At 40.8% G+C, this 144,179-nt stretch overlaps 2 protein-coding genes and 3 pseudogenes across 4 annotated transcripts; 1 reads left to right on the top strand and 4 right to left on the bottom strand.

Annotated features, from left to right (window-relative positions):
- Positions 1–7,154: 7,154 nt before the first annotated feature.
- LOC148650205 (zinc-binding protein A33-like) lies at positions 7,155–13,176 on the bottom strand. Its single transcript, XM_088603772.1, has 6 exons — positions 12,750–13,176; positions 11,861–11,956; positions 11,235–11,465; positions 10,626–10,648; positions 10,420–10,538; positions 7,155–9,368 (listed from the first exon to the last, which is right to left on the bottom strand). Exons 1-6 carry the CDS (start codon positions 13,149–13,151, stop codon positions 8,824–8,826), a joined length of 1,416 nt encoding a protein of 471 aa, XP_088459898.1. The 5' UTR covers positions 13,152–13,176; the 3' UTR covers positions 7,155–8,823.
- A 15,681-nt stretch (positions 13,177–28,857) lies between these two features.
- On the bottom strand, positions 28,858–51,331 carry LOC148650204 (zinc-binding protein A33-like). Of its 3 annotated transcripts, none has more exons than XM_088603770.1 (7): positions 50,680–51,330; positions 47,664–47,759; positions 47,032–47,262; positions 46,375–46,397; positions 32,841–32,948; positions 32,211–32,329; positions 28,858–29,774 (listed from the first exon to the last, which is right to left on the bottom strand). In XM_088603770.1, the coding sequence occupies exons 1-7, from the start codon at positions 51,082–51,084 to the stop codon at positions 29,239–29,241; spliced, it is 1,518 nt and encodes a 505-aa protein (XP_088459896.1). In that variant the 5' UTR covers positions 51,085–51,330; the 3' UTR covers positions 28,858–29,238. The 3 variants fall into 3 exon arrangements, 2 of the variants coding, with proteins under 2 accessions (XP_088459896.1, XP_088459897.1); XR_015926051.1 differs by having other exon boundaries at positions 29,759–29,774; positions 32,841–32,943; positions 50,680–51,331; XM_088603771.1 differs by lacking the exon at positions 32,841–32,948.
- A 6,204-nt stretch (positions 51,332–57,535) lies between these two features.
- On the top strand, positions 57,536–143,684 carry LOC148650201 (zinc-binding protein A33-like; annotated as a pseudogene).
- LOC148650203 (E3 ubiquitin-protein ligase TRIM39-like) lies at positions 99,973–106,078 on the bottom strand (annotated as a pseudogene).
- Positions 124,633–126,674, bottom strand: LOC148650202 (nuclear factor 7, brain-like; annotated as a pseudogene).
- Positions 143,685–144,179: the final 495 nt, after the last annotated feature.

Below are 144,179 nucleotides of genomic sequence, written 5' to 3'. Positions count from 1 at the left end.
CACTGATGATGCTATTTCCCTGGATCTTCACATTGCCCTGGCTTATTTGGATGCTGAAGACACATACGTCAGAATGCTATTCTTTAATTACAGCTCCGCGTTTAACACTATGGTTTCATCCAGACTAGTCAGGAAGCTTAATTAACTAGACATCAGCACCTCTCTATGTAGCTGGATTATGGAGTTCCTGACTGGCAGTTTACAGACTGTAAGGGTCTATGGAAGTCCTTCTTCTACACTGACCGTCAATATACTGTACAGTAGCTGACCCTCGGGGCTGTGTGCTTAGCCCCCTGCTTTTCCTTGTTCACCCATAATTGTTTGGCCAAACACAGGTCTAACTCCATCTACAAATATGTTGGTGACACTACCATCATTGGCTGAATCACCAGTAATGACGAGACAGCCTCCAGTGATGAGGTCAGAAACATGCAGGGGTGGTGCCTTGACAAAACTCTTTCCCTCAACATCAGCAAAACCAAAGAGCTGATCATCAATTTTAGAAAGCAGGGTGGGGGCCACACCCAAATTCACATCAATGTGGTGGCTGTAGAGATGATTAGCAGCTTCAAATTCCTGGGTAATTTCATTACTAAAGATTTAACTTGGTCCCAGCATGTAACTGGAGCTACCACAAAAGGCACAACAGTGCCTTTATATCCTCAGACAGTTGAAAAAATTTGGTCTATCTTCAACTGTCCTTATCACATTTCAGGTCAGCCCAGTCCATCATTGTAGTACAGCTCCCCTCTATTGTGGACATTTTTACAACTTGCTGTCTCAGGAAGACTGGAAGTATCACTAAGGACAACAATCATACTGGTTTTATCACTTTTCTCCCCACTTCCCTCTGGTAAGCGTTACAGGAGCATAAAGGCACAAACGTCTAGATTCAGAGACAGCTTCTTCCCACAAAATGTCAGATTATCAAACTTTACCCCTACCACTGTCTCACACTGATGTTTTTTTTTTTTCTCACACTGGTTGTCTGACATTTTTTTAAGTTGTATGTTAATTAACTTGTTGTTGCTGCTGCCGTTCTTTGTTTATGTTTGGTGATTCCTCTTTTTATTGCAAATACGCACCTGTGCAAATGACAAATAAACAGAACTGAACTAGAAGGCTATGGTGCTTTAAAAAGGGGACTATTATTCCCATAAAGTGATACTTCTGGAATGCACTCAATAAAAATAATTACATTTCTTCTAGTTCAATAAGTTTACCTGTCTCAGTCATTTGTTTTTTGTCTCATTATTATTTTCTTTGTTATTATACGTTTATCATCATTTATCAGTTATAATAGAAGACATGAGTTCAAGGAGAAATTCATATATTAAGCCCAGTTTTCTTATAAAACTATAAGAGAATTCTATAACACATTTATCAGTGCTCCTGAAACCCCCTCTGGATCCTGCAGTGTGTGCTGGGCTCTAAAATAATATTCAGGAGTCAGTACTGCTGTGGGTTTGGACTCAATACAGTAGAAAAGAGAAAGACAGGCTGGAGCTCACATACAGTACCTGCTTTTTGTATCCTTATAGTTCTGAAAGACAACAATATGACAAATTAATAATTGTCAATAAGAAACTTGTATGAAGTGTGTTTGAAAAATATAAAAAGTAATAATTTTAATACAACATAGAACATTTATTTAAAATTCTACAACAACCGTACATAACATACCTTTAAAGGTGAGAAGTCATTCTGGAATGACATTTCGAGTAATTCTGTAAAATTCCTGAACACTACAGGAGATTTTCTAGCTATAAATACTAGATTCACTGCTTACTCACAGCAGAACTACTCATTATTACTGTAATCTAAAAAATGCAGTGTTACACTAAAGCAAAGTGCACACTACAGCTGTCAGTTCCCTACAACCCCCTGCAAGTTCATGCAAAGCTAGTTCCACGAGGTGGTGAAGTGATTAATTTATCAGTGTAAGAATTATTACTTTAATACATGCATGGATTTTGTTGATGGGATACTCTACGTAGAATGGGGCATCGACCATTCAAAGCATAAAACTGGCCAATAAACCACTAAGAGAAAGCTTTGTCTATCTGTTCCTGACGTCCGTGTTCCGATGCAGAGCCCGGAACAGTGTCTGGCTTTTAAGGTGGGCTGGAACTGGGAGCAGGTGCACAAAATCAACTAAAATGTGAAAGAGCCGAAGCACCCTTAAGGGGAAGGGATTAGAATCGTGACACCTTCTAGCCTGAGTCAGTTTTAATTAAAATACTCAACATTCTATAGTTTTTACATTTTCTTTCCCACTGTTACTACAGTAATATTGTAGCGTTTGCAGGTTCTTTTTCAGAACTAAAGAACAGTGGAGACGCGATTAATCAAGCACTGACTTTATTTAACAACCACACCAAAAACCAAACACAAGATCTACGCACACATGAGGAGACTGACGAACACGTACAAACATTTAGGGTGGTAATTACCTAACAACACACTATACTTTTACAGGACTACACAGGGCACTAGAATTACTAGGACATTATTTACACAGGTAGGGTCAGCCGCTGGTCATCGTGCTGACCCTCAGACTCTTCCCGGCTACCACTCCCAGCATGCCCAGCGGTACTACGAGCGCCTAGGGGCGCTTCCTCCTCACCACCAGGCGAGGGGGTTACACTGCCCCCACCTGAAGCGTCTGGCGTCTGGCGTCTCGCCGACGTCGAACACCCCCCTCAGGCTGTACTCGTATTCGGCCAACTGCTGCGGAACCCTGCGTGAGCGGCCGCTGCGCCGCGGTGACGGCTGGCGATCCACGGACGCCCCACTATCGGCCGGCTCCGGCCCCGGCTGCTCCTCTGGAGCCTCCCCACATGGCTCCTCCTCCCGGGCCCGATAGGGGGCCAGGCGGTCTCGTTGCAGGACCACCACTCTCCCCCGTGTTCGCAACCGGACACGGTAGCAGACCTCGCCCACCACCCCGAGTACCTCAGCGGGCCCCTCCCACGACGGCGCCAGCTTAGGGCTGAGGCCTTTGCGGCGGCGCGGGTTGTACACCCAAACCGAGTCCCCGGGCTGGAAGGCAGGCCCCCTGCAGCGCAGGTCGTAGTACCGCTTCTGCCGGACCCCCGCCTGTGTCAGGTGGGTCCGTGCAAAGCTGTGCACCCGCTGCATCCGCTGCCACAGGTCCCACTCGTAGTCCGGTCCAGCCTGCGGTGCCGACCCGTCTCCGGGCGGCGGGCTGAAGACCAGGTCCACCGGTGTTCGCATTTCCCGGCCCAGTATGAGCGAGGCCGGGGTGCACCCGGTGGATTCCTGGACCGCAGTCCTGTATGCCCAGAGCGCAAGAGGGAGGTGGCGGTCCCAGTCCCGTTGGTGCCGGGACACCAGGGTGGCCTGCTGGGTGGCGAGCGTCCGATTAAACCGGTCCAACAACCCGTCGCTCTGGGGATGCAGCGGTGTGGTCCGCGTCTTAGTAATCCCCAGGCGCTGGCACACTCTGGCGAAGACTGTGTAACTCCTCTGGCACCCCCAGCCTGGCAAACATCCCCTCCAGCAGTGCATCGGCCACCGTGGGGGCACTCTGGTCCGGGAGGGCGTAGGCCTCCGGCCACTTCGTAAAGTAATCCACGGCCACCAAGACGTAGCGGTTCCCTGCCTCGGTGCGTGGAAACGGGCCCAAAAAGTCCACTCCCACCCGCTCCATAGGAGCCCCCACCTGGTGTTGTTGGAGGGGGGCCCGGGAGCGCTCGGGGGGACCCTTCTGCGCCACGCACACCGCACACGTTCGGCAGTACCGCTCCACGTCCCGGTGGCAAAGACCCCAATAAAAATGGCCTCGGAGACGCTGCAGGGTTTTTTTACCGCCGAAGTGCCCCACACCCGGCTGGCCGTGCACCGCTCGGAGCACCGCCCCGCGGAGCGACCGAGGCACCACCAGCTGCCACCGTACCTCGCCACTGGAGGGTACCCGCCACCCCCGGCGCAGCACCCCGTCCTTTACCTCCAAGGCCTCCCACAGGGCGCAGAGGGCCTTGATGGACTTCGGGTGCGGGGCGAGCTCCTCTCGCGTAGGCCGCACTCCTGCTGCCCTCCAGCGGAGCACAGGCCCAACGTCAGGATCAGCTGCCTGACGCTGCGCCAGGTCTGGCAGGCCCACCCCCAGCGGCCCCTCCCGGGCCATGGCCGCGGCGCTCACTCCCGCCACGGTGCGGACAGCCTCCTCACGCTGCTCCCGCCGGGCGCAGTGATGGCAGTCCGCGGCCTCGCAGGGGCGCCGCGAGAGAGCGTCGGCATTGAGATGGCGAGACCCCGCACGGTGCACGACAGAGAAGTCGTACTCCTGCAGGATCTCTATCCATCGCGCCATCTGCCCCTCTGGCTCCTTAAAGTGAAGCAGCCAGGTGAGGGACGCATGGTCGGTCCTCAACCGGAACCGGGTCCCGAACAGGTACGGCCTGAAGTGGTGGACCGCCGCCATCACCGCCAGCAGCTCGCGACGGGTCACGCAGTAGTTCCGCTCAGGCCTAGTCAGAGCCCGACTATAGTAAGCCACTACGCGCTCCCCATCCGGCCCCTCCTGCGCCAACACCGCCCCCACCCCCGAGTCACTCGCGTCGGTGTCGAGAACATACGGCAACCGCGGGTCGGGGTAGGCCAGCACGGGGGCCCCCACCAGAGCTTCACGCAACCGGCCAAAGGCAGTCTCACAGCCCGAGTCCCAGTCAAAACGGCGGCCCTTGTCGGTGAGGCGGTGCAGCGGGGCAGCGATGCTGGCAAAGTCCCGGACGAACCTCCGATAGTACGAGGCCAACCCCAGAAAGCTGCGGAGCTCCGTGACGGTGCGTGGAGTCGGCCAGCCCCTCACTGCGGCGACCTTACCTGGGTCCGTAGCCACCCCTCGCGGTCCAACAACATGTCCCAGGAAGGTCACCTCCCGCCGCAGGAGCTCGCACTCATCTCTCGCCGCAAAGAGGTCTTCGTTCTGGGCGAGTAGCTCCTGGAGCCGCTGCCGCTGGTCCTGATCGAGGCCCTCGCAGCTCCGCTGGAAGAGGTCCTCAACGGCACGCCTCGCTTCCACGCAACGCTCGGCCCCCGCCGCCGCCTTGTCTGGCCCCCCGGCCGACTCAGGTGCAGGATCCGGCACACTCGCTCCCCGGCTCGCAGGCCTGGTCTGCCCCGGCGACTGACGCCGCCGCCGCCGCCGCCGCCGCTGCCTCTTGTTCCCCCGGCTCCGGCAAGCCCGCGTCCCTCGGCCTTCGCCGGACCTGCCCTCCACCAGGTGCAGTCGCTCCCCCTGCCACACCAACTCCTGCCGGTCCAAGTCCAACCTGGCCCCCACTCGCTGCAGTAGGTCCAGCCCCAGAATGCTTAGCCGCGGTCCTTAGCCGCAGGCTGGAGGCCTCCCATCCTGGGGGGTTGGTGCCCTCGGTGTCTTGGAGGACGCCCGGCCGGAGTAGGGTTACTGATGAACCGGTGTCGAGTAGGGCCAGGCAGGGTTGGTCCTCAATCCGGCAGTGGAGGTACAGGCCCCGGCTACAGCCGACTCGCCCCACGGTGTCGTGAGGGGCGCCGGTTTTTACAGCGCTCTCCGGAGCGGGGGTTGAGGTGTTCAAGGGCGGCCTTCCCCGCGCTGAGCCGCCCCGTTCCCGTTTCCCGACACCGATCGGGGAGAGCGAGGTTCGGGTGCCCGGCAGAACCGGGCTCGGTGTCCTCTCTTCCCGCAGCGGTTGCAAATCAGCGTGCGGGGCTGTTCCGCGGCGGTCGCTGCATGGGCTGGCTCCTCTTCCCCCTCGCTGGATTCCTCCGTCGCCGCCTCGGTCAGCAGGCAGGGCGCACTGCGTCTGCTGGCGCTTCCAGTCACCCCGAACACTGCCTCAGCCCGTGTAGCAAGGGCCAAGGCCTGCTCCAGCGATGTTGGCGCGGCCAGCTGCACGTGGCGCCACAGCTCCTCGGGTGAGAGGGCCTTGAGAAAGGCCTGGAGAGCCATCTCCCGCTGCACCTCCCGGGGGAAAGTTGGGTATCCTCGGCGGGCGAGGAACATGACATCCGCGGCGACCGGGCCCAGTCGCTCTCCTGGTCGGCACCGCCGCAGGGCCAGCCTCTCCCGCATCAAGTCCGGCGCCTCCTCTACACCGAAGCGCAGCTGGAGGGCTGCTGCCAGCGCCGTGTAGTCGCCTCTGTCCTCCTCCGGGACGTCCAGGAGCACCTGGCAGGCCGCTCCTTCCAGAGCCGCCGCCAGGTGGCCGGCCATCTCCGCCCGGCTCCAGCCATTCGTCCGGGCCGCGAGCTGGAACTGCGCCTCATAGGTCTCCCAAGGCGCTTCACCATCGTAGCGACCTGGTCGCACCCGCGCCGATGGGTGTGGGAATCGCTGATCGGCTCCGGCAGGGAGGGCATCCTCTCTCCGGGGCGGCCGCCCCAATTCTACTGGTGGGACCACTACTGGGTAGCCCTGGTAAGGGCTGTGGCCACCTGTCGCACCCAGGAGTTGCTCAGGCTCCCTATGTGCGCTGCCGATGGGTTCTGCGTCTTTCAGCGTCAGCCGACGCTTTACGGAATCGGGTAGTGTCTGCCACGAGTTGTTCATTCTGCCCGCTTCTGACACCAATGTAGCGTTTGCAGGTTCTTTTTCAGAACTAAAGAACAGTGGAGACGCGATTAACCAAGCACTGACTTTATTTAACAACCACACCAAAAACCAAACACAAGCTCTACACACACATGAGGAGACTGACGAACACGTCCACACAATTAGGGTGGTAATTACCTAACAACACACTATACTTTTACAGGACTACACAGGGCACTAGAATTACTAGGACATTATTTACACAGGTAGGGTCAGCCGCTGGTCATCGTGCTGACCCTCAGACTATTCCCGGCTACCACTCCCAGCATGCCCAGCGGTACTACGAGCGCCTAGGGGCGCTTCCTCCTCACCATCAGGCGAGGGCATTACAATATCATTATTGACACAATTATCTGGAATTGATCTACATTCGCCTCCTACTCTCTCATTATGATGTCTACTCACTATACTACATGGAGGTTATGGAAGCACAATGCGAGAATCTTTTGTCGTCTTGAGCTTGATTTCAGAACTTTCTCATAGTCTAGAAACTTCAGAGTGACCGTGACTATACTGTGTCCTACAAGTCTCGTGTCATAAATCAAGAAAGGAACAATTCTATTATTTACTTCTTTTACTTTCATTTATTGATAAATTACCCCAAACAAGTTAATTCAACAAACAACTTTTAATTTCTATTAAATGCCTCTGCACAGATCTTTATTGTAACTGTAAAAAAATGTATTATTCACACATTATGAGATTATGGTAACTATTTCAACTAATGTTAAGAAAGACTGGACATCACACGAAAATGACAATATTTTAGTTATACAAAATGTATAGTAGAAAATCATGAACAACACTCCAGTGTATAATTTCCTAAGTGAATCAGAAATACATTTTACCAGGCATTTTACAAAAAATCTACTTCACCATTCAGAGTATTAAAGCAAAACATAAGACACTATTACAATTAGATTACTGTATGTTTGTAATATTTCTTAATACTGAATCCCTTGTATTATTGTTAATGACACAGCATGGCTCACCTTGGCTCACCTTATACTGAAAAATCAATAAAATATTTAATAATGGGAGCATACTGGAAAGTGTATTGAATTGTGTATTGTATACGCTGATGCAAAAACTCCATATATTCAATCCCTTTCCTTACCAAAGACTGTATAGAAAGCTTCAGTCTATAGTAATAATTTATCTCAAGGTATCCATCCTTTCCTTTAATGAATCTCAGAGAGCAGTACATAAAGTAAAGTTCTAGTAAAATCTGTAAGTTTTACAGACTCTTTGATATTGGGTGGAGAGACAGTAGGTAAAGCTCAGCAGTCTCTAGATTTTATAGTTTTGGAGAGAATACAATCTTGAATAGAATATGTTAGGAAATCACAGCAAAAGCTGACTTGCTGTGGAATCAGAATTTTCCCTTTTGTCCCTTATAAAGTAAAACTAACTTCCAACATGATAGTGATTTTCTCTTCATTCTTCCACACGGGGCAGCACTGAATTTCAATTCAAACCTTAAACTACATTTATCATTGGAGTAGCATTTAAGCTACACAGGAGGTGATCCAAGTAGAATTCAAAAGTAGGACAGAAGAAATTTGAGGCCACAATGTTATTTTTACTGTCTTCCTGATTTAGAGCATTCTATGAAGTTATTTCAGGAGACAGAGGCATATACAATGTTCAGGATTAGCATATTGCTCATTACAAACAGAAAAATCCAAAAGAAGTTATATTATTGTCAAGGTTTCACAAAAGCCCGCACAATCCCTTACCAATTCCTACTCAAGCAGACACATTACCCAATTACCCAATCACTCACGTTGGCACCCAACTATATAAGGACTCAATCTACAATTCACCATGCTGCCTTACTTCTGATGTTCCGGTTTTTCAACCTACACCTGTCAAGACTAGTTTAAAGGATCTGCGATCTGGATAAATACAGCTACTTCTTCCTTATACCACAGCCCTTAGACCAGCCCCAGTTCCGCATAAGATTTCAGTTTTCAGTTACCTCGCTGTAACAAGTATATGAGTAAGAAGTACAAACTCCACTGGTTTCATTAATTATCCATCTATTTATATTCTGAATGCTTTATACAGTACTGGGTTCAAGGGTTCATTTTTTATGTGTATTCTTACTGTAATGTGTATAAACAACATCCAGAAATTGAGCACCTTTATTCAAACAGCAAACCTCACTAAACCCTAATCTGGATGGGTTTCTCACAATAGCTCTGCCCTGATCTTCACCCTTATCACACTTTATTATTATCCACTGTTATAGACACCTTCACTGGGCAGATTCGCAAAGAAATAGCATCAAGAGACCAGAAAAATGGAAACACTTTCTCTGTGTAGGTATGTTTAATAGTGCAGATAGCTGTCATGTACTTGGAGTCAAAGAATGAGACCTTCCCCCTGTCATAGTCCAGATGCACTCTGATTTTCTGGGGTTTCCTCTTCAGATTGAGTTGTGCCCATGGTGAGGTCAATGCTCTATAAACCCCATCCCACAGACCTATAGCCCAGATTCCTCTTTCAGGGCTCAAAGTGATTGATCCTTTTCTGTTAAGGGATTTTTTGGCCACACCCAAAGCCCAGTGAGTGTTCTGCCCCAACTCAATATCCCAGCAGTGTCTACCTGAGGTGAATCCCCCAGAGCCCAGCACACAAGTAGAGTAATCAAATCTCTCTGGGTTGTCAGGAAGCTGCCATCTCACAGTACACACTCTCATAGTGGTTAGATCCTTAGACAGTAAGAAGAGGGGGTGTCCAGTGTTTGGATCCAGTGTCACTGTAGCTAATAGGAAAAAAAAAAAGGAACTCAACACCGATTTGCTCAAAGACATCGTTTTGATGAATAAATATTTTAATTGTCCTGGAGGAAACCGGTGTTAACACAGGGAGAATATTTACACAGAAAGCACCACAGGAATTGAACCCAGAGCCACAATGTTGGGGAGTAGCAGTGCTAACCAGCGCACCAACGTGCCACCAATCTCTAGCAACTTTAGCAACTAAAGTAATGTAATGTTGATAGAAATGTATATATATATATCATCTCAACAATTGTTGTACTAACAGGTGTAGAATATGCATTGCTTGGAACAAGAAAGAAACAATTAGCCTTACTGTAACTACAATCAAAAGTATTATAATGAAAAGTGACAATATCGGTTTGTATTGTATTGTGCCTGTAAACTCATTTTAACAGACCTGTGGAGTTACTGACATTAATAGCAAACACCAGACAACATTAGGCTGATGAAATGTAAGTAAGATTTTGGATCAAAGCAAATTCTAGTCAGTGACATGTGATGACATAACTAATGAGCATACATACAGGTGGATGCTGCACACTGGTGGTGGTGGAAGGTTACCATTACCTGTAAAGCACTTTGAGTGGAGTGTCCAGAAAAGCGCTTTATAAGTGTAAGCAATTATTATTATTATACACACTGTCAGGAGAGGATCAATAGGACAAACTAGCCATGTAGTGACACCTGTTGAGCAAACCGGAGGAGATCAGTCACTTCACTCCAGAGCTCTTACACAAACAGTCATACTCCTACTGCTTTTATCTGATTGACTCCTCACTTCTCAAAGTTCCTCTTCCTGTATGGTGAAAAACTGTAAATCCCTCCCCTTGTGACAAACTGGCCATGTAGAGAAAACTGGAGTACACTTGTAAAGAAAACTGGAGTAGATCATTCACCTCTCTGCAGGGCTCTTACACAGTCACACTATTACTACTTTAATCTGATTGACTCTACAATTCACAATGTTAATCCTGTACTCTGAAAACCTGTAAATCCCCTTCCCCCATGTGATCCCTGCCCCCCAGTACTCACTGTACTGAACAATTCCCAGCATCTTCTCCCAGACTCTGTACTTCAGAGAGCCCAGGTGCTTGGCAACATCTATCAGTGCTCCTGAAACCCCCTCTGGATCCTGCAGTTTGTGTTGGGCTCTGCAATTATATTTAGGTGTCAGTGCTGTAGGTTTGAACTCAGTACAATGAAAAAAGAGGAATGACAAAAGGCTAGATTTCACATACCTGTGCCTTGTGTGCTTGTAGTTCTGAAATACAATAACATCAATTGTTACTAATTATTCTCTAAGAGAAATACGTTCTAAGAGAAATAGTTCTGTGGGACTAAAGAGGACACTGGATAACAATAGAGTTCTATCTTTCTGATAAGTGACCATAACATTACAGCCAAAGTTGGAAAAGAGATCAAATTGTAGACCTGTATGAATTTTTTTAAGATGGAATAGGTAATATTATATCATACATAATATTTAATTAATTTTCACAGCATTTAACATAACATATAATGCAGCAGAGTAATAAAATGCACATAACGTCACTTAAAAAATAAGAAATTAGACTCCTATGATAACTAACTCTATTATAAAAATCCTTCATATTTCATATTTAAAATCAATGAAGAGCTGTCTGCAATTTTCTACTTTACATTGGGGTTATCAGTGTAGTATGCCTTCAATAAAAATGATGCCTGATTTTTTTTTATTTAACTCCTGAATGGGTATTACTGTTTGGATGAGTACTTGCAAATCTGTGAAAATTCAGAAGAATTTCACAGCATTAGACAGCCAACTCAGATAAGACAATGTTAATCTGCACTGACATTATCTACAGTACCTGTAGGAATGAAATGTCTTCAGCTCCCATCTCTTTTTCTATGGCTCTGATTGTGTCTGAAAGGGATGAGATCTCTCTTGTAAGACTGTCAGTCTTCTTCTTCATCATTTGACTCTTCTGTTCCTCTTCCTCCTTCAGTGCAGCTATTCTGGCTGCCTCTTCATCTCGCAGAAACTGGTGAAGTTTATCAAACTCCTCAGTTATGAGTGTCTTTGTTAGCCGAGTCTGCGACTGGAATTAAAAGTGTTCATTACTGGTTTAATTCTGCTGACACTGTGTGAATCTTACAGTTACTTTTTCGCAAAATGGAGACTTTATTTGGAGGGATATTCTCTGTAGCAGGAAGGGTAATATTATAAATGTCAACAGTTCAAATTAATAAATATAACTAAAAGTGTAAACTTAATAAGAATTACTTATATTCCAGTACCCATAGGAGCACAGTGTACCATACTTGACAGTGAAATGTTTATGAATGATTTCAGAGACTGAAAGGGACTCTGACTGAATAATTTTTTTAGAGACTGATCCTCTCAGATGTATTCAAAGCTATTCATCTTTCTGTTAACTTCTGACAATTTTCTGAAAGTATTTTATATTCTTTATATTCTTTTAAACAAGATTACCTTAATGTGCTCTGTTGTTTGATCAAATGTCTGTTTAACTTTATTCAAAGCTTTCAGCTTCTTCTGCAGGGTCTTCAGTTCAACACTGAGGTTTTCCTGGAACAAGTCACAGGAGACGTTCACTCTTAGTAGATAAAAACTAAGGGACTTCATTGCAAACACACAGGAAAAAAATCTGTTAAAAATCAGATAAATTTCATTACTTCATGTCCTGCTTAATTTTAATTGAGGGAAATCTCTACAATGGCTTCCATTGAGGGAGAGAAGGAGTAAGGAAGACATTTCCATCAATTGTTATATTTTTGGAAAAACAAATAATGCATATTGCAAGTAGGGCAAAAGAAGGTCAAATGATATGGGCGCCTTTTACCTATGTTAACCCAGAAACCCCTAACTTTAAGGTCAGCAGCCATTTTGTTTTTGTTGAGATGGCAGTTTCAGCCATCTAAAAACTTTGGGTTACTTGGAACTATCCTAATAATAGGTTTATTCCATGCTGAAAAGAGAAGAAAGAAAACACCATGTTTCGGCTGTGGAGCCTTCTTCAGGTGTAAGTGGTGTAAGTGTACACTTGAAGAAGGCTGCACAGCCGAAACATTGTTTTCTTTCTTCTCTTTTCAGCGTGGAATAAACCTATTACTTGTTCCTTTGCAGCCTAGGCATGCAGACGGAGCTACCCACCTGAACTACTTACATATTTATACAAACAATCTGGGAAAGGAATGAGGAATATTCTTCATTTTATTTAATTACAAATTATATACATTACATTTTTAAATAAAACATTTAATCCAAATTTAATGTTCTAAAGTGAAATTTGTAATAAGTGAACAAATATTTTAAAGACAAACTTCTAAACTGATAGTAAATGAAATCCATTATGTCTCACCCGACAATCCACAACAGCCTCCTCCAAAGGACAGAACTCATGGTTTCTATGTTTTCTTGAAGTGTGGCAGATGAAGCAGACAGGATCTTTATCATCTAAACAGAAGAGTTTGAGTTTTTCATTATGCAGACTGCAGAGCATTTCAGATTCTCCTGGAGATTTCTGACTTCTCTCCTGCAAGAAGGCTTCACACAGTTTCTTGAGAGACAGGCTCACAGGCGGTTTGTCTTTAGAAATTGTTCTGCAATATGGACATTCCCAGGAGCTGTTTTGTTCCCATTGTTGCTCCAGACAGACTTTACAGAAGCTGTGGCTGCAAGAAAGTACAACAGGATCCCTGAAGATTTCATAGCACACTGGACAGGAGAGTTCATCTTCCAGAACTAAAGATCTGGCTGCCATTATTTCCCAGAGTTGCCCGTCCTGTTCACTGTAATGGCTTCAGGACAAAGTCTTAGGTTTGTTATCAGTTATACTTTGTGCTTATAAATAGTGCTGGTTAAATTCAGAGAATATCATTTCTTGTGAAATTCTTATGTTTGCCATTTAATGCTTACTGTATACAGTACATGTATGATTTATTTTTCATATTTTCAATTTTTTAAAAGTGGTGCATTTCATAGAGGACTAATCAATCTATCTACAGTTTTTAACCATTACTTCCAATTCCCGGTTGCAATCAGCAAGCAATCAGCGCAAAGTAGGGTACACCTCAGGCAGGATGCCAGTCCTTTGCAAGGCAGACAGACACAAGCACAAACACACACTTACACCAATTTTCTCAGGTGCCAATTAATCTAACAGTATGTATTTGAACTGTAGTAGGAAACCTAACCCCTTGATTATCTTAATCAGAAACTTGGACCTCCATCCCCTTTTGGGAAGCTCTCTCTGGAGCTCTCCCTCAGAGCTTCCTGGTGTGCTGTATTTGCAATTTATTAAATAAGGAGGAGCTCAGCTATACAGTATCCTGGGGGCATAATGACACAAGCTTGTTCAGGCAGAATGGGTCTTTGACCCATTTGGACTCTGTTTGAATGAAAGGATTTGTGACAGGAAGTCAGCGTTGACATGTTCCTTATCTATTCTGTACTCCATCTGATACTGGAACACCTGGAACCACCAGGTGGAGTCTCATCAGAAAAGCTTGATCTGAAGGTTTTTCCTCTTACAATCTTGTTGTCTTTCTTCTCACAGAACTGTACTGGAGGCAACCACTCTTCACTGGTAACAAAGGGTATATTTGTCACATTTCAACAAGATTCGCATTGCACAAGAAATCAGAATAAGAATCTTTACATACAAATGTCCATAAAACAGTACAGATGTGAATATGATATATGAATTAGTTTTCAGGATCTTGCTTACGACTTGTAAGAGCTGGACCAGATCTGCTTTTCCCCAGCTACACATTTCAGCCTGCTCTACTGCTCTCCAGTTGTACTCAGAAGTTATAGTCAGATAAGACAATCAGTAAACCATTTGCAAATAACGGACTTACCATTTTAAGACCTCAGGAATCGATGCCTTTGCATCTTGATCTTCTCCTCGAATATTACAAACTGGAGTGGAATCCAATACCCACACGGAACAACCTCACAACTAAACACCAAGACATAGGTCCTAGTCTGAGAAACAGACAGCACTGACACCTCATAGTCCTGTAGCACCTCCCTCAGTTCATAAGCATGAGTTTGGTCAGGACAGGGCCTAGGCAGGTGTGGGGATTAGTACCACTGACTGGTTGGTGCACAGTTGGAGCTTCTTCCAATAGGCAAGAGATTTGCCTTAATGAGACATTGTATCTCCTACAGGAAAACCTGTACTGGTGTATGTGCTCATGTAGCAGACAGCACCTTGGGGTATTAGCCTTCCTGGAAATAGTGAGGTCACTGTTTCAAAGAGTGCCACCTGATCACTAAAAATTGTGTCTTACTGGGTGATGTATGGGTTTATCGATTCTGTTGATCAATAAAGATCTGTAAATTATTTATTCTGTGCAAGGCATTCCTTTATAGTCAGAACTTAACTTTGATTCCATAGCTGCAATATATATATATAATATAATATGATAAACATATATGTACACACTATTCTAAATGAATTAGAATATAGTGTATGAATAAATAATTAATAAAAATTGCTAACATTAATATAGTGCTTTTCTGGACACTCCACTCAAAGCATGAGTACTGGGGACTCCCCTCCACCACCACTACTAATGTGTAGCTGGATGATGCGAAGGCCAGTGTGCCAGTACGCTTACCACACACCAGCTGTCAGTGGGGAGGAGAACAGAGTGATGAAGCTAATTGGTAGATGGGGATTATTAGGAGGACATGATTGATAAAAGCCCAGGGGAAATTTGGCCAGGTCACCAGGGTAACAACCCTATTTTTTCAAGAAATTCCCTGGGATTTTAAATGTCCACAGAGAGTCAGGACCTCCTGGTGGCTAAATGAAGACTTATAATTTTGTTCAATCAGAGCAATGTAGAAATAGATGGAAGATCAGAATGTGTAAGCTCAAAAAATGTTATTGTCACAGTAAAAAGATTGGACGTTTAGGCATCAGGTACCGAGGGTTGTATGGATGTCTGTTGCACTGACGGGCCAATGATACTCTACGCTGATGTAGTTTCAAATCTCATTCTCTGCATTTCCTGCATTGATCAAAGGCTCTGTTAACACAGATGCTGGGCAATTATCACACCATTCAGGGAATAATACAGTATGTGGGGTTGCCACACAGGTTTGAGTGGACCTTTGTTTGAGAGGAGGGCCTAGAGACAGGACACAGTGGAACAATGCATCATTATGCCAGTTCTAGGCTGTGGGATCTGCCATTTCAAAACTCCCCCACAACTGGGGGAAGGGCCTTTGTTTAGAAGAACAAAATAAAAACTTTTGAAGGAAGCATGGTTGGATGAACAGACTGCAGCAGTTGGACCCAGGAGGACTTGACTGGACACCAGGAACCGGACGCTAGGGAGAAAAACAGTCTCTGTTCTCTCTACCCAAAACTGGACACAGAGACAAGCAGGGTGGTGGTGAGTGGAACACCATGGACACAGTTATTCAGGACGTCAAGACTGCAGAGCATAGAACTATTGGACTGCAAATTTATGGGACATGCCTTTTCCGGTAACCGGGGTTTTGGACTACTCTATGAAGAAGTCATGTCATGTGATCTGTGGTCAAAGGACACCTGTGCGACTAGTAATCCTTTTATGTGAAGGGGACACTGATTGTTGCAAGTGGAATATTACTGTACATGCCTGGTCTGTCGATGTACTGGTGAATATGGGAGAGGAACTGAACATGTGGCAAGGAATTAAGGGGCCTTGCATGCTTTACAGTATAATTGCTAGGTGGTGTAACCGTGCAAGAAGCAAAAATAATTTGAAGGGTCACCTACTGTATCTGTGAAACTATTATTTATTTTTGTAAATCAACTCTTTTTCAAGAAATAATTAACAAATTAAATATTTTTTAAAAAGTAACGATGTAGCTAGAAAATCAAATTTCAAATTCAAATTTGATTCATAGACAACAGGGGCAACATGGAGTTGTTGTGGATAATGTAAGTGAGGGGTTTGAAAGAAAAGAAATGCACATGTGAATATTGTCCAAAATATAAATCTGATAAATAACATTAACATTATTAATTTTCTTGGTCTAACTTGCCCCCTCCTCTCAATTTTTAACCTTACTTAATATAGTCCAACCACACCACCCTTGATAAAAGTGAGGGACCTTTTTGTTGTAATACCCAGGTTCTTACTTTCTGCTGGGGCAATCTTAATCTTAATTCACGGGCAAGATACCTTAGTATCTAGTATAGTTTTACAGTTTAAAGTTTATTGTATTCACATAGAACAGGAGCAAATAAAACAGCTTCAGCCACTATTAGGTGTGTATGGGTTTTGTGAATTTACTGGGACAATTTATTAATCAATCAGCGACGCACACACATGGATTCAATAAACGAGATACATTTATTAATACATAAATTGTGCATATAAAATATATAACAATCTGCCTGGATACAGATGGGAGATCATACTGTGAGGGTTATCAAAATGCAAGGTATATAATCACGAAGAGATGCAAAACACAAAGAGATACAAACAAAGAATATGCTTCAGTATACTGTTCGATTATACTATCGTTAATCAATCTACATTAGCTACTCAAAAGTAAATACATTACTCATATTAATTAAATTGATATCAACTTGTGTTGAGGTAACAATTGAATTCTCAAGATGCAATGTAGAACACTGGGTTTACTTATCCAGATATGAATTTGTATTTCTGGACACCAAAGACCAGCTAGCAGCTGCGTCCAATCACAGTGGTGTTCAATAGGTATCGTCCCGAATAGGCATCAGGACTGTCACGAACACGGACTGAGATCCGTGTCAGGTCTTGTAGTTGACCCTATGTGATGCGGTAAGAGCTGGAGAAAACAGGAGGCGTGGTAAAAGGGAACACACAGGGGTTTAATAGTGCACAAAATAATAGTGACAATCCATGAGACAGTGAACGGGAAAGACAGAACGGCATCCAAATCCAAACGGGTCCAAAAGCAGGTCAGGGCACAGTCCGAGAGTCCATCAACAAGGAGTCCATCAACAAGGAATCCATCCTGGGACGCGACAAGGTTAAAATCCCCGGGAGGGGGGAACACACGGACAGACAAGACATGGAGGTCCAAGGGTGACGGGCGAAATCCTCCAGACCCCGGGCTCAGGAAGCGGGAGGTGTCGGGGATGAGGCCTAAGCCCTCAGGAGACAGACGTAGGGTTTCCTGGTGCCAGGCGGGCCTCGCGACATCTTTACCCCAATGATGAGCGCCGAGGACTGGAGGAGCTAGTCTTTAAATAATAAAGCTAAGAGGGTACACCTGGGGAGCTTAACAATCACAAGGACAATACCTACTGTACTAGTAGTCCGGCTGACTAGTAGAAAGTGTCTATGCATAGAGGGTGACCAGGGGTCAGAAACTTAGTTTGCTTCCAGTGTAGTGCTGCTGCTGAATAAAAAGATTGTTGACAAGAGTCCAAACATATACTCCGATGATCAAATGAAGCGTCCACTTTGGCATTGGCTAGTGATTTACCCCAGGCCGACACTTTGCTGAAACAAGGTTCCAGTCCCTATACAGACAACACTGGCCATTACGTGATTGTCTAAGGGTGTGAAAATGGCCAGAGAAGCAAAGTTTCTGAGCTGTGCAGTGTCTTTAAAACCAGAACCAAGACAGGTGATGATTGGTTGAAAGTTAGCGGGCAATTTAGACCCACATGGTGTTACCACTCCCTGCAGGTTCCTGATTGGTTGGTCAAGGGTCATGAGTAACAATGACCTCTGACATCTAGGACCGCAATCCAGATGGTCCCAAGAATCTCACAGACAGATAGGCGCCAGGAATGGCAATTGATCATGGTAGCCAAGCATGGCTTGGCGCATCCCCATTTGGGAACTGCCCCTTATCTGAGAGAAAACCTTCAATCAGAACTGCATGAATAGCTTCTCTGAGTCTGCACCACAGAAATGAGAAAGAGAGATGGGGCATCATTTAAGAAAACACAGCAACACTTAATTATGACGTAAAATATAACTTAAATAAGCATTGCTGCTACAGGTGGATGGTCACACAGTAACTTTACAAGAACCCTAAAACTGCACGTGATAGAAATACCACCGTAAAAAAGGTATGGTGAAACAACACATTAACCCCACTAAAAAATCACTTTGGTAAAGTTTCTTCTAAGGCCATCCGCACCAAATACAATCCGAGCACTAAATACAGACTTCAGGCAGCAGCTACTGTATCAGCTCATGCAAACAAAAGCTAAAGCTAAAAGCTTAACATTGGACCAAAAGTTCACAACAACGCCAGACAAATGAGAATAAAAACTCTTCTTCCGCATACAGTACATGTTACCAGTAAAAATACAACAAGAAGAAAGACCATACTGTAGATATGAAGAACCTCATCTGGGTGGAACAAGTCAGTGTTTAAATGCCTTTAAGATTAATTTCAGAGTTTGATCTCATAGAGTGCTATAACAAGAGAAGATGGCAAATCATCTTCATCTTCAGTTGGAGTTTTGCAGTTATAATAATATATTAGAGTACATAATAGAACACTGAATTAATGTAAAAGAAAAAATCTGAGTTTTCATTTGGTACTTATTGATATGCCAGATAAACCAAAATAGTTTTGTGATTATAACAGTTCCTTTGACATAAAGTGCAGATTACACTGAACTTTGACTAGACCTACACAGGCTACAGTAAGAACTACTGTAGTTCAACTGTGACAGAAACTCTAAATGAGGCCAAAGGCCAAAATGATACTGTTATTAAGCAATAAAAAAATATTACATTTGAATGTTTTTTCCTTTTTCAGTCTTTTGTTTTATTTTCCCATTGTTTTTTCTATGTAAAATAATTTACTGTTAAGTAAATTAAATGGTAATCATTATTCATAAGTTCTAATAAAATACATCAGAAATAGAAATATCTTATATATGTACAGTATAAATCTTACAAAAGATAAGTTTCTCGGGGGATGGTACAGTGTTTATAATAAAAGAAGCTATTTCTGAAACCAGAAAAAGAAATGTTTTCTCTGTTGTACTGACAGTAGTGAGCACCCAGAGCCCAACAAACATGGCATCAAACCTCTAGGTTTCCTCTGGAATAAAACACTAAAACACTATTTTCTATTTACTGTTCCTTGTTTTGCAATGAAACCAGATTGTCTGAGGTTTATTTCTCTCAGGAACTTTGGGACAAGATGATTTTCCAATACAGTTCAAGGCACTTATTTCTTTCACTAAAAGGTTTTTAAATTATTTTGCACAAAAAATATGAATGCCAAAATGCATACATATGAAATAATGTAAGTGCAATATTTACAGTATATGTAAATATTTGTTGTTTGCTCCTTAGGGAGTGCTTGACATTTTTCACTGATGCAGATACTAAATTCTATTGAGACTCAGTAGGAGAGCAGGGTTTATAAAATCTAAGACAAAGGAGCTAAATGAGATACAATGGGATTTTACTGGAGAGTTTATTGATGTATACTGATACAATACATAATGCATGTTTGAACAGGCAACACAGTTTAATTCTCCATACATAACACAGATTTATATTCCTTACCCAGAACATATTAAAACAATCAGTTATTAATCACCTAGCTCAGCTACTTAGAGATTTTATACATTTGGATTTCTTGTTTCTACAATCACACTCAGACAACAGTACGTACATTAAAGTGCTTCAAACATCAATATGTAACTCATGAAAGCACAAGTCAGTGTGCACTTCCTTATTTCAGGAAAATAGTCTGAAGGAGATACAGGGTGTCTGCAGGGAAAGTTCAGGAGAAGTGCCATCACATAACAATAATTTACATTTGACAGTGGAGTCACACATCAGAGAGTCTCTCTGGTACAGGGTTCTGCAGCCCCTCCAGTCGAGGTTTTTGTAGTACTACAGTGCAACCTGCACCTCAGTTTTTACATTAATCTTGATAGTCTGAGAACTAAAGGACAGTTTACATGAAAATACAGCTTTTTCATGGATTCATAGGACCTCCACGTAAAAAAATTTCCTGTACTCAATCATGTCGATATTCGGTGAAGAAATGTCCTATTGTTCCTTTAATTATGCTTAATTTAAATAAATGGAAAATGGTATCAACAATAACAGAGTCCCCATATAGTGTATGACACTTCAACTTTTATCCCTTTCTTCTCAGGACAGCACCTGTTAACAGTATAGTGTCCCCCACATGGACCACAGGGTGAGTGCCCCCTGCTGGCCCCACTAACACCTCTTCCAGCAGCAACCAGGAGGTTTTCCAGGAGGTCTTCCATCCAGGTACTGACCAGGCTCACACCTGCTTAGCCTCAGTAGGTTGCCAGCTGTGGGATGCAGATTGATATGGCTGCTAGCTTTTGAGAGGCTCTATCTGGAGCTCTCCCTCAGAGCTTCCTTGTATGCTGTAGTTGCCCTCTTATCTACTACCTCACCCATCTGCTGAGGAGATGCAATTTATTAAATAAGGAGCTCAGCTATCCAGTATCCAGGGGGCATAATGACACAAGCTTGTTCAGGCATGTTGTGTTATACAAATGACAAAGTTCAGGTGTCTGTGAAGCAGAAGTCTCTTTATTTCATATGCATGGTCTTTTATAAAAGATAATAATAATAATAATTAATTTAATAATTGCTTACACTTATATAGCGCTTTTTCTAGACACTCCACTCAAAGCGCTTTACAGGTAATGGGGACTCCCCTCCACCACCACCAATGTGCAGCATCCACCTGGATGATGCGACGGCAGCCATAATGCAGCAGAATCCTCACCACACATCAGCTATCAGTGGGGGAGGAGAGCAGAGTAATGTAGCCAATTCATAGAGGGGGATTATTAGGAGGCCATGATTGGTAAGAGCCAATGGGAAATTTGGCCAGGACGCCGGGGTACACCCTTACTCTTTTCGAGAAGAACCCTGGGATTTTTAATGACCACAGAGAGTCAGGACCTCGGCCTTTATCAATCATGGCTTCCTAACAATCCCCCTCTATGCTTAGGCTACATTACTCTCCTCTCCACTGATAGCTGGTGTGTGGTGAGTGTTCAGGTGGAAGCTGCACATTGGTGATGATGGAGGGGAGTCCCCATTACCTGTAAAGTGCTTTGAGTGGAGTGACCAGAAAAGCACTATATAAGTGTAAGCAATTATTATTATTATTATTATTACAACTCTCATTCCTATTCCCAAGGCAAAATAAATGGAAGAAAAAACTCCAGGTCCCAAATACTGTAAGTCCTTAAATGTCTGGAAGGAGGACTGGCACTGCTTCATCCATTGGACCAGATCTGAAGCATTCATTTTGGTTAGTTCGTTTCAGCTATTGATGAGAAAAGCAGCTTAGACCTCCAACTACTTCAGAAACCCTTGTGCTCTCTGGAGCTGTTCCTCAGAATTTCTGTTCTCCTAACTACAGATGCAGCCATTCAAAGTGCGCGGTAAAGACACCGCAGTACAGATACCGCAGGTAAGATGACACGCGATACCGCGGTGCGTGATTGGTTGACCGACAGGGGCACTCGTGGTCCGTTGGTCTGTCGTAGAAAGACTTACTGTACTGTAAACGTCTTTACTGTGCCCGTTGTAGATATTGAATTTTACCACTGAAGGGAAATCTTAGTAGCTGAGCATAAAAAGAATAGGAGCATACTGTAACGCGTGTGAAGGCCATAAACGATATTAATTTTGGAACGTAAACATACAGTATATGGCTGGTCTTGGTACTTTAAAGAAAAAAATACGCACCAGTATTCCATTTCTCCCTAAACATTGTAAGCTTCGAAGTCTTTAACTAACGTGATACCGGAGTCAACAAGCATACTTTTAGAATTTGATTAAAAGGGAATATAATATGGAATCGCGTATCTCAATAATTTAATAACGGTATGATTATATCCGTGTACTGCGGCAGAGCTATGTAGGGCTGTTTCGCCTGCCTGATCATGTGAGCTCTCTTGTAGCCTACTGGTCTAGGTGCGTGCACACCAGCTGGTAGGTTGGGTGTTCGAATCCAGCTGGTACTGGACTTTTCATTTTTATTTATTTATTTTTTAATCGCGTAACATAAACATATTACCGTATGCAAACTGTACTGTATACAGTATGTATATGTATATTTAATGTCTTAACTGTGCCCGTTTAATTGAATTTAAAAAACATATTTAACACGAACATTAAGCTGCTTACATCTTCCGCCTGAGAACAGTCACCCGTTGCTACCCAACGCAGAATGGTGATTGGCTGACACCATCTGACACCCCTCTGATTGGAGAAAAAAGACGTGCTGGTGTGCTATACCAGGAAGAGGATTTCTTTCCATTCAAAACGTGTATTTTAAAAGTTTAAGAAGTAAAAACCTTACAGCGTACACAGATTTCTAAACTGATCAGGATCGTTATCTTTGTCTCATGCATAATAATGTTCACCGCTCTGTCCAGCAAATTAATAATAAACTTTATTTTATATAGCTTTTTAAACGAATAAGTAATTAGATTGCTCATAAACCTAATCACTTGCTTTTTCTTTTTATTTAGGCTCAGATTTCAACTATAGATCGTATTATTAATAACCATAATAACAACCAACCAACAAAAACAACCATATAAACATAATACCAACCAAAAACATAGATAACAACCACAATACAAAATCAAATAATCAAACCATTTTACACTCGCAAAGTCATCCAATTATCATAATCCCGCCCCTTATGCAAAACCAAACCTTCCTCCCATCCCAGTTTATCCTGTTTATCATAAACAAAATCCACCTCAATTTTCAACATAAAGCATTACACAAAATCAATACCTCAACACTCCATACTCAACAACGATAATTCACAAACAGCCAGAACATGTAACTACACATTCCCAAACATACCTACTTTCCATAGCCCCGCCCCTTATGCAAAACCAACATCCCTCCCCTGTTCTCTCTCTCCCCTGGCGGTTGTAATTGTTTTTATTTTCAAATAAATTTTAGCAAAGTCATGTATTTTAAAAATCTTAAGATTTTTCTATTTATGTCTTTATTTAGTGGTTTCATTAGTGACAAAGGCTAAACTTTCTTGGAAAAATGTCTTTTATGTAAACCATGTTTGCTATTAATTCATTCAGGGCTAAAATATGTTCATTGTCTTCTAATGAAAGAAGGGTTCCTTTCGCCGTAGTCGAGAGCCTAGCCTTTAACTAGTAAGTACTGTATTTACTGGGTTTTTGAGGGGGGGGGGGGGGTGTCTTTCGCTGGAAATCTCGCCTCCTACTTTGAAAATACCCGTGAAACCGGTTCAATTCGTCACAGCCAGCACTCCTGCAGAGAGTTGGGTTGTACTTGCAGTGTATACAGTACACGCGTTATGCTCTTCGTTAATGTCTGTGAAGTTTTATTTAATCTCTGAGCCATACTGATTCTTCTGGAAGCACACCAGTATTCCACTTTCTCCCTAAACATTTTTAGGATCAGAGTCTTACATGTGGTTATTTCGAAAACGTTTGTACGTGCTCCTTCTTACCATGTTACTGTTTACCGTTACTGACCATATTAAGTTTAAGTGCCTGTGGGCACTTTTCCTGTCCGTGGGGGGTGGACCGTCTTTCATTAGAAGGTTAGTCTGTTCTACTCTGAGAATGTAGGGGGGGGGGGTGGGAAGTGCCCGCGGTCATTTAATTAGTATTAAAATCTTAGTTATCTTTCTAGTTCACAGGTTTGCATGCATAATTTAATTTTTAAAGCCACTGAGACATCAGGTACTACTGTTGTATTTATGAAAAAGAAACAAAACAAAAAACATACTAACAACTGTGCCATCCTACTCCTTAGTTAATACATTTTATTATTCATAAACAGTTAACATTGTTAGCAAAATATTTTGAATTATATTTAACCCTATTTTTTCTTTAGTTTTGTATTTAACTTATTATATGATAGACTTAATGTATATTAATGTATATTTGAACAATGAAAATATATTTTTACAAGATTTTACATTAAGCACTTAAAATTAATATGGTTAATAATAGTAAACTGTAACATGCTGTAACAAGATCGGTTAAACTTCGAAGAAAATCCTTTCAGAGAAAATGTTTCAGGTGTGAAGAACAAACCTGTTCCCACACACCCTGCCCCCACTACCATTAGAATATACACAAACATTTTATTTTTAGCGTTTCATTCTGAGCAGAAGACCCTCACACCTGAAGAGTGCTGGCTGTGACGAATTAAACCGGTTTTACAGGTTTCAATCACAGATTGGGACTCAGTAAAGTAACACACAGCGCCAGTGGATTTGATAATACTGTACCTAACCAAAATCCGCAATATGGAAACAGAACCTGTGTAATTGTTGATAGATGATGTACTCGTAACATTTTTTCAAGACGAACTACAACATTTAAAAAATGACTTGTATGTACTTGATATCTCTAATCAATCCACGGGTCCCAGCACAAAACGAAAGTAAAACGCATACCGTTTCGCGCTTCTTATTAGTTGCTCAAAAGTAATTTGACCGTATGAAATGCATAATATAAACCTAGAAACATATACGTGAGCAGTACTTAAGCACTGTAGTATCGGTGTTAAGACATACCTCTCAAATACTGTAAATCAAGTTAAAAATATCTCAAGAACGATTCTGGTCGTAATGAAACCATGTTTCGTGTATGTTTTCTTTTTCATCTTGAAATAACTCATTTCTAAATACCTTTTTCACTGTTAACATCTTGTAGCAACTTTGCGACAAAATATACACTCTGACAGTTCATCCTGCTACCAACATTAAATAAAACAAATCTTAAGATTTCTATATTTATGTCTTTATTTAGTGGTTTCATTCGAAGCTTACAATGTTTAGGGAGAAATGGAATACTGGTGCGTATTTTTTTCTTTAAAGTACCGAGACCAGCCATATACTGTATGTTTATGTTAAGATTTCCCTTCAGTGGTAAAATTAGATATGAATATTCAATACTTAAATGGGCACAGTTAAGACATTAAATATACATATACATATTGTATACAGTACAGTTTGCATACGGTAATATGTTTATGTTACGCGATTAAAAAATAAATAAATAAAACTGGAAGGTCCAGCACCACCATTATGTTTATATGGTTGTTTTTGTTGGTTGGTTGTTATTATGGTTATTAATAATACGATCTATAGTTGAAATCTGAGCCTAAATAAAAAGAAAAAGCAAGTGATTAGGTTTATGAGCAATCTAATTTCTTATTCGTTTAAAACGCTATATAAAATAAAGTTTATTATTAATTTGCTGGACAGAGCGGTGAACATTATTATGCATAAGACAAAGATAACGATCCTGATCAGTTTAGAAATCTGTGTACGCTGTAAGGTTTTTACTTCTTAAACTTTTAAAATACACGTTTTGAATGGAAAGAAATCCTCTTCCTGGTATAGCACACCAGCACGTCTTTTTTCTCCAATCAGAGGGGTGTCAGATGGTGTCAGCCAATCACCATTCTGCGTTGGGTAGCAACGGGTGACTGTTCTCAGGCGGAAGATGTAAGCAGCTTAATGTTCGTGTTAAATATGTTTTTTAAATTCAATTAAACGGGCACAGTTAAGACATTAAATATACATATACATACTGTATACAGTACAGTTTGCATACGGTAATATGTTTATGTTACGCGATTAAAAAATAAATAAATAAAAATGAAAAGTCCAGAACCAGCTGGATTCGAACACCCAACCTACCAGCTGGTGTGCACGCACCTAGACCAGTAGGCTACAAGAGAGCTCACATGATCAGGCAGGCGAAACAGCCCTACATAGCTCTGCCGCAGTACACGGATATAATCATACCGTTATTAAATTATTGAGATATGCGATTCCATATTATATTCCCTTTTAATCAAATTCTAAAAGTATGCTTGTTGACTCCGGTTTCACGTTAGTTAAAGACTTCGAAGCTTACAATGTTTAGGGAGAAATGGAATACCGGTGTGTATTTTTCCTTGTGATATTTTAAGCTCTAGTTGAATGATAGGTGTCGCATTTTAAATCATTTTCGTAGCTAGAAATTATGAAACGCCCTGTTAAAAGCAAGGAAGTTTTTATGCCCCGTTGAAGTAAAACAAAATGCCTGACAAAGTATGGCTTGGACAGATTCCAAGTGCTTGTACAAATGTGCTAAAGAAATTATACTTTGAGTATACAGCTTGTCCAAAGTCATCCATTATTAATACTATTAGTAATATCTTCAGTAAAGGCTTTGATGCATAAATATTTCTGATAAAGGTAGGTTGTGTACTTCTGTCCAACTGAGCAATCTTGCTTTCATAATATATACCAACATTTTAATGACTGATGATTAACATGCTGTAATACACAGTTCCAAATTAAAGGCTCAAATGCTGTACATGAGAGGTTAAGCTCCCCCTGGCGGTTTTACAAGGCGACGCCGGATAGTTAGTCACGTGACACACGTGACACACGTGATACCGCGTGATACTGCGTGATACTGTGACATGCCCACCGGGGTATGCCGCGAAATACCTCACCCATTTTGAATGGCTGCATCTGTAGGTACCTCAAACTCCTCCTAATGAGACATGCATTAAATGCATTATGCATTAAATACATGATACAGCAGCCTTCTGAAAATGGATAATACAGTACTGTATGTAATTTACTGAAGGTTAGTAAATCTTGAATTGATTGTTCTTTTCAACCTTTAATTCTATAACGTAATCAACTTCATATCAATGTATGTCCTTCTGAGCACCCATGACTGCACTGATCTGTCTCAGTTACACAAATCCTCTGCATTTTAGCTCACTACTCCACTGGAATATTAGTGCAGTGGTGCGTTAGGACAAGGAGTGAGAAATCCTGCATTAGACTGTGAGAAAACTGCGATTTAACATGGTGAAATACTGCCTTTATGGGAATATCTCAGTCTGGTTCAGTCATTTACAGTGACATTTTGGTCTTACCATACAAATACAAAACAAAAAAGATAAATTGTTTTCATCTAATGAAGCATTTATTTTATACCACCTTATGCTTTGTTCAATAAGGATTTTAGACACTTAATGTCTTTTGTTTAGACATTAACAAATGATACAGCAAATTTGGTTATTTTTTAAATAAGAAATGACAATTTAAATAAGTCAGTGAGTGACTACACTCTTGCCTCCTTGCGTTGCCGAATGTGATTCGGAATATTGTTCTGTTTGAGAACATAAGAAGAGAAGTTATCTATGATAAATTAATTCAGATACTATAGTTGCTACATTAGATATTTGTAAAAAATCAATATCAGTTATACAAAGTGGATAAAATATGCTGTGAATCACTACAAATACTTACTAGCTGTATATAATCAAAGAAAATGTGTTCACAGAGTGGCATAATGTGGCAAATTCCTTTTTATCTTTTTTATTATTATGCTAACATGGTATGGTATACTTTAGCACATGGAGAACATGAATAATCTATCCATCCATCTTCTAACAGGTTTATCCAATGCAGAAAAGTCATATTCTATCCTGGTAAGCAAGGCTCCCTGGATGGGACACCTGTCCATCGCAAGACACACATTCAGACACAAAAATGTACACATTCGCTATGACTAACTTTCCCACAAGCCAATGAACCTTCTGTTATGTTTTTGTTTCCATTTCGAACACTAAGAGAACATACTGTACAGACTCCAGGCAGTTAGCACTCTAGGAATTGAACTCAGGACCCCAGTGCGATACAGCAATGTTAATGAGAGGATTTAATTAAAAAAGGGAACAAGGAGCTCTACTCAAGGTGTGGGGAAGCCTATTCAGCAATGGAAGGCTTGTGGGAATTAAAACAGTCCCTGTGGGTTAGGTTTGATGGAAAGCTTTTAACATTTTCCAAAAAATGATTACTTTGGGAGGTACAATAATCTCCATTGCCAGAATGCATTATTGCTGTTGCTCTTAACTCAAGATTTGATTTACATGTTCCTGGCTCTTAAGTCTTTTATGTATGTACAGATTTTTACAGGAGTAAGACAAATCATTTTGTAGCTGGAGTTTAAGTAACATGCCAGACTGACAATGCATGAATAATTAAGTTTGTTTTCTTAAACAGAAGACATTCCAACAGGCTGCAGTTAATCATTTACCCCAAGTGATATTTAGATTCCATTTTATTCCTACAGTTAGTGCACTTCACTTCAGGTGAAGAGATTACAAGAAGTGAAATGTGGGAAAGCTGCAGGCGAAGGTCATTAGAAACCATAACAATTGAGCCTTGGATTTAGTTTGGATCAGAATATGTCATTTGGGTTGAAATATATTTGGAAATTAGAGCAAAAACAGACAAACTGCAGGATCTGAATTTTTCATTTGAAACTGATTTTCTCTTTCACATGGGGCTGGAATAATACTCACTTCTGTAACAATGTGCATTTAAATGACAATCATGCAAACTCCACATAGAAATGAATTTGAATGGAGGACAAAATACTTGTGAAGCAACAAAGGTTACTTTTTTATGGTCATGTACATAAGTTTAATTTTTCCATGCTCCTTCAATTATAGAATCTGGTAATTGGCCTTATTACAGGAGATAATACAGAAAAAATGTTATGTAACTCATAGTCAGTGTTTTCATAACTATGGCAAAACACAGAAAAATATTTTTTATACGATAATAAGAGATCAAATGGCCTCCTCACCAACAACATTATTTGTCTTCGTTTCTCTTGTGTGTATCCTTGTTATATGTATTTATTTGTATGAGAGAACTATCAATAGCTGGAGGTTGGGTGTAGCATTAACAAAAGTAAACCTTATTGAAGATCCATACAGGAGGGCTTTTCATATCTGCTCTGCCCCAATCAACACCCTCAACATACTGTGTTATTATCCACTGGTACATACAGACACCTTCATTGGGCAGATATGAAGAGAACCAGTATACCCCAAGCAGAAGAATGGAAACATGCGCTCCATAAATGTATCTTTAAAAATGTAGATGGGAGTCCCATCACTAGGGTCAGAGAAAGACACCTCCCCTATGTCATAATCTAGCTGTAATCTGATCTTCTGGGGTTTTCTCTTCAGAGAGAGCTGTGTATCTGGTGAAGTCAGTGCTCTGTAATCACCACACCACAGCCAAATAGCCAACACTCCTCCTTCTAGGCTCAGATTGATTAATCCTTTTCTGTTGATGGACTCTTTGGCCACACCAACAATCCAGTCAGTATTGTCCCCCACCTCAACATCCCAGCAGTGTCTCCCTGAGGTGAATCCCTCAGATCCCAGTACACATAAATCATAATCAAATCTCTCTGGGTTGTCAGGAAGCTGCTGTCTCTCAGTTCTGACGCTCACACTGGTAAGATCCTCAGACAGTGAAAGCCTGGGGTGTGCTGTATTGGAGTCCACAGTCACAGGACCTAATAAAGAAATAAATATTTTCATAAAAAATCAGTTTTGTGCAACTTGAGTAACTGCAGTAACATAATGGTCGGAGAAATGTCTACAATGAACATTTTTAAAATATGTGTAGAAAGTAGCAGTGCCTATACAAAATATTGTTACAGTGACTATGGAAGTCTAAGAATCTAGACACAATGGGCAACACTTAACTAGTGTCAATATTTCCATTTCCTAGAGCTTCAAACCAAGGGATGTTTATTTAGTTGTGCTGGGTGTGCAACACACTGATCAAAAGAATCTTCTGGTTTACCTTAGTTAATTAAGTTCTGGGTAAATGATTAAGAATGTCAAAAGTCTAGAATAAAAGACAGAGAGACACAACGAAAAAAGGGGAAGAAGGGGAACAGAAAGAAGATGCAGGAGGAGACAGGAGAGTAAGTGTGTGCCATCCAAATGTCCCTGACCAGATCATTGCATATTTGTGGAACGGGTGAGAGAAAGTGAACTGATACAGGAAGTGCTGGGTAGAAGAATGCTTCTTTGCAGCCTACACTGGCTTTGTCCCTGGCCTCTACAAGTGATACATCGATGACTGCATCAGTGCTGCTACATGCTCTAATGACCAGTTAGAGCACTTCCTGCATCAATGCACTAACTTTCATTAGTCCCCCAAATATACAGTTCACATATCTTCCACCACTCTTTCTTTCTAGACATAAATATATCTGTAAACCAATCCGCAACTCTCATCTATTACAAACCCACAGATTCACACAGCTATCTCGTGTACAGCTCTTTTCATCGCACTCACACCAAAAACTTTCTCCTTTTTCCACAGTTCCTCAGGCTACATCAACTCTGCAGTGACGACATGGAATTGCAGAACCAAGCACTCAAAATGTATTATTTTTTCATCAACAGAGGATACCCCACCTATGTTATCGATAGGGCCGTCACCCAGGCCAAAAAACAACCTTCGGATCATCAACTCGACCAGGAACTGCTTCCCTACCACTCTAACACACTTTCTATCCCCATGACCATTATTAACAACTACTCCATTTTACGGGGTGATCCATCCATCGGTAACCTTTTTTCTAACAGCCCAATCATCTCATACCACCGACCACCCAATCTATGTAAACTTCTGGTTCACAGCTCCCTTGACCGCACTCGGTAATCATCCCCACTAGGCACCTTCCCCTGCAACAGAACTCGCTGCATCACCTGCAAATACATATCTAACAACATGCTCATTCACGGCCCCTCAGGTCAATTCCAGATCACCCAGATGACATCCTTTACCTCCAGCAACCTCATTTACTGTATCTCCTGCAACAAAATGCCCAGATATCTACATTGGGAAAACTGGAAGGAGACTAGGAGACCGCTTCAGAGAACATGTTAGGGCTGTGAAGATGAAAGATTTCTCCAAGCCCATAGTTTCTCATTTCACCTTAGACGGTCATGATCACACTGATCTCTCTGTCTCTTTTCTCAAAGAAGGATTTGTCAACTCCCATAGCAGAAAAACAACAGAAACTAAACTCATCCTGAAACTAGGTTCACACCATCCCCCTTCACTCAAAGATTGACTTATTTTAATGTAATCTTCTCTATTTTCATGCAGGTTTTGACTTTGCCTTTCTTCACCCTTCCCCACTTTGCACTTCCTGAGTTGCCTCTCTGCCCCTCCTGCTTCCTCCCCTCTCCCAGCTTTTGTTTTTCTGTGCTATTTAATCTTTGCTGTCTGCCCTGTCTTTCTCACACCTGATGAAGGCTTCACAGCCAAAACGTTGTTTTCTCTCTTCTCTTTTCAGTATGGAATAAATGTATTACTTGTTCCTTTGCAGACTACGCATGCTGACGCAGCTACCCACCTGAACTACTTCAAAGGGTAACTTGTGTGTTTATGTTTTATGTAGTGTAGTTGTGTGTATTGTCACTGTAAATAAATATTTGTTTAACCAAGGGTGGTTACTTTTTCCACCAAAGCTGGGCTGGAGAAGCTCAGGTACCTCCAAATACCAACCGCTCAGTTATATTCTTGGCAAATGCTTACAAGTTGGGAATTATGATTATTTATTTTAATTATGATTTATTCCCCTAGGTCATTTTCTGGTGTTTATCCATTTTTGTAACCCCCCATTGTGAACAATACAATTTACACATTTTAAAATGGGAAGTGAGAATATGGGTTTGAAAGTAAATTTTTCGAGCATAGCCATCAGTGACACACGAGATAGGGAGCTAAAGTGTCACTACAGAATCATCACAACCAATAAGCCATGGAGATCAAATTGGAGGAAATCAGTCACTTCACTCCAGGGCTCTTAAAACCGACAGACACACTCTCACTGGTTTATCTGACTAACTCCAGAATTCTCCTTGTTACTCTTGTACTGTGAAAAGGTGTAAATATCCCTTCCCCTTGTGATCCCCCAGGTACTCACTGTACTGTACAATCTCCATCATCTTCTCCCAGACTTTGTACTTCAAAGATCCCAGGTGCTTGGCAACATCTATCAGTGCTCTCGAACCCCCTTCTGGATCCTGCAGTGTGGGCTGGAATCTACAAAAAAAAAATCAGGATTCAATTCAATATTGTTCTCAGTAAGATAGAAAGAGTGCAGAGATGTGAGGGATTTTAATTTATTGTAACAATTAGACATTGGAACTGTGCTTTGCCAACTGTTAGAAATCAGCCAAACATAATTTACAAACTCTCATACAGATTCTAAATGTACAATGTACAATTAATTCATATTACATGAAAACATGCATAACAAACCAACAGGAGTAAATATAAAATATTTGAGAATCAAATCTGCTGAGATGCTGTCCAATTGTTCACTCAGGGATTACAAAGATCAGACTTCTTTGTCTAATAACTTTAGAGTTAAATTATATTGACTTTAACATAAGTTAAGGTCTGTCTTGTAGGTTTTATCAGTCTCATATAGTTAAATCACATTCATATTCTCAGATACAAGTAAATATGTATTTATTGTGAGCTATCAAACATATGTTTGGAATAATTGTTCACATCTTGAAAATTGTAATGTAAATAAAATGTTTCATACTCAAAGAGCCTTTGGCCAAACATCCTTGATGACTTTAAACTTCCCACTGGAAAGACAGAATTGTGCTGCGTCGGTCCTTGGTCCAAGTTGGCAGCTGCTTGCACTGTGCTGAGAGTGTCCCAGTACAGAAAAAAGAGAGAGAGGGAGCTTTGCATAGATTTCTGAAGGGGAAGTTAGTGTCATGTTGATCATCGGTCTTTAGAACTGTCTGTACACAGCTGTCTGTTTCAGTGCAGCTACAGATGCAGCCATTCAAAGTGCGCGGTACAGACAAGTACTGCAGGTAATTGGCTGCGGTGTCGCGTATCATGACGCAAGATGACGCGATACGTGATTGGTTGACCGACAGGGGCAATCGTGGTCCGTTGGTCTGTCGTAGAAAGACTTACTGTAAACGTCTTTACCGTGCCCGTTGTAGATATTGAATTTTACCACTGAAGGGAAATCTTAGTAGCTGAGCATAAAAAGAATAGGAGCATACTGTAACGTGTGTGAAGGCCATAAACGATATTAATTTTGGAACATAAACATACAGTATATAGCTGGTCTTGGTACTTTAAAGAAAAAAATTCACACCAGTATTCCATTTCTCCCTAAACATTTTAAGCTTCGAAGTCTTTAACTAACGTGATACCGGAGTCAACAAGCGTACTTTTAGAATTTGATTAATAGGGAATATAATATGGAATCGCGTATCTAAAGAATTTAATAACGGTATGATTATAGTCGTGTACTGCGACAGGGCTGTGTAGGGCTGTTTCGCCTCCTTGTTCATGTGAGTTGTCTTGTAGCCTACTGGTCTACGTGCTTGACTAACAACTGGCAGGTTGTGTGTTCAAATCCAGCTGGTGCTGGACTTTTCTTTTAACAAACATTTCTTCGAAAAAATAGAATAGCGATATTATGGACAATCAATTGACTTTTATATTTCAAAATATCGCAACATGATCGATTCTAAGTCATTTTTGATAACAATGAATAGTCACCTTCTTCCCTTCTGACAGCGGTTCCTGCTTCTATTGTGTGTGTGTGTGCAACAGAGTAAATTTTTATAGAAAAATGGAGGCTGGACAGTATGCGTTACAATATAAACATTTATATTGATTTAAATCGTGTTCTGATTTAAATCGCAAACGCGTGTTTAATTATGTGTTTTTTAATCATAATCAGGCTAATGCATTTCTACATTTTCTGTACGAACCAGCTTAGAGGTTCATACAGAAAGACAGCTTGTGTTTAAATTGAGTGTAAGGTAATTTATGCTTCTAAAGTCATGGTCAGCATTTATTATTGTACTGTGCTGTAAACTTTTTCTGTGCCTAGTCACATTATTTTATAGCGTTTTTATTGCGTTATTAAATCCGGTGGCGCTGTGTGTTAGTTTCCTGACTCCCATGTCACATGGTCTGTGATTGAATCCCATGGAACTATGACTTTATTTTTTAACAAACATTTCTTTGAAAAAATGAAACGTTTCCCTTGGTCAGAGATTAAATAAAACCTCACTCGCACCAAACAAATTTATATTTCTAAATATCACAACATGATCGAATTTAAGTCTTTTTAATAACAATGAATAGTCACCTATGCGTTACAAAATATACATTTATATTGATTTGAATCGCGTTTTTATTTAAATCGTAAACGCGTGTTTAAATATATGTGTTTAAAGGCGATATACTGTATAAAAGCACTGATTCCTATGGAGTGTGTTCCGCCGGGGATTCAAAAAAAATATTTTAAATAGGCTGATAAAGCTTAGACTACTGTAACTGTATTCTAGCCTGTATTACAACAGAACATTGGACAATGCAACGTAAATTGCAAAAATGCACTTGGAATCTGTCCAAGCCCTCCTACAAAAATTATTTAAACTGCAACACTGATCATTCATCTCTAAATAAACTTTATTTTATATAGCTTTTTAAGCGAATAGGTAATTAGATTGCTCATAAACCTAATCGCTTTTTCTACATAAACACAGCGTGATTGCTCTCTGAAAATGCTTTTCCTTTATATTTAGGCTCAGATTTAAACTATAGATCGTATTATTATAAACTTTCTTGGAAAAATGTATTTTATGTAAACCATGTTTGCTATTAATTCATTTAGGGCTAAAATACGTTCATTGTCTTCCAATCGAGTGGAGTTGACATTGGAAGCTTGCCACACCCAGACTGTTAAACCAACGCATTAGCACGTCAAAGTCCATTGAGGGTATTGAGCCAGTATTGGCTTTAGTATTCCCCCCCTCTCCCCTAAATTCAATTCAATTCAAGGTGTTTTATTTGCATGACAGATGGGTACAAGCAGTGTTGGGTATGTATATTGTAACGCTTACGGCCGACAGGCACTGTGTTAGAGCCGGCGTACCAGAGGAGCGCACCGAGGGAGCGTCTGCATTTATAACTTAGTTTTTAAAATTAGTCAAGCAATATGAAGCATCTCCTTTTACTTTTAAGTCCCTTAAATACATTGAGCACAGCTTTCTCACCACTTAAGATTGCTTTTGATACCATCCTTACACAAAGCAGAAGGGAAATCTTAGTGCCTGAGCATAAAAAGAATAGGAGCATACTGCAACGCGTGTGAAGTCCATAAACTATATTAATTTTGGAACTTGAACATACAGTATATGGCTGGTCTCAGTACTTTAAAGAAAACATACACACCAGTATTCCATTTCTCCCTAAACATTTTAAGCATCAAAGTCTTTAACTAATGTGATACCGGAGTCAACAAGCATACTTTTAGAATTTGATTAAAAGGGAATATAATATGGAATCGCATATCTTAAGAAATTAATAACGATATAATTATATTCATGTTGCAAAAGAACTGCAACGGACATAAAAACTCCCTTGCTTTTAACAGAGCGTTCCATAATTTCTAACTACGAAAATGATTTAAACTGCGACACTTATCATTCAACCAGAGCTCGAAATATCACAAGGATCCTCTAGAGCACAGCAAAGACTGTATTAAAAGAATCGCGTATCTCAAGAAATTAATAAGATATAATTATATTCGTGTAATTCGTATAATTATATAATGCCAACGAACTCTTGTTTTTCTGTCCACTATAACAGACAATCTCCTTTGCTTTTAACTGAGCGTTTAATAATTTCCTAAAATGAAAATGATTTACTTTATTTCCCTCACGGGATCAATAAAAGTATCTATCATCTGTCTAAACTATGGGATAGAATTCTGGGGTCTCCCCATACCAGAGATTATGGTAGGGCTTCAGAATGGTGATTGGCCAACCAACAAAAACAACCATATAAACATAATACCAACCAAAAACATAGATAATGACCACAATACAAAATCAAATATATCAAACCATTATACTCTCGCAAACTCCTCCAATTATCATAATCCTGCTCCTTATGCAAAACCAAACCCTCCTCCCATCCCAGTTTATCCTCTTTATCATCCTCGATCTACCTCGATTTTCAACTTAAAGCATTACTGCTTACTGGGTTTTTGAGGGGGGGGGAGGTGTCTTTCGCTGGAAATCTCGCCTGCTTCCACTACTCAACCCCCTCTCTGCCGGAGTGCTGGCTGTGACGAATTAAACCGGTTTCACAGGTATTCAAAGTAGGAAGTACAGTGTTAAGTGGTAGCTGGGCTACTCCCTCAATAGAATCGCTTTAACATGCTAATGCGTTGGTTTAACAGTCCGGGAGTGGCAAGCTTCCAATGTCAACTCGACTCGATTGGAAGACAATGAACGTATTTTAGCCCTAAATGAATTAATAGCAAACATGGTTTACATAAAATACATTTTTCCAAGAAAGTTTATAATAATACGATCTATAGTTGAAATCTGAGCCTACTGTAAATATAAAGGAAAAGCATTTTCAGAGAGCAATCACGCTGTGTTTATGTAGAAAAAGCGATTAGGTTTATGAGCAATCTAATTACCTATTCGCTTAAAATGCTATAGAAAATAAAGTTTATTTAGAGATGAATGATCAGTGTCGCAGTTTAAATAATTTTCGTAGGAGGGCTTTGACAGATTCCAAGTGCATTTTTGCAATTTACGTTGCAATTTAGAGCTTTCTGGCAAGAGGAGACACCCAAATTATAATGTAACATGCCACTGTTTGTGCATGAACAAAGTTATACTGCAATTTTCCTTAGATACGCAATTAAAAAAAAATTTTTTTTGATTCCCCCGCGGAACACACTCCATAAGAATCAGCGCTTTTATACAGTATATCGCTTTTAAACACATATATTTAAACACGCGTTTACGATTTAAATCAAAACGCGATTCAAAGCAATATAAATGTTTATTTTGTAACACATAGGTGACTATTCATTGTTATTAAAAAGACTTAAATTCGATCATGTTGTGATATTAAGAAATATAAATTTGTTTGGTGCGAGTGAGGTTTTATTTAATCTCTGACCAAGGGAAACGTTTAATTTTTTCAAAGAAATGTTTGTTAAAAAATAAAGTCATAGTTCCATGGGATTCAATCACATTTATACATTTTAGAAACGTTTCATCCATACAAACACCACAAAACTATTCTCGATTGTATTTCTGAATGGTATGTTATACTTAGTTCACTGTTTTAAATACATCTAATTAAGAAACTTAGGTGTTAGCATAAACTATTAGCAATAATATTAAATTTAGCACTGTAATAAGTTGTTGCACTTTCCCCCGCATCTTGTAAAAATATATTTTCATTGTTCAAATATACATTAAATCTGACTATCATATAATAAGTTAAATACAAAACTAAAGAAAAAATAGGGTTAAATATAATTCAAAATATTTTGCTAACAATGTTAACTGTTCATAAATAATAAATTGTATTAACTAAAGAGTAGGATGGCACAGTTGTTAGCATGCTTTTTGTTTTGTTTTGTTTTGTTTTTCATAAATACAACAGTAGTACCTGATGTCTCAGTGGCTTTCAAAATTAAATTATGCATGCAAACCTGTGAACTAGAAAGATAACTAAGATATCCATCCATTTATAATGGTGGCAAAGTGGTTAGCATTGCTATCTTGGAGCACTGGGGTCCTAGGTTCAATTCCTGCCATCCTGTGTGTGTGGGGTTTGCATGTTCTCTCTGGGTTACATGGTTTTTCTCCATATGTGTGATATGACTCCCTCTCGCACTCCAAAACATACTGGTAAGTTAATTGGTTTATGGGAAAACTGGCCCTGGTGTGTGTGTGTGTGTTTGTGTCTGTCTGTCCTGTGATGGACTGGCGCTATGTCCAGGGTGTATTCTGCCTTGTGTCCGTCGCTTACTGGGATAGGCTCCAAATCCTCTGTACTGGATAAAGAGATTAGAAATGGATGGAAGTAAAGGCACTGTGTGGATGGAACTATACACAGTGTTAGAAACCCACTATGTAATGGCAGCATCTCACTGAGAATAAAATATTTTATAGTGCTGGCTTAAGGAAACAGCCTTTCCACCTCTCTTGCACATCAGTATCCATACCTAGTTATTTAAACAAATTGCCTCTAATTATAAACATCTTAACATGCTGGCTCTGTGGATCCGCATCAGCTATGTTTGCCCATTCCTTCAATTCATGTGCATCCAACACACAGTTCAACGCTAGCAACTACACAAAATCTAAAATACAATCCTCATTTCAGTATCTATGTAAACATACAGTCTGTTAACTTCATCATCTTCATCAAAAGTATGCCTAACCCCATTAGGAAGTGTCCTTGTTATCAGTGTATTCCTCAGTTATCCCAAAATTATCTTCTTCTTACCAACATCTCTAGTCTTTTATCCTGCAATAACTCAGCCAACACTTAAATCTCCAAAAGCTGCTTGTGTTAATTTCTTGAAATCACAAATATCATGTGTAAATACTGGCCATGTAATACTCTGCATTGTGGAATAATAGTTTATTTTGAAGGGAACTAGAGAAACTAAGAACTAGAGAAATCAAGAAAGGCTTTTTTTTCTAGAATTAATAAATGCACATCCTGTTCACTGGGGAAATTAAATCCACACTGAGCAATCTTCAATATGTTCAGAATATGACAGCGAGAATCCTATCAGGGATGCATTACACCTGTTTTCAAGTCCTTGCATTGGTTATCTATCAGGTTTCGAGTCAACTTCAAAATCCTCATCCTCATTCAGTACCTACAATATATGGCTTATTATCTGTCTACTCCCCACCTTTGTCCGTCTGACTCTGGTCTTCTAGCTGTCCTCAAGAACATCTACATTCTGTGGGTGACAGGGTCTTCTCTAGCTGCACCCCAGAGCTCTCAATTTGTATTCCCAGTGATATCAGTCACGTACCCTGAGTGCATTTAAATCTAACCTCAGAACCTTTCTTTTCAGAAGACTTAGTGTCTGTATCTGCTTCATTTTCTAATTTTGGTAGCACCTCTAACTGCTTGTCTTTCTTATACAGATGCAGCCATTCAAAATGGGTGAGGTATTTTGCGGCATACCGCGACACGCCCACCGGGGTATCACGCGGTATCACGTGTGTCACGTGACTAACTATCCGGCGTCGCCTTATAAAACCGCCAGGGGGAGCTTAACCTCTCATGTACAGCATTCGAGCCTTTAATTTTGAACTGTGTATTACAGCATGTTAATCATCAGTCATTCAAATGTTGGTATATTTTATGAAAGCAAGATTGCTCAGTTGGACAAAAGTACACAACCTACCTTTATCAGAAATATTTATGCATCAAAGCCTTTACTGAAGATATTACTAATAGTATTAATAATGGATGACTTTGGACAAGCTGTATACTCAAAGTATAATTTCTTTAGCACATTTGTATAAGCACTTGGAATCTGTCCAAGCCATACTTTGTCAGGCATTTTGTTTTACTTCAACGGGCATAAAAACTTCCTTGCTTTTAACAGGGCGTTTCATAATTTCTAACTACGAAAATGATTTAAAATGCGACACCTATTATGAAAAGAAAAAAATACACACCAGTATTCCATTTCTCCCTAAACATTGTAAGCTTCGAAGTCTTTAACTAACGTGATACCGGAGTGAACAAGCATACTTTTAGAATTTGATTAAAAGGGAATATAATATGGAATCGCGTATCTCAAGAATTTAATAACGGTATGATTATATCCGTGTACTGCGGCAGGGCTGTGTAGGGCTGTTTCGCCTGCCTGCTTATGCGAGCTGTCTTGTAGCCTACTGGTCTAGGTGCGTGACTACCAACTGGCAGGTTGTGTGTTTGAATCCAGCTGGTGCTGGACCTTTCAATTTTATTTATTTATTTTTTAATCGCGTAACATAAACATATTACCGTATGCAAACTGTACTGTATACAATATGTATATGTATATTTAATGTCTTAACTGTGCCCGTTTAAGTATTGAATATTCATATCTAATTTAACCACTGAAGGGAAATCTTAACATAAACATACAGTATATGGCTGGTCTCGGTACTTTAAAGAAAAAAATACACACCAGTATTCCATTTCTCCCTAAACATTGTAAGCTTCGAATGAAACCACTAAATAAAGACATAAATATAGAAATCTTAAGATTTGTTTTATTTAATGTTGGTAGCAGGATGAACTGTCAGAGTGTATATTTTGTCGCAAAGTTGCTACAAGATGTTAACAGTGAAAAAGGTATTTAGAAATGAGTTATTTCAAGATGAAAAAGAAAACATACACGAAACATGGTTTCATTACGACCAGAATTGGTCTTGAGATATTTTTAACTTGATTTACAGTATTTGAGAGGTATGTCTTAACACCGATACTACAGTGCTTAAGTACTGCTCACGTATATGTTTCTAGGTTTATATTATGCATTTCATACGGTCAAATTACTTTTGAGCAACTAATAAGAAGCGCGAAACGGGATGCGTTTTAGTTTCGTTTTGTGCTGGAACCCGTGGATTGATTAGAGATATCAAGTACATACAAGTCATTTTTTAAATGTTGTAGTTCGTCTTGAAAAAATGTTACGAGTACATCATCCATCAACAATTACACAGGTTCTGTTTCCATATTGCGGATTTTGGTTAGGTACAGTATTATCAAATCCAGTGGCGCTGTGTGTTACTTTACTGAGTCCCATGTCACATGGTCTGTGATTGAAACCTGTAAAACCGGTTTAATTCGTCACAGCCAGCACTCTTCAGGTGTGAGGGTCTTCTGCTCAGAATGAAACGCTAAAATGTTTGTGTATATTCTAATGGTAGTGGGGGCAGGGTGTGTGGGAACAGGTTTGTTCTTCACACCTGAATCATTTTCTCTGAAAGGATTTTCTTCGCAGTTTAACCGATCTTGTTACAGCATGTTACAGTTTACTATTATTAACCATATTAATTTTAAGTGCTTAATGTAAAATCTTGTAAAAATATATTTTCATTGTTCAAATATACATTAATATACATTAAGTCTGACTATCATATAATAAGTTAAATACAAAACTAAAGAAAAAATAGGGTTAAATATAATTCAAAATATTTTGCTAACAATGTTAACTGTTTATGAATAATAAAATGTATTAACTAAGGAGTAGGATGGCACAGTTGTTAGTATGTTTTTTGTTTTGTTTCTTTTTCATAAATACAACAGTAGTACCTGATGTCTCAGTGGCTTTCAAAATTAAATTATGCATGCAAACCTGTGAACTAGAAAGATAACTAAGATTTTAATACTAATTAAATGACCGCGGGCACTTTCCACCCCCTCTACATTCTCAGAGTAGAACAGACTAACCTTCTAATGAAAGACGGTCCACCCCCCAGGGACAGGAAAAGTGCCCACAGGCACTTAAACTTAATATGGTCAGTAACAGTAAACAGTAACATGGTAAGAAGGAGCACGTACAAACGTTTTCGAAATAACCACATGTAAGACTCTGATGCTTAAAATGTTTAGGGAGAAAGTGGAATACTGGTGTGTATTTTTTCTTTAAACTACCAATACCAGCCATATACAGTCTGTAACGTAGGGATTTCTATATGTCTTTATTCAGTGTTTACATTAGTGACAAAGGCTAAACTTTTAGCTTCAGTAATGTGTACATATCTCCCCTTTTTATAAAACGACTTGGTTGAAAACTGTTCCAGAGCCACTGTTGTTTCATCAGTGAAAAGTACATCATGAAATGCCTCTCCCTGTTCAATCCACTGGAAAAAAGAAAAGGAGCATAAAGCTTCTGATGGTCATAAACGATATTCATTTAGGAGCAGCATCAGAGGTATGTTTTTAACTGCACTGCATTGGAGAGAATACCATAGTGTGTTTTTTTTTTTACTCCCTGGCGGAAACTGGCTTCCAGAAGAATCAGTATGGCTCAGAGATTAAATAAAACTTCACAGACATTAACGAAGAGCATAACGCGTGTACTGTATACACTGCAAGTACAACCCAACTCTCTGCAGGAGTGCTGGCTGTGACGAATTGAACCGGTTTCACGGGTATTTTCAAAGTAGGAGGCGAGATTTCAAGCGAAAGACCCCCCCTCAAAAACCCAGTAAATACAGTACTTACTAGTTAAAGGCTAGGCTCCCGACTACGGCGAAAGGAACCCTTCTTTCATTAGAAGACAATGAACATATTTTAGCCCTGAATGAATTAATAGCAAACATGGTTTACATAAAAGACATTTTTCCAAGAAAGTTTAGCCTTTGTCACTAATGAAACCACTAAATAAAGACATAAATATAAAAATCTTAAGATTTTTAAAATACATGACTTTGCTAAAATTTATTTGAAAATAAAAACAATTACAACCGCCAGGGGAGAGAGAGAACAGGGGAGGGATGTTGGTTTTGCATAAGGGGCGGGGCTATGGAAATTAGGTATGTTTGGGAATGTGTAGTTACATGTTCTGGCTGTTTGTGAATTATCGTTGTTGAGTATGGAGTGTTGAGGTATTGATTTTGTGTAATGCTTTATGTTGAAAATTGAGGTGGATTTTGTTTATGATAAACAGGATAAACTGGGATGGGAGGAAGGTTTGGTTTTGCATAAGGGGCGGGATTATGATAATTGGAGGACTTTGCGAGTGTAAAATGGTTTGATTATTTGATTTTGTATTGTGGTTGTTATCTATGTTTTTGGTTGGTATTATGTTTATATGGTTGTTTTTGTTGGTTGGTTGTTATTATGGTTATTAATAATACGATCTATAGTTGAAATCTGAGCCTAAATAAAAAGAAAAAGCAAGTGATTAGGTTTATGAGCAATCTAATTACTTATTCGTTTAAAAAGCTATATAAAATAAAGTTTATTATTAATTTGCTGGACAGAGCGGTGAACATTATTATGCATAAGACAAAGATAACGATCCTGATCAGTTTAGAAATCTGTGTACGCTGTAAGGTTTTTACTTCTTAAACTTTAAAAATACACGTTTTGAATAGAAAGAAATCCTCTTCCTGGTATAGCAAACCAGCACGTCTTTTTTCTCCAATCAGAGGGGTGTCAGATGGTGTCAGCCAATCACCATTCTGCGTTGGGTAGCAACGGGTGACTGTTCTCAGGCGGAAGATGTAAACAGCTAAATGTTCGTGTTAAATAATTTTTTTAAATTAAAATTCATTCTATACAGCAATCGCATATTTGGGTACCGTTTCATAAAACTTTCATGCTTAAAATGTTTAGGGAGAAATGGAAGACTGGTGTGTATTTTTTCTTTAAACTACCAAGACCAGCCATACACAGTACAGTTTACATACATACAGTAATGTTTATGTTCCTAAATTAATATCGTTTATGACCTTCAGATGCGTTATGCTCCTCTTCTTTTTATGCTCAGCTACTAAAATTTCCCTTTAGTGGTAAAATCCATATAAATATTCAAAACTAAGCGGATTAAAATGTGCACAGTAAAGACATTAAATGATTAAATCTTTGCACTACCAACCAATGCACCACGAGTGCCCCTGTGGGTCATTTTGGCCAGCCAATTACTTGCCCTGCTGTACCCTCCGGTGCCCTGCGGTGGCTTGTGGGTAGGTTACCGTACCGCGGGTTTTTACCGCGCATTTTGAATGGCTGCATCTGTATGTATTTACTTTGTAATCTGTGGTCCTTTTATCTGTTTTTATATCTACTGTATTGCTTTGAGATGCCACTTTTAAAGGTGATATATAAAATAAAGTTTTTTATTATTGTTATAGAGAAACATGTTTTGTAGCTGGGATGAACTTTATTTCGTACGCGTAGCTGCTACCATTCGGACACGAAGCGGTAAAAGATGGCTTCAAATCAGACACCCAGAGAGGGGGGGGGCGTCTTCTCGCCTCCATAACTAAAATGCCAAATAGGAGTGGCTTAAGCGACATACACAGTCGTGTAACTGACAGTTTGAGGTAGCCTATCATGTAAATTTCGCTTTGTTGCTGATAGGTTAAGCTTTCGAAACTCTGCCCCAAAATCATGTGACTGATTTTTCGCCCTGTTTCGTTGGTTAAACGCAATGATCACAAGCACCACCATGGTAACTGGGATGTATAGTTTTTAATTCCGTTTGAATTATAACTGAACGTACTGTCTACATATTTGGCCAGGGCTTTAAAGAGAAGGCGCGCCAAAACATTTTGGTGCCGTCGTCTCCGCTTTAAAGGTACCCCCGTGCTGGAAGAATTTGACCTTGGAACGTTTGCCCAGCGTACTCCTAGGTACTGTAACTGTCGTGTGGATAGTTTCACAAGAATCAGACAAAGGTTTAAGCATCGCTTGTTCTAGATAAAACTGCAAAAAAAACAAAACAACAACACATAATCTACTTCTTTGCGGCTCTGTTTGCCCAAATCATATATTCACAACGTGAAATCTAGAAAATAATATTACGTAACCAAAATCCGCAATATGGAAACAGAACCTGTGTAATTGTTGATAGATGATGTACTCGTAACATTTTTACAAGACGAACTACAACATTTAAAAAATGACTTGTATGTACTTGATATCTCTAATCAATCCACCGGGACATTGTTAAAAGCAGAGTCCCAGCACAAAAAGAAACTAAAACGCATACCGTTTCGCGCTTCTTATTAGTTGCTCAAAAGTAATTTGACCGTATGAAATGCATAATATAAACCTAGAAACATATACGTGAGCAGTATTTACGCACTGTAGTATCGGTGTTAAGACATACCTCTCAAATACTATAAATCAAGTTAAAAATATCTCAAGACCGATTCTGGTCATAATGAAACCATGTTTCGTGTATGTTTTCTTTAAAGTACCGAGACCAGCCATATACTGTATGTTTATGTTCCAAAATTAATATCGTTTATGGCCTTCACACGCGTTGCAGTATGCTCCTATTCTTTTTATGCTCAGCTACTAAGATTTCCCTTCAGTGGTAAAATTAGATATGAATATTCAATACTTAAACGGGCACAGTTAAGACATTAAATATACATATACATACTGTATACAGTACAGTTTGCATACGGTAATATGTTTATGTTCCTAAATCAATCTCTTTTATGAGCATGTGAAAGGCATGGTGAATCACTGTACTTTGCATGATTGGAAACAAATGCGTGATTGCGAAATGCTGTGGTGTTACTTTTACAAAGACGGTCAATGAAAAAAACAATGTTGACCAGGGCAATACTTTGAGTTTACACTTACAGCTTGTCCAAGGTCATTCATTATTAATACTATTAGTAATATCTTGATAATAATGATAATATATATGAGAGGTTGAGCTTTATTAGCTCCACCTTGCGGAAATTCCGGATACTATTATTTTGCTTGTCGTATTATAGGAGAATTTACGGTAACTAGTGGTATTTACTGGTAACTCGCGGTATTTACCGGTAGCTTGCGGTAGACTGCGTACAGCGTACCGGAAAATAATGCGGTATCGCCTGCGCATTTTGAATGGCTGTATCTGTACAAGTGTCATTCGGTGGGAGAATCTCAGTTTTTACTGAATCCACTTTTATATTCAGGATGTTGACAAAAGGAGACCAATAACCTTGTTTTGCTGATCAGGTGAAAATAACAGTGAGTTTGTGAAAAAAAGATTTCTTCTGTTGCATAACAAATATCTTCAGAAGAATTCTGTTCTTTATTGACTTGCTCTTTTGGCCTTGGAAAAAGTCCTGACTCTGCTTGCAGTCACATTGTTGGTAAATTCAGAATTGAGTTAACCAACGAAAATGAATTGGGTGCTAGTTTTAAGGTACAATATTAGTTAATGATCAGTTAGGATGATATCAGGAGTAGCCTGGTAACTATTCTGCACATTCCTTACTGTTAGATTGTCCTTTGTGTGATGAACAATGACCTCTGATCAATTGTCCTAGCAGAAGGTGAATAGCAGACTGTAATTAGGGTGCTTCAGAATGTGCTTTACAATGTCCTGATCTGTGTTGTAGACCTGAAACATGTCTATTATCCGATGGGTCCCTTTTAGCCGAATTCCTCTGCTTTTATACAGAGGCCCAATCTGCTTTGTCAAGGCAATAGAAAGATTATTAGAAATTTATTTTAAGTGTAATAATATGTCTTGCCGCTACAAGAGGGAGACTTTTAGAAAAGATATGGAGTTCACATACCTGATCTTTGTGTTCTTGTGGTTCTGGAAAAAATCAACAATGTGACATACGGTATTAGAAATTCTTCTCTAACACAAACTCACAAAAATTCCCTTGACAAATCTGAAGAACACACTGAATAATAATACAGTTCTGACATTCTGATCAGTGACTATAGCATTACAGCTGCAGGCAGAATGAAGATCAAACAGCACAACTGTATGGATCATGTCTTAAAGATGGAAAACGTAATATAGTACATTTTAAAAAACACAGAATATTTGGTTGATGTTCTACATCATTTAAAACATTCAAATATGGCAATATTTCATAAGATAATGGAGAACAGTATTAAAATGTATATAAAATAAACTTAAAAGTTAAGAGAATAGAATTCCAGAATAATTCACTCTGTTTTTAAATTCTCTTATTTTTTAATGAAGATTTATCTGCAGTGTACTAAGTTGTCACTAATGTTTCAACAGAATTCATCTCTATCTGGGAAAGGAATTATCATTCCAGCAGTCGATACCTAGATGTCCATCTCACTAACAGTAGCAATGAGCTTTTTCAATGTTACAGAACAATATAATCTAGGCTGCAGCTGCCACTGTGTAAATGTGACTAGTCAATAATGTCAGTCTGGATTCAGAGAGTTGTTGTCAGAGTCATCTCTACCTGAAGGAATGATAGGTCTTCAGCTCCCAAATCTTGTTCTATGGCTCTGATCGTATCTGAAAGGGGCTTTGTCTCTCTTGTAATGGTCTCAATCTTCTCCTTCATCATCTGACTCTTCTGTTCCGCTTCCATCCACAGTACAGCTATTCTGGCTGCCTCTTCATCCCGCAGAAACTGGTGAAGATCCTCAAACTCCTTTTTGATCTGTTTCTCAGTTTCTTGAGCTTGTGTCTGGAATGGAAAATGCATAACACTAAATAGTAAAATTGTATATACTGTCATTTACTGTAGTATTTTTCTGTCATTTAAGTTGTGCTGCACAACATTGGTATTTATCATGTTTGTATGCGTGATATTTAGCAACTTAAGTGCAATTTTAGCTTATGACCTTCAATACATATTGAAAATAATTCAACATAATTATTTTTTAAATAACTCAAAGTACTACCTGAGAATTTTTTTTTTTAAAATATCTCACACTCATGCTAAGAAGAATATTTACATCATTGTTGGTTTTAATGATTTAATCTGTGAAAAATGTGTTTCTTTAAAATAACTAAATGAAATAATGATTGTGGGCAATTTTCCCTGGGCTAGCACCAATCTGGTATTTTATATAACAGTAAGAGTACCTGAATGTGCACAGCAGTTCCTTCACATGTCTTTTTAACTTTGTTAATGAGTTTCAGCTTCTTCTGCAGAGGTTCCAACAAAGGCTTTAGCTCCTCCTAGAATGAAATGAAACACCTGGATTGAGTTCACACTTTACTGCAGGAATTACTGACAACACGATCAAGTAAAGGTTCACTCCATGGTGAAAAGATAAAAAAAAACGACGTTTCAGGTGTGGCGCCTTCTTTAGGTGTCCTATCCACATTTATTGTCACTGTAAGTCGAATAACTGTATACCTATTGTCACACACATTTTATCAATTATTTAATTATTTAATTTTAATCAATGATTAATCTGAAACCTATTGTCTGAGCTCACTGGACTTGAGCACAAAGAATTTCTTGTGTTCCTCTTCATCACAGAATGTCTCCTGACCAACAGAACCTGACACCCTGAACATGACACTGCTGTTCTCTGTGTCCTTTCCCTGTTAGAACTGTCCAGCACAGGTCACTGACATTGACCTATACCAACAAAGTGAACAGGTGGGATACAGCCTGGATGGGATGCTAGTCCATCACAGTGCAGACACATTGACACAGATACAGACATGCACATAATCACACCTAAGGCCAGTTTTCCCAGAAGCCAAGTGTAACCTACCAGTATGTTTGTGGACTTTGTGAGGAAACCTGAGCACCCAGAGAAACACCATGTGAATGTGGGAGGAGAACATAAAAACTACACACAGATAGTACCCAAGGTATGGAAATGAATCCACTACCCCAGTGCTGTAAGTCAACAGTGCTAACCAGTACGCTACCATGCTGCCCAACAAACTGAGCAGTGAAACCTAAACACAAGGTTACTGAAAATTATTTTATTGGCTAGTCTTTATTATTATAATAATAAAAAGAAAACTTTATTTTATGTAGTGCCTTCAAAGGTGGCTTCTTAAAGGGCTTTACAAAATGACAACACAATTGCAATACACAGAGGAGACAGTGGATGGTGGTACTAAGAAAAGTAGGAGCAGAGGGGTAAAGAATGGAACCAGTCAAGTAAATGCTCTTATAAAAAGAAGGTTTTGAGTCTGGATTTGAAGGAGTTTAGAGAAGCTGACTCTCTGATATCCTTGGGCAGAGAGTTCCTGTTACGGATTCGGTAAGGGAAACCGAAACCAGTGAATGAACCCAGTTGCAGGAGCTGATAAAGCCTAGCCGTGATCCAAAGATAGCCGTATTGAAGAAACGAGCCGAGAGTCCAGGGGAAGCCAGAGATCCAAAAGGGAACGAGTTACCGAAGCCAAAGCGTGATCCGAAACCGTAGACAATAGAGCAATCCGATAGTCCAGGGGAAGCCAGAGATCCAAAACAGAGCGTGAGTACCGAAGCCAAGCCATGATCCGTAAAACCGTCGTCAAAAGGGGAAAAAATGTAAACTGAAAACCAAGAAGGACACAAGGCAGAAGAAGGAGTAGCGCAACTAGGAAGCTCGAAAGGAAAACCAATACTGAGCGAGGAGGTAGGAGAAGACAGGTGTTTAAGTATAGGATGAGACGGGGGTGTGGTGGTGAATAAGAAAACTGATAGGTAAACTGATGGAGTAAGGCTACGCCTTCTTCTGCCTCTTCCGTAGCCGGGAGGCAGGGATCGTAACAGTTCCAGAGCTTGGGGACATAACAGGAGAAGGTCCTGTCACCCATACAATGTAGACAGGCTTGGGGGACAGTTAGAAGACCAGAATTAGAAAAGCGAAGGTTGAGAGGTGGGGAGTAGGGCAATAATAGTCCAGACAGGTGCTGAGGTGCCAAGCCATGCAGAGCCTTATAGGTGAGCATGAGGATTTTAAAGTCCACATGGAATTTGAAAGGAAGCCAGTGCAAGGTCTCCAGGACAGGAGTAATGTGATCACTTGCACCAGATCTGATCAGGATTCTGGCTGCCGAATTTTGGACATACTGCAGTTTGTTCAATGCAGATTTAGATACTCCAGCAAGTAGAGCATTACAGTAGTCAATTCAGGAGAACACAAATATATTGATCAGCTTTTCGGCCACAGTTAATGATAACATAGGGCGTGGTCTAGTGATATTTCTGAGGTGAAAATAATATGTTTTGACAATATGCTGCACATGTGGGTCAAATGTTAAGCCAGAATCTAATATCACCCCGTGGTTTTTCAATTAAGACTGAAGCTCAAATACAGAATCATCTACAAATAGGTTTATAGGATTGGCTTTACAAAGTTGAGGTGCCAATAAGCATGACTTCAGTCTTGTCACAGTTAAGATAAAGGAAATTTTGAGTCATCCACGTTTTTATGTCAGAGTTGCAATTAGATAGAATAGAGATAGCCACATCAGTGTCAGATTTGGTACAGTATTGGTGTATATTTGAGTATCATCAGCATAGAAATGATAGCTGAGGCCATGTGATCTTAAAAGCTGATGTGGAAACATGTAAATGCTGAAATTTGGCTACAAGCTAATTCCAATATGACATAAAAAATGACAAATATTAAATTAGAGACAAAGTATTTCCAAAATCATAAAGGTATCGTAATCCTTCAATTATACAAATTAAAATAAAATTATTTTTTTACATTCAGAACATCCCAAGCAGAAATTACCTTCTTGGAGGCTGTGGATTTAATAGGATCACTTGTATGTACAATACTATGTGAATCAATGACAAAATATTTTGTGTATGATGATGCAATCTTAACCTGAGGTTGTTGTAACCATGCTGAAATTCCAGACTAATGGGGATATCTGGAACTTCCAGTAAGGGCTTAAGACACTGTCTTCCATGTCAATATTAAATAAGATACCTACTGTACATCTTAAACAATCTCTTTACATCAGTGAAAAAGCAAGAAATATAATGTCCAATGTGTCTAAGCCTTAGTATTAACCATATAGTGTATTTCTAGCTATACTGTTTAAGATTTAAATTTTTGTTTTACACTTTATTAAATGCAGTGACAAAAAGTTTCTCAAAATTCTCATGCCTTGTAATAAAATTGTTTCAAACCTTGTACTTCTGTGCTGCCTCCTGCACTGGGCGCATTTTGTGGTTTTCATGATTTTCTGAAGCTTGACAAACCAGGCAGATAAGCTTTTCATCATCCAAACAAAAGAGTTTTAGTTTCTCCCTATGCAGACTGCAGAGCTCTTCAGACCCCACTGAACGTTTCTGACTATTCTCCTGTACGAAAGCCTCACAGAGATTCTTTAGAGCCAGGTTGAGAGGAAGGTGTTTTCTTGAAGATCTTTTCCTGCAGACTGGACATTCCCAAGTTCCCTTTTGCTCCCAGCACTGTTGCAGACAAGTTTTACAGAAGCTGTGGCTACATGTCAAGAGAACAGGATCCTTGAAGATTTCACAGCACACAGGACAAGAGAGATCCTCTTCCAGGACCGAAGATCTTAGTGCCATTTCTTCACAGAGTTGTATCCGTTTTTTTCTAATTAATGGATTCTGGTTACAGTGTGAGGCTCAATTTCACTTTTACTTAATTGCAATTTTAAAAATAGCATAGAACTACAGCTGTAATTGTTTTTAATTGTTACTGTACATGCATTTTATCTTTATTTTCATATTTTTTTTAAATTTCAACACACGATTCAGCACATGTGGAACAGGATTGATCTAGTTTTCTTTTTGAAATGAAAAAACTCAAAACTGTCATCACGTACTTCCTGTTCCTGTTCGGGCTTACATTAACAGCATCCTCCTGACAAGATGGTGAAATATGGGTGATACAGAATTTGCTAAATCACAGTTTACACAATATGTTTTCTGACTTAGTTAGACTCACTGATAGGATTTTGTGGTGTTTTTTTTCCTGCTTGCATTAAGCACTTAAAGCAATATTGTTTCAATGTTTTCAACAATCACAAATCTTGTTCAGTAAAGTTTGTCCTCTCACACATTCCTAACAGCTCACCTGCACTGCTCTTGGAGTGGACACTCATCAACATGTGATAGAGGGCTTTTCATGATTAGTCAATTATTATTCAAGTCCTGATGCCCAGCCTGCTTATGACTCCATGTAGCACTCTGGCTTCTGGAGTAGTTAGCTCTGTATATTACCTCAGAATAGAACCCATGAACAGGAAGAGCAGTGGCTTCTTCATCTGATAACTTCAATCAACTTTGCACTGGAATTGGGAGGACTCTGATTCAATTAACATGTACAAGAATGAAACGTGATTGATATTAAAACAGGACATAGAAAACTGAATTTCTACAGGTTGAGGGCGGCTACATAACCATTCATCTACTTTCAATTACATTATTTCACCATTTGCACCTGAGTGGTTGTGAACCAGAACACACTTTTGTTTATTTATTAATAAACAAAACAAAATAAACAACTGAATTGTGTGAATTCAGACATCTCTAATGAATTTATATTATTCTTTATTGTCATTATCACTTCATAGTATGATTGCAATGTCACTGCTTGGATCTGAATGAGAGCAGCAATCCAATGTAGTTAAGAGAACCCAGGTGAAGGCTAGCAGAAACAGACAAGCTGGAGCTGGACAAGTTATCCCAGGGTCATAGTTGGAGGCACAAACAAGGTTTGCAGTCAGAAAGACACTAGAGCAAAGCGCAAGGGAGATTCAAAAGCCAGGTCAAAGCTCAAGAGTGACAACAAGCCAAGAATGCAAAGACTAGAAGATGTACAGTAAGTCTAAGACTGAGCAAGGACATGATGCAAATACTGGTCTTAAATATTCTGTTACTACTTGGGTAAGTGACCTGATTAATTACATGCAGGTGGAATTGATCTTCTGCTACAGTGCATTATATAAGAATCTAGGAGAACCAAATAATTAGCAGGTCAAGTAGACACTCTACTGGCTGGAATGGAGCTTTTAATGCATTGTCCAGTGCTTCAGTAGGAAATTTGGACAGAAATTTTTAATAATAATAACCAACACAGAATCCATACAACACACATAACACAACTATTAAACCAGATACTGTATAATAGTTAAGCACAAAGCTATGAATTTCAGAGGCTTACTATCCTATAAACTCAGGAATACAGAAGTCCACCCTTATAAGAGGTGAAACATTTTAAAACATGTTTAAAAAAACTCAAAGAGAAATAAAAACTGCATCCCAATAAAATAATATGACTCTGAACTAAATCCCCTCCCATCAACTCTGTAGCCAAAATTGTATGGGAATCAGTCTTCTTATTCTAAACAAAAATGAAAAAATGCACATTACAAAACAAAGAGAATCTGAATTTCCTAAAATAAATCAGGAAGCTCTGTAAAACAAGGTTCAGACTATTTGGCCAGAACCTTGTCTCTGAGAACAGTACAGGTCTTCTTACATGGGGAAAGCTTAGAGGAAGAGTTGGGCGATAGTGTTCCTTATTCTTTTTGTGTCTTCCCCCTGATTTTTCTCTTTTTCTCAACAGCTTCTGTCGGTAAACCCCACCTCCTCCAAACCCATCACTATCACAGGGCCACCACCAGCTCATAACTGACACTTTACATAAATCTAATTAGGATTTTCAAATTATCCAATGTTTTAATGTCTCTTCAGAATCACCAGTCTTTACTTATTTTGCATTTCATTGCACTCTCTGTGCACTACATCCCAGTAAGGATAACTTTCATTCAGTTCAGTTTATTTTCAAAACATTTAATTTCCAAAGAAACCCATTACACAAATCAGTAAAATCATTTAGATGTCTATCATAAGAAGATATCTATCTGTGTTTTTGCTCTTACAATTGTTAATGCACAAAATGTACAGTAAGAGGGATGAGACACAGCACTGTAGAGATCCAATGGAAGATTTGCGATATCAGATAACCATTTCCTCCAATCTGAACTGTTGAGACCTGCTGTTAAGAGTACTAGAACCCATCTTATCAAGTTATACAGTAGTTTAAACTGACTTTCTGTTAGAATTGTTGTGCGAGTTTTTTGATACAGTGCTTGTATCATATGAAAATAAAAAAATAAGATCTTTACAAATATTGGTTTGGTCAAGATGCTGATAGACCAAATCATCTACCCAACTCCTTTCTCTGTTGGTTTTACTATTCTCTTTAGATTTTTCATTAGGAGATATAAGAGAGTCACTGGCCCATAGCTTATAAAATAGGTTAATAATAATAATAATAATAGTTTACTTTTGTAGGAAAGAGATGATTTGTAAATTTAAGGATTTAATTTAAGTAGATTAATAAGGTTAATGTACTGTACATTAAACAGAGAAGTTGTCCTTTTTACAATTGTAAAAACAACATTTCTTTTTACTTATAAGATAAGATCACTTTATTAGCCATATACAATTTCTTGCATTAGGGATTTTTTTTTTGCATACCCCAACTTGCCATTGTATAGCACCCCTGGAGCAGCTGGGGTTAAGGGCCTTGCTCAGGGGCCCAACAGAGAAGGATTCCTCTACCAGCTGTTGGATATGAACTGGCAATCTTCCAGCCAGAGGTGCAGATCCCTAGCCACAGAGCCACCGCTCCACCCCTTTTCTTTATAAGACAATTTTATAAGAAAACTTTAGATTCATATGTATTTTTAGGTATAAAGTATTGACATAAAGCTATTGTTTTGAAAATCAGATTACATTTCCTGGAGTGAATCAGTGTTATTCCGTATACAAGTCAGGAAACAGGTAGAATTAAATTATAAACTAAACATGGGTTTATAAATACTTTGGAATTAAAATTTGTTAGAAAGATGCTGCCCCCTACAGGAACCTGTAACTCTGAACACTTTACAGTCCAGCAGGAAAAGAAGGGGTGTGGTGACAATTAACTTCCTTATATTCAGTAAGTATATATTAGTCATGATCTAAATGTACTGAAATATGTTACTCTTTAAAAATAAAAAATCCCAAAACAACAATATACATAAGCAATAATCGGAGAAAAGAAATTACAGCTGTACTTTCATGGGAAGGTGACTTCACCAGAAGTTTAAAAAGCACTTAGTAAATGTGAAAGCAAATTGACTGTATCTCTTTAAAGAAATGGTGGGAAGATCTTTTGTCCTGGAAGAAGAGCTCTCCTGTCCTGTGTGCTGTGAGATTTTCAAGGATCCAATTATCCTGACATGTAGCCACAGCTTCCGTCAAGCTTGTCTGCAGCAATACTGGGAGCAAAAGGGCTCTCAGGAATGTCCAGTCTGCAGAAGAAGATCTTCAACAAAGCACCCTCCAATCAACTTGGCTCTAAAGAATCTCTGTGAGGCCTTTTTAAAGGAGGGGCATCAGAGATCTCCAGTAAATTCTGAAGTGCTCTGCAGGCTGCACAGTGAGAAGCTCAAGCTCTTCTGTTTGACTGATGAGGAGCCTATCTGCTTCATTTGTCAGACTTCAGAAAAACATGAAAACCACAAATTTCGTCCAGTGCACAGAAGTATAAGGTAGTTAATTTCTTTCCAAAGCAGAACTATATCATATTGAGAACAAGATTAATATTTAACAAGGTGTATTAAGCAAACAGTAAAAAGTTGGTTAAAGAGGAATTTAAATCTTGAATCTTGGGATTTAAAGAATGAGATTAGAAAGCCATGTCACGGAGAGCGGAATCCGAGTCGTGTGGAGCGTGTAGTTTAAGACCCTATGCGGGACGGTATAATTTGGAAGTGCTGGAGAAGCACACCAGGAAAGACATGGCAAGAATGGACGGGATGACAGGGGGGTGGTGAAGACATTCATCCGGTGCGTGGGGGGAGCGCAGGCAAACATTTCCGATCAAGGAAGTCCAATAGAGGAAATCAGGGAGCATTCCAAGGTCCAGGTGCCGGGAGATCCATCCGAGACAGAAGTAGTTAAAAACAAGAACTAGTGAATGGGGACGTGGAACCAGGAACAGGAACACAGAAATTAAAACCATAACAAGGCCAGGCGCTCCGAGCCCCAGACTCAATGGTCAGGATGCTGTGTTGAAGCCTGTGCCATTGGGCCACTCCCGGACCCACTGGTAGACGGGCTTCCCGGCGTCCGTCTTCCAATGCTGAGCCCTGGACACCGGAAGCGCTAGACTTAAATAATAAGAGGGGAACAGGGGACAGGTGCACGTAATGACAATAAATAATACAAGGTGAGAGCGCCCTCTAAAGGAGGGAGGACAATTGTGACAAACCACTTACGTTCATTATTAGGCCCTACATTCTTGACACAGTATTCATTGCTTTTTCACTGGTGAGAAGAGATTGTTTTACATCTAGATATCTTATCTGTAATACCGATGCACAAGACGCTGTCTTCATAAAGCAGAAAAACAAGAACTGTCAAAATAATTTTAAAATCATCATTTACATTTAGATTAAGTTGTTGGTATTATTATAATAATAATTTTGCATTTCTTTCATGCATTACAATTTTTCTTGTCATGTTGGAATTATCTTGCGACCAAAATGCCAGAGGAGTCATGTCCTCAAGGTATAGGAACAGAAGCAGCTCTTGGTCGGAACTCCACTGACCTTAGACTACAGGAGGCAGATGACAGATTTTTAAAGACAATCTGTGGCTGGGTTATTCCTGTTGTATCTGTGGTGGGAAATTCACCAGGTATCACTGATGAAATGTCTTTTGCTGTGCTATGTTGCCTGTGGCCTGATGAAATCTTTTGTGTGACAACAGGGCTACCACAGGGGAAGTTTAACAAAACCACAAGAAATTCTGTTTTTTTCCTTAGTTGGAGCTGCAGCTTTTTTACTAAATATAAATGATTATGGACATGTGTTATTTGGTATATATTTTGTTTAAGTGCAATTAATTTATATTAATCATGTTGCAATTTAATATCATCTGTAAAAACTAGTTAAAATCAATTGTAAAATCCAATCCCTGCAATAATAAGTGAACACGGACTCCTTGTGCTTCTCCAGTAAAGTGTGAACTGTGTTTTGTGCCTAGTTGTTCAGGTGTTCCCTTGTCACTGCCCACACAGGTCATACTTTCAAGTTTTCAGTTGCTCCTGCAGTAAAGTGTTAGCTCTCATTCCAGGGGGAGCTGAAAGCTGCACTGGAGCCACCGCAGAAGAAGCTGGAAGCCTTTAATAAAGTTAAACAAAAATGGGATCAAATCGCAGAGTATGTTAATGTACTTTTACATTTATATGGTTCAAAATAACCATAAAACAGCAAAGTCAGTTTTTAAATTTAAAATATTCAAAATACTTTGTATTACTAATCTAGGTCAAATAGCCAGTTAAAGTCAATGTTATCTGGTTGTTTTTTAGAAATACATTATTTTACACACTGCAGTATATAAAGGTTATATGTTTTACAATGTTGTAATACTTTTAAGGGGTTTTGTGGGCAGCACAATGGCATAGTGGTTAATGTTGCTACCTTCAAGTGCTGGGAGTCTGGGTTCAGCCTCTGACCTGGTGTGCTGTAGGTGTGGAGTTTGTATGTTTGCTCTGGTTTTGCATGAGCAAAAATCATACTGATAGGTTAATTGGCTTCTGGGAAAACTGGCCCTAGGTGTGAGTGTGTGGCTTTGGGATGGAATGACCCCGTCCAATGTATCCCATTGTGCCTGTTGCTTACTGGGATCTCCATCTCCCCCATGACTCTGAATTGGAACAAATTGTCAGAATATAAATGGATGAAAAAAACACAAGTCACAGAAAAAATGAATACAATAAGCAAAGATTTTTCAAAGCATAAGTGTTAAAGATTTTCTCAAGAAATTAAATTCATAAGGAGTTATTTAAGAAGAATTAGTTTTGATTTGATTTTCAGCTTTAATGTAAAAAGCTAAAATGGACAACGATTTTGCTACATGTCCAGACTACAAACATTAGGCTAAAGTGAGAACCAACCAATGTTACACATCCATCATGACAGTATAATGCAATTGTATTATTCCATTCCAGGCACAGGCTCAACAGACAGAGAGACAGATGAAGGAAGTGTTTGAGAGACAGCCAGATGATGAAGGAGAAGATTGAGAGCCTTATAAGAGAGATCTCATCCCTTTCAGACACAATCAGAACCATAGAACAGGATATGGAAGCCAAAGCCAATTCATTCCTACAGGTAGAGATGACCCTGTGACAACAGTCCACTGAATACAGACTGATAGTAATGAATGTTCACATTCACACACTGATAGCTAAAGTGTGTTCTGTGCTGTAACATTGAGGGATTGGTCTTAATGGAAGTCTAATACTTGAATTTAGCCATTTTCCTAGAGCTTCTTGGAATGCCAAATTCTTTTCCAGAAAGAGCTGACTTCAATTTCACTGCAAAATATTAAAAAAGACCAGACCTGACCTCAGTTAAATTGAAAGGAAAACAAGGAAGTCCTGCCAGAGTTGTCAACACAATGTGACAGCATATAACACAGCAGATGACAGGGGTCAATTTAAAAAATGTATTAGAGAGAATTTAAAGAGTATAGAGGAATTTATTTTCATGTTTTTCATATTTCTAATAGCCGATGTGTGGTGAGCGTTCTGGCGCACTATGGCTGCCGTCGCATCATACAGGTGGATGCTGCACAGTGGTGGTGGTGGAGGGGAGTCCCCATTACCTGTAAACCGCTTTGAGTGGAGTGTCCAGAAAAGCGCTATATAAGTGTAAGCAATTATTATTATTATTATTATTATTATTATTATTATTTTATATGTACATGTACATTGGAATTATTATTTAAGCTGATCTCTCAGGAGAACACAGTACAACAGACAACACCACACAATGTAGACAGTAAATTTATAAACATAGTAAATAATAACAACAGGAACAATAAATATGTTGTGGTGGTAGTGAAAAAAAGGGCAGAGTGCAGATGTGTATTGAGTCTGAGGCATTGCAGTTACAGTAGCTGTTCAGGATGCGTACTGCAGTAGGATAGAAGCTGTTCTTAAGTCTTGTGGTCTGTGCTTTAATAGTGCGGTACCACTTGCCAAGGGTAGGGGGAAGAACAGTTTGTGGCTGGGAAATTAGTAACAGCAACAAATAGAACTTTAGTAAATATACCGCATTTAAATGTCATGAAACAAAACTTAAAAGAAATGGAATGGGACTTTTTTGAAGTTGCAACAATAATTTTGGATAAAAACAGGACAAGTGATCCAGCATACTTACATTTATGGAAGACTTTAAAAAGTTCTTTATGAAAGATTAATTCTCAAAATACATATGAAAAGCATTCAAAGAAATACAGACTGTATACGTGGGCGGACAATAAATGATGGAAAGAAATCGCTCACTATGGGTAAAGGGGGAATGCTCACATTAGGTTGAGGTGATTAACAAAATACCATACTGTACAGTATGTATCAGTGCTCTTCTTAAAGTGCAGTATATACACTATATACTGTACCGTATAATCTGAATTCTGGTATAGTTAGTAAACTAGTCTTGTTTTTAAATGATACCAAACACCATAGATGCCGCAAAAGAAATTTTAAAAAAGTATCATGTACAGTAGATAAATGTTGGTACCTAGGAGATTAAAAAGAATGTGTACAATTGAAGGGTATTGTATATACAGTAAGAAGGGGCATAGCAGTGGAGTAGTGGTTAATACTAAGCATTACTATCTTGAAGCTCTGGGGTCCCGGGTTCAATTCCATATAGGGTTAATATTTGTGAGGAGTTTGTACCGTGTGTTCTTCCTGTATTCAGATGGGCTTCCTCTGGGTGCTCTGGTTTCCTCCCATGGTAAAAAAAAATACTGGTGATAAATTGGCTTCTGGGAAAATTTGACCTGGTGAGAGTGCGTGTGTGTGTCTGTGTGTGGCCTGTGATGGACTGACATCCCCTCAGGGTGTATCCTGCCATACATGTGTTGCTTGCAAAAATAGGTTCTGACTCCATGACCCTGAAATGGAAAAAAAATGGTTAGAAAATGGATGGATGTATACAGGTAGGAAAAACAAAAATCAGGAATATACAGTAACATGCTAAACATTGTGCATGAATAAGTTTAATAAGAAAATAATATACCGTACAGTAGGTATCGTATCTATTTTGAGACAAACTCATTCCAAACTCACAAACTTTTATTGTTGGAAAAAACAGCAAAGATAATGAAAATGTGGGCTATGTCTTTGCAATGTTTTTTACAATACACAACATATGGAGAAATGAAAAGTATTCCATTCCTTTGCTGTCATTTGTGCTTATGTACAAACTGTGGACGACACTTCCAGTGATTGATTAGTGCCAAACTAAATATGGGTAGACACCCTAATCTATGTAACCTATAATAGTACACTAGATATACTGTACAATAACTGGGTGTGCAGGATCGTCAGCTACCTACTGTATGTTAACTATACTAAAGTTAGAGGATACAAAATATATATGTACAACTTACATCATAAAACTGCACAATAGAATGGGTAAATGCATACAGTACATGTAATGAAGCTATATTGTGATCTGTATCACTACATTATCCATATACAGCATGATTGAACTGTTTCAGAATCAAAACATACATTATATCTGTACTCTTTGCTCTGTGCTGAGAAGTGATTGACACACCCTGCCTAGGTGGCAGTATTGACCTGACTTCCGTGTAGTGCATATTTAGGACCCTGTGCAGACAGTATAATCTGGAAGTGACTGGAAAAGGGCTACCGAGAAAACACGGAGAGGAACGGATGGGAGAACTGACAGGGGGCGGTGCCGACGGTGATCCAGGTGCACGGGGAAGCGCAGGCGAACAAGTCCAGTGGGAGTCCAAAAGGGAAAAACAAGGCACAATCCAAGGTCCAGGTAGCCGGGAGATCAATCCACAACAAAGACAGGGAAAAGGGATCCAGGAACATGGAAAATAAATCCATAACAGAACAAGGTGCGCCGAGACCCAGACTCAGATGGTCAGGATGCCCGGGGAAAAGGCCTTGCCCTTGGGCTTCTCCTGAGCCCGGTGGATAGGCAGGCCTTCAGACGTCCGTCTTCCAATACTGAGCCCAGAGCTTAGGAGGCACATAACTTACATAGTGATGGATTAAACAGGAGACAGGTGCACGTAATAATGAAACTAATAATAAAAGGTCGAAGTGCCTTCTAGAGGAGGGATGACGACCGTGACAGGTAGTATGTGTGTTGTAAGAACACTAAAATACTCCAGGTATTACAGAAGTGGATGAGTTCTGATCTTCTTCCTCACATATTGAATGATATATACAGTAGTACATCAAACCAATTTTAAGAAGCTATGTTTGCATACTATATATCTGTATGTTTTGAATGGATATGTGCTCAGAGCTGATATTCTGACTTTATACATCAAAGATCCGCAGATGAATAAGGAGAATCAAAATGTGTCAGATGGGCCTCCTGTCATTTCAAACCAGTCAGGTGATCTATTGTTTTGATTTTAAATGTTCTTCACGGTCCCAGGCAACATGTTTATTTCAGACCAGGAATTAACATGGGTTTTGTGGTATATACTGCATCTTGACTTATGATGTCTCTCATTTTGTACAGCAACCAAAACAAAGCACAGTATTCCAAATATTCTAAATATTCAAAGTAGAGCAGGATTTAAATATTACTTTCCTTGACTGAAAAATTCAACTCTTTTTTATTATTGCATTTCAGATCTCTCAGACTTAGGGTTGTATCCTAGGGTTCACTCAGGTGGTTTTTGTGGTTTATTTCACTGTCAATGTAGTATATCTAATCTTCACCAGTTTCAACTGCTGCTACACTGAATGCTGTTTAATTTCAGAAAGTAAAAGTAATAAATGCACCTTGCTCATCGTTGGAATTTGATCACGCTCACTACTCTAGCAGTCACTGACTCAATCACCTTCCTCCAGTCTGACCCTCACACTACTCAAAGCTACCAACTCACACTTATTTCTCCAGTCTGACGGATACACTACTCACAGATGCAGATGTCTCATCCTCCCAACTCTGTACAATACAATAGTATTAGATGATAATATAAGTGTTGTGGTTTATTTCACTGTCGATGTAGTAAATGAGTCATCTTCGCCAGTTTCAACCACTGCTACACTGAATGCTGTTCATTTAATTTCAGAAAGTAAAAGTAGTAAATGCACCTTGCTCCTCATTGGAATTCGATCACCCTCACTACTCTAGCAGTCACTGACTCACTCATGTTCCTCCAGTCTGCTTTGCACTACACATTAGGAGAGTGCCTCACTTGACTCTGCTTTAATACTCTTTCGCCAGAGCTATGGCATTGAATATTAAGAACTCACATGCCTCAAAGTTTACCTAATGCTTGGGTACATTTTAATTTAATCTCTCCCTCTATGTTGGTAATAAATAAAATCGAAAAGCCAGACCAGTTGACATCACCAGATATGAACTTTAAATACATGTATGCAAGGTTTACACTGTAAGGTGGTTATGTGGCAACCTTCAGTCTGCAAATATTCAGTTTTTCACTGTCCTGATTTATCAATCACATTTGATTTACGCACATTTTAATTGAACTGGAGTTTTCTAGTGCAAAGATGAATGGGTCACCAAGTCACTACTCTACTTAGAGACTGAGGACTGAGAGAAGCTGGGTTCCAGTCTGAGGTAACATACAGAGGTAAGTGTAATTCTGTTCCCATTGTGCTGTTCTGTTCCCATCTGTCCCATTTTTAGGAAAGTGTCATCAATAAAAATACCACAAAACTATTTTCGATTATATTTCTGAATCTTATGTCAAACATATGTAGATGTACTGTAACATTGAATTAAGAAAGTCAGGTGTTATAATAATAAACTTTATTTTATATAGTGCCTTTAAAAGTGGCTTCTCAAAGCGCTTTACAGAATGACAACAACAATAAATAAAAATAATACACAAGATAAAACACAATTACAATACACAGTGGATGGTGGTACTAAGAAAAGGAGAAGCAGAGGGGAAAAGAATGGAACCAGTTAAGTAAAGGCTCTTCTAAAGAAGAAAGTTTTGAGTCTGGATTTGAAGGAGTTTAGAGAAGTTGACTCTCTGATATACTTGAGCAGAAAGTTCCAGAGCTTGGGGGCATAACAGGAGAAGGCCCTTTCACCCATACAATGAATACGGGCTTGGAGGACAGTTAGGAGACCAGAATTAGAAGAGGTTTTGAGGTGGGGAGTAGGGCGATAACAGTTCAGACAGGTACAGAGGTGCCAAGCCATGCAGAGCCTTATAGGTGAGCATGAGGATTTTAAAGTCCACACAGAATTTGACAGGAAGCCAGTGCAAGGACTCCAGGATAGGAGTAATGTGGTCACTTGCACTAGACCTGCCGAATTTTGGACATACTGCAGTTTGTTCAAGGTAAATTTAGATACCCCAGAGAGTAGAGTATTACAATAGTCAATTCGAGAGAACACAAATGTGTTGATCAGCTTTTCAGCCACAGTTAGTGATAACATAGGGCATAGTCTAGCGATATCTCTGAGGTGAAAAAAAAACAATATGCTGCACATGTGGGTTGAATGTTAAGCCAGAATCGAATATCACCCCAAGGTTTTTAATTTAGACTGAAGCTCAAGTACAGAACCATCTACAGATAGGGTTACAGATTTGGCTTTACTAAGTTGATGGGGGTGCCAATAAGCATGACTTCAGTCTTGTCAAAGGAAATTTTGAGTCATCCAAGTTTTTATGTCTGAGATGCAATTAGATAGAATAGAGACAGCCACATCAGTGTCAGGTTTGGTACAGTATTGGGGTATATTTGAGTATCATCAGCATAGAAATGATAGCTGAGGACGTGATCTTAAAAACTGTGGAAACATGTAAATGCTGAAGAGCAAGGGGCCCAGTATTGAGCCCTGAGGAACACCAGACTTAACGAGACCAATTTCAGACCTATACCCATTAGGAGAGACAAAGTGACAACGATCAGTGAGGTAAGACTTGAACCATTTGAGAGCAGTGTCAGAAACTCCAAACATCTCCAAGTAAGATGTCATGGCCAACAATTCTCAAAAGCAGCACTGAGATCAAGAAGGATGAGTATAGAAAGCAAACCAGAATCAGAAGCTATTAGAAGATCAGTAGTGACTTTGACCAGGGCAGTTTCTGTGCTGTGAAGTTGACAGAAGCCAGATTGGAGAGGTTCGAAAAGGTTATTTGCAATAAGGCGGTTATGTTACTGAAATGTGACAGCACGTTTAAGAATATTTTCAAGAAAGGGTAAGATGAAGATGGGGTGAAAATTGTTAAGATTGTCCAGAGCCATGTAAGGCTTAAATTGTAAAACTGTGTTATCATAAATTAGCAATCAAAAATATTAAAATGAGTACTGTAATAAATTGTTGCACTTTTTCCACATCCTGTAAAAATATTCATTTACAAATCATTGTTCAAATGTAGGTTAATTCTGACTATCAGAAAACAAGTAAAATACTAAATCATAAAATATAAATGAGGGTAAAATATAATGCTAACAATCAACAATTAAAAACAATGTTAACTTTATAAAAACTAAATGCATTAACTAAAGAATAGGGTGGCTCAGTAATTAGCATACTTTTTGTATGTTTTTTTTATAAATACAAAAGTAGCACCAGATGTGGCTCAGTGGCTTTCAAAATTAAATTATGCATGCAAATGTTTGAATTAGAAAGATGGCTAAGCTATCCATCCATTTATAATGCTGGCACAGAGGATTAGCATTACTAGCTAGCAGCCATGTCACCCTGGAACTTACAATTGGCAACCCCCTTGTAGCTAAGCAGGTGTGAGCCTGGTCAGTACCTGGATGGGAGACCTCCTGGGAAAAACTAAGGTTGCTGCATGGTGTTGGTCCATGTGGGTCCTAATGCCACAGTATAGTGATGGGGACACTGTACTGTAAAAACAAGTGCCATCTTTTGGATGAGGCGTAAAACCGAGGTCCTGACTCTCTGTGGTCATTAAAAATCCCAGGGTATTTATCGAAAAGAGTAGTCACAGAGAGTCAGGACCTCGGTTTTTACGTCTCATTCAAAGGACGGTACCTGTATACAGTATAGTGTCCCCGTCGCTATACTGGGGCATTACGACCCACATAGACCACAGGGTGAGCTCCCTCTTCTTGCCCCACTAACACCTCTTCCAGCAGCAACCTTAGTTTTTCCCAGGAGGTCTCCCATCCAGGTACTGACCAGGCTCACACCTGCTTAGCTTCAGTGGGTTGCCAGTTGTGAGTTGCAGGGTGATATGGCTGCTGAGCAGTAATGGCAATCTCAGCTCAAAGATTTGGTTCAAACCACCAAATGGAGATGGGCGTGTCTACAAGCAGACCCTGCTGATGCGGGATTAACGCTAGGATGAGAGAGAGTGGATTAGCATTGCTATCTTGCAGAGCTGAGACCCTAGGTTCAGTTCCTGTGGTACTATATGTGTGGATTATGCACGTTTTCTCTTGGTTCACATGGGTTTTCTCCAGATGATCTGATTTCCTCTCGCAGTCCAAACATACTGATACGTTAATTGGCTTATGGGAAAACTGGCCCTGGTGTGAATGTGTGTGTTTGTGTTTGTCTGCTCTGTGATGGACTGGCATTATGTCCAGAGTGTATTCTGTCTATTGCTTGCTGGGAGAGTACAGCTCCCCTGAACTGGATAATGAGATTAGATAATGGATGGAACTAAAGGCACTGTGTAACTATACACAGTGATAGAAACAGCAGTTATCCTCACCAAGGATAAATTATTTTATAGTGCACTTCAGTACATGTCTGGTACATCAGTATCCATAACTAGTCTATATTTAACCAAATTGCTTCTAAATATAAACATCTTAAGATGCTGGCTCCATGGATCAGCATTAGCTATGTTTGCCTATTAATTCAATTTATATGCAGGTACATCCAACACACAGTTCAACACTAGCAAATACACAAAATCTAAATTACAATCCTCATTTCAGTATCTATGTAAACATTCAACAGCAGATATTCAGTCATCATCTACCTCTGCAGTCTGTAACATCCCCTGTCCAGTTGTCAAAAGCATGATTAACCCTCTTAGGAAGTGTTGTTGTTATCAGTGCATTCTTCCCCAAATTATCTTTTCCCTACCTACATCTGTAAACTTAACATAAGAACTTTTAACCTGTGCCTTCTACCATATGTTATGATGGTGCCAAACAATCTTTGTCTAATCTTACTGTACTTGCTATTTCTCTTGGCCTGCAGATAACACTTTTTAAGTCAGTCAGTTATTCTAGATTAAAGTAGTTCAAGTAGCTAGCTGCTTCAGCATGTCTAGGCAGCAAAGAAACAAGTGGCACACCCGAAGAAGGCTCCACAGACGAAACGTGTTTCTTTCTCTTTTCAGCATGCAATAAACCTTGACTTGCTCCTATTCTAGATTAAACCATTTCTCCAACTTGAAACGCTTAAAACCCCCTTGTAATTTTTGTCCCTATCCCAACTTCTCTTCCTTCTTCATTTCAACTATACTTTCTTAACTCTACCACTAGTAGATATTTTGTCCATACATCCTCCCTTGCTTCTTTTTCAACCTTTCTAGCCTTCTCTTTCAATTAATGCAACATGGCATCTATTATTCTAACCATCCTCTCACAAAACGTTCTGAATTTTAACGGACACTTTACCAATGAAGAAACAATAAAATAACAGAATTCGGATGTTGGTGAAAGAAGAGCTGTTTATTCATGTGCACACAGGAGAGCAGCTTGCAAAACCTAGTCTCCCTGAACGGTTATAAAGTTAGTCTTTTTATACAGTGTAACAAACAAAGTATTAGCACATACATCATATGACTTGCTAACTGACTCAGTCCTTTCCGTTCTTATGCTGGTCTAACAGAAAAGACCTCTTTATATGGCACTTTGCCAGAACTCAAAACAGGATGTTACAAGTTCCATATAGACGTTATGTGAAATTATGAACGGACAGAAGTTGCTATGCGTTTCCTGCTGACAGTCAAAGAATATGCAGCTTGACCTTTCGGAGATAAATTTCTAAAAGCATTTATTCTAGATTATTTACCACAGATAACAAAAACATCAAGAATGTACTTCTGTGTCAGCAAACAGGCATACCTCACCTCTGACAAACTCACTGATCTGTCTGCCATTCCTTTAGCTTACATAAAAGCTCTCTATACCTTGCATTCAATTCTAATATACAGTATGCTGTTTTTTTGCAAGAGATCTTCAGACATGCTGTTACTAGCCTGCAAATAACTCTTTATACGTAGCATTCTGAAATAACTCAGTCTACACAAAAATGCTCAAAAACTGCTTGTATTAGTTTGTATAAATCACTAATGATAGATAGATACTTTATTGATCCCGTGAGGGAAATTGCAGTGCAACAGCAGCTTAACACAGACAACACAGACACAGTGTAACGAATGATACAATAATAATAATAATAATAATAATAATAATAATACAATACAATCAGTACAGTGAGAAGTGCACTAAGAAGAGTTACTCACAGTCAAGAACACACAAAGAACGAACCAGAACAGAGCAGTACACAAAAAAGTTGTATTGCACAATATGACTATAAATATAAATGTATTGCACAGGTCCCTGGCATATATTGCACAAAAGTGGGTTTAAATGGGAAAAGAAAAAGAACAGATGTATCAGTTTACTGTTCAGTCCAGAAACAGGTCACTGTCAATGTTGCCTCTGCCCAGACGCAAGGTGGATGCGTTGTACAGTCTTATGGCAGAAGGCAAGAATGACCTCCTTTAGTGCTCCCTTTCTCACCGTGGATGAATCAGTCTATTGCTGAACGTGCTCTTCATTTCTACAAGCATGTCATAGAGGGAATGGGAGACGTTGTCCATGATGGCTTCTAGTTTGGACACCATTCTCCTCTCAGCTACTACCTCCAGGGGGTCCAGGCCAGACCCAATGACAGAGCTTGCTGTCCTGATGAGCTTGTTCAGCCTGTTATATAGCCTAACATCATACAGTATGTGAATACCGGCCATGTACTGTAGCATTAAAAAAAAGCTGCATTGTGCAACATTTCACTGATTTGGTTTCTTTTAAAGTGAACTAGAGAAACCAGAAAGACTCCTTTTCTAGAACTAATGATTGCACATTCTGTACACTGGGGTAATTAAATCCACACCGAGCAATCTCCAGAATGTTCACAATTTGGCAGCCAGAATCCTGATCGGACTGTAAACAAGCAATCATATTACACCTGTCTTCAAGTCCTTGCACTGGCTTCCTATCAAGTTTTGAGTCAACTTCAAAATTGTCATCCTCATTCAGTACCTATCTGGCGTATTATCTACTTTCCACCTTGCAACCTTTGTTCGTCTGACTCTGGTCTTCTAGATGTCCCCAAGATTATCTACATTTTATAGGTGACAGTTCTACTCTTGCTGCACCCCAGAGCTCTGGATTTGTATCCCCAGTGATATCAGAGTCACCTACCCTGAGTCCATTTAAATCTAAACTCAAAACCTTTCTTTTCAGAAAGGCTGTTATTTAGCGTCTGTATCTGCTTCTTTTTCTAACTTCTGCAGTTCTTTTAACATCTTGTCGTTCTTATATGAACAGTATTTACTTTGTAATTTGTAGTCCTTATAACTGTTTTACACTTAATGATTGCTTTGAGATGCTACATTTAAAGATGCTATAGAAAATAAAGTTAATTATTATTGTTATAGAGAAAAATGATCAGATTTTACCTGGTATCTACTGTATTTTCTGTGCTTGCCCTATCTAAATAGATTTTCAATTATTCTAAAAATCTTCTTCTTGAAATGAGCCATTTCTAGATTCCTGTTTTCACTGTTAACATCTTGCACAAGCTCTGTGACAAAATATATATTGATCTCTGACAGCTCAAATCATTAGATTTCTATAGTTATGTCTTTATTTAGTGATTACTGACAAAGGCTAAATTACTTTCTTGGAAAATGTATTTTATGTGTTGCAAAAAAACAAACATGCTTTAACAAAATATATTTACAAATCCTTTCCCCTGGCAATCTACTTGATTGCCCAACTATTTGAGAATCCTTCCATGAAACCATGTTTGCTATTAAATTCATATAAGGCTCTCTGATAGAATTGCTCTTTTTTCATGTATGTTCATTTTCTGACTTTCTATCCCATCAAACCTTCATACTCTCCCTGCTAGAAATGCACCTGATTATTCAAGCCCCTAACTCTCAAGCCAAATATGCTTCAGGTTCACATGTTCTTTTGTAACACACAGCCTTCTGGGATTTTTTGTTTTTTTAAGTGTTTGTAAGTGTTCCTGAATCCCTGAATATCTGGTCATGGCTTTTTTGTTTGCTCATTTCAAAGTAATATCTGCTCCATTCTAAAACCTTTTTGCTCATGTGCATGTATGTATTTTTATGTTTATTTAAATCTCTCAAACTTTAACATCCTAAATTTTCATTTGCCTTTTTAGACTGAATTTTAGCTTCAGCCTTAAAAAGCTTAAGTTTTCTTTATCTTTTGTTACTTGTCCTACAGAGGTCTTTAATTGTGAAGTTTCCAGTATCTTTACATTAATCTATGCACATTTGTAAACTATTACTGATCACCAAATTACTGCACTTGACATGGCCTAATTCCCCTTTTCCTGAACATCTATGGCAAGCAGAGCTAATGCTGTTTCTGTTGCGATCTTCAGCAGCTGAAATGTCACTGTTTAAACGATTAAGAAATTACATTGCTCAAATTTGGAATTACCTATTCTATGCAAACACAAAGTAGTTGCTCTCTGAAAATGTTATTTTTTTTGTTAGCCTTTAAGACCTTGATCAAAACTGATTTGAGATGTCAAAAAGTATTTATTTTCTATTTGTATTTCTGCTCCAGAAAAAAATGAGTTGTTTGTCCAGATTTTAACTTTATATTTAGGCTCAGATTTCAACTATAAATCTTACATTAATTGCTAGCAGTAAATACTGATGTTCCCCACCCCCCACCTCTTACCACAAAAATATATTTGTATTGTAGCTGGGATTCCCTTTTTTTCTGTATGTGTCTATCCCTACTCTCTCTCACCCGCTGCGATTTGGACCCAGAATGGTTATGGAATGGATGCCAAATAAGGATGGTTTAAGCAACATACAGAGCCGAGTAGCTGACAGTTTGAGGTAGCCTATCATGTAAATTTCACTGATTTGTTAAGCTTTTGAAATGCCGCCTCAAAGTCATGTGACTGATTTTTCGCTCTGTTTCGTTGGTTAAAGTCAATGATCACTAGCGCCACCATGTTGACTGTAATGTGTAGTTTTTAGTTCAGTTTGAATTTTAACTGTATGTACTGTCTGAGTATTTGGCTAGGGCTCCAATAGATGGAATGCCAAAAATCTTCATTGCCATCTTCTTTGCTTTAAAAGTACCCTCCTCGTGGAAGAATTTTCACCTCGAATGTTTGCCCACCAACTAACAGGCAGACACAAACTAAATAACAATATAAAGTGAAGTTGCAAGAATAGCCATTACAAACATTTAAAAAAACATACTTGCAAGATAAAGATCACAGTAATACAATATTATATTAAAACTAACACTTTATGGGCACTACACAGTGAGCAACACTGCCCACAAGCTCCCTTTCCCAAAAACTTCACAGAGGCAATGTCACGTAGCTAATTTACAGCTGCATATAATTTTATCTTCCCTTATGAAATAAAAAATCCAGACATTTGTCAATTTATTTACTAAAATTATCTATCTCAGTAATCATAGTCTTAATCTCACTATGAGCCCCCGTGCTCACTCAAGCTTCACACTCCCAGTATAACAAACAAAACATGTTTTCAGGTGTGAGATATCTGTTGTAACTGTTAATACAATGACAGATATAATTGTGGTTCTCTTACAATTAAATACATGAATGGACCTCCAGACCATCTCCAGGATGTTAGGAAAGGGCACGGGAGGGATTGTTTCGTGCCAGGCACCTACTGTATCGCATTATCACCTCACACCCGGGGAAAGGGAAACTGGGTTTCTCCATTTATTTCATTCTCCATCACTCCCCCCAACCCCCAAACCCCAGACAGACAAAGGTGATAAAGGTGAAAAAAATTAATTCAAAAGGATGCATTGTGTTAACACAAACTCTGCTACTAGAACTGCTTGTAAGAGCAAAGTGACTTTCTGCTCAATTAAATGAAAGCTACAGTACAGATTTTAAATTCATCAAGCAAAATTAGCTGTTTGTCCAAATCAGCTATTTAGCAAACTATTTTGCAAGACTTCTCAAAAGATACCTTTTGTCTCTCATGCAAACTCAACAAAAGTTTATTTTTTTTTATCATTTTGAAACTTGGACGATATGCCTCAGGAACCTATTTGTACTGTAGTATAATCAAAAACAAAACCCTGCTGGGACTCATCTCCCGACGTTCCACACATGTGAATCCCATGAAGTCAGATCCACAGATATACCGAAACAGTAGCATACACGTTGGTGAACTGCAGTGTGATCACATATTAGCCAGCAGCCATATCACCCTGCAACTCACAACTGGCAACCCACTGAAACTAAGCAGGTGTGATACTGGTCAGTACCTGGATGGGAGACCTCCTGGGAAAAACTAAGGTTGCTGCTGGAAGAGGTGTTAGTGGGGCAAGAGGAGGGCGCTCACCCTGTGGTCTATGTGGGTCTTAATGCCCCAGTATAGTGACGGGGACACTATACTGTATACAGGTGCCGTCCTTCGAATGAGACGTAAAAACCGAGGTCCTGACTCTCTGTGGTCATTAAAAATCCCAGGGCGTTTCTTGATAAGAGTAGGGGTGTAACCCCGGCGTCCTGGACAAATTTCCCATTGGTCCTTACCAATCATGGCCTCCTAATAATCCCCATCTATGAATTGGCTTCATTACTCTCTGCTTTTCTCCCCACTGATAGCTGATGTGTGGTGAGCGTTCTGGCACACTATGGCTGCCGTCACATCATCCAGGTGGATGCTGCACATTGGTGGTGGTGGAGGGGAGACCCCATTACCTGTAAAGTGCTTTGAGTGGAGTGTCCAGAAAAGTGCTATATAAGTGTAAGCAATTATTATTATACTATGTTGTAGTGGTTTGATGGGTTTACTGAGACAATTATTAATTGTAGCAGTAATCACGAGGTTGTTCGTTGGGGCTTTTAGAAAATCAATCGTCAGAACAACTAATAACGCACACACACGGGTTCAATACACGATACATTTATTAATATAAACTGTGCACCAAACATTTACTAGTCTGCCTGGATACGAGCGGCAGACCTTACTGTGAGGGTTATCAATATACAAGGTATATAATCTCGAAGAGATGCAAACACAGAGAGATACACAACAGAGAATATATGTCAATATATATCGTTCGGTTACCAAATCGCTAATCAGTGTTATTACCCACTGTTACTCTAAACTCGGAAGTAAATACATTACTCATGAATTAAATTGATAACAACTTGTGTTGAGGTACAATTGAATTCTCGAGACGCAATGTAGAACATGGGGTTTACTTATCCACTGTGTTTGGATTTGGAATTTCCCGGCACGAACACCAAACCAGGTGACAGGCTCTGTTGCAGCCTCTGTTCCAGCGGTTGTCCAATGGGCGTTGTGTTGGCGTCCTCTGGCTACCGGCCAACCAGTCGAGGTGCAGCTCGGAGTAGGACGGGCGGAGGAATCTGACTGCGGCGCGCAGGGCAGTCGTTGCTCCGAGGGGATCCACCAGCAGTCCGGCTGGCTAGTAGAAAGTCTCTATGCACAGAGTGTGACCGCAAGTCCTCACAAGTCACTCTTTTGCCTGGGAAGAAACTGGTTCGTTCCCGGTCCAGCGCTGCTTCTGAATAAGCTATTCAGGTTGTCGACGAGGGTCCAACTGTAGGCTGCCGTTGATCAAGCGGAGCATTCATGTTGGTAGAATTCTGAGTACGTACGGGATCCTCGGCCTCGCGCTTAGAACAAAGTCCAAGTCCCTTTGCAGACAACAGCAGTTGTCACGTGATTGTCTCTGAGGATGCACGAAAATGGCCAAGGAGAGCCCAGAACTGAGCTTGCGCTCCCTTTTTGATCAAGACCCAGATGTGTGCTGATAGGTTGAGAGTTTGGCGGGCATTGGAGACCCACGTGGTATTACCACGCCCTGCCAGTCCCTGATTGGTTGGTTAAGGTGAGATATAAGTCACTTACTCTTGACACTTAGGAATGCAGTCCAGATGTCCATTCGGCACTCCCTAGACTGATAGGCACCAATGGATGACCATTGATCATGATAGCCAGGCTTAGCTAATTGCATCCCCATCTGGGAGCTTGTTTCTTATCAAAAGAAAACATCTTAAATCAGCCTGCATGAATTCTTTCTCTGTGGCTGCACTACAGAGATGGAGGGTGAGATGGGGCCTCCTTTAGGAGCATACCAACGCTTAATTCTGTCTTATTAACAAGCATTGCCGCTACATATCCCCCCTTTTTGAAGGTCGTGAGGTCCTGAGGCGTTGTTGCCTTCAAAACAAAAACAGAGTTAAGTGATGTCTGTTGTACCACGGTGGATTCTACCACCCAATATCCACATTACCTCTTGAGAATTTGTACAGGAAATAGTGTTGGAAAGAACATTGTGTATACCTGCTCTCAGTTATAAGGTACCTAGAAATGAGGCATTGGGCATCATCATTAGCCCTAGACCTTAAACTTCCGGCAGTTCACTATCAGTATCGGATAGCTCTGCAGCAGGCAGACGTTTGGGAGTGGTTACCTGATTTAGGTGATAAACCATTGCTCCCTTTGTCTCATTCAAACTACCCCGCAAGGCTTTGATACAAGAGAACAGCATCCAACACATTACCCCAGCCATGATCCAGCTACCCAGCAGCAGTGTCAAGATGACCACGTTTACTGTTCCTAGCGCCCTAGAGGATCCACAACGACTGTGCTTGGGACCTACCAGTGTAGTTTTTAAGTTTGTGTCGTTGAGAACAAATTCGACTACCTGTACACCCTCAAGACTTACTGTCTCTTGGATTCTCTCATCTAAGTCAACGCTGTGTCCTCTGAAAGCGTCCTCAATCTCGAGTTCTGTTTCATACAGTCCTGACTCCAGGTGATATAGTGCTAAATTGTTGAGATGCACTATAGCTCCTTCAGGAACTTGTAGAAAAACTGTTTGGTTGGGTAGCTGCACTTCGGTAGCTGTATCATGTCTGTCATAGGTTATTGTAACAGTTAACTGTGGTATGCTGACCAGCCATTGCTTTCCCACCTGCTCAACCTGGGGTTCGTTAACCTCACTTTTGCTCGTCACTGTGGCTTTACACCTTTCAGTGGCAGCCCCCTTTCTGATACCACACAACCTCTGAGTTGTGTCCCTAAGGAATGGCTTACTTGGGCATACCCAGTGGATATCCTTGGTTGATATACACAGTTCCAGGTTTGGAACAAGGTACAAATTTGGATCATCCTCCTGGTAAGCTACGAGCGGTGGGGTGGTCAACTTCACATGCATGTCCCCCCTCCAGAAGCCAACGTTCAATATAGACTTGAGTTTATAGATATCCTTGCTACTCACGATGGGAAGGTTCAACAGGAAACCTATTTCCTTGGCTTCGGGGTTGACATGTATGGAAATGGAACTGCCTAGACTGTATGCAAGATGTACTTGCAATGGCTGCACCATCTCGGAAGTGGTTGTCTTCAGTACTTCTTCTACTAAGGACAGTGGAACCAAGTAGGTTGGAATCTGTCACATGGCTAGGCTTGTTACTGTGGCACTAAGCTCCCTAAGCAGATCCTGCATCAGCATTCTGACCTGTTGCACATAAGCATAGTCCCACTGTAACACGTTGACAATCCTGCCCACGGTGTGGAGGGTGTTATTTAACACTGCTGCATGAAGGTTTACTGCTAAAATTGTACCCTGTAAGGTTTTCCCTAGGCTTTCCAGCTGCTGCTGCTGTTGATACAGCCTGTCATAAATTTCTGGCATTTCCTTACGTAACCCAGACACCTGCCTTCTCAGGGTGGTCAGGGTGACAGTGTTAGCAGCAAACAGACCCGCTGAAAATAGCGAACCCACGGCGGAGGCCGCAGCAATCAGACCCCCCAAGAACCTTTTGGGGCGGCTGAGGCCTGTCATCTCCTCCTGGGTGACTGTTGCCTTCCTCAGCTGGCGGAGCATGTGTATAGTGTCTAGCTGGGCATGCCATACAGTATCTCCAGCCCACTGCCTACCATGATAGGACACCCTACTGTTCATGTTGATGTGCTTCCAAAACACATCATGTGGGTCCAGCCGTACATACACTCGCTGAGTATATGTTCTGCAATTTGCTAACAACAATCCGGGAGCGTCCTGCAGGACTATGCCGGTAGGAGGACCGGGTTCCACAACTTCAAGGGGCTGTGTTGAGGTGATCCACACTACTGTCAGGACCAGCCGTGGCAGTTTTAGGATTCCCATTCTGGAACACAGATGAGGCACATGGTACAGTTCCACTATATTTTTGAATATATTTTCCTAGCAGGACCTACACTACAGTACCTAACTACCTGCAACTACAAAGGGGCACCCCCCTCTTTGATCGGGTTTAGACTTTTAACCCTATTCTGTGTCCTCCGGCGCCATTTGAGGTGGGCGATACAACCGGAGGTGGTTGCGATGCACCCACTTGTAGACCAGAGATTGCCTTCCCTTTTCAATCCGAATTCGATAAGCTACCGGTGATACCTTATCGACAATCTCGTGGGGTCCTGTCCAACTGGGTAAGAACTTCCGGGCCACCCCTGTGGGTTTGGCAAATTGGAAGTACAGGACCTTGTCTCCTACTTGGAGTTCCTGGTTAACTGCCTTTCGGTCATAGAATGCTTTCCTACCCTCTGCACTCATTCCCAGATTGTTCTGGGCAAAAGCAAAGGTTGCCTGCAGATGTGCTCGCAGGTCTGACACATACTGATGGGCCGTAGCAGCCCCCGTCGTGCTCAGGTCCTCCACCCCATAAAGACAGTGTAGGGGAAGAGTCATCTTCCGACCTGTCATCATCTCAAAAGGTGGGACCCCCGTAGAGCAATGGGGCGTGGCTCTGATGGCCATCAGAACCAGGGGCAGCTTAATGTCCCAGTCCCTATTGCTGGTGGAGACAAACTTTCTGAGCATACTAACCACCGTTCAGTTTGCCCTTTCTGCCTGGCCCGAGGATTGAGGGTGGTAGGAGATATGCAACTGGGCCTTGACCCCAAGCATATTCCACAGGGTTGCCATTACTGTAGCTGTGAAATGGGTTCCCCGATCCAAGTCCACGGTCAGGGGGAGTCCCCATCGACTGAACACATGGTTCACCAACAGCACTGCAGTTGTCTCTGCCATGTCATTGGGTGCTGGGAGGCACTCAATCCATTTTGTGAATGCACACGTAACCGTGAGGAAATATTTGTTCCCTCTGGATGACCTCACCAATGGCCCCACCCAATCCATTTGTAGATTGGACCAGGGGAATGTCATGCCCTTTTTCTGGAGTGGTGCATGGTGCAAGGGCAATGATGGTTGGAACTGGCTACACGTCAGACACCCCTTTACATACGCGGCGATGTCTTGGCCCATGTGAGGCCAGAATGCCACCTCCTGGATAATGTCGTACATGGCCTTGATTCCCCGGTGACCCCCACAGGGTTCGTCATGAGCGTGTTGGATCATGACCCCCCGATGACAGCGGGGAACTACCCACTTTGGGACACCTTGTGCAACTGGTACACAAACCAACAACCCCTTTATAATTTTTAGGTTGTCTTTCACCTCTGCCAGCTCCTTCAGCTCCAGAGACTGGCTCAGCACCTTCTCCGAAAGAGGTTGACGCACTGGGTCAGCTATATGCTGATACATTTGCCCAATTGCTGGGTCCTGTTTCTGCATTTCTGCAAGATCGGTGTTAAAACCCTGTGACCCAAGCACTACAGATTGAGGGTCAGCTCCGATATCCTGTCTAGCCCTGCTTCGGGTGACCGCCTTGACCTCAGCCACGGTTTCTGGGGGTAGCCATTCCTGCTGGAACTGCCAGGGTTCACCCTCTAAGGCGCCAGATTTGGCCAGCCGGTCGGCCTCATCATTCCCGTCTTTGTCGGGTCCCTTCACCTGGGAGTGTCCCTTCACCTTCCTCCAGTAAACCATCATTCCAGCCTCGGTCGTGAGCTTGTCACTGGCCAGGAACAACTCTTTGTTCTTCACTTCCTTGCCCCGGGCATTTTTCATGCCGTTACCCTTCCAATACGGAAGATGGGACACGAAGCTATATCGGGCGTAGTTCGAGTCACTACAGATGACAAATTGTTTAAGGCCATTTGTCAGGGCCTGCTGGAGGGTGATCAGCACCCCAGCTACTTCCGCATACTGACTAGTCTTTGGTCCTAGCTTATAGCGGGTCGGCCCACAGGGAGTGTTGTCTTGCCAGACTACTCCTACCCCTGCTAGCACCTGTTGTTCGTGGCGAAAAGAGCAACCATCAACATAGGCCATGGGTAAGCCCTGGCCCACGTTCTCATCGTAGTACCGATGATTGTTCGGTAGCTCAGCAGCGGGAATCATTTCTGGAGCTTCCATGTCAGTGTCACAGTCGTGACACACTTGGCCCAAAGCCAGGCCCTGTCCCAGGTACATTTTCTTGCTCTGTGCATAACGTACCTCTATCTCATAGCCTTGTAGGGCCATCATCCATGCCACAATCCTGCTATTTGACACCCTGCCCGCTTTCAGTCTCTGGCTATGCAGGAATGTCACAGGTTGGTGGCATGTTTCGATGATGATCTTTTGTCCCCCAACATAACTACGGAAGTGTTCTACCGACCAGAGCGTAGACAACAGGGCCTTCTCGCAGTCCAAGAACTTTTGCTCCACTGGGCTCAGGGCTCGACTGGCATACGCCACCACCCTTCGCTCTTGGTCATATTCCTGACTCAGAGCAGCCCCAAGGCAGTGCTCTGAGAACCCTGCTTCAAGATAGAAGACCTTATTTTTGTCAGGGTAGGCCAAGCACGGCGCACTACCGAGTTTGCGCTTCAGCTCCATCACAGCCTGTTCTGGGGAAGGCCCCCACTCAAAGGGCACGTCTTTCTGCAACAGCTTATGGAGGGGCCTTGCTATTTCAGCGTAATCCTCAATGAACTGCCGGGAATAATTACATACTCCCAGAAAGCTGCGCAGTTCAGACAGGTTAGTGGGCGACTTCATATTCTGGATAGCTTGGACTCTGCTGGACTGTGGCTGTATGCCTTGGGCTCCAACCAACAGTCCCACGTACTCCACTTGGGTCCTACACCACTGTCCCTTAGCCAGAGACAGTTTGGCCCCTGCACGGGAGAGCTGGGTCAACACATGCCTGATCTCGGCCATGTGTTCTTCCCAGGTCTGACTCCGCATCAGAATATCGTCCACATAGACCAGGTTGCCCCTGGCGGCTGCATCACTCATGGCTTTGTGCAGAAATATGTTGAACTCCGCTGGGGAGTTGGAATACCCAAAGGGGCATCGATTCCAGGTGAACTGCCTGTTTCCGAAGGAAAAGGCCAGTTTGTACTGGTCTGTCGGTTCTACTTTAAGGGTCCAGAACCCATTGGCCACATCCACTGTGGTGAAATATTTCGCTGTTGTCACCTTGGCTAACTCCTGATCTAGGTAGATCATTGGCCATCGTGACAAAGGAACCTGTTTATTCAGCTGCCGGTAGTCAATGGTCAGACGCCACTTACCATTGGGTTTCAGCACCGGCCACAGTGGGGAGTTATAAGTGGAGTTACACTCCCTTAAGATCTGACACTCTAGTAGAGCATCCAACGTCTGCTTTATGGACTCGTATGCCGTGAGGGGAATGCGATACTGCCTGACATAGGTTGGGCGGGAGCCAGGGGCCGTAGGAATGCGCACTGTGTGCAAATCCGTCACCCCGCAGTCATAGGCGTCCCGTGCAAACACTTCCTGGAAATCCTGGAAGATCTGACGCAGCTGCTGACGCTGGCTTTCCATTTCCAGGGCATCTGCCTTACCAACCTGTTCCTGTACCTGCTCTAGGAACCCCGCTTTTGACGGCATGGCGGTATCCCGGGTCGCACTCTCGGCTGAGTGGTCCGTCGGAACACCTGCGTGTACTGTGTACACAACCATCTCATCCTTATCGCTAAGGTCCACTCTGCACACCTCCTGGTTGCAGAATCCCTCTATTGGCATAATTGCGATCATCCGCCGGGGGTAGGTGTAGTACACCTGCTCGGTTCCCCCCTCCCTGGCCAAGGGACCAGGGAGCTGCCCCAGTACTGGGATGGCCAGTTCGAAATCATAGAAACCATTGTCAATTACCAGTCCCATGTCAGTGCGAGCAGGGATTTTGACATCTTGCTTTGCTATGTTCTGCACCAACAGGCAGGTGGCTCGGCCATTCCATTCCAGTCTGGGGGTACCACAGACTGCTAGGTTCAGTCTGATAAACTGAGCTGATGGTTGGAAGAAAACCATCTCAGCATCCATTCTCTGTCCCTTCTTTAGGACAAGGCGTACCGGAAACCCTGCTGTTGACGCAGGAACGATCAGGTCCGATTCGTTTACTACCTGGCAGGCCTGAGGAATCGTCTGACCTGACCGAATGTTCTCGGGGTCGCCGCTTAGAGAGTGGGCATCTGGGTTCACCCGTGTCCACAGCACACTGTTTACTGTGTCCAGATGGGCGCCCAGTCGAACCAACAGGTCTGCACCAATACAGACCGAATGGGTCAGCTGAGGCGCTACCTGGAAGTAGTGAGCAAACTTCCTTTTTCCGATGGAGATGGAAGCTACAAAGCTTCCTTTGCTCCAAATGGACCTATGAGGTGGGGGTGCCCACCACAGAACCTGTGACTGCGTCACCAGGGTCACCTGACGGCTTCGCGACAGGTCCTTGAACAGACCTTCACTGATTATGGACTTCTCAGAGCTGAGGCTGAGAATTACATCATCAACCTGCACTTCTGCCACCTGGACCCCTCCCACCACCATGGGGTGGTAGTCCTGGTCCCCCTGAGGTACCAGGGCGCACAGAAAGGATTCCCACTCATTACCGGACAGGGAGATCCACTCTTCTTCAGGGATGAAAAAGGGGTGTGCTTTACCTGGCGGGTCAAGCAGCTGCTCGGAGCACTGCTCCTGTAGTTGGGAGACCGTGGGAGTGCTGGCCTGGGCAGGACTTTCCTGTAGTTTTGGAAAGCAAGAAGAGACATTTATTTCTCGTCCAGAGGAACCAGGTGGAACCTCCAACTCAGCTATAGTGTTCAGTGGGCACTGTGTGGTCACAGCATAACCACTGAACCCCCCTTTTTGCTGTACGACAGGCTTAGGGTTTTTGACCTGAGCCCACAATTTTCCACGCTGGCAGTCCACCAGAGGCTCCAGCCTGTCAAGCAGGTCTTGGCCAATGAGTAGTGGCTCTGTTTTAAACCTAGAGATGTAAACAGGATGCACCACATTCATTGGCCCGAACCTAAGTGCCACCCACACTCGGTGTGTGATCCTGGCATGATCCTGGGTATAGCTGGAAATATCTATCTTACACGGTTCTACCTTAAGTCTGATGCCTTTTCCTTTCGCTACTCGTTTGAGCTCGCTGAATAGATCGGCTGACATCAAACTAATTTCAGCCCCAGTGTCAATCAGTGCTTCTCTATCTAAGACGCTTTCAAGAGAAACCTTGATATAAATACGCCTTGCTTTGCCTTTCTGGCTGAGATTCCCTAAAAATTGTTGGAAGCCTGCCTTTTCTTTGACTTCAGGGGCGGGGTCAGCGCCCAACTCAGAGTCACAGCCTTCTTCCAGGCAGGAACCCTCCCACCCAATCAGATAGACTGAGGGAGGGGTTTGGGATGGATCCCCGCCTCCTCCAGTGAGAAGGGGCGTGGTCCCCCTAAGCTCATTCATGCTTCCGGCATTCGGTGCGGAAGGTTTACCCTGTCCTGATCTCTCAAGCAGGGCTTGTTCAAGCCGGGCCAGGCGGGCTGCAGTCGACTCCCTTCGTCCAGCCTTATGATAGGCTCTGCCTGAGCCCTTGCCTTCCCCGTAGCGCTCACGGCAGCTCTGACGCTTAGTGCGGTCCTGCCTGCCTATTTTGCGCCGGGGCTTAGCGGGCTCAGGAACCTCAGCTCCCTCGAGCTGAGGCGAGTTGTCAACCCTGCTGGCTTTAGTGGCGAACACGGCCGTTTTAGCAGGTTTTCGCTCTGAGGAAGCAGAGACTTCAGCTCCCCAGGCTTTTTGAGCCAACCTTCTAATGTCAGCCATTTTCATCACTTTTGCATCAGTGTGCATCACAATCATTTTCCTGACTGAGGGATGCAGATGAGCAATGAATAAACCTTTGAAATTCACGTTCTCTTCGCAACCCTCTTCATTCCGCCCTGCAAAATAAGTGCGCCTAAGCCTCTCATAATAGTCGCGAGGGGCTTCAGCTTTTTCGTGCTTAATATGGTGCGCAGCGGCCACGGCAGCTATGGGATCAATAAAAGCCAAAAATTCTCCGATCATTGCCTGACACAGCTCCTCAAAGCTATTACAGACCTCCGGTCCTTGTCTAGACATCCACTCGTGGACCGCTCGGCTGGTAGTTTTCCTTACTAACATAGCCTTTTCCTGTTCGGACGCTCCGGGCATAAACTGCAAAGTATATCTCAGCTCATCGATGTAGGTTTCCATATTATTCCCTGACAATGACGGGTCAAACCTTTCTACATCTTTGGCTAACTGCCTCAGGGAGTGGAGGTTAATTTTTACGGTTTCTCCGCGGGCAGGGAGACGGCTGTGATCAGGAGCAGGGGGTCTATGCCTGAATTGCATCGCCCTTGCGTCTCGCGCAGGACTCAGCGATCTCCCCCATGCCGATCCGACCACAGACCCTGGCCGAGAGAAACCTCCTCCCGGCGCGCTGGGTGAGCGCTCCGGGGTGCTAGGTGGGCTGGCATGTAAGTGGGATCTAGCCTGTTTTGCTTCCAGTACGGCAGCATCTAACTCCTTTTGCCTTTCCTGGCTGAGCTCATTTAAACTCTCAATTTCTTTTTCTTTTTCTTTCAAGCTCGCTTCCAGGTCTCTCCTAGCTACCTCAGCCGCAGTTTCTCTAGCAGACAGGTCATCTAATTTACCTAAAACTTCCCTGAGTCTGTCTTCACTTTCCTAATTTTTCACTCTCTTTTCTCTGATTATATCCAACAACTCAACTCGCTCCGCCTTATATCTTTCTAGCTTTCCCTGAAGCTTTTGAAACTTTGTCAGCTCGGACAAAGACAGTTCCAGCTGTTTAGCTAGATTTAAGACGAAACTCGATAGGACCTGAACTGGGTTCACGGACCCTCCTGTGTTAAGCTGGTTCGCTACCTTAGCTACTAAATCTACTTGCAGCTTCTCAATATCATCAAAGTTCAACTTTTCGATACCGCTCCAGTAACCAGGATTGTCGTCGCTAGAAATAGTACTTATAAGCGACTCCACTTCAGACATTTTAGCAGCCATTGTCATTACGTCAGAGAAAGTTTAAGAGTATTACTTTTTTTTTTCTTTTACCAAAATGCAGTATGGAATTTAAACACCCGAGCAGATGGATTTCCAATCAGCACACGTTACACTAAACGCTAGAAAACAGGGGGATTTCTTAACGCAGTTATCAGCACACCTGGTATTCGCGTATAGAAGCCGCGGTGCTGTGCTGAACTTGAACTCACAGCAATATCAGTTATTCTGTGCGATTGATTCTCATTTCATTCTAAACTCAGCCCACCCAGGGACGCCATTAAATGTAGTGGTTTGATGGGTTTACTGAGACAATTATTAATTGTAGCAGTAATCACGAGGTTGTTCGTTGGGGCTTTTAGAAAATCAATCGTCAGAACAACTAACAACACACACACACGGGTTCAATACACGATACATTTATTAATATAAACTGTGCACCAAACATATACTAGTCTGCCTGGATACGAGCGGCAGACCTTACTGTGAGGGTTATCAATATACAAGGTATATAATCTCGAAGAGATGCAAACACAGAGAGATACACAACAGAGAATATATGTCAATATATATCGTTCGGTTACCAAATCGCTAATCAGTGTTATTACCCACTGTTACTCTAAACTCGGAAGTAAATACATTACTCATGAATTAAATTGATAGCAACTTGTGTTAAGGTTCAATTGAATTCTCGAGACGCAATGTAGAACATGGGGTTTACTTATCCACTGTGTTTGGATTTGGAATTTCCCGGCACGAACACCAAACCAGGTGACAGGCTCTGTTGCAGCCTCTGTTCCAGCGGTTGTCCAATGGGCGTTGTGTTGGCATCCTCTGGCTACCGGCCAACCAGTCGAGGTGCAGCTCGGAGTAGGACGGGCGGAGGAATCTGACTGCGGCGCGCAGGGCAGTCGTTGCTCCGAGGGGATCCACCAGCAGTCCGGCTGGCTAGTAGAAAGTCTCTATGCACAGAGTGTGACCGCAAGTCCTCACAAGTCACTCTTTTGCCTGGGAAGAAACTGGTTCGTTCCCGGTTCAGCGCTGCTTCTGAATAAGCTATTCAGGTTGTCGACGAGGGTCCAACTGTAGGCTGCCGTTGATCAAGCGGAGCATTCACATTGGTAAAATTCTGAGTACGTACGGGATCCTCGGCCTCGCGCTTAGAACAAAGTCCAAGTCCCTTTGCAGACAACAGCAGTTGTCACGTGATTGTCTCTGAGGATGCGCGAAAATGGCCAAGGAGAGCCCAGAACTGAGCTTGCGCTCCCTTTTTGATCAAGACCCAGATGTGTGCTGATAGGTTGAGAGTTTGGCGGGCATTGGAGACCCACTTGGTATTACCACGCCCTGCCAGTCCCTGATTGGTTGGTCAAGGTGAGATATAAGTCACTTACTCTTGACACTTAGGAATGCAGTCCAGATGTCCATTCGGCACTCCCTAGACTGATAGGCGCCAATGGATGACCATTGATCATGATTGCCAGGCTTAGCTAATTGCATCCCCGTCTGGGAGCTTGTTTCTTATCAAAAGAAAACATCTTAAATCAGCCTGCATTAATTCTTTCTCTGTGGCTGCACCACAGAGATGGAGGGTGAGATGGGGCCTCCTTTAGGAGTGTTGTAACAGAAGAAATAAGGTTCTTGATCTTGAGATGAAGTAAAACAGATGAGTTTATTGCATGCAAGGAACAATAAAGCCGAAGTCTTGTTTCCCGCAAGAAACAACAAAACCGAAGTATTGTTCCCCGTACTGTTACAAACTTTTGGGTTATATACAGTTTTCTTCTCCGTTTCTGACGTCACTCGGTCTGATGGTAAAGAGGGGGGTTCATGGTATTTGGCCAGTTTACGATGTTCTGGGCAAATGGTCAGTTTAACATTACACCCAGGGGGGTTCCTAGCTGGCATCTGCAATCCTTATCAGTTAACCCCCTTTCCTGCCATAAACCCCAGCTTGTGACTTGGAAGTCTAAACCCCCTACAGAAAAGATTAAATTCAAACCCTCGTCTTCACATCTTTCTTCATTCCCCCCTTATAAAATATGGCATACGTCAGTGTAGCCTATTTTTATACATACAATGTCAGGGCAGATCTTTCCTTTCTTGGCGAACAGGTATGTATTGCCATGACATTGTACGTTCCACGGTTATGGCAAGATGTGATACATGTTTTTGTGCACGTGATGATTACAATTATACATATAAATAATACTATTCCTACAAATAAACACTGTAAAAAAGTTCCGCCCCAGGCCCCAAACACAGACTTTACCCAAGATCCAATTCCCCAATTTTCAGTATAATAGTCCTGATATTTCTGTCCCTCATTGTAAATGTGTTGGGCCAGATCTGAGATGTGCTCAGAATTATCAGGGATATATGTGCAGCATTCAGTGCCAATTACTGCACAAGTTCCTCCTTGGGCCGCCAGTACATAATCTAAAGCTAGTCGGTTCTGCATGGCCACTGTTCTGAGGGCTACCATCTCATCATTAACAGCCTTCAGACTAGATGAGGTAGAATTTGCTAATTCTTCTAAAGTCGAGGCCATTTGAATTAACTTTCGACTCAGAAAGTTCATGCCGGCTTGTGGAAATATTATACCTAAATAATATTCCCAATCAGCCAATTTTCTTTGTGGTCTGTGGTTAGGTCCGAAGGGGCTGTGGATTTGAACACGGATATGAGGAACCACATATCCTAAATAACATGAGCCAGACCACTGGGCTGGCAACCATGGGTAGGCTCGTTTTCCACAAATGAAATATGTTCCGTTTGGCGCTCCCCATGCCTCTGAAAATAAGAAACTTATACCGAATTGTGGGGTGTGCCGATCCCATCCTGGAATTTGGAAGGTAGAGGTGGATATATTTGCAGCGATGGTAAGGTTGCAACGACTCCATCCAACCAAGTGCAGACCATTAGTGTGCTGAAAACATATGTTTCCCTCACGTTCCTTATTTAGAGTCAGGTATGGTGGTGTATGGCTTCTGTTATATTTAGGAGCGTAAGAGCCTGTGAAACTCGTGGGCTCTAAGCCTCGCTCCTGTAGATATTGTAATGTTGTGCAGGTTAAAGTCGTGTTATGGCAACCCCCATAGTTTGTCATATTAAAATCTCCTAAATTATCCCTCCAAATGATCATGCCTATGACTTCCTCGAGACGCCAAGGAATGGCCCCCATAGGAAGTCCTCCCTGTACATATTTGGGTAATGCGGCACACACCCAGCAGGCACTTTGGTTGGTTTTCTTAGCTGTCAGATAGGAGAGGCCTAAAAAGGAATTAATTCCATGTTCTCCTTTGTGGGAGAGATGATCATTAATCCCTGCGGAACATAGTTCTACAGCAACAATTATTGTTATAAACAGAAATGATTTCATTCTGAGTCTGTAAATGGGGATGAGGCTCGTCGGCAGTGTGGCGCGTGGATCCAGCGATCTTTTCCTTCCACTCGAACCGCAGACTCGGTTGTCAACAGGATCTGGTAGGGTCCGTCCCACCTGGGCTGGAGAACCTGTGAAGGAAATTTCCTGATCCACACCCACTCTCCTGGGATGAGGTTGTGCCCTCCTTCAGGTGGTGGTCCCCACGCCTCCAGGACCTGCTCGCGGGCTCCTTGGGTGGCCTCTGTCAGCAACTTGCAATAATACAAAGGAATCGTTGATCCATCTGAGGAAACCCCAGTCTCAGCACCTGTAAGAGAACTTGTTTCAAATTATTAAAGGCGGCTTTTGCTGCGGGAACCAAGGCAATCTTGTCCTTGTACTGCACTCCCCCCTTAAGCAGATCTGTTAAGAGTTGTGCTCACCCTGTAAAAAACATTGCACCCAGGCCCTGTTAAAATTTCACAATGCTAGACACAAAAGGGCCTTATCATAACTGCTTCTATTAGACACTCTAAAGCTGAAGCAACTCAGACTTGTGGGTTTCCTCGTCAGGGGAAGCACTCAGAATACCATCAACATACTGAGTGATCACAGTCAGTTGAAGCCACGTGATACCCTGTTCTGCATAGTCATTCTTTGTAATGCATAATATTCCAACCCAATAGATCTGGAATAAAACCACCCATTAAAATCTGGTACTCGGCAAGTAAAACTTGCTGTCCCAATACTCCTGTGGCCTCCTGCCATCTTCCCATATACATTGCTCTATAGTACACTGTTGAACAGAGGAGTGAAACAAGCAGGACAGTAGTGCTCCAGTATCCCCTAACAGAGAAACCAACACTCCATTAACAGTACATTTTTTATCCACTGGACTGGGACAGACTTAGGGAGGCTACAAGGGATTTACAGGATCTAATCGTTAGGTAAACAGATTTTCTCACAAGACGTTATTCTCCCCAGTCTCGATTCTAAACCTACAGCGTTTCAGCATGTCTGGTTTCCAGACATTCGAATAAAACCAAATTGTTTCCACTATTGCAACTAATTGTATAAATTACAATTTATAATAATACAAAAACTGTTTAACTACTTTTACGTCCACCTGTACTGTACTTATACATTTCAGACGCTCTTATATTTTCCAATCTCCTTAAGTTGATTTTCGTCAAGTCTCTGTAGTTACGTCTCTAGCCAGTCCCGCTGGCTAAACACACTCACACCGTCATTTAGTATACCAAAACTCACAGTTACACACATACATGCCGGCACACAAATTCATAAAACACACATACACATCGAGAATATATTTTTCTCTTCGTAATACAATGTGCTGTATTCTTGTTTTACTTATACATGAATCCTTTTAATTCCTGAAGCGCACTCCAGGTTCGCTGCATTTCTAATTTCGGGTGCGGTACTTTAGCCCACCGGTCAATATCTTACGGTTTTGAATATGATCGTATGGGGGAATCAGGGAAGGTAGGTGCGATTGCAGACCCCCTCGACGGGGTGCGAGACAGTGTTAGAGTGGCACTGTCATCAACGGCGCCAGCCCCTGCTACATCAAGTCCTTTCCCACTTCGAGTGAGAGTACAGATCTGCGGGCGCCCTCCCTCTGACAGGGGAGACCCTGATCCGTCTTTATCACACTCATACCAAGTGTTATCCCAATCAGATACCCCTTCTCCATATGGCCACTGAGGGAATTGATCCCAATTATTTTCGTTTCCTGCCTGTTTGTTCCCCTGTGGGAGAGCAGGATATAACTTAGTCTCTGGCTGTAGCACATTAACCAGTGCAGCGTGACCAGGAGTTAATTCCTTCTTTAGTTTCTCATTCTCCTGTACTGCCTCTTTTAGCTTTTTTTTTTCTATACTCTTTCGTAGCGAGTAAAGTATATTTTCTTCCGGGTTTTTATTTTCCCCGTAAACACACTTTTCAGTCACATCCCAATTTCTTTCTTTTTCGTCATGTATCTGCCACTACTGGTGCCGGCCGTGCACCAGGGTGGGAGCTACATGCTTGTGCTTTTGCCAATCAATACTCATATATGCTTTCTTTACAGGCGTCTTCGCCCCAAATTCCCTCTGACAAACTCAGCTTTTTCCATATTTTTCTCCTTCTTTTCCGTCAACTTACACTTTTCCGATATTTAAATGGACCCTTCCACCACTTTCTCAAACCATCAGTTAGCGCACATGTTCGGTCTCTTTAAGATTTACTTTTGTCGTGTGTGAGGTAACAGCTCATTCAGTAGGGGGATGTTTTCACTTGGAAAAACCTGTGCATTCCTGCACTCATTCAGCTAAGGGCGTCTGTTACCTCCAGATCTAAATGCCTCTCCGAGACTTTAGAGAGGACTTACACCGCACTGTTCACAGGTAAGAAACGAGACCTCCAAAACCCCCTTTCTTGATCAGTAATTCACCATCCCCAGAACGCCAGCATCGCTGCTTTTGCCCCGGGGTGGACTTACGCACTGAGCTCAATCAGGGCGATTCTCGGGTCTCAACGTCCCCCAAATCCTGCCACTTAATGCCCCGCTCCCCACTATGAGGTGCGCCCATGCCAGTGTCGCGCGTGTGTATATGTATTTCACAAACAAGGAAAACACCAAAAACATACTTACATATATCTCCTCCACTCCTGCTTCCTTTAAAACAAAAAAAAACCACGCCACGCCAGAAACCACGCCACTCCAATCTGTGCACGATCAAGGCGTAGCTAATCTCAGGACCCCGGGCGTAATTAAAGCCCACACCAATCCTGGATTATACGTGCATTTAATGCACCACTCAGCTCCAGAACCCCGGGCGCAATTAAGGCCCACACCGATCCCGAGCCACAGAACTCCGGGTGCAATTAAGACCCACACCAGTTCTGACCTTCAGAACTCCGGGTGCAATTAAGACCCACACCAGTCCTGAACTACGTGCATTTAATGCACCACTTGCTCTAGAACCCCGGGCGCAATTAAGGCCCACACCGATTCAGAGCCTCAGAACTCCGGGTGCAATTAAGACCCAAACCAGTTCTGACCTTCAGAACTCCGGGTGCAATTAAGACCCACACCAGTCCTGAACTTCACGGTAAACTCCACGCGCAATTAAGGCATACACCAGCTTCGAACGCCTGTACACAATACCGCGGAACCCCTGCCAGACCAAATTCTGGGCTTACAGCAAACAACCCATTACATACACCGGTGCCTTCCCCGGGCCAGAGGAATTCAGAAACTCACGTTTACTCCGTCATCTCGGGCGATTCTCGCAGGGAGCAGAGATTTCCCAATCGGTCAGAGAGAGTCGGGACTTTTAAATAAAAGAGGAGTCCTTACCTCTTAGTTATGTGCGCGCTGACCGTCTCTCCTGCCGATGGGAAGTTCTGCGCCTTCTGGAGCATCCGCCGACTACGCCAAATTTGTTGTAACAGAAGAAATAAGGTTCTTGATCCCGAGATGAAGTAAAACAGATGAGTTTATTGCATGCAAGGAACAATAAAGCCGAAGTCTTGTTTCCCGCAAGAAACAACAAAACCGAAGTATTGTTCCCCGTACTGTTACAAACTTTTGGGTTATATACAGTTTTCTTCTCCGTTTCTGACGTCACTCGGTCTGATGGTAAAGAGGGGGGTTCATGGTATTTGGCCAGTTTACGATGTTCTGGGCAAATGGTCAGTTTAACATTACACCCAGGGGGGTTCCTAGCTGGCATCTGCAATCCTTATCAGTTAACCCCCTTTCCTGCCATAAACCCCAGCTTGTGACTTGGAAGTCTAAACCCCCTACAGAAAAGATTAAATTCAAACCCCCGTCTTCACATCTTTCTTCAGGAGCATACCAACGCTTAATTCTGTCTTATTAACAAGCATTGCCGCTACAATGTAAATACTGTATACTGTATATACATTATGATATTGTATGGTTTTAAAGCCACTACAGTACAGTATGTGTGAAATATTTTTCATAATCACAATTTAAATTACAGATTTCTCTTTACTGAAATTTGCATTAAGACAAAATATAGATTTTCTTAATGTGGATGAAACCTGAAAGAGGCACATCGCTTTCATAACAAGGTATAAATAATAAACTATTTGTAGACTTCTGACTATGTAAAAAATATAGCCAAAAGAAAATTTCTACAAGTGATATTTGTAACTGTCAAAATGGCTTTAGTTACACAATTTCATGTTAATCTAACTGTAGAGTTTTACTGAAAAACTACCTTTACTACTCCGCATTCTCTCCCACTCTCTTCCTGGTCTCCCCCTGTCCTAGTCACATTTTAAGAAAACACATTACTGTAACATTACTGTAAACCTATCCAGCAACTGAACCAGAGATCCACACAACTCCAAAACATTTCAAACTGCTCAACTGAACAAAACAACAACAGTTAAGTGTAATGATGATGATGGGGATGTTGATGATGATGATTATGCTTTTAAGTATTATGTTTTAAAGACACTATGTCTACTATATTTTTATAATGAAAATCTTAAACTCTTTCTCTAATAATAAAATGTAATGAATAATATGTGTATACTATTGACATTTTTAATTAATTTACATATCACTGACTTCTAAATATTCACTTTCATTCACTGTTACATTCACAAATTCTTAAGCCCATAGAGGCTGGCTGCCCTGCTCATGGAAAAGTTGCAGACTATGACATTGCCATTTGTACTGGGCACATATCAGATATCAATCTGAGAATATTAAACTGAGGAAGAAGGGCGAAAGATGGTTACTTCATGTACTGTATTGACACTGCATGAAAATAGTACAACATCAGTTTTTTTTAATGCAGTTATAAAGTTGTTCGTTCTAATATTTGTAAATACGCATCTTGAAAGTTGTGTTATAGCTTTAAATGTCTTTGCATTGCATATTTATTTACAAGAATACAATGGAAAAGCTCCTTAGCATACATCTTTGGCTATAAAAAGTACTGGCACAGATGTGAAATATTAAGACATTTCAATGTTTTTAAGAAAATGCAATTGTTTGCTAAAGTTCCCTTTCCCTTTTGTACACGAACTAAAGTGTGTTACTGACAGTAAAGTACTTGAAATAATTGTTACATCCCAGCTTGTGTTCCAATGCAGCTTATCGGATGCTACTTATCAGAGAAAGATTATTCCCAAGGCGGTCTGCAGTGGTCAGGAATCAAACCCAGGCATTATGCCTGTATACTGTAAGTAATTAAAAAAAAAGAAAACTTCTGTTAATGTTACTGTACAGTACAGTATGACGAGTGCAAGAAAGCACTTTTGGCTTAATACATATTCCCAGTAATGTTTAATTATTAAAATAATATTAACTGCATGTTAAACACATGGCAAGTTAAGGATTCACTATGTAATACCAAGTTAGGAATACCAATACCTCTACTACTAATAATCATATTTAAATAGATAATACTTTTTTATTAAAGGTCTAGGAGGCAGAATCCTCCTAAACTCGTGTTTGGTGAACTTCACTGGTGTTTCAATTATTTTCTTCACACTCAAAACTCACCCCACACCCTTAATGAGTCATAGAAGGTTTGATATAGTCAATTATTAAAATTAATTTCATGCAGAAACTTTAGCTCACTGAGAGTCTCAATGACCCTTCCACTCTTAGGAGACTGGAAGCCAGTTCCTTCTCATGTGCTGGTGTTCAAGAAGACCTCATTTCAAATTACCAAGTAGAGCAGTGGTCTCTGCATCTGATAACACCATTCACCTTCTCACTGGAATTCAGAGAACTCCAGTTCAATTGAAACTGGATGCTTCATAAAGATCCTGCAGTAAAACATACTCCCCAATGTGGTGACACATTGCATGTTGATCCTTGTATATATATCTTTGTCTGTTTTGTGTGGACTATAGTCTGATTTTTCAGAAATTATTTATGATCAACAAGTGCTTGTGGACGTTTTAAACTTAGACTTACCCTGTTTGGGCCTGAATCTGCTGTCTTGTGTGCCAGTGCATATGGACTCCCCACTTGACTCAGAACAGAACTAGTGAATGCAACGGACACAGGATCTTGGAAGACGGGGAGGACTTCAAGTGAGGGTGAAACGCCACGGCTACTGGACCCCATTCCCAAGTATTTTTTTGGTCAATTTACAATCCATGGAGAACAAGATGGACGAGCTAAGGGGAAAGTTAAGCCATCAGCATGACACCAGGGATTACTGTATTTCCTGTCTCACTGAGACCTCATTGACCCCAAATACACTTGACTCAACTGTTCAGCTTGATGGACTCTCCACCTATTGTATGGATAGGTCGAGTTTAGCCAGTAACAAAAAAGGCAATTGTGTATTTCTTATGATAAAGACCAGTTGGTGTTTAGATGTGAAATTCTGAAGTGATTCTTCTCTCCGAATCTGGAATATCTGACTGTAAAATGTCATCTTTTCTATCTACCGAGATAATTTTCATCTGCTATTATGTCTGTGGTGTATATTTAAAAAAAATGCAACTGTTTATCCTGATCCTCTGTCAATTGTTCCAGGGGACTTTAATCAAGCCAACCCGAGGAAAGATCTTCTGAAATATTAATAGATTGTCTACTGCCCAATCGAGGGTACAAATACTCTTGATCACTGTTACATGACTATCAAAGATGCCTACCATTATATTCCTCACTGGTGCTTTGGACAGCCTGATCATCTGCCAGCTTACAAGCAGAAGCTGAAGTGGGAGAATGTCACAAGAACAGCACAACACTGGACGGAGGAGAAAAAAATAAAGAACTGCAAGACTGCTTTGAATCGATGGAGTAGGGCGTGTTTCAAAGTTCATCCAGGAACCTGTATGAGTACACTACAGTCGTCACTGATTTTATTAAGAAATTTCTGGATGACTTTGTACTTACCAAGAGAGTTTAATTTTTTCTTAACCAGAAATCATGGTTTTTATAGTAATATTTGCAGTAAACTGTGGGCACAATCGCAGGCTTTTAAATCTGGGAATCTGAACCTTTCTAAGAAGGTTTGATGACCTGCAGAGAGCTATCAGGGACACTAACAAGGAAAATATTGTAACAGACTAGAAATACAATAATAATAAACTTTATTTTATATAGCGCCTTTAAAGGTGGCTTCTCAAAGCACTTTACAGGATGACAACAACAATAAATAAGAAGAATACACAAGATAAAATAAAATTACAATATATAGAGGAGACCGTGGATGGTGGTACTAAGAAAAGCAGAGGGGTGAAGAATGGAACCAGTTAAGTAAAGGCTTTTCTAAAGAAGAGGGTTTTGAGTCTGGATTTGAAGGAGTTTAGAGAAGGTGTCACGAACAGGGACTGAAATCCATGTCAGATCTTGTAGAAGACCCTATGCAATGCAGAGAAAACAGGAGGCGTGGTAAAAAGGAACACACAGGGGTTTAACAGTGCACAAAATGGGGGGAGCACACGGACAAACAAAACATGGAGGTCCAAGGGTGACGGGGCGAGATCCTCCAGACCCCGGGCTCAGGAAGCGGGAGGTGTCGGGGATGAGGCCTATGCCCTCAGGAGACGGACGTAAGGTTTCCTGGTGCTAGGCGGGCCTCGCAACATCTTACCCTAATGATGAGCCCTGAGGACTGGAGGAACTGGTCTTTAAATAAATAATAACAGGGTACACCTGCAGAGCTTAATTACACGAACAATAATGGGAGCAGTGGAGCGCCCTCTAGGGAGGGATGTCGGGCATGACAGAAGGTGACTCTCTGATATCCTTGGGGAGAGAGTTTCAGAGCTTGGGGGCATAATAGGAGACCATACAATATAGACAGGCTTGGGGGACAGTAAGAAGAGCAGAATTAGAAGAGCAAAGGTTGCGAGGTGGGGAGTAGGGCGATAAAAGTTCAGACAGGTACTGAGGTGCCAAGCCATGCAGAGCCTTATAGGTGAACATGAGGATTTTAAAGTCTACACGGAATTTGACAGGAAGCCAGTGCAAGGACTCCAGGATAGGAGTAATGTGAACACTTGCACTAGACCTGGTCAGGATTCTGGCTGTTGAATTTTGGACATCCTGCAGTTTGTTCAGAATAGATTAAGATACCCCAGCGAGTAGAGCATTACAGTAGTCAATTCGAGAGAACACAAATGTGTTGATCCGCTTTTCAGCCACAGTTAGTTAGCCACAAATACAAGCTACCTTTTCCACTAAAATAAGCTTTGTTACATCCAGTGATAATGATTTCTCTCTATTGGCTGAGCTGAATGCCTATTACACTCAGTTTGAAAAGGATATCATGGAACTGCTTGTGTGAGTGCTCCAAGCCTCTGATGGTACAGCCGTGTCTGGTCAGGGCATCTTTTAGACAGGTGAACATGTGGAAGGCGACTGGACCAGACAGCATTCCTTAAGTCTTGTACAGACCAATTTGCCATGGAATTTAAAGATATCTTCTGTTGTCTTGTTTTAAGAAAACCACTATTATACCAGTACAAAGAAAATAAAACATAGGTTTTAATGATTACAGACCAGTGATGTTCACATCTACCATAATGAAATGCTTTGAAAGGCTGGTAATTCCACGCTGACCATCAACATAGGTGCTCCTTAGGGCTTAGTCCCCTACTGTTCTACTATAACATTGTGTGACCAGAGGCAGTTGCTACTATATCATTGGGCAAATCACCACTAATAATGAGAAGGCCTCCAGTGTTGAGGTCAGAAATTCAAGAATTCATATTACGTTCTACAGGTATATTATTGAAAGTGTGTTCATATACAGTATATTATATTGTGGTTTGGCAGTTTTGACCGAAAGGCATTACAGGCGGTGATCAGGTCGGCACAGTCCATTATTGGAGCACAGTTCCTTTCTATTGTGGACGAGTTTCCAGCTCGCAGATTTAGGAAAGCTGGGAGTATTACTAAGGATAACATCCTGGTTTCTCACTGTTCTCTGCCCTACCCACTAGAAAGCATTATAGGAGCATGAACGTACATATCTCCAGATACAGAGACAGGTTCTTCACACAAGCAGTCAGACTTGAATTCTAATTCTGCCATTGACTCACACTGATATTATTTTGCATAATACTTATGCTAACTTTTAATACGTTTTATGTTATTTAACTGTTGTTGCTGCAGTTCTGTGTTTAAGTTTGGTGTTTTAATTGCCTTTGTATTGTAGCATACTTGTAAATAAGCATTTCATTGTGTTTGTGCATATGACAAAACTGAACTGAAATTAACTGTATACTTTCAAGATCATTAGGTCACAATTTAAAAGTGAGTCACTTTTGTTTATATACACTTGTGACATCTGGATTTAATTACCATTATCATTTGTTGTCTATCACAATGCACCGTAGTATGATTGTACTATAACTATTGTTATTCTAATATACTTTGGCATTTTTTTTATTTTTAATACCTATGAATTTTTATTTATTAAAAAAGAACACTTCGTTAATTAAAGTGATTCCTCTTTAAGATTCAATTGGTCTGACCTTTCTTATTTTATTTTATAGTATTATGTATAAGCAGTCTCAAATTGTATAGGAAGAGAGGGGTAAAAAAGGAGTTACAGTAGGTGTCAGATAATCCAAGATACTGTAAAATAAGATACAGTAGGATAATAATAATAATTGTTTACACTTATATAGCGCTTTTTCTGGACACCACTCAAAGCACTTTACAGGTAATGGGGATTCCCCTCCACCACCACCAATGTGCAGCATCCACCTGGATGATTCCTCTTGAAGCCTATAGTAGCTCTGTCTAAAGAAAATGCCTAAGTTTCCCAGTTAACTTTGTTTTGGACACTTTTGACTGGAATTTCACACTGAGCTAGCTTTTAAACTAAAGGCTGAATCATGATATGCCACAGAAAACCTATTTGGATTCAAACTTAACCATTAACAACTTCAGACACAACATCAATTTTGACTCTGTTATACAGTTTCATTTGTGTTGGTGAAACTCATCTTGTGTGGCAACTTAAGAGAAGAATGTAAAGTTCTGCACAGATTGTTGTTACTGGGAAAGTTGTAAGTAGTGTTATTTTGATATTACAATTGGATCTTAACACAGGGTTTGTGCCAATTGATTACAAAAGTTATGTGTCTTCCTAAAAAAGACACAGTTACAGTTGAGCCAAGTAAACACAAACCAATATCTTACTTCAATTAAATATAAAATTAGGTAAAAACTTGTAAAATCCCAAGTATGAATGAGTATGAATGAAAATTATATTCTTAGAGACTGGTTTTGCCTAACTAACATATTCGACTGATTTGTATCTGATATACTGTATGGTTAACCCAAAGATGCAGGCCTGTAGATGTGAGATCTGAAGTACAATTGTCATGGCTGCAACAGATTTTCCTTATCTTCCAGAACCGCCAGTTTATCCACAGATCTGCAACCTACACTAATATTGTGCCCTTTTTATTTCCAAGTAATTCCAATAGCCATCCTTTCCTAAAAACACAGAATCAAGGACAAAAAATATATCTCCAAGGGGTACACCTCCAGACCTACACAAGTACCGCACCTAGCAAACAAATGTCCCAAAAGAAGGCTGACCAGCAGTTCAGTCCTCCTTGTACTTCCTTTGGTTGTTCTTAGGCATTTTCTTTAGTCTGACTGTCTTGTCAGACAATGTAGTCGTTGATGCTCCCTCCCAACTTTATTTCTTAGAGTTCAATGTCAGGTTGGAGGGAGGAAGATGATCCTGGAACCTTCCTCAGCTACTCTCTGTAGAATTCTTGGTACCCAAGTCCTCTCCTTGGTCCAACACTTTAATGTGTTTTACAATCCTTCCTTCTCCAAAGTCTTCAATTCCCTTTGTTATCAAAGGGGTGGAACTGTCCTTTTGATGTTTGGGGTGTAGGCAGAGATTACTATCAGGGCTCATTGAGGAACTGGCTGTGGCCATAAAGCCAGGTGTAACAATGTATTGCGTATTTGCACCCTGTTCTTGAGCCCCCACCCAAGCCTCCCAGTCTCAGGTACAGAAAGCTAAATCCAGACTGAATTGTACAGAATTCGGCAGCCAGAATCTTGACCAAGTCTTGTGCAAGTAATCACATTAATCCTATACTGGAGTCCTCGCACTGGCTCCTGACTACTCTTCCTACTCCCCACCTCGCAATCTTCATTCATCCAGTTCTGGTCTCCTATCCTCCAGGTCCATTGACATACTATGGGTGATACAACCTTCTCTTGGAATGCCTAACAATATCAGAGAGTTACCTCACTTTACTCACTTCCTACTGTATTCCTGTAACGAAACAGTTCTTTTCAGACCCTATGCGGACGACATAATCTGGAATAATGAGGAAACACTGGGGAGAAAAGTCATGCAGGAATCGGGGTTCAACACAGGGGGTCGTGTCCTTGGTGCGCTGAGTCTGGGGCAAACAATCCAGTAGAAATCCAAAGGGGGAATCTGAAACGAAAGCAAGAGTCCAAAACCGGGAGGTCCATCCAAAACCAGATGAGATAAAAACTAGAACCGGATCGGAACCGGCGGAATGGGAACGGGAACAGAGATTAAAACCTTAATGGGACCAGGCGCTTCCAGGTCCCGGCCTCGCACGATACGGAGATCAGATGCAGAGCCTCAGGTGAAGTGAGTGCCTGGCTTTTAAAGGTGAACTGAAACAGGATAGGAACAAGGAACAGGGAATGAGGCAAAAGAGGAAGGGCTGGAGCGCCCTTAAGAGGAGGGGTTTGAGATCGTGACAATTCCAAAATCTTATTGTAACTGTCTAATTCTGTTGTCTCCACTCATTGTGTGCTTTTTCTTACCGTAAAGCACTTTTAGAAACCACTTATAAGGGCACTATATAATATAGATGATTGATGATGATTATTATTATTATTAGGAATATCCTGCTCTGTTTGTAGTCAACATAACACATACAAAGTGATAGACTGTCACGACCACTAACTGGCCCAGACCAGCTTCCAAGAGGGCTAATCAGTTCCAGCAGCAGGGTGTTAATTACAAACACCGCCGCATGTGTTAATTTCTCATCAGACGCCTTACCGTGCGGCAGGCTGCATTATTTAAGCCTCCCTTACCCGTGTATCGCTGCTCGCTATTGAGTTCACTTCTTGATGCTCAACCTAGCGTTTCTTTTCCTTTTGCATTACTGGAATTCTGACTTCACCTTTTGCCTTCGGACTTCGGTTCTCGTCTCGCCCCTTGGATTGTTTGCTACCTGTGACTATTTTCAGATTTGACCCTGCTGCTCTTGTTTCGACCTCATACCTGTCTCACGGTCTGGTTTGTATGCCACCAGTGCCTTTACCAGATCTTGACCTACCTTACGCCTTCGGACTACGACTCAGCTCCAGGTTTTGCTCTGTTCGCTAACTCGCCTCCCAAGGACTCCTGCATCTGCGTTGGATCCTCTTTCACCACTACCTAGCTCCATTACAGAATACCGAGCCCTACAGTATGGATCCCGCGGATGCGCAAGCTCTTAGCTCCCTCCTCCAGCAGCACTCCCAAGCTCCATCTCAGTTACAGCAGTCTGTCCAACTTCTTACCAATCACGTTGCCTGGCTTTTGTCCCCCCCGGTGCCCCCGGCACCTTCAATAGCTCCTCCTGCAGTTTCTTCCGCACAAGCCGCGCCCCCCTCCCCCCCCCTTATAGGGAGCAGATTCGCAACCCTTGGATTTTAATAGTTTTGTGGATCATCTTCAGGCACGTTTTTCGCAGAACAATCTGGACCTGGTTCACCTTCGTCTCTCAGCAATTCAACAGGGTGACAGACCACTTCAGGATTATGTGGAGGATTTTCAGTCTCTTGCCACAGAGCCTGCCTGGAACCCAGAGGCTTTTGTTTGCCTTTTCTGTAAGGGTTTGTCGGAGGAGTTGAAGGAACACTTGGTATTCATGCCAATCCACTCTCATTCCCTGGAAGCAGCGATCTCCCAGGTCCTGGAATTGGACACCCGCATCAGAATCCGGAAAGCAGACAGACCCACTGGAAGCAGACATGGCCCCCCCGAGGCATCGCTTTCTGCATTGCCAGCTCTGCCGCATGCTCCTCTTTCCCTTAAAGAAAAGGAAAGTCGCCGCCGAGAGGGACGATGTCTGTACTGTGCTTCTCCTAACCATCTGCTCGCTACTTGTCCTTCGAGACCACCATCTGCACCTCGTGCTCTACCGCAGCCTTCAGCTAAGGTCAGCAGTGCTGTTTTTTCCCCAGCCTCTTCAGGCACTCTGTTTCCGGCAGAATTGTCATGGTCTGATACTCACCTTCCCCTGTCGATTTTTTTTGATTCAGGTGCGGAAGGATCATTCACAGACGCTTCCTTCGTCCACCATTGGAATATCCCCGTGGTTTCTGTGTCACCCCCCGTCAGCATTCTAGCCCTAGATGGTTCTCCACTCACCCCTGCTCAGGTTTCCCTGCAAACCATCCTGCTCTCTCTCAGGGTTGGGGCCACTCATACGGAAGATATTTCATTTCTTCTCCTGGACTCGCCTGCCTACCCGCTGATCCTGGGCCTTCCCTGGCTCAAGAAACATGACCCCTACATCTCCTGGGCCAAGAATGAGATCATTGCCTGGAGTCATGCTTGCCTTTCCAATTGTTGTCGCCTCCCTGTTAAGGTCTCCGCCGCCATCCTCCCTGTGGACGCTCCACCTTCCATTCCACCTCAATATCTTCACCTGAAACAGGCATTTGATAAACAACAGGCTCTCTTGCTCCCCCCTCATCGAACTTGCAACTGTGCCATCGATTTATTGCCAGGATCACTCCCCCCCAAGGGTCGCATTTACCCTTTAACCCAAAAGGAGAATCAGGCCTTACAAGACTACATTAAGGAAGCCCTGGACTCAGGTTTTATTCGCCCCTCCTCTTATCTTGCCTGTGCTGGTTTCTTTTTTATTGAAAAGAAGGATGGCTCATTACGCCCATGCATCGATTACAGGGGGTTGAACTCCATCACGATTAAACATCGCTACCCTCTGCCTCTAATTCCAGCGGCTTTGGAGTCCTTACGTGGAGCCACCATCTTTTCAAAATTAGATTTACGTGGGGCTTATTACCTAATCAGGATTCAGGAGGGCGACGAATGGAAGACGGCCTTTATGACCACGCATGGGCACTATGAATATCAGGTCATGTCCTTTGGCCTTGTCAATGCTCCGGCTGTCTTCCAGTCCTTTATGAACGATATTTTTAGGGACATTATTGGTAACTTTGTTCTTTTTTCTACCGACCCTCAGGATCATGTCCGCCATGTTCAGGAGGTCTTGTCAAGATTGATTGACAATAGGCTCTATGCGAAGCTGGAAAAATGCGTGTTCCATGTCTCCAAGATCCATTTCCTCGGTTACATTATCTCCTCTGGGTGTGGCAATGGACTCATCTAAGGTAGCAGCCATTAACGACTGGCCAGTCCCACGTAATCTAAAGCAGATCCAGTGTTTTCTGGGTTTTGCTAATTTTTATAGGCGGTTCATTAGGAACTTTAATTCGGTTGTTGCGCCCATCTCTGCTCTGACTTGCAACCGACCTGACCAAGGTAAGTGTAACCCTGAGACAGACAAGGCATTCCTACGCTTAAAGCACCTCTTCAGCACTGCTCCTCTTCTCCATCACCCGGATCCCTCTCGGCCCTTTGTTGTGGAAGTGGACGCCTCTGCCTATGGGGTTGGTGCAGTCCTCTCCCAGCTTCAGGAAGAAGGACAGGTTCTGCATCCATGTGCCTCCTTTTCCAAGAAGCTCTCTCCTGCCGAGGTGAATTATGACATGGGTAATCGCAAGCTCCTTGCAATCAAGCTGGCCCTTGAGGAATGGAGGCACTGGCTGGAGGGGGCTCAACATCCCTTTGTTATAATCACGGACCACAAGAACTTGGCCTACATCCAATCGGCTAAATGCCTCAATTCACGTCAAGCTCGCTGGTCTCTGTTCTTCTCGCACTTCAACTTCGTGATCACCTATACCCCTGGATCTAAGAATGGCAGGGCGGATGCACTTTCCCGACTTCACGACCCCCCGGATCTGGATTATGTACCCAAACTGATAATTTCGACTAACCGTGTCATGGCAGCAGTTCGTTGCTCGATTGAAGATCAAGTCAGACGGGCCCTGGACAAGACTACCATTCCGCTCCGTTGCCCCGTGGACAAATTATTTGTGGTAGATAATTTACGTTCGGCGGTTTTGCAGTGGAGTCATGACTCACGGTTCACAGGCCACCCTGGGGTCAAACGTACTTTGGATCTCCTGAGTAGGGACTTCTGGTGGCCTACCATGAGAGCGGATGTAGCAGACTATATTCGAGCATGTCCTACCTGTGCCAGAACCAAGACCCCGCGTGCCAAGAAAATGGGTCCCCTACCGCCCTTGGTCTCACATAGCGGTGGATTTCATCACAGATCTCCCCAGCAGTCAAGGCAATACGGTTATCATGGTGGTCAAGTCAGCCCACTTTGTTCCGCTCCCAGCCTTACCCACAGCCCAGGAGATGGCAATGCTGTTCGTCCAGCACGTATTTCACCTCCATGGTTTGCCCAGGGATCTTTCACCACTACCTAGCTCCGTTACATAGACATTGGTACTCAAGAGGCATTATAAACCAGAAGAACCATGTAAATTCCTGGTCTGAATTAAATATTTTGCATGGAACAGTGAAGAGCATGTGGTAATTTAAAAGAAGAACATGAGGACATCTAACCGGTTAGAAACAAGTGGTGGAAACAAGAATCTTTGATGAATAAAGTTAGACTATGGAATCAATAACTTGGCTGGGTAGATTATTCTACACTTGTTACACCACAGTTAGCTGATGCTGACAGCCACAGTTTAAAAATAGTATGGAATCCAAATTCACTAACCTGGCAGTCTTTGCCAGCTGCCTGGGAAAGCTAAAGGTTGAGAAGCTCGGGGCTCAATAAAGACACCCAAAGAGCAGAAGGCAAATAATGCAGATGGGCTGACAGTTGCTGTGAAAGATGCCTTTGGATCAGTGCTCGTAACAAAAAATCATCAGGGTAAAAATTTTCATGATTCTAGCTGCAGTTTTAAGGTTTTGATTTTTGGGCCGAATTACCCCTGGGATCAGAGCTGGATGTAACATTTCTGGAGGTAATTCAATGTAAGAGCACCATTCCAGGTGCATAACTGGTTGAAAATAATTAGACTGAAATTGGGTGATTAATTTGACTGTGGAGCCAATGATAAACAGCCCAGGAAAAATGTGGTTACTCGTGGGAATGTTGTGGGTTCCCGGGTAACTGAATGTTGCAAGCTCCCTCCCCCCTGGGCATTACAACTCACATAATCCCTAGCATAAAAGTGTCTTGCTCCTAGTTTTATATGCAGCACCCTTTAGTCTCCACTTGTCCCCTCTGGTTGACAGTTGAGTCTGAGAAGTGCACTGAATTGATTTATTCATTGTCTGTGAAGATTGTGAATACTCAGGTTCCAGTATTTTTGTTCCCCGCTTTTCTGTACATTTTTGCTTTCTGTCAGGTAAAAAAATCAACGTACAATGAAAAGTAATTGGTACAAAACATTGTTAAGCTTTTAACTTGTTTAAACTTTTTAACATAGTGATGTCAGGTGTCAATAACAAATATGTCTGTGCACGAACACGTTACCGATTCTTGATCTTAAATTTGAAAATCGGCACCTATAAAAATTATATTTATACATATTATTTAAACCAAACTTTAATGTCCATTTAATGTACTTTAAGGATCAAGAGCAATCTCTTGAACATTGAGTTATCTACTGTTACTGATATCTTCGCAGGACAGATTCACAGAGGAAGAGAGTCAAAATCAGGTGAAAAGACTGGGAATACCCTTTCAATAAACGTGTAAATGTGTAGATTTGTGAGATTTGTATTTGTGTAGATTTGTGAGATTTGTATTTGTGAGACCCATCACAGAGATTAGAGAATGAGACCTGCCCCCTCCCTTAGTCCAGCAGCACTCTGATCTTCTTGGATTTCCCCTCCAAACTGAGTTGTGTGGCTGGTGAGGTTTGTAAACAGCTCTCCACTGCTACAGAGCCCACACCCCTCCTTCTGAGGTTGGACTTATTGATCCTTTCCGGTTGATGGACTCTTTTGCCAATCCCAACAGCCAAAATGTGTTATCTCCCACCTTGAAATCCCAGCAGTGTCTCCCTAGGTGAATCTCTCTGAGCCCAGAACACAGTGCCAGAAATCAAACCTCTCTGGGTTGTCAGGAAGCTGCTGTCTCTCAACTGTGCCTCTCACACTGGTCAGATCAACAGACAGTGAGAGTCGGGGTTCTGCTGTGTTGGGGTCCAGAGGCACAGGAGCTGATAAATAAAAAATAGAGCTGTTGAAAGAGACATTTAATAAAATAAAGGAAAATATTTTTTAAAATACTTTAAACAGTATTTTAACGAAAGGTCGGTGGAGACATGAGCTATACAAAAGGGAGCACAATAACATTTGTGTTACTAATCACCTCAAATTTTCAAAATGCAAAATAAGGGTTTCAATATTAATATAAATATTTCAATATTAATGCTCTATTGCATCTTACCTAATCATGAGTGTCAGTGTTGTTGCTGTCATTGAAGTTTACTGAAAAACCCAAAAGGCATCATTTTGATCAGTAGAGAGGAGGAGAATGATTGCAGTAACTAATCTTACATTCTGTAAACTGTATTGTAATAGGAAAGAGAAGGAAATTATGTTTATTGCCTGTTGTCAATGAGACTTGACCTTACTTAAGAGACAGGCAAAGGGTTTCACATCACTGTAGTGACTGTAGAGTGTAGAATCAAGTCAGTAGCACATGATGACTTTAGTTAAATAGTTACTACAGACACACTGGCAGGAGAGGATTAACAGGACAAACTGGTCATGTAGTGGCTAAAGAGCAAATAAAGAAACCGACAAAGGAAGTCACATCACAATAGAGATCCCCCTCCCTTGATACCTGTCCCCCCAGTACTCAATGTACTGAACAATCTCCAGCATATTCTCCAGACTCTGTACTTCAGAGAGCCCAGGTGCTTGGCAACATCTATCAGTGCTTTTGAAACCTCCTCTGGATCCTGCAGTGTGCACTGGACTCTGCAATAAGATTCAGGAGTCAGTGCTGCTGTGGGTTCAGACTCAGTACAATAGAAAAGAGGAAGACAGTCTGGAGGTCACATACAATGCTCTTTGTCTTCTTGTAGTTCTGAAAAATAACAGCATTACTAGTTACTAATAATTAACTTAATTACAGCTTAATTATAGCTCTCTGAGAGTTGTGAAGATATGTGGTAGCAATAGAGGTCTAATTGTCAGATTAAATAATGACCACATTATCAAAGATAAATACAGAATGGAAATCAAACTGAGCAGATGTGTGAAAGGTGGAAAATATCTTTAAACTATAAAGAAGAGTTAATTCAAGTTGTACCATAGTTAAAAAATACAAAACAAATTCTCAAAGGAGCAACACAATATAAACCACTAAGTCATAAAATATCAGAGTATTGGAAAAACTCTGTATATTGATAATATTTCCTATTTAGTATTATACTGTGACTGAAGAAGCACTGCTGGGTACAAAGCAGTCAGTAGTGCTGCCAACTTGGGCTGACTGCAGTCCAGGAGGAGTCCATGGTCTCCATGTACAATACGAAAATGTGGTCAGTCTAATCCTTAGGTTTCCTATGACAACCCTATCTAGGAGAAAATTTTTCATTCAATGTGAATCCAGGAGAATCCCTAGTTGTCAGTATCAGAACTGAATCCTCAATTTTACAGCAAAAATAGTAGTTACATGTGACCATTCATTATTGTCAGCCTTCATTTAGTGGACTGTTGACATGGAGAATCATCTCTACCTCCAGAAATGAAATGTCTACAGCTCCCAACTCCTGTTCTACGGCTCTTATTGTGTCCGAAAGGGATGATATCTCTCTATTGAGCCTGTTAATCTTCTTCTTCATCATCTGATGCTTCTTCCTCCCTTAGTGCAGCTATCCTGACAGCCTCTTCATGTCATAGAAACTGTTGAAGTTTCTCAAACTCCTTCTTTACGTGCCTCTCAGTTAGCTGAGCTTGAATCTGGAATAGAAAGTATTGATTACTGGTTGAATTTTTTGCTCTGTGTATGATTCGCTTTTTTTCGGGGGGTGGGGGGGTTGTCTCTCCTAGCACAAGTTTTCTGTTATCAAATTCAGCTGCTGGTAAATAACAAACATGATTAACAAGTTTTGTTATAAATTCTAATCTAGTAAATTTCCAATACATTTTAATGTCCTGTAAGGATAACATAGAACACATTTACCATTGTAATTGTTTTAAAATATCCTTTTTGGATGATTCAGAGCTTTTTTTCTTGTTACTTTGTTTTGTCTAGACCTCTTAAGTCAATAAAAAATACTAGTTTGTATTTCTGAAACTGCTTTTATAGTTTTAAGGTGATTTTCAAAGCAATGTTACCTTAATGTGCTCTGCAGTTTGATCACGTGTCTGTTAAACTTTACAAAAGGCTTCCAGCTTCATCTGTAGTGTAGCTTTAAGCTCCTCCTGGAATGAGATGATACTATACTTCAGAAACAGATTGAAAGCAGACATTACTGTCACCACAAAAGAGAAATGTCCTGTCAATGAAAGAGTCCACTACAAAGAGAGTCTCTGTAATACAGAGATTCTACAGGCCCTTCAATACACTCCTGAATTGCAATACAACCAGCACCTCAATTGTTATATTACAGTAGTCCTGATAGTCAAAGTGCTAAGGGGCAGGCTGCATCAAAATGGATCATAGGACTCCAGTGTGAGAAGCATTGCTGTATTGTACAGTTCAATACTCAATTATGAAATTCCTGTTTCTCCTTTTTCGATGAGTTCGTCATTGTTTAATTTAAGTCTTAATTCATATGAACTAAACCAGGCTAGTAAATCCTGGTTAGGATTATTTTGAAGATCATTTGTTGTCAAAGCAGAAATCAAAGACAGAATAAGTAAGAGCTGTTGATCAAGAAAGTGTTTTTAAAATCTACAATAAAACGTAAAAAAACAAATAAAAATAAATAAAATAAAATAAAAACACATGAGGAGGTGTCCAGTTCCACAGAGTGACAGTGTTCCAGTATTTAGTCTTTTCTCATTTGCGGACTGACTGTACCTGATTCATGTTTACATTAGTAGAATGGACCTTTGAGTAGAAACTAGAGAACTGGAGATTCCGAACTATGGAAAAGCCAGTCATGTGCCTCATCTAAATTAAAAACACACTTCCTTTATTCACTGAAACTTACAGGTGTATTAATTACTTAATGAGATAATTCATCCATCTTTTAACTGCTTCTTTCAGTTCAGAGCTGCGGTAGAGCTGTAAGCAAATCCCAGCAAGCAACATGTGCAAAGCCTGGTTACACACTGGATGGAACACCGGTCCATCTCAGGGCAGACAGACACCTACTCTAAGGAAGCACTCTGAAGAAACCCACATGGACAACGAGGAAAACACCAGGGCCCCTGTTCTGCGAGGCAGAAATGCTAACCATCTGTGAATATATTTGTAACCAACCTTGTTTATAAACTGGCATGATTATAACATCTGGCGATTTATTTTTTAGGATAAGATGTAAAATTTTACTTTGAATGTTTTTTTTAATATACAATATTTTCTCACCTTATGATCCACTGCAGCCTCCTCCACAGGACAGAGCTCATGTTTTTTGTGGTTTCTTGAAGATTAACAAACAAGGCAGACAGGCTCTTCAGACCCTGTTTGAGGTCTCTGACTCCTCTCCTGTAAGAAGGCCTCACAGATTCTTTAGAACCCGGCTGACTAGAGGTTGTGACTTACATGACTTTCTCCTGCAGACTGGACATTCCAGAGAGCCCTTTTGCTCCCAGCACTGCTGCAGAAAAGCTTGACAGAAGCTGTGGCTACAGATGCAGCCATTGAAAATGGGTGAGGTATTTCGTGGCATACCCCGGTGGGCGTGTCGCGGTATCACGCGGTATCACGCAGTGTCACGTGGTTAATCGCGTGTCATTTGACGCTCTGCCGGAAACTATCCGGCGTCACCTTGTAAAACCGCCAGGGGGAGCTTAACCTCTCATGTACAGCATTTGAGCCTTTAATTTTGAACTGTGTATTACAGCATGTTAATCATCAGTCATTCAAATGTTGGTATATTTTATGAAAGCAAGATTGCTCAGTTGGACAAAAGTACACAACCTACCTTTATCAGAAATATTTATGCATCAAAGCCTTTACTGAAGATATTACTAATAGTATTAATAATGGATGACTTTGGACAAGCTGTATACTCAAAGTATAATTTCTTTAGCACATTTGTACAAGCACATGGAATCTGTCCAAGCCATACTTTGTCAGGCATTTTAATTTACTTCAAAGGGCATAAAAACTTCCTTGCTTTTAACAGGGCGTTTCATAATTTCTAACTACGAAAATGATTTAAAATGCGACACTTATCATTCAACTAGAGCTCAAAATATCACAAGGATCCTCAAGAGCACAGCAAAGAGTGTATTAAAAGACACTTGTATTTATCAACGCTTTCTTTTCCGTATACCAGATTTTATGGAACCACTTCAGAAGGGTGTCAGCCAGTCATATTCCAGGAATCGGTACTTTAAAGGAAAAATACACACCGGTATTCCATTTCTCCCTAACGATTTTAAGCATCGAAGTATTAAACTAGCATGTGAAATAGCGTGTGAAAAAGTGGTAGTTTTAAGCTTTTCTGCCAATATAATATGGAATCGCGTATCTAAAGAATTTAATAACGATATGATTATATTCGTGTACTGCGACAGGGCTGTGTAGGGCTGTTTCGCCTCCCTGTTCATGCGGGTTGTCTTGTAGCCTACTGGTCTACGTGCCTGACTAACAACTGGTAGGTTGTGTGTTCAAATCCAGCTGATGCTGGACTTTTCTTTTAACAAACATTTCTTCGAAAAAATAGAATAGCGATATTATGGACAATCAATTGACTTTTATATTTCAAAATATCGCAACATGATCGATTCTAAGTCATTTTTGATAACAATGAATAGTCACCTTCTTCCCTTCTGACAACGGTCCCTGCTTCTGCTTCCTGCTTCTATTGTGTGTGTGTGTGTGCAACAGAGTAAATTTTTATAGAGAAATGGAGGCTGGACAGTATGCGTTACAATATAAACATTTATATTGATTTAAATCGTGTTCTGATTTAAATCGCAAACGCGTGTTTAATTACATGTGTTTTTTAATCATAATCAGACTAATGCAACATAAATTGATACAGTATCTTTGTCTTCTAAGTATCTTAATAAACTTTCAGGATAGCTTTCTACCCGTCAAGATTTATATTTCTTGGGATTTTGGGATCAAACGTGGAAGGATTAGATTGTAATAGTTTTTATTTGTCAAATACGTGATTGTATTTCTGAATGTTATGTGACACCTACAGTAGTTCACTGCTTTAAATACATCGAATTAAGAAAGTTATGTGTAGCACTTTAGATCTTTTTTCTGAACCAGGGAAAATCTGATCATGTTTCTCTATAACAATAATAAAAAACTTTATTTTACATATCGCCTTTAAAAGTGGCATCTCAAAGCAATACAGTAGATCGAAAAACAGTTAAAAGGGACCAAATTAAATACCAGACAATCGCAAACTCGTTTTCAATAAAATTATTTTATTCATTCAGCAGAGAGTGAGAGGGACATCCAGCAGAGAGAGACACACTTACCGGTTTTCATTGACAAAATTGTTTTTTTTCAATTCCTCTTGTCTAACAGGAATGTTTTGTTTGTGGACAGACTGTTAGACTAGAGGAAAAGAGCGCCTCCTCCTAGGAGCCTGAAGCATTAATCGCGTAGCTAAGGAAAATTGCATTATACCTTTGTTCATGCACGTCATTATACAGTGTAATCATAGCCGGCCCAGGGACGCCACATATGTAACGTTGCCATAGCCAAATTAAATGTAATGTAGCTCTCTGAAGGCACCAGTTCTGTAGGGTTTGGGCATTTACTGGAACAATTATTAATTGTAGCAGTAAATCACAAAATTGATTCTTTTGATGGCTTTAGAATCCAACCATGCGACATAACTCAAACAACGCACACACACAGGTACTAATACACGAGGATACATTTATTAATACATAGAATATGCATGTTAAACTAACAGATCTTATCGAGAGGGTTATCAGAATACAAAAGGTATATATTCAGTCAGTTACAAAGTGTTACACATATCAAGAGGACATACGTTCAGTATATCATTCATTTAGACCGTTTCGTAAATGCACTTGGTTATAACTTCTACATTAGATACTCAAAACAAGTACATAACTCTTAGGAATTAAATTGATATCAACTGGTTGGGATAACAATTGAATTCTCGAGCAGTAATGCATTGAAGTTGAATACTCATCCAATCTCTGGGGATTCAGATCTCCTGCGGGCACAAAGAAACAGTTGCAGGCTGTTGCTGTCCAATCCGCGCTCTCTGGCTCGGTGCCAGGCTGTGCTGTGCGGCTTGCGACGGTGCGCTGCAGATGCTCACTGACCGGCTAGTTAGTGTTGGCTTTAACTAGCAAAGTTTGCGCACAGGAGAAAAGATGACTGTGGGTCCCAGCAAGTCAGGAAGAGGACCGGTTCGTTCCTGATGAAGAGCTAGTTCTGAATAGTGATTCAGCTGTCCACAGTTCCGACCTGTTCACGAGGCCTGCTGCTGGTGCTAACCTCGAGTGGATCCTCTGGTTACTCTCTGGCAACCTCCGCTCTAGACTCTTAGAACAAAGGAAAGTTCTGGCACTCGGACACACTGGCCGTTCCGTGGTTGTCCGGGCTGAGTCTCAGGATGGTCAGGAGGCGCGCTGCGAGAATGTCCTGCCCTTGGGAGCCTTCTGCTCCTGGGCCATCCTGCCCTGGAATTCTCCTTTGAATTCCCTTTAGAATTGTCCACAGAATCCTCCACCGAATCTTACTGAATCTTCCAGGCTCTCTGTGTTGCCTGTTTTTACCTGGAGGAACTTCAGCTCTTTGATTGGCTGAAAGTTCCATGGGCATCAGAGTCCCACGTGGGTTACTCGGCCCAACCAGTCCCTGATTGGTTGATCAAGGTGAGATATGAGTCACTTACTCCTGACACTTAGGAATGCAGTCCAGATGTCCATCTGGCACTCCCTAGACAGATAGGCGCCAATGGATGACCATTGATCATGATAGCCAGGCTTAGCTAAGTGCATCCCCCTTTGGGAGCTGTCCTTATCAAAGGAACCTTAAATCAGCCTGCATGAATAGTTTCTCTGTGGCTGCACCACAGAGATGAACAGAGAAATGGGGCCTCATTTGGGAAAGCTCAGAAACACTTAATTCTGCCTTATTAATAAGCCTCGCCGGTACAACAGTATCTCATTTTGTATTTCGATTAAAAAAATCGTTTGCCCAGCCACTATTGTTGTTATTGTTTTTATCCTGTAAAGCGCTTTGAGGAGCGCCACACCATCCTTACACAAAGCAGAAACTGATTGTATTTTCCGATAACATACAAGTGCAAAGATTACAGATTTTAATCGTCTTTTTTCTGAACCAGGGAAAATCTGATCATGTTTCTCTATAACAATAATAAAAAACTTTATTTTACATATCACCTTTAAAAGTGGCGTCTCAAAGCAATACTGTAGACTGTAAAAACAGTTAAAAGGGACCAAGGTAAATACCAGACAATCGCAAACGCATTTTCAATAAAATTATTTTATTCATTCAGCAGTGAGTGAGAGGGACATCCAGCAGAGAGAGACACACACACCGATTTTCATTGACAAAAAGTAATTGTTTTTTTTTTACATTTTTTTTAACATGTTTTGTTTGTGGACAGACTGTCCACAAACGTGAGACTGTCTTTCTCAGACTTACATTCCCGAATGTCCCCCGCCCCGGTCAACAATCCTAGGAAGAACACGAAACAGCCTGTTAATAAAATTGTTACAATTTTGTTCGGTCAGTTCTTCCTCCCAGAATTTATAGATCGCATCGATCAGTTCCTGCTTTGTGACGTGCTTAGCGGTTTTCCGAACGTAGTCTTTCAACGAATGCCAAACCATCTCTATCGGATTTAGATCTGGGGATTCGGCTGGAGTTTTCACCCAGTTCACTCCTTCTGCTATAAGCCTCGCCCTTGCTGCTGTGTGTTTCGGATCGTTGTCTTGAATGAGACGGTGCTTTGATCCAAACTGCTCCCTGATATATGGGGCAGCATGCTGTGTGACCACGACTTCCTCGAAGAATACACGGTCCATAATTCCTTCGAAAATAAGAAGTGGTCCCGGGCCTCTTCTAGATATACCCCGCCAGACGTGAACCTTCAGTGGATGTTTGGGCTTTGGCTTGTCCACATGTCTCCCCTTTTTGCAAAATGCCATTGTTGAAAACTGTTCCAGAGCCACTGTTGTTTCATCGGTAAAAAGTACAACCTGAAATGCCTCCCCCTGTTCAATCCATTGGAGCGCTTGCTTGAGTCTTTCCTCTTTGTTTTTTAGCCTTATCATGGGGCATGTGTTGGTTTTCTATTTCTATTTTAAATTTCTTGGCGCAGTTCATTAACCCTTGTATGTGCTGTCCGCGCCCAAAATGCAATTTAAAAAAAGTCAAAAACCGCGCTCAAAATGCAATTTAGAGCTTAATAAGATACACTCCACAGGCAAAATTAAAGACAAAATTAAAGACGATTAAAATCTATAATCTTTCCACTTGTACTGTGAGTCATCGGAAAGTTTCTGCTTTGTGTAAGGATGGTGAGAAAGCTGTGCTCAATGTATTTAAGGGACTTAAAAGTAAAAGGAGATGCTTCATATTGCTTGACTAATTTTAAAAACTACGTTATAAATGCAGACACTCCCTCGGTGCCGCGCCGGGTGTAAATATCAAAGTATACATTCCCAACAAGAATTGTACCCATCTGTCATGCAAATAAAACACCTTGAATTGAATTGAATTGAGGGAGAGAGGGGGGGAGGGGGAGAGAGATAGACAGGACTCAAGGCAAATAAGATACTTATGGGTACACAGGCATTCACAACAGCAACATATGAAACGTTTGCACGTACTGTATAGTTAAGTTATTACTTGGTTTTCAAAGTGCAATGAAATACAATATTGTTGTTGCTGCTGTTCTGGTTGTTTTTATCCTGTAAAGCGTTTTGAGAAGCCACCTTTAAAGGCGATATATACTGTAAAACCGCTGATTCTTATGGAATGTGTTCCGCAGGGGATTCAAATTTTTATTTATGTATTTTTTAATCGCGTATCTAAGGAAATCTCAGTATAACTTTGTTCATGAACAAACAGTGGCATGTTACATTATTATTAGTTTTTTTGTTAACAAGGCTCACCAGCTAATGTGAATCGAAACCTGTCTTGCTAGCTTTTAAAGTCGTGCGAGGTGTAAACGACAATTCAAATAGAGAAAAAAAGACCTGACTGACAAGATTTAATTAATGCAGATCAGTAAATCAAGGGACAAAACAACTATTGCGCCCGGGTCCTCAATGGGCTTTGACGTGCTAATGTGTTGGTTTAACAGTCTGGGTGTGGCAAGCCTCTAATGTCTCCCGACTTCGGCAAAAGGCACCCGCCTTTCATTGGAAGACAATGAACACACTCTAGCCGTACATGTGAATATAGCATAAATACACCAAGGGATTGGGTGAGCTCCCATCACAAAAAAAAACTGCGAACCTGCACTACAGCGACCATAGTACAGTATGGAGACCAAGACCTTTTACGGGAAGAGACGGGGTGCTTCTGCCACCCCAGCTTCCAAAGAGCGAAGGGTAAGCAAATACAGCAGACTTCATCTGAAATACGCGATTACAGCGCATATTACAAGGTATTATTGCTGTTTTTAATTTTAAATTCAATTATAATTATTTCTTCGTAGCCTGTTCTTCAAGAAAACACCGCACGGGCGAAATGATCTTCGAAATCTACCACCAGGACAGTAAAAAAGAAAGCGGCAAGACGGAAAAAAAGAAAAGTTTATTTTGACTTCTGTTCCGCGACTGATGAATACTACTGTGTGACTTTATTTCTTACATGAATTATGTTATTTTGCCACAGGCTGTGGGTCTCTGCTCTCAGCCACTGTCCAGGGTGCCAACCTGTAGAAGCAGCACCTGTATGGAGACATTTCGGCAGCAGCGGGAGCAGTACGATGCATTACTGGGGAGGATTGGGAGGCTAGAGACACTCCTGAAAATGCAGAGGAAGGAGACAGTATGTTCCAGCAGTCAAACAGTTGAGCAGCTGTCTCCCGAAAAGTGCCTCTCCCCGCCGCGCAGATTGCAATGCCTGGCGGAAGCTTTGCCCCCCGCAGAGCACACACCGCCTCAGGACACTCCATCCCAGCCTCTCCGTTCACCACCGCGCAGGAATCTGTTGATGCCATCCCCGCCGTCTATCTTCCCCCAGGAAGCACAGCGGAATTCACAGACGCCAGTGGGATGAATAATTCTCCCAGATGTCCAACTGCTACCCATCACCCAGGAGATGGAGGGGGGGTTGTACTTGCAGTGCATCGGCATAGACGGGAAAGCCGACCGCTACGCCGCCCTCGTGTTTCGAAATCTTGTGACATTTGAAATTTACTGGGGGTGGACCACGTCTGTAAATTTCGATGGGTCCAGAGGCAAAAGTGCCTTGCCTTGCAATCTCCCGGAAACCATTAGTACGATGGTGAATCGGAGATTCTCAACCCTTGCTGCGTGCGACTGGAAAAGAATTTGTGATCGGATCAACGAAATGCTTCGTAGGAGGAGGCGCTCTTTTCCTCAAGTCTAACAGTCTGTCCACAAACAAAACATTCCTGTTAGACAAGAGGAATTGAAAAAAAACAATTTTGTCAATGAAAACAGGTGTGTGTGTCTCTCTCTGCTGGATGTCCCTCTCACTCTCTGCTGAATGAATAGAATAATTTTATTGAAAACGTGTTTGCGATTGTCTGGTATTTAATTTGGTCCCTTTTAACTATTTTTCGATCTACTGTATTGCTTTGAGATGCCACTTTTAAAGGCGATATGTAAAATAAAGTTTTTTATTATTGTTATAGAGAAACATGATCAGATTTTCCCTGGTTCAGAAAAAAGATTTAAAGTGCTACACATAACTTTCTTATCAGAACACGATTTAAATCAATATAATTTTTTAAATTGTAACGCATACTGTCCAGCCTCCATTTCTCTATAAAAATGTACTCTGTTGCACACACACACACACAATAGAAGCAGGAAGCAGAAGCAGGGACCGTTGTCAGAAGGGAAGAAGGTGACTATTCATTGTTATCAAAAATGACTTAGAATCGATCATGTTGCGATATTTTGAAATATAAAAGTCAATTGATTGTCCATAATATCGCTATTCTATTTTTTCGAAGAAATGTTTGTTAAAAGAAAAGTCCAGCACCAGCTGGATTTGAACACACAACCTGCCAGTTGTTAGTCAGGCATGTAGACCAGTAGGCTACAAGACAACTCACATGAACAGGGAGGAGAAACAGCCCTACACAGCCCTGTCGCAGTACACGAATATAATCATACCGTTATTAAATTCTTTAGATACGCGATTCCATATTATATTAGCAGAAAAGCTTAAAACTACCACTTTTTCACACGCTATTTCACATGCTAGTTAAATTTAATTTATTTATATATTATATATTTATATCTCTGACCAAGGGAAACGTCTCATTTTTTCAAAGAAATGTTTGTTTGTTGATTGTTATCAAAAATGACTTAGAATCGATCATGTTGCGATATTTTGAAATATAAAAGTCAATTGATTGTCCATAATATCGCTATTCTATTTTTTCGAAGAAATGTTTGTTAAAAGAAAAGTCCAGCACCAGCTGGATTCGAGCACACAACCTGCCAGTTGGTAGTCACGCACCTAGACCAGTAGGCTACAAGACAACTCACATGCACAGGGAGGCGAAACAGCCCTACACAGCCCTGTCGCAGTACACAAATATAATCATACCGTTATTAAATTCTTTAGATACGCGATTCCATATTATATTCCCTATTAATCAAATTCTAAAAGTATGCTTGTTGACTCCGGTATCACGTTAGTTAAAGACTTCGAAGCTGAAAATGTTTAGGGAGAAATGGAATACTGGTGTGTATTTTTTTCTTTAAAGTACCAAGACCAGCTATATACTGTATGTTTATGTTCCAAAATTAATATCGTTTATGGCCTTCACACGCGTTACAGTATGCTCCTATTCTTTTTATGCTCAGCTACTAAGATTTCCCTTCAGTGGTAAAATTCAATATCTACAACGGGCACAGTAAAGACGTTTACAGTAAGTCTTTCTACGACAGACCAACGGACCACGAGTGCCCCTGTCGGTCAACCAATCACGTACCGAGGTACCCAGCGTCATCTTGCGTCATGATACGCGACACCGCAGCCAATTACCTGCGGTACGTGTCTGTACCGCTCACTTTGAATGGCTGCATCTGTACATGTCTGGACAACAGGATCCTTGAAAAGCTCACAGCACACAGGACAGGAGAGCTCTTCTTCCAGGGCAGAAGATTTTGATGTCATTTCTACACAGAGTAACAGTCCAGCTTGTTCATATTAATGGCTACTGATCACAGCTTTCATTTTCACTTAGTGCTTTAAAAACTGCTGGTGAAATCACTATCCTGTGAATTGTGTGATGTACACTGTATTTGATTTTTTAGTTATTTTGTATACTTCCTTATGTTGTTATTTTTGTATTTTTTTAATAAATTTATTTCAATAACTACAGAACATGACTGATAAATTCTTACTGAATAAGGATGACAAACCTGTCAGCACACTCCTCCTCTTCCTGCTGGACTACCAGGTGTTCACTGTTACCTGACAGGTGTTCCTCTAGGGGCAGCAACTGTTTAACTGTCATTTAAAGGTTCAGCAAATATAAAATATACATTTTATAGATTGTGTAAATTTCTTTATTTTGAAGGTGCTGACCCATGGAAAAAAATTTACTACTTTGCATTTCTGAAGAAGCTATATAATAGAAAAAGAAAGAAATTTATTTTGTATTTTCCCTTTTAACATATTACAAAAGAAACTAAAGGCTGAAAGAATCCAATTGATCAACCAGAGTCTGTACCTTCTGACCTTAACAAAGAAAACAGACATGCAGAGTTCAGGCATTACTGTATAAAATTAATAAAAATCATTAATTAATTAAACAAATGCCAGTCAACAAATATCTCAAATGAATTATCAAGGATTACCTTTATCACTGTTGTTCAGAACAAAACCAGTATATAATTATAATTATATAGTATAATTATATAGTAATTATAGTACAGTAATTGGTTTATTAGCAGACTGGTAATCTAATCTAAAACAGCATATAATCTATTGGTATATATATTTTTCCTGGGTGGGAGCGGCGAGGGCACAAGCCCTAGAACCCAAATCCGTTACAATAACAAAAGGACAGACAATGAAATATGGCTATTTCGAAGTCACAAATGTGAGATATAAAGTCGCAATTCTGACTTACTAAGTCGGAATTCTGAGATGCTAAGTCGCAATTCTGAGTTACTAAGTCGCAATTCTGAGATACCATAGCGCATTTTTTTTTACTCCCTGGCGGATACGGGCTTCCATAGAAAGGTCCCTCTCTGAGTATGCAAGAGAAGAAACAGTGAGCTATGATAGCTCCGTGAAGTTGGCCCCCCAACAGACAGCACAAACGATTAAACCTACCTCATTCGTTAGTGCTGCGTTTGTGCTGTTGAAAGTAGTGTTTGTGCTGCTTTCATTTCCGAGATATAGCGCCTTGTTTTTTCGGGGTCGTGACATCACTCAGCCCCCCTACAACATCATAGGGGAACCGGACCAGTCTCATTCATTAGTGCTACGTTTGTGCCGGTTTGTGCTGTTGAAAGAAAGTTCCCAGCTGCTTTCTTTCCCGAGATATAGCACCTTCTTTTTTGGGGGTGTGATGTCACTCAGCCCCCCTACAACGTTGTAGGATAACTGGTCCTGTCTCAATCGTTACTGCTGTGTTAGTGCTGATTTGTGCCATTGAAAGTAGCGTTTGTGCTGCTTTCGTTCGCGAGATATAGCGCCTTGTTTTTCTGGTGATCACGTGACCATGCATGGTGACTTTGACCTCCAGTTACCCCATCTGCCAAGTTCAAGTGCTCTGTTACCAGCACAAAACAATTCTGCAACTTAGTTCCTCTGTTTGCCAGGGTGGGGGATGACTGTGGATTTTGCATTTATTATCATTATCTTCTATGCGTTTGTGTGAACAGGAAAATTTTCCTGAAAGAATCAGGTGTGAGGAAGAAGCCACTTGGCCGAAACGTTGTGTTTTCTTTCTTCTCTTTTCAACATGGAATAAACCTATTACTTGTTCCTTTGGACATAGTGGATGCCTACTCAAAGTGGGTAGAAGTCATTATAACATCATCCACTTCTTCAAAGGTCATGGCTGAAGCACTACGTTGTTATTTGCAACATATGCAGTACTGGAAACAATTCTGTCAGACAACACCCTGTATTTCACATCAGAGGAGTTTAATGAGTTTATAATCACTATGCAATAAGTCACAGTTGCTCCTTGCCACCCTGCGTCAAATTGGCAGGCAGACAGAATGGTACAGACTACAAAGGACAGAGGATGATTTGGCTACCATGGTGGCTCAGTTTTTAATCTCTCAATATACCACTCCAAACTCAACTATGGGGCAGAGCTGGGCTATTGATGAAAAGCAGACTGTGAACAGCGCTGGATCAACTACATCCAGACTCTGCAGCAGAGATGTCATAAAAGGAAGCTATGCAAGGAGACCCAAAGTGGGTACCCACTACAGTGGCAGAGGCAACAAGACTACTGTCAGACAGGGCAGTGACACCTGATGGCCGCATTCATGTTTAAATGGTTGACCCTGACAGCTCGCTGTGGGGCCAAGAGGTTTCCCTGACCATGACCACAACTCCAGTCGCATGTGAGGAGCCACAGTTGTCCACTGTTGAGGATTCAGGATGTTTGGACCACTCTGTCCACTCTGACAAACCTTCTGCTCCTGTCCCTGTTTCACCGGCCACATATATTACCATGGGGCCTGATGTCGAAAGGCCTAGCGGCCCTCATCCAAAACATCAGCATTGGGCTCCTCTGTGGATGAAGTACTACAGATGCAGCCATTCAAAATGCACGGTAAAAACCCGCGGTACAGTAACCTACCCAGAAGCCACCGCAGGGCACCGGAGGGCACCGGGGTAAGTGATTGGCTGGCCAAAATGACCAACAGGGGCACTCGTGGTGCATTGGTTGGTAGTGAAAAGATTTAATCATTTAATGTCTTTACTGTGCACATTTTAATCCGCTCAGTTTTGAATATTTATATGGATTTTACCACTAAAGGGAAATTTTAGTAGCTGAGCATAAAAAGAAGAGGAGCATAACGTATCTAAAGGTCATAAACGATATTAATTTAGGAACATAAACATTACTGTATGTACATAAACTTTACTGTGTATGGCTGGTCTTGGTAGTTTAAAGAAAAAATACACACCAGTCTTCCATTTCTCCCTAAACATTTTAAGCATGAAAGTTTTATGAAACGGTACCCAAATATGCGATTGCTGTATAGAATGAATTTTAATTAAAAAAAATTATTTAACACGAACATTAAGCTGTTTACATCTTCCGCCTGAGAACAGTCACCCGTTGCTACCCAACGCAGAAACACACCCACTAACTAGCAAAGAGAGGACATTAGCTAGCCAATATGATAAAGAAATAAATGATTATTTTGTTTATTTCTTTTGCACATTTATTTGAACATTTCCATCGATTGTACAAGCACTTGGAAACTGTCCAATCCCTAGTTCATCAGGCATTTTACCGGTCTGGCGCCGGTCTGTGTCTTCTAGGATATAATGCCAGTGAACTCTTGTTTTTATGTCCACTATAACAGACAATCTCCTTTGCTTTTAACCGAGCGTTTAATAATTTCCTTAAATGAAAATGATTTACTTTATTTCCCTCACGGGATCAATAAAAGTATCTATCACCTGTCTAAACTATGGGACAGAATTCTGGGGTCTCCCCATACCAGAGATTATGGTAGGGCTTCAGAATGGTGATTGGCTGACACCATCTGACACCCCTCTGATTGGAGAAAAAAGACGTGCTGGTTTGCTATACATACTGTACCAGGAAGAGGATTTCTTTCTATTCGAAACGTGCATTTTAAAAGTTTAAGAAGTAAAAACCATACAGCGTACACAGATTTTCTAAACTGATCAGGATCGTTATCTTTGTCTTATGCATAATAATGTTCACCACTCTGTCCAGCAAATTAATAATAAACTTTATTTTATACAGCGTTTTAAACGAATAAGTAATTAGATTGCTCATAAACCTAATCACTTATTCTTCATAAACACAGCGTAATTGCTCTCTGAAAATGCTTTTTCTTTTTATTTAGGCTCAGATTTCAACTATAGATCGTATTATTAATAACCATAATAACGACTAACCAACAAAAACAACCATATAAACATAATACCAACCAAAAACATAGATAACAACCACAATACAAAATCAAATATAACTCTCTCAAATTCCTCCGATTATCATAATCCCGCCCCTTATGCAAAACCAAACCCGCCTCCCATCCCAGTTTATCGTCTTTATTATAAACAAAATCCACCTCAATTTTCAACATAAAGCATTACACAAATCAATACCTCAACATGTAACTCCACATTTCCAAATAGACCTAATTTCCATAGCCCCGCCCCTTATGCAAAACCAACATCCCTCCCCTGTTCTCTCTCTCCGCTGGCGTTTGTAATCGTACTAGTAAGTACTGTACTTACTGGGTTTTTGAGGGGGGGATGTCTTTCGCTGGAAATCTCACCCCCTTCTACTTTGAAAATACCTGTGAAACCGGTTCAATTCGTCACAGCCAGCACTCCTGCAGAGAGGGGGGTTGTACTTGCAGTGTATACAGTACACACGTTATGCTCTTCGTTAATGTCTAAGCCGGAACATATCATTATATCTAATTTTGTATTTCTTAAAAAAAACATCGTTTTCCCAGCCTAACAGTATTGTTTTTAACCTGTAAAGCGCTTTGAGGAGCCACCTTTAAAGGCGCCATATACAATAAAGTTCATTATTATTACTATTGTAAATTTGCTGGACAGAGAGGTGAACATTATTACACAGAAGACAAAGATAGCGATTTACGTTGCATTGTGTATCGTGCTGCTTTAATACAGTTTTAAATAATTAAAAGTCTAAACAGTATCAGCTTTATTTATGGGTTTTAAATAAAGGTGATTTAAACGCGATTTAAATCAATATAAATGTTTATATTGTAACGCATAGGTGACTATTCATTGTTATTAAAATGACTTAAATTCGATCATGTTGTGATATTTAGAAATATACATTTGTTTGGTGCGAGTGAAGTTTTATTTAATCTCTGAGCCATACTGATTCTTCTGGAAGCCAGTTTCTGCCAGGGAGTAAAAAAAAAAACACACTATGGTATTCTCTCCAATGCAGTGCAGTTAAAAACATACCTCTGATGCTGCTCCTAAATGAATATCGTTTATGACCATCAGAAGCTTTATGCTCCTTTTCTTTTTTCCAGTGGATTGAACAGGGAGAGGCATTTCATGGTTTTATAAAAAGTGGAGATATGTACACGTTACTGAAGCTAAAAGTTTAGCCTTTGTCACTAATGTAACCACTAAATAAAGACATATAGAAATCCCTACGTTACAGACTGTATATGGCTGGTATTGGTAGTTTAAAGAAAAAATACACACCAGTATTCCACTTTCTCCCTAAACATTTTAAGCATCAGAGTCTTACATGTGGTTATTTCGGAAACGTTTGTACGTGCTCCTTCTGACCATGTTACTGTTTACTGTTACTGACCATATTAAGTTTAAGTGCCTGTGGGCACTTTTCCTCTCCGTGGGGGGTGGACCGTCTTTCATTAGAAGGTTAGTCTGTTCTACTCTGAGAATGTAGAGGGGGTGGAAAGTGCCCGCGGTCATTTAATTAGTATTAAAATTCGCACTGATTCCCTTGCGAAGATACGGACATAGGAATATTCGTGCGTGGTCAAAAAATGGCATAAAAACGACAAAGTGAAGGCTGTGAAAACATTCACAATGTACTTTATACACAAAGCAAATATACCCCCCCCCCCCCTCAATTCAATTCAAGCTGCTTTAGTAGCATGACAGATGGGTACAATCAGTGTTGGGTATTTACTTTGCTTTGAGATGCCACTTTTAAAGGTGATATATAAAATCAAGGCTTTAACTTGCTTTAACTCCGCAAGTCTGAGTTCTTGTGTCTGTCCTATCCGAACCCGAAAGTATTACAATATGTATCTTTATAGCAGGTGGTGTACAGCTTTTTAGTATAGATTACACTTTTCTAAAATGTATTTAAAAAATAAAAACGATTACAATCTAATCTTTCCACGTTTGATCCCAAAATAAATCTAAATGGGGAGAAAGCTATGCTGAAAGTTTATTAAGATACTTGGAAGACAAAGATATCAATTTATGTTGCATTTGTCTGATTGTGAATCAAAAAACACATATATTTAAACCCGCATTTGCGATTTAAATCAAAACGTTATTTAAATCAATATAAATGTTTATATTGTAACGCCTAGGTGACTATTCATTGTTATTAAAATGACTTAAATTCGATCATGTTGTGATATTTAGAAATATAAATTTGTTTGGTGTGAGTGAGGTTTTATTTAATCTCTGACTCAGGGAAACGTTTCATTTTTTCAAAGAAATGTTTGTTAAAAAAAAAGTCACAGCTCCAGCAGGATTCAATCACAGACCATGTGACATGGGAGTCAGGAACCTAACCCACAGTGCCACCAGCAAGGTCACATAGAGAGTGCTGAAAAAACACTACAGAAACATTATCAACAGACAATGTACAGCGTGTACTATTCTTGTGTTGCGGTACATGAATATAATTATATCGTTATTAATTTCTTTAGATACGCGATTCCATATTATATTCCCGTTTAATCAAATTCTAAAAGTATGCTTGTTGACTCCGGTATCACGTTAGTTAAAGACTTCGATGCTTAAAATGTTTAGGGAGAAATAGGATACTGGTGTGTATGTTTTCTTTAAAGTACTGAGACCAGCCATATACTGTATGTTTAAGTTCCAAAATTAATATAGTTTATGGCCTTCACACGCGTTACAGTATGTTCCTATTCATTTTATGCTCAGGTACTAAGATTTCCCTTCAGTGGTAAAATTCCATATAAATATTCAATACTTAAACGGGCACAGTTAAGACATTAAATATACATATACATACTGTATACAGTACAGTTTGCATACGGTAATATGTTTATGTTCCTAAATCAATCTATTTTATGAGCATGTGAAAGGCATGGTGAATCGATTCTCAAAAATTACTGTACTTTGCATGATTGGAAACAAATGCGTGATTGCGAAATGCTGTGGTGTTACTTTTACAAAGACGGTCAATGAAAAAAAGAATGTGGACCAGTGGACCAGACTTTGAGTTTACAGCTTGTCCAAGGTCATTCATTATTAATCCTATTAGTAATATCTTCGTTAAAGACTTTGATGGCGACAGCACAAACATGAGAGGTTGAGCTTTATTAGCTCCACCTTGCGGAAATTCCGGATACTATTATTTTGGTTGCGGTATTATAGGAGAATTTACGGTAACTCGCGGTAGACTGCTTAAAGCGCACCGCAAAATAATGCGGTATCGCCCGCTCGTTTTGAATGGCTGCATCTGTATGTGGACTAGGAGCAAGGGGTGTGGTGTATAGTGGAACTGAACATTACTTGTTCTTCCCCTTTCCCAGGGGACATGGGGAGGTTGTTATATGGTTCCGGGGGAAGTAGTTTTCCTAGTTTTCAGTTAGCTGTTCGTTGGAAGATATGTTATTCAATAAAGTTAGCATTCAGCATAATCCTTGAGTGCCTCTGAATTTTGGGTAGATATAATACTACCTTTAGATATCCATACTTTTAAATCATACATACTGTATAGGGAAACATATTGTTCAGTCAACAAACAAAATACTGAGCTTGAAAAGCTGCATCTGTTGTTTTTTTGCTTTGAACATAGGAAGCACCTGATTCAATTATTCTTACCCTGAAAAGCATCGACAAAGTCAATCCAATATGGATATCAAGAAGTTATAAATTAAGAAAATGATCCTTTGCAAGCTCAGTGTTTCTAGGTGTGTTATTACTGTGTGTATAACTCTGAAACAGATTTCCAATTGCTTGTTGAGGAGTTCTGTTGTTTATTGTGTCAGGTCCCTGTAGGAACAGACAAACTAAAAAAGCTCCACACCAGGATAAAGAGCTCTACTTCGTTTTCTTGAGGTAATAAAGACCTGTAAATCTGTTTATTAATTTATAGATACACTGGAAATGTTTGTTTCCACCACAAACATACTATCACACAACTGATTGAAGCTCCTTGGAAAACAATGGGAAAAATATTTTGGTGGACAATCACTTATTAATTTAAATAAGCCAGAGAAGCTAATGCACTGCCTTTGCGTGTATCCAAAAACATACAGTATAACTGTTTTAAATGGAGCTGTGTATGACTGATAAACTGTAGTATTGACATTTCAGTGGTATTTTCTGTGAATCACATTTTTTTGCACAGCTGCTTTGACCTAGTGGCAGTGGATATATATTTTTTCCTTCTCTCCCTGTCAAGATATTTTTATGTATGTTCTGGTGGAGTGTAATTAATGGAATGCTTGGGGACATAAAGGACTTCCACAGTCCTTCCACAGGTGGTTGGTTGTTTGATGACAGTTTCGGGATGTTTCTGAGTAGTTGTGAAACTGGGAAGACCTGTACAATTAAGACTCCTGCACTTACTTCAACATTCATCATGAGTTTCAATGTGCTCAGATCCCTTGCGTCGGTGTTTGAGATCATAAATAAATCTTCTTGTTGTTAACCCTCTATGTTTTAAACAGGATAATAAACTGCATTCCATCTGAATTACATCTCTTTCCCTGTGTAGCAGTTCTAACAGTCAGCATTGTCTTGTTGATGTGAATCCCCCAGAGTCCAGCACAAAAACATGGGATCAGATCACTCTGACTTCATTTCCCTGTAGAAAAATTCAAATGTACACATTTTCATTTTACAGCTCCTTGTTTGGTTTGCCAAAATAATTCAATGTATTGTATGCAATTATTTCAAAAAGGTATTATATTTTTTTATATTTAACTGAAAGAAATATAAAATCAAAATATACAGTATTACTGTGAAATAATACAGAGAGTTTAATGTAAAATTGAGAATCTGGGTATATTTCCAAGTGTTATGTGATGTTATTTCTTTGTTATAATCTGAGGTGAGATGCCCATAGAGAGCAGGGTCATTAAATATAAAATATAACATACATTAACCTGTATATGATTCTGAAACTGTTTTTATTTTCTTATAATCAAGCAAACACTAAGGTACTTGTAAGATCTGAATGTAGCTTTTGAAGGCATAGGTCAATGTGAACTTTATTTTAGACGATGGAGATACAATCTATGAATCTGCTCTACAGCTGAAGCTCATGAGATGTCAGGTGTAACAGAATTCAACTCTGCATTTAGTTATCGATTAGGATTTAAAATAGAATGTTGGTGTTAGGAAATCACAACAAAGGATCTTATTTGTTGTTATTTATTGTTGTAAAATTGATTAAAAACCCATTACCCATAATTTTTTATTCATGTTTCTATTGATTTCTGCTTTATCCATATACAGTCCATTTCACTGTATATGATTCATTAATTACAAATCCTATAATTAAATTAAGTTTGATGTAATTGAATTAATTAATTATTTAATTCTGAATTGTAATTTGGTGCTGCTTAAAGATTACAGTTGGCTCTTAGGCCAGTGGCTGTGCCTACTGAAAAAAATCTATTGCCTATTCATGAGAGGCACACAACTGAGCCAGGTAAATACATAGTGCACCAATGTTTTACCTCAATTACTGAACTTAAATGACATTAAGCAAAAACTAGTATATTCTAAACTGGAATAGGATCTAAATGATTCTCTTCCACAGACACTGTGGCTGTAATTTCTGTAATAGATAGGTATGGCTCAATGAATGCAGTACATATGAAAAAGCAATGTTTAATATTATTGCCGTAGGTACATTATTTTAACCAAACAAAATATTCCTGGCTCTGGTCTGATTTCTACATTCAAAACATAGTGTTAGTATCCACTGATACAAATGTCTTAACAGGGCAGATTTGTAAAGGAACAGACATGCTACCTGGCAAGAAGGCTGAAAAAATCCGGTCAGTTAATGTGTGTTTAAAAGTGTAGATGACAGTCCCATCACTGGGTTCAGAGAATAACATCTCCCCACTATCATAGTCCAGCTGCACTCTGATCTTCCGGGGATTCCTCTTCAGAGTGAGACGCTTCTTGGGTGAGTTCAGTGCAGTGTAAACACATCTGCACAGCCGTAAAGCCCAAATTCCTCCTTCTGGGCTCAGACTGATAGATCCTTTCCTGTTGATGGACTCTTTTGCCACACCTAAAACCCAAAAAGTTTAGTCTCCCATCTCCACATCCCATTAGTGTCTCCCTGAGGTGAATCCCTCAGATCTCAACACAAATCCGCCCTTATCAATCCTCTCTGGGTTGTCAGGAAGCTGCTGTGTGTGCTTTGCCTCTCACACTAGTAAGATCCTCAGACAGTGAAAGCCAGGGTGTTGCTGTGTTGGGGTCTAGGGTCACAGGAGCTAATAGGGACAAAGACAGAAATCAAAATAAACCAGACAAAATTCAAATACATCAAATCAATATTTAATAATAGACAGGACTTATTTATAAATTATATTTTACAACTTGTGCAATATATGGCCAGTGCATAACTAGATCAGGAATAGCAAAATATGAGAGAAAAATCAGTATTTTTAGGATGAATAGTTAGAAACAGGAGCTATACAAGTAACATCTTGTGTAGTGTGGAGAAGGAGAAGAAGTTACTTGTAAAGCAATTAATCTCACTGAAGAATAACGGTATAAGAACTTACAATAGAAAATAGGGGTTTTAATCTTAAACTGCTTCATTACGTCATTACGTCTTGATTATTCATTTTGCAGCTGTCACTGATTTTATTTTTTGCGTTAACCCAAACAGTATCATATTAATGAGTAATAAATCAGTTAAATGAATAAGTTACCTAGCTTTTCAAAAACAAGTTCTTATTCAGTGCCATGTTTCAAGAGTGTGAGAAGAGAGGAAGAGCATTACTTCAGTAACTATGTTATCTTATATTCTGTAACATGCATTTTATGAAGAGAATAATGGACCTCAGGTCTGTGAACTAATGTCAATGAGACTGGATCTAAATAAAGAGACAGATAAAGGAAATAAAATCACAATAGATCCCTCCGCATTGTGATCCCTGTCCACCAGTACTCACTGTACTGAACAATCCCCATCATCTTCTCCCAGACTCTGCACTTCAGGGAGCACAGGTGCTTGGCAACATCTATCAGTGCTCCCAAAATCTTCTCTGGATCCTGCAGTGTGCACTGGGATCTGCAATAGTATTTAGGAGTCAGTGCTGCAGTAGGTTTGGACTCAGTACAACAGAGAAGAAGACAGGCTGGGATTCACATACCTGCTTTTTGTGTCCTTGTGCTGTAGTTCTGGAAAACAACAACATGATCAAATAGCATTTATTCTCAAATAAAAACTTACAATTAGTTCTGTGGGAATTCTGAAGAGGACACTACATAACAATACAGTTCTGCTGTTTTTACACTGTATTGCGCAGTACTGAAATGCATCTACAGTACAAAAACCTACAATTTATGAGAACAGCATCCCCAAACAATTCACTTTACTATTGAATCTTGCCTGATTAAGCTGTCACTGGGTTTGCCAGCTTTGGGAGGATTCCCTGATGTCCATTCAGTAAAAGTGTGAGCAGGTTTTCCCACATTTTTCTCCTGATCTGAACCCATATGGTAGACGGTTCATTAATCCAAGAGACTCCAGGAGAATCTTTAACATTCAGTATTGAACTCACAATAGAACTCCTCAGTGTTACAGCACAGCCCAGTGCACACTGCAGCTGTCAGTTTGTGAATGTGACCATTAATTACTGTCAGTTTGCACTCAGAGGACTGCTGTCAAGAGACTCTTCTCTACCTGTAAGAATGGAACATCTTGAGCTCTCATTTCATTTTCTATGGTTCTGATTGTGTCTGAAAGGGATGAGATCTCTTTAGTAAGACTCTCAATCTTCACCTTCATTATTTGACTCTTCTGTTTCTCTTCCTCCCTCAGTGCAGCTATCCTGGCCACTTCTTCATCTCATAGCAACTGGTGAAGTTTCTCAAACTCCATCTTTATCTGTCTTTCAGTTTGCTGGGTCTGCAACTGCAATGGAAAAGATTGATTGCTGGCTCCATTTTGTTTGGGTGTTTGGTGAATCTGGATCTGAAATTTAACGTGTTGATTACTGGTTGAATTCTCTTATTTTGAGTTTGGACAGTTTTTTGGGGAGTTCTCTCTACTACTGCATGGAGTTTGTATGTTCTCCTTCTCCCTCAATACCTCCCAGGGGTATTTGGTGGGTGCTCCTGTCCAAAACACATACAGTACAGTACTGCTAGATTAATTGGCTTCTGGGAAAGTTGGCCCTGGTGTGAGTGTGTTTGTGTCTGTGCCTTGCGATGCCTGGCATGTGGTCCAGGGTGTACACTGCCTTGCTCCCATTTATTTCTAGGTTAGGGCTGCGGCCCTGAATTGGATAGAGTGATTAGAAAATGGATGGATGATTGCATTTTTAAAACCCGTGAAGGTGTAGCAGATCCTCCTTTCAGCGTAATGTGGTCTGGAGGACTTATAGCCACCTTCAAAATTATTGGCACTCTTGACAAAGAAGAGCATTAAAGGCTGTTTAAAAATAAACAACACAGGTAATGAACTATATTGTAACTTACAGAAATGTGCAATATATTTAATTTTATGATCAGACAAAATGATACATTTTTCAAATTAAAAAAAAACTAAGTACCACAGATACTGGTACTCCTGCTTTCAGTATTTATGTACCCTGCCTTTGCAAGGATAACAGCACAGAGCCTTTTTCTATAATGTTTTTTGAGATTGGAAAAATCTATAAGAGGATTTTATACCATTCCATACCACTACAGGTTTTCAATTGCCTTTAAGCCCAGGGACTGATATGACCATTGTGGTCAATTATCCAATTCTTGGCGGATTTTGATGCATGCTTCAGGCCACTGTGTTACATGCAGTCAGGTTTAAGCCTCTTGGCAGAGGTAATAAGGATAGCTGATAGCCGAGGACAATTTCTCTTTTACCCCATTTAGTTTTCTATCTCTGTCTGTGGAATGTTCCTCCGTCACCTTTTTGCATCCTACTCCATATCTACATTCCAGATTCCTTCGCTTCATTACATATGATTGTAAGACATATGACAGAGTACCTTAATGTGTTCTGCATTTTGATAACATGTCTGTTTAACTATGTAAAGACTTTTAGCTTCTTCAGCAGGGGATCCAATGCAGCCTTAAGCTCCTTCTGTAATGAAATAACAGAATTCACACATTATAGCAGGAACTACTGACAACAGGCTTCAAAGCTCAAACAGATAAATACAAGAAAACACCTGCACAAGTCGACAGAGATCATTTCTGAGCTCAATGGAGCTCAGTAACAAGATCTTTGTGTTTTCCTGAGTGTCTTCTTAATGCTAGAACCTGACTTCTGAAATTATAGACTCTGAGTACAACACAAACAGTAGCTCCCTGTGTCTTCTCTCTCTCAGTAGTGCCCAACCAACAAGTAAAACTAAAACCCAAATCAAGTCAGTAATATTTTGGATTTTGTGTTTAAAACATGGATAAGTAATTACAGTATGAAACAATGTAAAATGACACATTCTGTAAGTTAAAGTTTCACAAAAACAGTACATACTTGTAACAAAAGCATTCTTTCCGGACCCTATGCAGACAACACAATCCGGGGAGGAGTGAGGAAAACACGGGGAAAAAAGCATGCAAGGCGGCTGGAAGGAAAACAAGGGGCGTGTCCATGGTGCACTGGTGTTCTGGGGGGTGAGTCCAAGGCAAACAAACCGTTGAACAATAATAGATTGGAAAACCATTGTCTGCCCTAGGGTATGGAGAAAATCACATAAGTCCATGCGCCCATCATACAATGTGTCAACATTGGGGGCTGGTGATGGTGTAAGGTGTGTTTTCATGGGCCCCTTGATAAAAGTGGAGCAACATTTGAATGCCACAGGATATCTGGACATCATTGGCAATCAGGTGCATCGCTTGGCAGCAGTGCATTCATCTGTGAATGTTTTTTTTCAGCAGCATAATGCCCCATGCCACAGTGCTAAGATTTTCCAGGAATGAGTCCACGAACTTGACAATGTATTCAGCTTAATGCAGTGGCCTGGCCGGTCACCAGATCTCAATCCAATTGAACATCTGTAGGATGAGATTTAACAAGGTATTTGGAGTAGAGATCCACCATCAGATAACTCAACAACTGTGGGAAGCACTGGAGTCAGCATGGGCCAGAACTCCTGTGGTATGTTTTCAACACCTTGTTGAGTCCATACCCTGACAGAGTGAGGCTGTTCCGAGGGCAAAAGGGGGTGCAATGCAATATTAAGAAAGAATCCTTAATGTTTTGAACATGCAGTGCATAAAATACCAAAAAATAAAATAAGAAAGACCAGGCCACCCAAGTCTTTAAGAGGCTTCACTTTAATTAATTGAAAATGTTTACTTATATTATTATTATTCTTCAAATGTAAAAAAGGCAGCAAATCTTATTTGGCATTGCTACTGATAAAATCTATTATGTATACTACTGACATTTTTATTAATTTTATATATCTATCTGTTAAATATTCACTTTACATTTATGATTTCTTAAGACATTAGGAGCTGGCTGCTCATCACATCGCCATTTGTACAGATGTTGGTAATTTTACTGGGGCACTTTGGCTGCCATTGTATCAACTAGGCGGTACTACACTTTGGTCGTGATGGAGGGGAGTCCCCATTACATGTAAAGTGCTTGGAGTGGAGTGTCAACAAAAAGCACTACATAAGGAACTATTATTATTATTATTATTATTATTATTATTATTATTTTGATCATCATCATCCTGTGATTTGCTCAGCTGACTGCAGTCCACGGTTGGACAATTAACAAATACCAATTCATTTTGAATACACTTTTCAGATGCATCAATACAATCTGCAGGTAATTTGTTTTTCCTTCAGTAATAATAGCAGAGAGGAGGAGGGGAACCATGAGAAAGCCCAATACATTTGTAATGAAAACCTTAAATAAACTATTTCTCTAATAATAAAATATAATATGTATACTATATTGACATGTTTATTAATTTTATATACTGTCTATTAAATATTAACTTTACATTCACAATCTCTTAAGCCTTCAGCAACACAGAAAAGTTTCAAACTATTGCATAGCCATTTAGTCTGGGGGGGGCATGTGTGATGTAGTTCTGTGAAGTTAGCCCCCTTCATTATTAATACTTTAATGTTATAATAATGTAATTATTATTATTACATTAGAGTACTGCTGTTAATAGAGTAACCATGACTATGTGCTATTGTTGTATATGTATAAATAATACCTATGTTAATAATAGGATGTCAATTAATGTTACCTTTTCATACAATAGTACATTAATTAAATGAACAGACATGAATACAATTAAATGTAAATAGTACAATAATACATGGGTTTCACATCTGTTAATTCTCATCACTTACTTCTTCAGTACACTCACTTTGTTGTTAAATCATTCCATTCTTCATCACTTTTTTACATTGTATAAAACATATCCCTTCTGTTTTGTAGTAGATTTAATCAATCCTGCTTTTTTATGGCGTCAACCTTGGAAGAACAACAAAACCTCATTCAATTATTTTACACCTGTATCAGTACAAATAGGTATTTTTTTGTGTAGACATGTTTATGCAGTATTGCATTTATATTCCCTTTCTGTCATCAATGAAATAACAAATGGAAATGAAAACATGATGAAAATGAAACTGAAAATCAGACAACAGTTGTTATTATTATTGTCTCAATACAGTACTGTTCTGCAGTATGTCTTAAAATTTTAACATTGTCTTTGTATATGTAAAATGATGTGAAAATCTGTTTAAATATTCTATTTTGTATAATAATAATAAGCTTTATTTTATATAGCACCTTTAAAGGTGGATTCTCAAAGCGCTTTACAGGATGACGACAACAATAAATAAGAAGAATACACAAGATAAAACACAATTACAATATAAAGAGGAGACCGTGGATGGTGGAACTAAGAAAAGCAGAGGGGTAAAGAATGAAACCAGTTAAGTAAAGGCTTTTCTGAAGAAGAGGGTTTTGAGTCTGGATTTGAAGGAGTTTAGAGAAGGTGACTCTCTGATATCCTTGGTGGAGAGAGTTTCAGAGCTTGGGGGCATAATAGGAGAAGGCCCTGTCACCCATACAATATAGACAGGCTTGGGGGACAGTAAGAAGAGCAGAATTAGAAGAGCGAAGGTTGCGAGGTGGGGAGTAGGGCAATAATAGTTCAGACAGGTACTGAGGTGCCAAGCCATGCAGAGCCTTATAGGTGAGCATGAGGATTTTAAAGTCTACACAGAATTTGACCGGAAGCCAGTGCAAGGACTCCAGGATAGGAGTAATATGAACACTTGCACTAGACCTGGTCAGGATTCTGGCTGCTGAATTTTGGACATACTGCAGTTTGTTCAGATAAGATTGTATAAAAAAACTGTACTGTAAGTTTTCCCACTTCAAATACACAAATTCCTTTCAAATAAGCTTCATACAAATATGAAGTCAGATCTCCATGTTGTCTTTAGCAGTAATAGTAATGTCATGGTGGCCGATCACAATAATAGAATGACTTTGATCACAATCAAAGTATTGTTATGTAGTATGTTATTCAGAATTGTCATGGATGTATTTGTTAGTTTCCAATTGAGAAATATTCTAATTTGTCATATTGTTGTTGTTTTTCAGAACTTAAAGGACACAAAGAGGAGGTATGTGAACTCCAGCCTGTCTTCCTCTTTTCTATTGTACTGAGTCCAAACCCACAGCAGCTCTGACTCCTGAGTATTATTGCAGAGCCCAGCGCACACTGCAGGATCCAGAGGGGGTTTCAGGAGCACTGATAGATGTTGCCAAGCACCTGGGCTCTCTGAAGTACAGAGTCTGGGAGAAGATGCTGGAGATTGTTCAGTACAGTGAGTACTGGGGGGCAGGGATCACAAGGGATAGAGGGATTTATAGGTTTTTCCAGTACGAACATTGAGAATTGTGGAGCCAATCAGATAAAAGCAGTTAGATTGTGATTGATTAAGAGCCCTAGATTGAAGTGACTGATCTCCAGTTTACTCTACAGGTGTCACTACATGGCCAGCTTATCCTGGTGATCCTCTCCTGTGTCTGTAGCATCTTAACTCTTTAGCTGCTGCTCTATGACTCTAAATTCAGATCTTGCCTTACTGAAAATAGATCACAGACACATATCCTGTCATTCTCCTAATAAAATCAATTTTACAGAATGCAAGTACTCCAGTCACTGCAGTTATTCTCCTCGTCACACTTTTAGGAAAATTTCAAAAATGTGTCAAAACTCTATCTTACTTATTTATCATCAATTTGATGCTAGAATGATTTTCAATTGTAGCAACATAATCTATCCAGTGGTTTAGTTAGAATTAAATGAATCAATTTGTTTACAATACTTTTTTCATTTAATATTCTTTACTCTCACATGAGATTCACCTTTGTTACTTTTGCCTGTTTTAATTGCTTCCAGCTCCGTCTATTTTCTTTCTAAAAACACTGTTAATTCATTTCTATATCACTTTTACTAAATCAGTTACACATTGTGGGATAGTTATTCCCACATTCAGGCCTCAGAGAGTCATTAAGAGTAAACTATTTCCCATTGCATTAAGTTATAATCTGTCTTTTAACTCACCCTACTGGCTGGGACACAAGTCCTCACAGAGCCTACCCACAGTAAAACTTGTGTAACAGAACTAATAATAATATTAATTAATAATTGCTTACACTTATATAGTGCTTTTCTGGACACTCCACTCAAAGCACTTTACAGGTAATGGGGACTCACCTCCACCACCGCCAATGTGCAGCATCCACCTGGATGATGCAACAGCAGCCATAGTGCGCCAGAACACTCACCACACATCAGCTATCAGTGGGAAGGAGAGTAGAGTAATGAAGCCAATTCATAGATGGGTATTATGAGTAGGCCATAATTGGTAAGGGCCAATGGGAGATTTGGCCAGGACGCCAGGGTTACACCCCTACTTTTTTCAAGAAAAGCCCTGGGATTACCACAGAGAGTCAGCACCTCGGTTTGACGTCTCATCCAAAGGACAGCACTTGTTTACAGTATAGTGTCCCCGTCACTATACTGGGGCATTAGGACCCACATGGACCGCAGAGTGAGCTCCCCCTGCTGGCCCCACTAACACCACTTCCAGCAGCAACCTTAGTTTTTCCCAGAAGGTCTTCCATCCAGGTACTGACCAGGCTGACACCTGCTTAGATCAGTGGGTTGCCAGTTGGGAATTGCAGAGTGATATGGCTGCTAACTGCTTGCAGAGGGGAACTGTTTGCAGAGGGGGCTTGAACCCACAACTCACCAGTCACTAAGTCAGAGAATCTACTCCCAATTACTAATTGAATAAAGTGTAAAAGTAAGTTTTATTTTTTTATTAAATATTTCTTGAGCAGGTCAATGTTGACTTGTGTTGTTCTTTCATTCAGCTCCTGTGTGTTAAGTTCCACATCCCTCCTCTAGAGGGCGCTCCTACCCTTTTCTGTTATCAATTAGGTTCTATTATTTCCTGAGGTGTCTTGTTTGTATCTTATTTAAAAGTCTAGCATTTCCGTAGTTCGTGGCTCAGCTTTGGAAGACGGACGTCTGAAGGCCAGCCTACCACCAGGCTCGGAGGAAGCCTGAGGGCATAGGCCTTCATCCCAGATGTCCTGACCTCTTTGCCCAGGGCTCAAAGTGCCTGGTCCCATTATTCTTTTATCTCTCTGTGTTCCTGGTCTTGCTTCCCCTTCTCAGGGATTTTAATCGTCTTCTTCTTGGATGGATCTCTTGGCTTTTGGATAACGGACTGCGCCCTGACTACCCCTTTTGGACTTCCCTGGATTTGGTTGCCTTGGCATTTCCCCCATGCACCAGATCACCACAGTCACCTGTCTGTCAACCCATCCTAACCCTGCTGTTTCTTCCCCTGATGTCCTTCTCCAGACTCTTCCGAATTATACCATCACGCATAGGGTCTTACTGACACACTTCACGGGAGTCTGACCCGGCTCCCATGACACTGTGACTCTCAACCCCAACACTGCACAGCCCCACCTCTTACTGTCTGATCTACATTTTAGAGCTGACCAGAGTGAGATACAATAATGAGACATAGCAGCTTCTTGATAACCTTGAGAGGTTTGATACTCATTCCTTTGTGCTAGGTTCTGAGGGGTCCCTCCTCTGAGGGAGACACTGCTGGGATGTTGAAGTGGGGAACATCACTTACTGGGGCTTGCATGTGGCCAAAGAGTCCATCAAAAGAAAGGGATCAATTGCTCTGGGCCCAAAAGGAGGAATGTGAGTTATATGTCTAGCTGAAGGGATTTACACTGCACTGCCATCACTAGCAAAACAAGTTCCTCTGAAGAGGAAACCCTGAAAATCAGAGTGCAGCTTAACTAAGACAGGATATTTACTGAGAGGGTGTTTCCAGTCTTAAAGGCCAGGCACTGAGCCCACTGTTCCGCAAATCTGCCCAGAGAAATTGTTGGTAAGATTGGATGATAATGCAATGCAATAAAAAACAATTAATTCTTTATCATTTTCCTTATTGTCTTTTATTTATTCAACACTTTTGGAAGGTGGAGAAAACCATTCCACATACACTCTTCAAAAAATTTTATGCAGATTTTAAAAATATTTGCTTCATCATTCGCCAATTCACCAAACTGCTTTGTAGCTGCTGTAACTTTGAGAAGATTCATTCACTAGCATTTATCAATGTACTCTTTCAGAAAGAGCTGAAGTTTAGTTTGTAGAAAAAGCTACTGCTTTTAAATAGTTAGAGTCTCTCTCTGAATACTTGTGTTACAATTTAATGCTGTGCTATTTTTTCTTTGATATTAGCACTACTGTACATTACATTGCATTGAAGTGATTGGATTTACTGGTCCAATTGTTGGAATTGGAACAAATAGAATCAGATAGGTGGGGAAAAACTTAATTTGCTGCAGGGTATAGCTGCTATCTCTGAAGATGTGGATATTCAGGCATTTTGATTAAAAAAACATTAACTCAGGTGATTGATCAAAATCATAGTTGGCTAGAAATAATATTGGGCAGAATCCTTTTTATATCTGGTCTCACACTCAAGCTCACTCAATCATGGAAAAAGCTAAGGTACGGAGACTCAGGCAACAGTGATTGTATTTGTGTGGTTGCTGATGTCATACTGGCAAGGTTTGATTGAAAGAAAAGATCCTCGTTGATCATTGGCTATGACATCATCAGGTGTAGAGTGTTTCCTCACTATTCAGGTTCCTAATTGGTTGATCACCTTTTGGATGATCGTCCATGACCTGCAACTAGGAACCTTGCCCAGATGTGGTGGTGTCCATATCTGAACACATAGAGATGCCAGCGGCATCTATCTTACGTTTAAAATACCATCTTGTTTTGCATCACAGACTCAGTATATGCTACTTATTATAAATGTCCATTTCCCCTGTGTTCCTTCAAACTTGAATCTGCAGAGTGGCTCTGTATCCTTGAATGGACAGTAACCCTAGTACAGAGAGTCCTTTGTAAAAACCTTTCCAACACCTTTAAATCTTTAACGTATAAATAAGCCATGGTGCTACAGTTTTAGAAAACTATAGGAATTATGTTTCTATCTTTTAATTCTCTTAATGTTGCTGAGTAGACTAATCTACATTTTAATGTCAAACTCTATTTGATTTCCTACAGTATATTGTTATAATCAACACATTCCGTTACGTTCATTCCTGCATGAGAATAATTGCTAACTGGTCCTATTGTTGTTTTTCAGAATTTCAAGAAAACAAAGAGCAGGTATTACAACTTCAGCAACTTCAACCAATACCTTTTTTTGTATTGTACAGACCCACAGAAGCACTGACTCCTGAATATCATTGCAGAGCCCAGCACACACTGCAGGATCCAGAGGGGGTTTCAGGAGCACTGATAGATGTCCCCAAGCACCTGGGCTCTCTGAGGTACAGAGTCTGGGTGAAGATGCTGGAGACTGTTCAGCACAGTGAGTACTGGGGGTCAGGGATCACAAGGGGGAGGGAGATTTCCAGATTTTTACAGTATATGAGGAACACTGAAAATTGTGGAACCAATCAGATAAAAGCAGTTAACGTGTGCCTGTTTAAGAGCCCTAGAATGAAGTGACTGATCTCCTCCAGTTTACTCTACAGGTGTCACTACATGGCTAGTTTGTCCTGGTGATCCACTCCTGATCGTGTGTCTGTAGTGTCGTGACGATTTGTTTTCATGCTTTCATCGACAATTTCAGTTGTGTTCTACAGTGATATGATTCCCTATCTCTTTAAAAATATCCAGTTTCATTCCCAATAGGCTATAGAGACACACCCCATTATTCTAATAAAACAGAGTTTACAGTATGTAAACTAACCTCATCACTGCGGTCACCCTCATCCTGTTGAATGCTTGAGACACAGTGCTGGATAAGGACTAAATGCTTGGTAACTCATTAATCTGACCTATTTCCCATCAATATTATGCTATTTAATATGCTTGACCTCTTCAAGGTGGTGCTGTTCTATGGCAACATCTCACATATTGGTCTCTCTTGTTTGGGTATGTCAATACAAAGTCAGTTGCAGTTACAACATTAATATACTTGATAGGTCAAGAATCAATGTAGCAGTTAAAAAAAATCATTTCAAAGGGAAAAGGCAAGGATTAGTAAAGTGCCGGAAAAGTTGCACCTTGACCGTGCTGGGATCCCGAGTGGTCCTAATGAGTTGGCTGGCTTGGCAGGTTGTCAAGAATGATAACATAAACACCGCTGACTCGCTGACACTCTTGAAAGGCTCTGCCTCATGAGTGGGAGCCGGGCACTCAGGGGTACAGAAGGGAGAAGACAACTCCTTAAAAGACACTACCTTACGACTGGGCTAGTCCCTGTGGGGTTGAAAGGAGGTGATAGATCCCTTGACTCGCATAGATTGGCTTTAATGTGCTGTCTTAGGACTGGGAATGAATCCCTCAAGAGGAAAAGAGAAAGACCCCTTAACTGGAGGAATTACTTTGAGAGGCACTGTCCCAAGGTTGGAGAATGAAAAGAAAGAGCTGCTTCAGAAGGCAGTGAAAGTCACTTTGAGAGGTGCTACTTTCCAACTGGGCTAGGCCCTCAGGGGACCGAGAAGAAAGGAATTAGCAGGTTAGAGATCCTGACACCCGTCTGGCCAAGGTTCCCCTCTGATTCACTCTGTGACAATCTCCCCAGGAGGGAATAAGGTGGTGCTGCCAACCTGAGGTCAGGGAAATGAGCTTCACTTACTCTCCAGGGGAAATCTGGGTGCAAAGGCAACACAAAAGAGGAGGATAGGGTTTAAACAGAAAAAAATTAAATGATGGAGGGATAGGAGGAGCATCCCCAGCTTCTCCCCGGAACCTTTACCTCTTGGTTTTCATTTAAATTAATAAGCTTTTACACTTAAATAAGGTTATGAACTTCACGGAAGTTACCTGTGCTCTTCACACAGCTCTTATTTATACATCTCCTGCCTCCACTTACTGTTCCTAAAAATAGTAATTATTTTCATAACTCTTTTAGTGATTCGGTTTACATGTAAATCACATAGCTCATAGTGAAAAAAGTTCATTTCTTTTATTAAATACTGTATGTCTTTGAGCAGGTTAGGGTTGATTTCTGTTGTTTCTCCTATCAGCTCCTGTCACTCTGGACCCCAACACAGCAGAACCCCACCTTTTGCTGTCTGATGATCTAACCAGTGTGAAGTGCAGTGATGACAGACAGCAGCTTCTTGACAACCCAGAGAGGTTTGACTATCATTTCTGTGTTCTGGGATCTGAAGGATTCACTTCAGGGAAACACTACTGGGATGTGGAGGTGGGAGACAACACTTACCGGATCTTGGGTTTGGCCAGAGAGTCCATTAACAGGAAAGGAGCACTCACTCTAAGACCAGAAGAAGGAGTTTGGGCCCTATGGCAGTGGGGGGATGTTTATGCCGCACTGACTTCACCAGAGACAAAACTCTGAAGAGGAAACCCCAGAAAATCAGAGTGCACCTGGATTATAACAGGGGGGCGGTGACATTCTCTGACGCGAGTGATGGGGATGTTATCTACACTTTTATAGACAAATTCACTGAGAGGATGTTTCCAATATTTTGGCCAGGCAATGACTGTTTTCCTCTGCAAATATGCCCAGTGTGTCTGTGACACTTGATAATAACACAAGGTGTTGAGCGTAAAGATTTGGACAAAGTTTAAAATTTAAGAGTTCTAGACATTAAGGTTCTAAGCCCAGAATAGGCATATCTGCCTAAATGGTTATATTTGCTCTCAATGCTACACTTTTTATTAGCAAAAACAACATGTCTATTAATAATTTCTCAAAGTATCACATAGGCAAGGATATCTCCAATATCCTCTCAACACAACTATTAAGTTTATTGTTACAGCAGTGAAACTACAGTATTTTAGAATAAACAAATTAATAGCAGAATCCTTCCAACAGCACTTCAGACACAAACAATACAACAGGTGTATTAAAAATACTTTTTTACCACCAAAACTGAAACACAACCCCATGGACTATATATGGCAAGACTCAAGACGACCTAAGCTTTTCAATAGTGTTTTATAATCAGATACAAAAGCATACCTAAAGCAAATTATTATTTTTTCCTTTTTATTTCATATTTATTCAGCATTTCAATTTAGAGAGAGAACAAAGTGCATCAATAATTATGAAATCTGCAGCAAAATACAATCGTAAGATCAAACATTTTCTAAATGCATAAAAAATTGTCCACTACTATAAAAAAGCAAATGTCCAATGGAAAACATAGCCCAAGTGACAATGGACGTAAAAACAAAAAGAAATGGCTACCAAAGGACCCCATATGGTTTCAAATCGACTGCCTATGGAAAAAAGTTGGTTTAGTAGAAATAGTTGTTATTCAGCAAATGACGATTCAAAGACATAGGGAGTGTTCTTAGCTGTTCTTCTGATTGTCTGTTTATTGCTGGGGTTTTTTTTAAGAAGAAGTGAAGAAAGATCACATAGCCTCTTGTCAATCTCTCTTAATGTGCAAAAACACACTTCTCCATAAACATCATAAACAGGCTCTCTGGTGCTGTCAGAAGTCAATAATTATAATAATTAATAATTGCTTACACTTATATAGCACTTTTCTGGACACTCCACTCAAAGCACTTTACAGGTAATGGGGACTCCCCTCCACCACCACCAATGTGCAGCATCCACCTGGATGATGCGACGGCAGCCATAGTGTGCCAGAACGCTCACCACACATCAGCTATCAGTGGGGAGGAAAGCAGAGAGTAATGAAGCCAATTCATAGATGGGGATTATTAGGAGGCCATGATTGGTAAGGACCAATGGGAAATTAGTCCAGGACGCCGGGGTTACACCCCTACTCTTTTCGAGAAACGCCCTGGGAGTTTTAATGACTCGGTTTTACATCTCATCCAAAGGACAGCACCTTTTTACAGTATAGTGTCCCCATCACTATACTGGGGCATTAGGACCCGCTAACACCTCTTCCAGCAGCAACCTTAGTTTTTCCCAGGAGGTCTCACATCTGCTTAGCTTCAGTGAGTTGCCAGTTGTGAGTTGCAGGGTGATATGGCTGCTGGCTAGTATGTGATCACACTGCAGTTCACCAACGTGTATGCTACTGTTTCGGTATATCTGTGGATCTGACTTCATGGGATTCACATGTGTGGAACGACGGGAGATGAGTCCCAGCAGGGTTTTGTTTTTGATTATACTACAGTACAAATAGGTTCCTGAGGCATATCGTCCAAGTTTCAAAATAATAAAAAAATAAACTTTTGTTGAGTTTGCATGAGAGACAAAAGGTATCTTTTGAGAAGTCCTGCAAAATAGTTTGCTAAATAGCTGATTTGGACAAACAGCTAGTTTTGCTTGATGAATTTAAAATCTGTACTGTAGCTTTCATTTAATTGAGCAGAAAGTCACTTTGCTCTTACAAGCAGTTCTAGTAGCAGAGTTTGTGTTAACACAATGCATCCTTTTGAATTAATTGTTTTCACCTTTATCACCTTTGTCTGTCTGGGGGTTGGGGGTTGGGGGGAGTGATGGAGAATGAAATAAATGCAGACACCCAGTTTCCCTTCCCCCGGGTGTGAGGTGATAATGCGATAGGTGGCTGGCACGAAACAATCCCTCCCGTGCCCTTTCCTAACATCCTGGAGATGGTCTGGAGGTCCATTCATGTATTTAATTGTAAGAGAATCACAATTATATCTGTCATTGTATTAACAGTTACAACAGATATCTCACACCTGAAAACATGTTTTGTTTGTTATACTGGGAGTGTGAAGCTTGAGTGAGCACAGGGGCTCTTAGTGAGATTAAGACTATGATTACTGAGACGGATGATTTTAGTAAATAAATTGACAAATGTCTGGATTTTTTATTTCATAAGGGAAGATAAAATTATATGCAGCTGTAAATTAGCTACGTGACATTGCCTCTGTGAAGTTTTCGATAAGGGAGCTTGTGGGCAGTGTTGCTCACGGTGTAGTGCCCTTAAAGTGTTAGTTTTAATATAATATTAAAGTCAGGACCTCGGTTTTATGTTTCATCCGAAGGACGGCGCCTGTTTACAGTATAGTGTCCCCGTCACTATACTAGGGCATTAGGACCAACATGGACCACAGGGTGAGCACCCCCTGCTGGCCCCACTAACACCTCTTCCAGCATCCAATTCCATACCAATGCAATAGAAGGCTGAGAAAACCTTCCCAGGTCCTGTCTTCATAAACATTCATGCAGGGTTCTTTTTATATTTGTTCAGTCACATTCAAATTTTTATCCATTTTAGAGAAGACCTAGAAAAAGCAATTTGCATTCTGTGAGTGCCACAACTTGGGAAAAAGACAATCAAATACATCTGTGTTTTTTCCTATTTTGGTTCTGGATTTTTCTTTCTAATGTGTGTACTGAGTAAGATATAAAAAAAAATCAAAAGGTTAAGAGAAGATTTTCTCTTTAATTTAAGACTCTAACCAGGTATTGTGTACACTATCCAAAATTATTAATGATCAATAAAGGGTACATCCATTCCAGGGGGACATTCACCTTGACTTCAATTTGCAGGAGGGGATGGGTAAGGTTGCTTGAAATAAGATGTAAATGTTAAAGTCATTTTTTAATTGATTCTCATATGGGTTACACTCTTTTTCAAATGTAGTTAACAACTTGTGTTAAAATGTAAAAGTTTGGTGGCATTCTTGTCTGTGACAGGGGTTAGTAATGTCTATACTTATGGGGTAAACATTAAAGTTTAACATTTTTTTTTCCAGTTGCCTGTAAACAAAGTTTGAAAGAAGCTGTTTTTCTTCTTACATAGTGTTTTTCACTTGAAGGAAAGTGAAAAGGAATTGAAAGGGACGGAGGGATGGGTAAAATAAATTAAAGAGATCTGAGTGTAAAGGCACTTTCCAAATCAACACAAAACTCACTAAAGCACAACCAGACACCACATTTGGTGACTACGTAAAGCATCATTACTGAGATGAAGAGCATTTTTTACACAAAGGATTGTTTAAGTGCAAAACAAGTAACCCCAACAAGCTGTCAATAGTGTCCTGACCAGTTATTCTTTAACTGAATCAGTTGTGCTTTACAGTAATATAACATCCTACTGTATGTTGTTAATGAGATTCAGTTTCATTGTTAAGGGGCTAATAAAACAGAGTTTAAAGAATACAATCTAATCTTGTTACCACAGTCATCCTCATCTTGTCATATGCTTGATACACAGCACTCTGGATAAGGACTAAAATGTTGGTACAGTAACTCTTTCATTAATATTTCTCATCAATATTATACTGTTTTTTTCATTATTATACTGAGTTTTTCATTACAAAGCCAGTTGTAGCAACAACTTTTATATACTTCATAGATAAAATAATCAGTGTAACAGTTTAAATTCATATTTTTCATGTTATATTCTTCAATGAGATTATTAGCTTCACAAATGTTACTTGTGTTCTTTATTTGTTTTTAATTCTGATTATTGCTGATTATTATTCTTATCTGTATGCACATTACCAAGCTATTTTAGCTAGTTGTTATCTCAAAGTAGCCCCAAATTACAACTTGCAGGTTTACAGAAGGCATACCCTGGACAAGATAGATGTGCCCTGGAACAATGTGCCCATGTGTACCAGAACCAGGCCAGGGCTGAAGGGGCCACATGGAGCTGGGCAGGATGTACATCGCTGAGGTGCTCTACAGGGAGAACGCCAGGCTGAGCGGATTTACTGAAGGTGCTCCCTGGACAGGCCCCAGCAATGCACTGGGGAGTAAATCTATTGTAGGATCCTGGCTTCACTGTGACATTAGATAGATAGATAGTTAGGGCAGTTTGGCTTAAGCAATCTGTTAATAGTGGTAAATAGGTATCTAAGGTTGTTATGGTTTTTCCAAATAGCTAGATCTAGCAGACCCTATTGCATGATTGTATTCAGACAAGTGCTACTTCCAAGACTGAAAATTTAGTTTTAGGTTTAGAAAGATGCCACATACAATCTATTTTTCCCAAGCTGTGTACAGAGCTGTAGTGACTATTTCGCATTGGTCTCAAGATCCTGATATCACATCAGCACTCATATGTACATTTTATAGGGAAATAATTCTATTTAAGCCAGCAGCCATATCACCCTGAACTCACAACTAGCAACCCACTGAAGCTAAGCAGAGTTGAGCATAGTCAGTACCTGAATGGGAGACCTTCAGGAAAGCAATGGTTGCTGCTGGAATGTTAGCAGGACCAGCTTGAGATGCCCTCCCTGCAGTCTGTGTGGGTCCTAATGCCCTGATATAGTGGTGGGGACACTATACTGTAGTGTTGTGCAGTATGTTGCACTGCTTGCTGCTTAAATTGCCATATTGGGGAAGAATAAAGGAATCAAATCAAAACACATTAGGGTCTTCTTTAAATGAGTATAATATAATACGTTATTACATATATCTTTAAGAAGTCTTTAGATGTTGATGCTTGTGCAAAAACCTTTAAAATAATTCTGGAAAACTTTTACATACTTTATACATTCGCACATTCACCTTTAAAATCCCATTATTTTTCCAGTTACACAGACAATACACATTCCTTGGATGAGATTACTTGGATCCTTACTTGTACATTTAAAGATGCTGAGAATTAGGCAATGGTACCCCAATGAAATCAAGTCTAAGTGTCCTCATCTTGTTTGTACCATTATTGTTAGTGTATTCAGATTTCTCTTCTTAGTCTTGTAAAGACAAAAGGCAATTGTGTGATTATTTTTGTAGTATGCATGTTGATATATTCAGTGTCTATAATAAGTGTCTTTTTTATTAATACCAATGCTGAATACTACTAGGTTGCATTCTCCATTCATTTTTGATAACCACTTTATCCTTAAAGCTGTGGTGAGCTGGAGTCTAACTTAACAGGTACAAGACACTACCACAGATTTGCTAGGGATGATTAGAGAAGCCAGTATATCTAGGCAGCATGACCTGGGACTGTGGGTGGAAACCAGAGCATCCAGAGAAAACATGTGATAATAAGCACAGTATGCCAATTCCACAGGTAGTATGTCTAATTCTATGAGAGCTATGAAGCAATCCTCTGCATCAGTGGATCACTTGGACAGCTAGAAGCCCAAAATATTAATACAAATATTAATTTATACTAATTTTTAAGACCTATTGGACAAAGTTACGCTGTTTACTCTTTTACTGAAGGTGAAGAGGCTCATGAACAACTAACAATCAGTGCACAAAGTCAAACAATAATGAAGGAACAAATTTAAAGTAATTTAAATTACTATCAGTCCAGCTGTGTATTGTAACGCATACAGCCACCATTGCAGGTTGTTCGAGCCGGCTTACCAGCGCGCTGACGTCACCGCCCTTCCCTGTGAATAGCAGGGACTGCAGCCGTCGGGCTGAGGGGAGATTTCCCTTTAGCTCAACTGGCTGGGTCCCTGTTGAGTGACGCCGGAGGCCCAGGTTCTAGTTCTCGACGGTGGGGGGTCGACCTGAGGCAGCAGCAGCAAGGGCGCATACCCACGTGAACCCAAGAGCTCTACAGTAAAAATGAATGTCTTCCTCCAGTCCTTCACCCACCTGTTGTAGGTGGTGTTGTTCATCTGCCAATGGAGCTCAGAGTGATTGCTCCTTTCCTGTTGATGAACTGTTTGGCCAAACCCCAAGCCCAACAATTATTATTCCCACCTCCACATGAGAATAGTGGAGTTCAGC

The sequence above is a fragment of the Lepisosteus platostomus genome, chromosome 13 (assembly GCF_059453375.1).
Source record: "Lepisosteus platostomus isolate fLepPlt1 chromosome 13, fLepPlt1.hap1, whole genome shotgun sequence".
In the NCBI taxonomy this organism is placed as follows: domain Eukaryota; kingdom Metazoa; phylum Chordata; class Actinopteri; order Semionotiformes; family Lepisosteidae; genus Lepisosteus; species Lepisosteus platostomus.
Note: the sequence above shows the minus strand (reverse complement) of the source record. Positions and strands in the feature narration are given on the sequence as shown.

Bases quoted from the DNA above. Each gene is read 5' to 3' on its own strand.
- LOC148650204 (XM_088603770.1), bottom strand. From the start codon at position 51,084: ATGGCACTAAGATCTTCGGTCCTGGAAGAGGATCTCTCTTGTCCTGTG. The intron at 47,263-47,663 runs GTACTCTTACTG...TTTCCATTCCAG, and splicing joins GAACTGCTGTGCACATTCAG to ACACAAGCTCAAGAAACTGA. The intron at 32,949-46,374 runs GTATGTGAACTC...GGACACTCTCAG, and splicing joins CACAAGAACACAAAGATCAG to CACAGTGCAAGCAGCTGCCA.
- LOC148650205 (XM_088603772.1), bottom strand. From the start codon at position 13,151: ATGGCAGCCAGATCTTTAGTTCTGGAAGATGAACTCTCCTGTCCAGTG. The intron at 11,957-12,749 runs GTGAGACATAAT...GACTTGTTCCAG, and splicing joins AGGCTGTTGTGGATTGTCGG to GAAAACCTCAGTGTTGAACT. The intron at 10,649-11,234 runs GTACTGTAGATA...ATTGTATTTCAG, and splicing joins AAGACATTTCATTCCTACAG to AACTACAAGCACACAAGGCA.